This window comes from Psittacula echo (assembly GCF_963264785.1).
Source record: "Psittacula echo genome assembly, chromosome: Z".
NCBI lineage: Eukaryota > Metazoa > Chordata > Aves > Psittaciformes > Psittacidae > Psittacula > Psittacula echo.
Window position 1 is genome coordinate 46,311,578 of NC_137742.1, and position 144,179 is coordinate 46,455,756.

The 144,179-nt window shown below is 39.7% G+C and overlaps 4 protein-coding genes across 12 annotated transcripts; 1 reads left to right on the forward strand and 3 right to left on the reverse strand.

Annotated features, from left to right (window-relative positions):
• Nucleotides 1-2,191: 2,191 nt before the first annotated feature.
• ZNF367 (zinc finger protein 367) lies at nt 2,192-6,393 on the reverse strand (the record flags this gene model as incomplete). Its single annotated transcript, XM_080637628.1, has 5 exons — nt 2,192-2,432; nt 3,157-3,295; nt 3,719-3,838; nt 5,363-5,513; nt 6,046-6,393. 5 exons carry the CDS (start codon nt 6,391-6,393, stop codon nt 2,192-2,194), a joined length of 999 nt encoding a protein of 332 aa, XP_080493754.1.
• A 5,059-nt stretch (nt 6,394-11,452) lies between these two features.
• On the forward strand, nt 11,453-42,602 carry HABP4 (hyaluronan binding protein 4; the record flags this gene model as incomplete). Its single annotated transcript, XM_080637421.1, has 7 exons — nt 11,453-11,744; nt 28,235-28,382; nt 29,259-29,420; nt 31,672-31,755; nt 38,186-38,351; nt 40,084-40,263; nt 42,546-42,602. The coding sequence occupies 7 exons, from the start codon at nt 11,453-11,455 to the stop codon at nt 42,600-42,602; spliced, it is 1,089 nt and encodes a 362-aa protein (XP_080493547.1).
• Nucleotides 42,603-47,587: 4,985 nt separating this feature from the next.
• CDC14B (cell division cycle 14B) lies at nt 47,588-97,572 on the reverse strand. 9 transcript variants are annotated; one of them, XR_013958714.1, is made up of 15 exons: nt 97,288-97,572; nt 89,377-89,470; nt 88,383-88,458; nt 86,490-86,582; nt 76,082-76,158; nt 71,177-71,243; nt 69,740-69,802; nt 68,707-68,794; nt 68,133-68,363; nt 66,223-66,361; nt 65,939-66,092; nt 65,125-65,225; nt 56,691-56,807; nt 48,442-53,331; nt 47,588-47,959 (listed from the first exon to the last, which is right to left on the reverse strand). XR_013958714.1 is itself a non-coding variant. In XM_080637270.1 (15 exons), exons 1-14 carry the CDS (start codon nt 97,442-97,444, stop codon nt 55,957-55,959), a joined length of 1,491 nt encoding a protein of 496 aa, XP_080493396.1. In that variant the 5' UTR covers nt 97,445-97,572; the 3' UTR covers nt 47,588-53,331; nt 55,920-55,956. The 9 variants fall into 9 exon arrangements, 8 of the variants coding, with proteins under 8 accessions (XP_080493396.1, XP_080493395.1, XP_080493394.1 ...); XM_080637270.1 differs by adding an exon at nt 55,920-55,990 and having other exon boundaries at nt 47,588-53,331; XM_080637269.1 differs by having other exon boundaries at nt 47,588-53,328.
• A 2,455-nt stretch (nt 97,573-100,027) lies between these two features.
• Nucleotides 100,028-104,737, reverse strand: PRXL2C (peroxiredoxin like 2C). Its single transcript, XM_080637659.1, has 6 exons — nt 104,447-104,737; nt 103,869-103,937; nt 102,301-102,354; nt 101,736-101,841; nt 101,358-101,489; nt 100,028-100,733 (listed from the first exon to the last, which is right to left on the reverse strand). The coding sequence occupies exons 1-6, from the start codon at nt 104,627-104,629 to the stop codon at nt 100,606-100,608; spliced, it is 672 nt and encodes a 223-aa protein (XP_080493785.1). The 5' UTR covers nt 104,630-104,737; the 3' UTR covers nt 100,028-100,605.
• Between the last annotated feature and the right edge of the window lie 39,442 nt (nt 104,738-144,179).

Sequence of the window (144,179 nt, forward strand, 5' to 3'; positions counted from 1 at the left end):
ACAGTAATACTAAACAAAAAATATTAAAAATCAAGGCTATGAAGGCTCCAGTCTGCAATTGGCTGGTAATTACACAGTCTTGTGCCCCGTGAAATACTACATGAGATCAAGTCTGAATTATGACTCAGAAGTGCAACAGATTTATGTTCAGGGCTCATTTTGGGATCAGACTATTTGCATGCAGCCAACTAAGCATTCAAAAGCATGTAACTTATTTGAGAGACTCCAAACCTACACATGCAAACTACCAGTTTAATACATAGGCTGAGAAGCCTAGAATGACTACTGTGTTTCATGTCTCTAAGCCTGAAAGACTTAAAACAGAAACAAATGAGCCTGACATCTGCTAAGTTTAGGAACTGAAAGCAAAAGTTAAACTGTATCACTGGTGCAAAATTATTTACATTCAATGATTTAATTTCATTTTTAATTTTCAATTACTCTTAAGTGCATCAATACATGACTTAAAATCAAAACAAACTGAGTTAATGAGATATTCAACCACAACAGGTTATTAGAGGACATGATCCAACAGTTGTAGTTTCTGGTGAAAATCTCGCTACTCTTCTGGAACAGCTGTATGCATCTGGTCAGTCTATATCAAATGATTGGTAAAATTATTTCTTCCTCTTGTATAAGCAAGAGGGAAAGTGACTTCCCTTCTCATCTGAATTTCCTGACCTTCAACTAGAGGAAGGAATTAAAGCAAGCAGGTCAGTAAATACAACTTTTTTTTTTATATCCCTTTATAGGGATATAAACTTTTATATCCCTTTATAGGGATACACAAAAATAGCCCCTTAAGCAGTAGCTTAAAGAAACAAGAATAGAACCAGAAAAGCCACATAAAACCACACAACAAAAAGCCTGATCTGAAAACAGATTTTAAATGTCACTAAAAAAAGTTTTGTTAGCGTATTAGAAATCTCTGGTTGCCTTCAAAGCAAAATACAGAAAATGATCACCATGAGACAATCCTCTTTGAAAGTATACAACATTCATGAAGTGACAAGATATCCTACTAAACATTTCTTATCAGCATCTGAGTACTAGACAGCATTCTGCAACTTCATTTATTTGGGAAATACATGAAATCACACTTATCACACTTGTAACTATCTTCAGAAGTCTATTTGTATAGTGAATACTTTTCTGCAGTGTTTAATTGATAGCTGTGCTACAGTTAGTGAACACAAAACTGGCATGTTATCCTGAAGTAAAGCAATAAGGTGGCTTTATGCATGGAAAGTACGGAGGCTTCTATTTGCTAATAATCACATAAAAGCAATATTTTAGAACTTAGTGTTTGCTAATAGGACTCCTAAAATAGTTTACTGCAAATCCATACCACCATGTAAATACCCCCTTTAGCAAATTCAAGTGCCAAATCACTACAGGGTCCAAAAATATCTGAAAAAGAATGTTGCCAATCATTTACCTTTGTGTAGACTTTGCAAGCCTAATCATTTTCAGATAAACCCAACAATGTGCAAAAGTTCCTAACATCACGTTAGGATTAACAAGTGCTACCAAGAGATTCTGCTGAAATCAAATCAGAAAAGGTAAAACAGCAAAGTCAAGCCTCATACCTTGAGCAGTCACAGTGACGATCCTTAGTGATCTTACGGTTTCCTGCATGAAGCAGTTCCTTCCCTTCGGCAAGCTGAGATAACCAAGCTTTTTGTGTTCCGCCTCAGTGATACTAGGTAGATGTACTCACACCAGAAAAATACGGTTTCATTGCTGCTTAACAACATCTTCAGACCTACCACTTAATATAAACTTGCTTAAATAGTAAGATAAATACTTTTCTTTTTTGCCAGGCTTCTTTGGCCATGTGTACCATTCTGCTAATCGCAAACACTTTGTTTAGGAAGTGCTTCCTGTGAAAACTGCTTCAAATAAATGAGTTAACCTTGCAAAATCTAGCTTCCCACAACACATACATTTGTCAACCCTGCCTTATGCATTCCTATATTTACAAAATACTTAGAAACTTTACAACTATCTTTTACCTTAAAAAAAGTGCAATTCTCTCACCCCATGTGATGGGGCAACAACATTCTTCATAAATTCTACAGAATAGCAGCCTATGATAAGCAAATAAGGTGCTTAGCTTATTTATACTCAGGATCTAACTGGTTAAATACCACCAGTAAGTACATTTTGTATAGGCAGACTCTGTTCCGATCTACTGTCGCAGCGGTGCCACAGCTAGGTTTGCAAGCTCAATAAGAGCCAGTGCGCCATGCATGCGTTCACGCTGTTCCTGGAGGCGGCGGCGAGCAGCTGAATGAGCACTGTTTTTCTCTTCTTCATCATCCTCTTCATCAGACTGAAGATATTCCATGGGGTCCTGCTGCTCCTGATCTGTTTTCTGTATTGTTTTACTTTTCAAAGCGGGAGCCCGCTGTTCTCTGGTCTCCCAGTATCTACAGAATTAAAGTTGGTAAACGCTTTTAAAATACATGCAACTCACTTGCACACCAATTCAAAGCCGGCAAAAACCTCCCACATAAGTATTAGTTTGGATCTGACTAAGCGCTGCATTCGGCTTTATCTTTCAGTCCTTGTATTTCAGCTGTCAGAAACTTCCTTTATTTATTATTTTAAGTGTGAAGTGCCCAAGTGAACATCTGTGACAGATTTCTTCTCTACATGGTATTCCCAGCAGGCATTTCTCCCTAGGCATAGAAAATTGTTACCCCTCATACAAATGCAAATTCAGCAAGACCCTAGCACTAAAAACAAGGTATTAGCAGGTGTTGATTAAACAAAGAAAAGTATTTAAACAGCGAAAAAAAAACAAAAAACAAATTAAAAAAACCAACCAAAAAAAAAACCCCACAAAAAAAACCCAACCAAAAAACCAACATAAAACCCTGTTGCAACAACAAAAAAAAAACCACCCCAAAACCAACCAATCAACCCAAAACTAAACAAACCAAATAAACAAAAAAAGATCCAAGTAAGTCTTATGAGGAACTTTGCCTTTAGTTTGCTTCTTTAAGGAAAGGCAAGGCCAGACTGATTTGTACTGCAGGAACAGCTGCTTTTGGTTTGTTGGGGTTTTTTTTACCCCCAGAATAAAATGCTTTCCCAGACTACACTTGTAAGTACTTAGAGAAAGATGACACAATGAGGGAGGGAACTTACTTTGCTAGCCACTCAGCTACAGCTTTATTGTCAGCCGTCTCCTTCTTACTCAGCCTGTCTGTAAGCTCTTCCCTCTTCAGTCGGGCATACGGATGTTTGGGGCAGTGACGGTTTGCATGCGTGAATCTGCTTAAACATCCTTAAAAAACACCCCACAAAGTGATAATGAAGAACATGTTATAGAAAGCAGCCAAACAACGAGTAAGTGTATTATCTTTGGGATGAAGCTGCTGCTGAATCCAGCTTTCCTCACTCATAAAACCCTAGGCTTGGCTGAAAACAGCAAGATCTAGCTGAGCGGTCAAAACTTGCCACATCATTTTATACATTAGTATTGAGTGACAGAATTACTGATAACCTAATTATATAATCAGATATGCAATCCTTAGCTACATATCTGCATGATTATGTAGATTTTTGTGTGGTTCCTCTCTTCCCTAAAAGCTCCTCCAAAACTAAAATCCAAAGCTTTTATGGATCTTTGCCACATGAATGTGCCACATGTTTCCAGTACTGGACTGACCCTAGCCTGAAAGCTGCTAATCTTTCCCTGACGGCTCACCATTCTCTGAGCAGACGAAAGGTTTCTCCCCTGTGTGGAGACGCTGGTGGGTTTTTAGCTGTCCACTCTGAACAAAGGCTTTCCCGCAGTCTGGGTAGTCACACAAATAAGGCCTTTCACCTTAAAAATAACAAAAGAACAGAGTTATGAAGCTGAATATAAAAAGAGGATTCATAGTATGCAGTGATGGTCCCTGACTTAAGACTTAGACAAGCAAGCTCCCATTTTACCCACTCAGACACCTGCACCTACTTAAAAAGCCCTGGTATACCAAATAGCAGAGGCACACTTTTACCCCACAGAAATCTGTACTTTGAAGTACATGCTCAATGCTATTGGATAGCACAGCTATTTCCCGGGGGGAGGCGGACGGGTGAGGAGGAAGAAGATATATATATATTTTTAACTTGTTCTCTTTTCTGATTAAAGCCTCTTGCACAGATAAACTTATCCCAGACTTAAGCCAAGAAAGTTTTCTTAGGACAGTCGTCAAGGAAGAATTCCCCATGCAAACTGCAATGAGAAGAACAGATGTGGCAGGCGTTTCCTCCCTCAAGAGGATCTGACTGTGAGCAACTATGCCAGGGCATGCCGTGCAATCACCTCTCAGGAAGGGTGACCAAATGAGTGTGATGCTGATTTACTAAGTCTGAGGAATAACACCAGGGTATGCTCTGCTCAGTTAAGTAGTTCAGACAACACCTAATGCAACTAAGTGAAATAAAACTATCTTTTCACCAAAAAGCACAGGGAAACTGCTGTTCAATATCAGAATCTAGCTTAGTTTTAGTGACTTGAGTCAGAAAGAGACCATGTGAGCTAAGGGTTTTCTGGAGTCTTGTTTTGGGTGTTTTTTGCTGGTTTTTGTTTGTTTCTCATTTTGGGGAGGAGTGTTGACGGTTGTGTCTGTATTGTGAGCTGCATTAGTTCACACTTTATTGCAAATAGAGTACTGGTGGAACATGAAGAGGGTAAAACATATATTTACTTGGATTAAAAAAACTCAGCATCTCCGGTTTAGTTCAAGCTCAGCTGGCTATTGAGTAGGTTGATGCTACATTTTAACTTAACTGTGAGTTGCCTCTTACAAACAGCTCATTCATTGAATTTGCACTACCACCTCCACTGCAGAAAGTGAATTCTAGGGAGACATAACTGATTTTGAGCATTTGAACTCTTTCCTCAACATTTAAGCTACACTTCTAGGGTGTTACACTGCCCCACAAGAGTTACCAGCCCCTTTTTAAGTTACTGTCTCCTCTGACACCTCAACTTTCATCTCTGTGGAAAATACACCAGCAAGAAGGAAACAAGTTACAAAGAGGCAGTGAGAATAAAAAGCGCTACATATAGAGAGCACTGCACTCAAGAAAAGCCCTCCCTCTTACAAAGTAAGCCCATGACAGCAGCACATGAAATATTTACACAATTTGCCTAGCCTATTCTATGCGTTTCCATGACAAATACTGTTATAAAGACATCGATTGCACTAAGCATTGAAAGAAAGTATGATTCATTTGCCAGTTTCAATAAAATATTAACAGGTTGAGTCTGTTGCGGGTTTTCTGTGGTTTTTTTGGTGGTTGTTCTCTTTTTTAACTCCTTCCCTGCTGCTTTCTACATGGCTCACACCTCTCTACTCACCAGTGTGCGTTCGTTTGTGGGCCTGCAGAGATTTCTCTCGCGGGAAAACCCTGTTGCAGATATTGCAGCGTATTCTGCTGGAAGAGTGCTCTCCTTCGCTAATCAGGTCGCGGACGGTGTCTGCTCTCGGACGGCCTCGCCTTAGCCCATCCTGCATTAACACAGCGAGGAGCTGGCATCCCGCACGGTCCCACCGCTGCGGTGTAACCAGAAACACACAACTTTCCCTGAAGTGACTTTTGCGTCGCGTCTGTGTGACGGAGGGGCAGTGAGAGCGTTAGCGATTTACCGGTAACCACACCACAGCGCGACAGGCGCTTTCCTAACGGGCTCTTTACGGAGGTACGACCGGCAAGTACCAGGGAGTCGTCAGTCACCCCCAGCACTTTGACGTGCACTAACAAAATGGGAAGGAAGCAGCAAGACAGAAAACAACTTCTGTGTGTGGCGAGGGATTTTATTTCCTCTCTCTTTCCTAGTGCATAACGCCAGTGCACGGTCAGGTACTCGCTCTTCGGCTCCCAGCGCCTCCCTCTTCCTTATTTCCCCCCCTTCCGGCACCGGGACGCACGCGCCGCTGCCGGATATGACTTCACTTTAAATCTCCGGGAGGAGGCGGGGGAAGGGCGCGCAGTCACCCTTTAACTCCGCCGCCCGCCGCGCCCGGGCCCGCACTGACTTACCTTCAGGTGCCGGTGCCTGCCGCCTCCGCCGCCCGGGCTCCCGGCTCGCTCGTCGTCCCCGGTGGCCGCCCTACCCGCTCCTCCGAGGGGCGGTGGGAGAGCCGGGGGCGCGGCGGCGCCGCCAGGGCTGAGGGTCACGTTGTGGGCATTCTCTCCCCAGCGCCAGGGGTAGACCATAAAGTCGCTGAAACCGGGGCTGTTGGGGACGGGCAGGGCGGGCGCCGGCTCCTCGCCGACTGCCGGTGAGGATGGTTTGATCGGGGTCGTTTTGATAACGGAAACCAAGACGCGCTTCGGGGAGTCCTGGCAAAAAATCACGGGGGGACCCGGCGGCAGCCGCTCCGCCATCGCCGACCCCTCGCGGGCACCGGCGCCTGGAAGGGGGTGAGGGAGCGGTGGCTCAGGCTCGCTGTCTGACTCCGCGTCCCGGGATGGGGAAGGAGGTGCTGAGCGTGCCGTGAGGTCCAGCGGCCACCGCTCGGGCCCACCTCAGCCGCTCATCGCCGGGGACGGCAGCTCCCGGCGGGATCTCGGTGCCTTCCTTCCCTGCGCGGCCACCCCCGATCGGATCCGCAAAGTCAGCGGCAGCCCCAGGCCATAGCAGTGGCCGGACTGAAGCAGCCGCAGCCTTCCCGCACCTTTCCGAAGCGGCGCCGACTCCGCTGGCAGTTCCGGTACCGGCGATACCCGAGGAAGAACCGCCGCCGCCACCACCCCTGCGCTCCCACACCCCAGGCCGAACCCCAGGTTTTCCCGCGTTACGTTTCGCGCCTGAGCGTAACCAATCACCCACCCCGGCGCTAACGTCACGGACCGGCGGTTCCCGCCGACCAACCGCTAGGAGGGGAAGTCGGCGACCACGCCCTCTAAGGCGGGGTTCGAGCGGGACGCGGGTTCTCTTCTGCCGCCCTATTGGGCAGGCGCCTTGCTCACTGGCGGAGTTCGAAACTGAGTGGGCTTGCGGGCCGCCCCGGGGGAGGTGCTGATTGGCCCTCCGTGGGGGACTGATGCGCCCTGGCGGGTTTCGCGCGCCCTGGCGGGGGGCGCGAAGTTTAAAGAGGCAGCCTTCCGAGGCAACGCCCTGGCGGGGCCGGCTTCGCTTTTCTCCGCCCCTCCCCTGCCGCGGCTCTGTTCGCAGAGCTGGTAGCGCGCTTGTCGGTGGGGAGGGATCCCCAAGTGGGGAGGTGGCGGCGGCACTTGTACCGCTGGAGGGCGCTGTGGTGCGGCCAGTATGCCGGTTGCGAGGAGTTGGCGGGGAGCGCCGCTGCGCCCTGAAGGCGTTGGTTGCCGCGGGCCGGGCTGCCAGGGTTCTGCAGCATGGGAGGCCGGCCTGTCTCGCCGGGCACGGCCAGTGTCCCTGTGAGTCAACAGGCACCGTCCCTAAGACGGAAAGAAGCGGGAAGCTGCCAGGGCCGGCCCGGGTCGGCAGGCCACCACGGGCCGCGGCTCGGGAATTCTAGGAGTCTTCTCAGGCTTGAGATAGTAAAAGTTTGTGCCGGTTACCAATTTCAGTGTATTACTGTTTGAGGGGTGTTGGTGTGTGGGTTGTTTTGTTGGTGTTTTTGTTTATTTGTTGTTTTGCTTGCTTGTTTCCCAGTCTAATGTAGTTGCAGAGGTACTTGCACTGCGATTACCAAAACGGCATCTTTACCACTTAGATTTCCAGCCTGCATCCTTTGAAACGGAGACCCAGTCCAGTTCTGCAACCCGCTAGCACAAACTGTGCACGCAGGGCGGCTGCCGGTCTGCGGCCACGGGAGATGGCGGGGGGGGGGGGGGAGGGGGGGGGGGCGGAACGGTGGTGGTGGTGCCGGCCGTAAGTCATCTGTGTGGGTAAGAGGTGCCTGGCTCTGGCTCGTGCGAGACAGATGCGGTGGTAGCGAGGAATGGTTGGGATACGGTGGCATACACTGACTTGGCTTTGGCTGGTAGAAACACTGAAAAGAACACCCTAAATTTCCAAAACTACACGACTCACGCTTCGAGTAGTGCATGTAGCTGCAGAGGAGCTCCAGTGACTGTGGGAACTAATGTTACAATTCATTATGTAAAATTGCATATACTGTGGGCGGTGCAATGCATTGCATGTCCAAACCAGAATGGTTTGGATTGGAGGGGACCTGTAGTGTTTTAAACCCAGATGATAACTCAGCACCACGCAGTTGCTCGCTCACTCCCACCCCTTCCACCTTCCCTGCACGGGATGGGGAGGAGAATAGAAGAACATAAAACTCGCGGGCTGAAATGAGAACTTGGTAATAATTTAATAACTAGAATAAAGTGAAACATAGTGATAATAGAAAGAATACCAACAATACCAATAATGATAATAATACGAAACAACAACAGAAGAAATGAAAGCTCATAAACCAGCAGTGATGCACAATACAACTGCTCACCACCTTCTGACCAATGCCCAGCCCAAGCAGTGACCAGTCACTTCTGGGTAACTCCCCCCAGTTTATGTACTGGGCATGACGTGCTGTGGTGTGGAATACCCCTTTGGCTAGTTTGGATCAGGTGTCCTGTCTCTGCTTCCTCCTGGTTTCTTCTGTCCCTCCTCACTGGCAGAGCATGACAGACTGAAAAGTCCTTGATCAGTGCTATTATATATAACTCAGAGAAGTTATATATATATATTTTTTATAGACTCATAGAATAGTTAAGGTTGGAAAGGACCTTAAGATCATCAAGTCCTAATCCCGCTGCCATGGGCAGGGACACCTCACATTAAACCATGTCACCCAAGGCTCTGTTCACCCTGGCCTTGAACACTGTCAAGGATGGAGGATTCACAGCTTTCTTGGGCAATGCATTCCACTGCCTCACCACCCTCACAGTAAAGAACTTCCTTCTTATATCCCATCTAAACTTCCCCTGTTCAAGTTTTAACCCATTACCCCTTGTCCTATCACTATAGCCCCGAATGAAGAGTCCCTTATTATTTTTATCTTTTGAAACTTCATGAAAACACAGCCAGATTCTACAAAACATCATATCTCTAGTCTTGCTGCTGAAGTATTTCTGAATTCCTATCCAAAGATGACCTTCGAAACACCTGTTGAAGCTGCAAGCACATTGTCCAGTCAATAAAAACACCCTTTTGTATGCCGTTTTTCATATATAGTATGAATTCAGTGGGCTTTGGTTCATATTTGTAAAGTGTTTTAAATAAAAATAAGGTTTAAAAAATTTCTAAAAAGCTTTCTAGGTCCAGTGTTTGCTGAGGAAATGTAGTGTGGATGCTGTGATTGATACCAAAAGGCTGCACAAAGGCCTGTGAAAGATTTGGTAGTTTTGTTATGTGTTGTGGTAATGTGGTGGTATTAATGTATTTTCACAGAATAAAACAGAATAAAGTAGTTTTCCAATTACTTCTTTTCACTGAAAATGCATGTAGTTTCATCTTGCTACAAAATAAAGCAACTATTCAGAGGCAAGTACAGTTTATCTGGATAAACATTTCTTTAACAGTATTTTATTATTGTGTCATATTCATAGAAGTACCTTCAGAAATTCTTAATTTGTTGTTAATTATGGCTAGCTATTATTTACAATTTTAAAACTGTGCAGAATTAATAATAATATATTCTCTTTGAAGAGTTAGAATTTCCTTATTCAATTTGAAGCATGTCAGAGCCTAAGAGCTTTGACTTGACCACCAGGATTTTTTAAAGCTGTTTGTGAGCAGACAATAGCCCTAACTTAGTTGCTGTCATTATTTCCATTGATAGAATCATAGAACGGTTTGGACTAGAAAGGACCTTAAAGATCATCTAGTTCCAACCCCCCCTGCCTTGGCTGTGATGTCACAAATGAGGATGAAGCTGTAAAAGGGCACAGTATAATGAAATTATTTTTATTCTGTAGCAAGCAAGCCCTGCATACGTGAGTCTGTGTGAAGGCTAGGGGAGATAGAGTGATTATATTCAAGGCTCGGAGTGGCAGGTGGAGGATGCGCTGTGTACTTTGACCTATCTGCACTCCAAGACAGAGGGAGGTGGTTGTTATGCTGTCAGTGCTGTCTCTAATCCCACTTTATGAAGCACAGTGCAGACTCTGATTTAGTTTCAAGGACTTGTGCTAAGGATAAGATTAATTTCAAGGCAAGGTGGGATGTACAGTGAAGTTATCATAATAGAGGAACTGCTAGGTTTCCTGTGAATGCCGAAAATAAAAACACAGTCTAGCCACAGAAATAACACAGCGTAACCACAGAAATCTCGACTGCAGTTGGCATTCTTTAGGTGAATGTGTCTGAAAGGCTGAGATTTTTACACCACGTGTTTGGGGTTGCTGTAGCTGATGGAGGAGGCAGGGGTGGTTTGCCTGCATAGTTGCCCGTCCGCTGAACACTGTGAATGAACCTCGTTGAGTCTCCAGGAGTGTTTGTGCTGTTGGTTTTCAGAGTTGGGAAAGGGATTTGCAGCTCACTCCAGGCATTGTTGGCACTGACCGACATGGCTTCTACAGTCATAGGGTGCCTGCATGTACACTCTCACATCATATGAGGCTTAGTGATGGCTTGGGGGCTCTACTGGTTTTGCTGAACAGAGCAGCTTTCCATGTTAGACTCTGGAACCTGTATGTCTCACCCTTGTGCTGCATTTGTAAGCTGTTATGCCCGCAGGGGTCCACCAATGTAAGGAACCAACACCACCTCAGTTTTAAGCGGAAAGAGGCAATTAAAACACTTCGAGGGAATACCAGGTGAATTTGTGAAAGCGTGCTGGGTGCTTGAAGCACAGTTGCACTGAGAGCTCTCAGTGCAGCATTAAAGTCAGTCGTTAGCGGATGTGGATTGTAGCAGAAGGCCCGTGGGACAGTTACGCGAAGACATTACATTACAGACTCCTACTGAAGAGCCTACCCAGGCACGCACTCACACACAGAGGGTCTTTACCAGCCCCCCACCACCGATGAGCAGCGCGGGAGCACACCTTGAGCAATGCCATGGCTCATGCATAACTAATACTGCCGGGCTCCCTGAGCAGCACACCCAATTGGTCAGTGCCCCATTATTGACGGTGCAAGAGCCGCACGCTAGTTTGCCGTAGCAGCACGTCGGGGGCGGGGCGAAACCTAAAGGCGCTATTGCGGATTGGTCGCTCGCTGTTGCCGTTATTTCGCACAATTGGTTTCTCGTGTCGCGGTGGGTGGGCCCGGCGCCGCCGATAGGTGGTGGCTGGGGCTCCGCTCGCAGCTGCGGAGTTTCATTGGTTTCGCGGCTCGGCGAAGGGCGGGGCACCGGCAATGGTAATGGCAATGGAGCGGTCGCCCGGGTAGTGCTGAGCCGGTGCCGAGCTCGGCGGGGTAGTCTCCGGGCTGCAGTGCTCCGTGGTCACTCAGCGGCAGCCCCAGAGCAGACCTCGGGTAGGGAAGGGGATAGGATCGGTTGTCCGGAGCGATGATGAAGGGGACGGTGGACAGTCCGGTGGCTGCCTTGATGCAGGAGAGCTTTGGCTGCTCCATCGCCAACCGCTTCTACCAGCTCCTGGACGACGAGTCTGACCCCTTCGACATCCTGAGCGAGGCCGAGCGCCGACAGCAGCAGCGCAAGAAGCGTGACGAGGCGGCGACGGCGGCAGCAGTCAGGACAGCGGGTCCCGGCGGCAGGGCGGGCGGCGGCAAGAGGGAGTCCCAGAAGCAGCGCAAGCAGCCCGGGAGTCCCCCTGCGCCCAGGGGGCCGACGCAAGCCGGTACGGAGGCGGGGCGGGGGATGGGGGTGCCGGCGGGGCGAGCGGCCCGGCAGCCGGTGTTACGTAGGAGTCGGGTGCCGGTGCAGGCAGAGGGCTCTGCAGCGTGGCGGGGGTCGCGGCTGTCCCCCCCCCCGCCCCGCCTCCCTTCAGCCGTCCTGGCGTTCCGCCGCTTGCGGCTGCGGTAATGACAAGATCGATTTCCTTGGGTTGTCGTTGTGAGTGGGTACTTGAAAGTCCCCTTGGAGAGACGGGGACAGCTGGGCGTTACTGCGGTGCCGAGCTCCAGGGCCGTCGTGGGAGCTCTCCCATCCTACCCGGGGGGCTTCTGAAGTTAAATGCGTCGTCGGGCGAGCAAACGAGAACTTCAGAAGTAGACCCAAGAGACAGATGAAAGAGTATTAACTCTGCCACCGCGGCAGCTGTAGTTTTTTTGCTGGTTTAGCATCCCTGTTGATGCATTTCGTCAGTGGCCGTTTACCTTTGGTGTCTGATGCTTGCAGACTTGTTTTCTTGGGCCCTCTGAGTCTTCTGGTACTTCGGCTTCCTCAGGGTTATAATATCCCCGGGAATCTGTGCTTAGTTTGCCTTAAGCTTGCATTGTTGCACAAACATTTGAATAAAAACTTATCTGCTAGATGAACTCTTTAGCACGGTGTTCAGGAATAGTCTAGGCTGTTTGTCAGCTGCAAGGTTGTGATGCAGAATGTTGCTTCAAGGGAGCCAGTCGGCTTTTGTATCAGAATGTTTGTCACAGTTTTCTTCACAGCTGAAGGCTTTGTTGGGCAATGGCTCCTCGCAGTTGAAGTCTTTTTTTCTTGTGAGTCTTACTGTTATTACTTACCTGGTATTGAGCTCCAGGCTGCTGGATTCAGTATCTAAAGTATTTGAGGGCTGGCTCTTCACACTGTCCAAAACCTCTGGTTTTACCCTCTTGTGTTGTAAATTCCCATTCACCTGCAGCAGGCATTGGAGCTTAACACATTAAGATACTGAACTTTTCCTGAAGTAAAGTCTCCTGTTAAATTCATAGTAATTGAACTGTGTGTTTTAAATCCCTAGAAAAAGGTGCATGCAGCCTTTCAATCTGGGTTATTGCTCCAAGACATTGCCAGTGCTACCAGTTATCGCTTAGACTTACATACAGTCTTACGCTGTTCCAACAGCAATTATTTCACCTTGTGCAGCAGGGACTCTTTCAATGCCAAATAAGCACTGGTTAATGATCATCTTTGTAGAGGATGATCTTATCAAATTGTCACTTTCCCTTTGGATAGTCGCATGAAACTTGCCTTTTGAGATTCCTCTATGATTGTTATGTGACTTTGTCACAGATCTCTGCCTGTAAGACCAATAGTCACACTAGTAACAGGTTTATTTTACTTAAGGGATACTTCACTGAGGATATTAAACGGAGGTGAAGAGGCCTGTTCAGTGAACCTCAAAGCCTCAAGTTTTGATGAAAAAGTTCTTGAACAAGAGCTGGTGGTTATTGGTAACCTGCCAGGAGTGTCAGAAGTATGTGAAGAGCATCCTTTACCTGCCACTTGTCTATAGCTATCTTAAGCACACGGGTTCCGAGTGTAATTCTGTGATAATACACAGTGACTCTGTGGAATGGTTTTGACTATTTTCTAATACCTTGATATTAAGAAACCTAGTTTCTCATATAGAGAGATGAGGCACGCATGCCTTGTTTTAACTGGTCGCTTGCTAATTTAAAATAGAGAAAAGACCACTGACTTACAGTAGTCTTTGTGAAAGTGAATGAATATCTATTTGAAGAAGAGTTATTTGCTGTGAAAAAAATGCCACGCTTCCTTTACAGGAAGTGGCTGTCCTATTACTCAGGATGTAAAACCAGGGCAGAGAGTTGACACTTGCTCCTGCCTGCATGTTCTTCCTGTGGAAGTAGTATCTTAGTGAGTCTGCTCTGAAGGACAGAGCTCATCCTCTGACTTAGGGCAAATACAGTGACAGTGTCGCTGGCAAACATAAAGCATGTGGTGGGTAGGGGAGGTGTGTGGGGGAAATCTAGTGTTTTTGTTTTGTTTTGTTTTTAAGGTGGGGGCAGCTTTTTATTAGGCCATACAAAATTGATTTGTTATACAAGATTCAACCAGAAAACTTCTCGGTAGAGTAGAAGATACCAGCTTAGTGGCTGAGAATGAGTGCTCGCTCAGGAAGGTCCTCATACCATCTCAGTTTGACATAAAGCTTATAATGATAGATGCATTGCTAGAGCAGTACTTCTCTGTTTGAGGAAATAAAGCAAATTGATTGAAATTATGAAATCTTGATGCTCATCACTAAACTTTTATTAAAAAAAAAAAAAAAAAAAAAGAAAAAGTCCAGATTTCAGGCATAACTCCCCCTAACTTCATTTTACTGATTAGGAATTAAAGACCATAAAAAAGAATCTAGACCCATCTAAACAGCTGAATCAGATTATGGTATTGTGGTTGAAATGACAAAATTCAGTCTGTATTGTATTCATGTTCATAGAATCATCACAGATCAGCCCAGGTTGAGTGGGACCTCAAAGGATTGCCTGGTGCAACCTTTCCTGGGAAGGGCGGCGTAGAGCGGATCATCTAGCGTCCTGTCTCATTGCATTTGGAAGACCTTCAGTGATGGGGACTCCACCATGGCTCTGGTGGGGTTGTTCCAGTGAATGAATTCCAGTTATAAATTTCTTCCTGATAACTAAGATGAAAACTCTTCTTATGCAGCTTGTACCTGTTGCCCCTTGTCTTCTCCATGTGGCTTCTTGTGAAGATAGAAGCCTTCGTCCTCTCTGCACTCTGTAGCTGCCCTTCAAGTACTGGAATACTGTGATGTGTCCCCCAGCCGAGCCTTCTCCAGGGAGAAGAGACCTAGCTCCTTCAGCCTTTCCTCATCGGGCAGCCTTTCCAGCCCTTTGATCATCTTCATGGCCCTCCATTGGACCACCTCAAAACTGGTCTTTCTGATTACTGGGTGTTCTGCTTTTTTGGGTTACAAAAAGTCTTGTTAGAAGTTTCACAATTTTTGTTTTATTATTGTGTTATTTCTTGAGCATATTAAATCCGAACAAAATAGTTTTTACCTTTAGAGAGACTTGAAGCAGGCTTAGTCTTTGATCTTGAAATAGAGAAAAGGTTTTAGAGTAGTCTGAGAGGCTTCTTTTGGTGTTATTTTTTGAAGTTTGAGTGGAAGGTTTACTCAGAAAGCTCTGTGAGTTTATATTTTTTTTTTTTTTTTTTTTTTTTTTTTTTAGTTAATTCTTCACTGCCTTTTCTAGGGGAGTTTTTACTTATTTTCTAGAGGTGTTTTCAGTTTGAAACAAGCCTCCCAAGCGGCCTTTGCCAGATAATCCAGTACTTTGAGTTACAGAATCCAAGCTATTTATTATGAATTGACACAACTGACTATTTTTGAATCTATCTTTAAGGAGAAAATGGACTTGTATTTCATAGCCCATCAAAACCTATACTTTTCACCTTAATGATCATAGAATCATGGAATTGTTAGGGTTGGAAAGGACCTTAAGATCATCAAGTTCTAACTCCCCTGCCATGGGCAGGAGCACCTCACATTAAATCATGTCACCCAAGGCTTTGTTCAACCTGGCCTTGAGCACCGCCAGGAATGGAGCATTCGCAACTTCCTTGGGCAACCCATTCCAGTGCCTCGCCACCCTTATAGTAAAGAACTTCCTCCTTATATATATGATGTATTTCTTTCTCTTTTACTGACTGTGGTGTTCAGTGGTTTTTATACTGTGTGGTAAGGATTTGGGTAACGGCTGTTTGTAGATACTACAGCTCTTATAATTGTACCTCTTACACTTAACTCAGTTCATTCTTAGCACAGTGGCCAAGCTACATTTGCCAGCTCTTTGTTCAAAAGGCCCAGTTGCGGAGTTTGCATTCTTTACCGGTCCAGGCAAATTAAATGTGTTCATCATGCAGTAATAAGCTCTTTTCTGTTGAAATCTCTAAACCTTTGTTGCTAATACCTCTAAAAGTTTTTCTTCTTTCATGTAAATTTGATGATTCGTGTAACATTTAGATGCAATACTGAATACTATATGTTTGAGTTTTTAGCTACTGTTTTAAAAATTAATATGGCATGGACTGTTTTGGGGGAATTTTATCTTGTACTGATTGCAATTTTCATATTTTAAATAACTTCTTCCAATAGCATTCTTTCAGCTATGTAGTCATAAGGTTGCCTGGAGGAAAGCTGCAGTAGGCAATTCTGTGATTGAGTACTAGCACACATGAAACCAAAATGTACCACAGAATGGAGTCTTAACTCCATGTGTCTCTTTTTGGTGTGGTATATACAGTAGCTGAAGCCTTTTTGTGTGTGTGTTTTCAGATACTGGAGTATTATTCTGCAAATCATATAATTAGCCATGCTTTAGTTTACAAAATTAATAACTTGAAGTTTGAAATCAAAATCACATGAACAGGGGAGGAGATAAGACTGTCTGTACAATCTTACATCTGCTGCACTCTCAAGTATAGAAAAATGTGTCCTTGAGAGTGTGAGTTATTTTTATTGTTTCCAGTTATGCAGCTTTACTGTAAAGGAAGATGAGCTGTACATGTATAGGTATCATTGTGTTACTGAGATGATAATGAAGCAGTGCATTTGCATGCAGCCAGAATTAATAACAGAGATCCTTGAATTATTTCTCCACTCGCCCTCATTCCAGACAAACTGGAACAGTATTCCTGTTTGTTTTTTGTACTTTCTTCTTCTCCTCTGAACTCCTACTAAATTGTTCCATGAGGCTCAGATTTTTCAATTTAAAAGTTAAGCTGAAAGAAGGGTGTCTTGGAATAAGACGAAGGAGAGACTTGAGCTTAAGACCAATGCTTGTGCTGTTGTTAACTTTGTTTTAACGTCTACAAAGCAGTTGAAACTTGTCTGAAATGAAAAAATTTAAGCACAGTTTATTTTCTCGTGTGTGTGTAGTTGGGTGGGAAGACTGTGCTGAAAGATCTATGGGAGAAAAATAGAATCAATAAATAACCAAAGTTTGCTGGTACAAGGTTGTATAGCACAGTAGAAGAAGAGTTACAGGGCAATGACACAAGTTACATATTGTAAAGGAGTTATAAAGTGACAGAGGAAATTCACTATCAGTAAGTGTAAAGTAATACGTATGGGAGAACTTTGGTTGAGGTAAGGGGCAGCATTGCACACTATACTACCATGGGAAAATTTTTCTTATTCAGGCTATTTTAGTTAATGAACAAGAGCTTGGAGTCATTTGGGCTTTTAAAAGAGTAGCACAGCAGATCTATCTCCAGTTGCCATATATGAGAGAAGCAAATGTTGGGAATTATTGAGGTAGCAGTAGCAGGGAAAATGGAAAAGGAATTGTCATGCCTTTGAAGGAATCTTACTTTCCAACATCTTGTAAGTATGTCTGCTCTTTTGTTCACCTCAAACATGCTAAAGCTAGAAAAAGAACAATAGAGTGATGAATGAAACTTAGAGAATTATTTCTGCATTGAGAGAAATTTAAATCAAGGGCTTTGTTTTGAGAAAAGGTATCTGAGGATGCAAAAGGAATGTACATAGAACTGCAGGTGAGACTTGGAGAAGGCGAAGAATATTGATTCTTATTTTGCAGAAATAAAGGGATATAATTTAACTCAGATTTTGTGAAGTAAGTGGAAAGAATGCTTTTTCTAGGAACTATTATTGACCTGTGACCCTTATTGCTGTAGGGTGACATTGATATATCAAAGCATGTACCTATTCTGACAGGAGTCCGGGTAAAGACATGGCAGCCCATCTGTGGATCTGTCCTGCATAAATCAATGTTTATAGTCTTTGATTCAGAAAACCTCTGAGGGTAGATTACCATGTGGAAAGCATTTTGTCATTGCTTTTCTCTTTTTTTCAAATACATGCTATAAGATATATCAAGTCTTTTACCTGACTGCCTTCTTTGGGCTAATGTTCGTCCTAACTGAATCAAAGCTACACTCCGTTGCCCTTGCTCTGTTCCTGTGTGGCCTAGTTGAGCAAAATAAAAATAAGCCCTTGTTTGGCACTTCTTCATCCCATACTGCATTTGTGGAAATAGAGTATTGATGGAATTGTCTTACTGTGTTTGAGTGTCACCTGTTTTGGTGAGATGAGTTGGTCTCAGGTTTGTGAGGATTCATAAAGCATGAAGGTGAAGAATTGTCATCTGGATGTTAGGTCAGAAGGCAAGGCTTTGGTGTTCTTTGCAGCAGTAACCTCTCTCAGCCTGTGAACTGCATGCTAGCTGCCACCATCACCTGCTGTGCTCCTTACATGAAGGAATGGGGGAAACAGCAAGATTCCTGATCTAGCTTATAGTCACTGATGACAGTTGCAAGTTGGACTCCTTGTGGTGTTTGTCCAAAGTCAAGGTGTGCTGCACACAACCTTTTTAATTTTTTTAATTATTATTTTTATATATATTTTAAAAATTTTGTTTTTAGTTTTAAGGTGGGGAAAAAGAAGGCATGAGCACACAAAGCCTTAAAAACTGTCTCTTCCAAAGCAAAAGTCTTGCTTGTAGAAGGACAGATTATATGGGTAGAGAAACTTGGTGAGAGCTAGATGACAACAGTGCAAGGACAGCTAGATTTCACTGTGTTGTTTTGAATCCATCTGTTAATACGTAGATAGCCACAGTCTGAGAAACAAGGCAATGCAGGTCTTAAAAGTGTAATTTCCATTCCCAGTGTGACTTCTGTATGCTTATTAAAAGCATATCTCTAGAAAGTCTATCAAAATGCTGCAGTATAAACAAAACTAGTACTGATAGTAAGGTACTGTTGTAGGGAAGGTGAAAACTAAAGTACGTTAGCTCTGCATGATTTAGTTTTACCAATGGCTTATAAAACTGGACCTTTTTCTTTAGCCTAGTTCTAGTACCTGGTAATTCTAGTATTTACAGATGTCTTTATAATAATAGTTCATCTGGTTCTTGGAGGGGGGAGAAGATGGGTCTGTGGGAACAGTTTTAAGCATCATATTTCTGGTTCCTCAGTTTATAAAGTGAAATGCAACTCAGCTGACAGACTGGGCTGCTGCAGTAACCTCCCAGGGAAGCAGTGTTGGAGTGGGGAGTGGTGGTCAACATCTTCAGCTGAATAGAGACTGCAGGTGTAAGACCCAGGAAAACCACCTTAGAGAGGCTCAACTTGGTAACTTTAAAAGAGTGACCTTCAGTTTTCAGCATGGTCTTTGTAGGACCTCAAGCAGATGATCCACAACACTCCAGAGGGTTGTTGTTTGTTGATTTTTTTTTTTCCTGGTTTGAAGAAAACCTGCATACCAGTCTATATATGCAAGCAAGGAGACAAAATCAGGGTGTACTTGGAAGGGGTAGTTAATGAGCATTCAAAGCATAGCCCAGTTCCTTTTAAGTGAAAGCTATTGTGGCATTGCTACAAAGATTTTGTTTTGGCAGTGGTTGTTTTTTATTCTTGGTTTGTGGTTTCTTTTCCTTCTCCCAACTCCCTCCCCCCCAAAAAAAAAAAAAAAAAAAAAAAGTGTAGATGGCCTTAAGCTGCCTAAATAAAAATGAGCCTGCACTGGGACAGACATATGGCAGAGGATTAAAATCCTAATAGGTTATGCTGTCACTGCTGCCAAACTCCAGTTTAGTTTGCCCTTATATGCAGAGCTGAAACTTGTGCTGGTGTTTGAACTGATTCACAAGCTTCTGCCCTGAGGGTGACTCGGCGTATTAGAGAAGTGTAGTTGCTGCATACTGCTTTAAGGCACTGCTGCATGTCTGTCAGACCGGTTAAAAAGTGTTTTTATACAGGTAGTAAGTGCCACCTTTCTAGTGTTTAAAATCCATCTGTAGTAATTATAGCCACCAGATAGAAAAAAGTGAAATAGCCTTGCACTGAAGTCAGAGTAGAGCTGACTATTGTGTCTAGCATGATCAGTGCTAGTGACACATAATACACTGGCGTATCTGGCAAGAAGACTTTGAACTACTTCTAAGTGGTACTGAGTAACAGAACTGAAGACCATGTTTTTAAAATTACTTTTGTACCTGAATGTTTTGGCATTGCTTTACTTGTTTTAAGGAGCTCTTTGAATCGGAAGGTGTAATCGAGGTTAATAGGAAGTACTTAGGGAAGGTGGTCTCTGACTAGCGCATTCTTGCCAAGTTAATCTGTTTAAAATAATTGATGTTTCTGATAGCCAGTGAGAAACTGAAAAATAAATAAAAATGGGCTATGTATTGCAGTTGTGCGTTCAGATCCAAACAAAATAAGTAAACATTAGGTCAGAAATCAGTCACTCTTTCCACAGCAAGATTCTGGTATGGAATTATCACTTGTATAGTTGGTGGTATAGTTGAGATACGTATAGAGTAGACATGTTTCCTAACAGCATGTACAATTCTGTGTTCTTTAAAGTTTTGCTATTTATTAAAGCATCCTGGTTTGAACGGCTTACTGAGAAACTGGTTTCAAAAGTTGCCCTTTATCCAGAATGTACATTGTAGTTTTTTTGGAACTCAAGTATGCTTGCTGCTGTGAGAGCTGGGAAACTTCAAACCTTGAGGAGAATTACTGGAGTATCTTATGTTAAGTGGTGTGTACTTTAAAGAAAACCAAAGCTTGTGTTGCTTCTGCAGCACAGACAAAACTATCTTCTGTGTACAGGTATGACTGTCCTCACTGCATAACAAGCTTATTTTATCATTCTTGTACCTTATTTGCTGAGTGGATAATTCTTTGAGGTTTTGTTTTTAAAGGTGATGTTACAGTCTTCGTGCTTGCCACCAAAGCTTTCATCAGAGATCTTATAGGGCATTTCTGTGGAGCTATGAATTAATTTTATCTTAATATTGTGGGGTAGAATAGGCTTTTTTTCTTTCATGTGCTATATATGTGTATGGGTTGAGTGGATAACCCCAGTTTATTCTCTCCTATAATACACAATTTCTCTGCATTCACCCTGCCCAACCTGTTCCTCCTTAATCCTGACAGTGGCTGAAAAAAATCCACAAAAAGCTTAAACATGTTTTACCTTGAAATATATTGACATTTTAACAATTAGTGGTGTTGGAGTCTTTGTACTTAATGTTTGGGTTTCTGCCACTTAAACCCAGTGACTTCTAATGTAGGTGAATGGTCGTGTATTCCAGAGAACAGTACCAGAAGGAGGTGACCCTCTTCTGGTTATTGGATACTGTAACTGATACACGGTTTGACTCCACAACTGGTTAAAGTTGTAAAGTAGGTATGCTTTTATTCAGCGCTGAGGTGCATGGAGATGGCTCCTCCGAAGTATGCACACCTCAGTGCCATTTCCCTCTACGTTTATCCTCTAAAGTTACACGCCTATACATATTCATGACCTATCCCCGCTTTGTATTATGAGCTGAAAGGTCCTTTGCGCATGCGCAGTGCCCCCCCCGTAGTCATGGGCTAGGGTCTCAGGATGAAGTAAATGAGGCTTCCTCTTGTGAGTAGGGGTCTTCAAGATGAAGTAAATGAGTCTTCCTCTTCTTAAACTTTTCACCTTCGGCACAGTTGGACGCTCCAGCACTCACACAATTAGCTGAAACCAACCATGTCTGTAATTCTTCTGTTAACTAGCAAAGATTGAGAACAGGGTGACTTTCCTGCAAAATGTATTGCAGGATGGGCAGGCAAGGAGTATCCCAAGCTAGCAGATGTTTGGGAGGCTCTGTCTCTAAACTAACTGGTAAGTAGGAGGATGGTGTGAAATAACTCATTCAGGGTTAGTGGGGCCACTAAATCCTGTTACCACAGACCTACAACACAAATGTTGTTCTTTAAAGCTAAAGATACTTTAGAAGACTAGTGTGAAACAATTAACTCATGTTTAGTGGGGCCCCTGAATTCCACAGACTTATAACATAAACATTGTTTTCTTTCTACAACTTAAGTTAAGCTAAAAAGTACTTTATATTTTCCAGGCACTAGCATTTCTTATATCAAGCCCCCTGTATCAGTCCCCCCTTTTCTATAAAGTGAGTAAATTCTTTTACTGTATTCTATGATTATTATTTATGACAGAGCTATCCATGTTCCTTTTATCGATTTATGAAGTAATTTTGATATACGTTGTATTATACAAGGTAAAATCATTAAAATGAGTAGTACTATAACTAAGATTAGAAGGCCTTGTTTAAATATGTCCCTGAACCATCCAGTAATTCCTAGGCTATTTAGCCATTCATCCAGACCGCCTCCAACAATTCTAAGCTCTTGCATATTTTCCTGCAATTTTCGCAGCTTAGCATGAATTGATTCAGAATGGTCAGATAAGTTCATGCAGCACATACCTTTGAAATCCTCACACCCATGTCCATGGGGTAATAATAAGAAATCAATTGCTGCTCGGTTTTGTAAGATGCGTGTCTCACACTACCTATGTCTGTGGCAAGTGAGGATATCATGTCTGAAGTTATATTTAATTGCTTAGCCGCCCAGCATGCCAAGTGATGTATATCTGCCAATGCTTTCCCCGCAGCTAAACTTGGTACAAATAATGCTGCCAAAAATCTCGCTGTGTGATTCCGGATTTTTAAAGTAGAATCGCAATTCGGGCCTCATTGCTCAATGGATCGTTTGTTTCTGTGGAGGTTGCCCTTTACGTCTTGGGCTCCATGTCTTTTGGAGGCTGCAAACAGGGACAATTTACCTAGATAACATGGTCTTCCAAAAGTTTTGGAAGGAATTCCTGGCCATGCACGGCCTCCACATATCAAGAAATATTCTGGGGGTAGAGCTTTGGGTATTTTATCATTGTACCATAACACTGGAGATGATCCTGAGCAGTAAGCAGTTATATTATGATACCATGTCTTCCCGCTAGTTAGCTTAGTCTCAGGGACCTCGCTTGACCATGTACTAAAAGTTATGCAGCTCTGATTAGTTCTGTCAGATCCCAGGAGTTGGAGTTCTTGCATCGGGATAGTGGAATGGTTATAAGTTTTTTATTATTCCACCCATTTGGGCTGATACAATTGTCCAACTGGTTCCTCGAGCCCTCTTGACCATTTCGGTCACTGTGGTAAATTTAGAACCGAGTCATTCCTTACCTATCCCTGAAAATCAAATGGGCTCAAGTATGGTATACCAATTAAGCATGTTTGAAAAGGATTTCCCACCCGTGCCAAGGTCAGACAGAAATCAGTAACCCCAGTCTTGTTTGCCCATGTGAGCCAGATATTCGTGTTCGACCCTAGTCTTGATGTTTCTTTTTCTATGGCTTGGACCATGGTATAGATATAAGGGATTAATATAAATAACAGCTTCATTTTAACTAGCTATGCTACTTAGATTTATATAAGTCTATTATAATTGGGTCAAGCTTCATGCAATATGTGCAGCACTTGCACTACCTTTATCTCATATCCAGGTAGTAAGTGATACCCGGACGTGTATTCTGATTACAACTGTAACATTGTGTTAACATCCATGGAACACTATCTTTCGCGAGTTAGTTTTAATTTCAGTCTGTTAGTACTGCTTGACGTGATTTTCCAGGGAGCCTTTGGAGCCTTCTTGACTTGAGTATGATGAATCCAGGCATTTTGTTCTCTAATTTTGATGGCTGTGAAAGTTGTGAGTAGTACTTGGAACGGCCCTTTCCACCTTGGTTTGAGATCTTCTTCTTTCCCTGTGGGTCTGAAAGATTTTATATACACATAATCTCCAGGTTGTATCTTATGTACGGGACTATCCAGTCCTCTGCTTCAAGTTCCAGCCACATGTTTTTCAATTTTCTTGAGTTGTTTTCCTAACTCTATTATATAGTTATTCATAGTTTCTTCTCCCACTTGGGGAGACATTCCTTGTTGGACCCCATATGGTCTTCCATACAGAATTTCGAAAGGACTCAACCCTTCTCGAGTTCTTGGTTTAGTTTGAATTCTCAACAGAGCTAATGGAAGTGCCTGGGGCCAAGGTAGACTGGCCTCCTGAACCAATTTCACAATTTGTTGTTTAATTAGATGGTTCATTTTCTCCACCTGACCACTTGACTGAGGGTGATAGGGAGTATGAAGTTGTCAGTCAATACCTAAATGTTTGTTAATTTGTTGTACCACATTTGAAATAAAATGTGGTCCTCTGTCTGAAGATATAGTGGCTGGAACTCCATATCGTGGTATTATTTCCTGTAACAATATCTTCATTACCTCCCGGGCTTTTGTGCTTGTAGTTGGAAAGGATTCTGGCCAACCTGAAAAGGTGTCTGTTAAGACTAAAAAATGTCTATACCCCCCTTTTCTTGGCAGTTCTGTGAAGTCAATCTGCCATTGTTGGCCTGGTCTATTACCTCTTCCAATTTGGCTTATTAAGTCCTGTACTATCCGATATGTCCCATCAGGTTTACGGACCAGTAATATAGGGGTGTTAAAATCAGACTGGCACTCCTTTAATAGCCCTAACTGCAAGAAGTTTTCAATTATCGGGCAGATTGCTTCTCTGTCTTCCTTTTTCAAAGGGTATTGTTTGACCCTGACTGTTTTCCTTCCTTGAGCTTGACCTGTATTGGGGGTTCATTTTTGGGGTTTCCGGGTATATCTGTAGCCCATACTCCTGGAAATATTTGGTCTAATACATCCTCTCTAATCTTTTCCCCTGTTTGGTGTGTAATTAAAATTAAACTTAACACTTCTATGTATTGCTGGTCATTTATCTTTAAGGTGATCTCGCCTTCATTGAAGGTGATGACTGCCCCCAATTGTTCCAATAAATCCCTCCCCAAGAGGGCCTTTGGGGAGTTGGGCATATATAAAAATTTGTGAATGTCCCATTGTTTCCCTAATTGGTATTTTAATGGTTTACAAAATACGCCTTTTCACTTTGGCTAGTTGCTCCTTTTACCATAATATAATCATTCCCCAAAGGCATTAAAGCTTCGTTTAAAACTGAATACCTTGCACCCCTATCGACTAAAAATTCCACTTCCTTTTCTTTGTCCCCTAGCTTCATTATAACCAGTGGATCTGCTAGGAAAGATTTCCCTGGTCCCTGTCAGTCTAGTTCCAATTCAGTCACCAGAGGCACCCTATGGCACTCCCTCCCAGAGCAGTCTCACTTCCAGCGTCTGAACTCCCCATAGCACGCACACCGATCCGGTTCCACAGAAGAAGAGCCCGCACTCCCACCAACACCTGGCCCAGCACTCATCCTAGGCTTAAACACAGGAGCTACCCGAGCTCCCCTCCTTTCCCCCTTTGTTTTACTTTCTTTTTTTTTTTTTTTTTTCCTTTCTCACAGCTCCTCACCCTGCTTTGCAGGGGCTCCAGATGCCTGCCTCTGCAACAGCACTTCTGGTTTAACCCTTTCTTAACTCTGAATGTGAATCTGCTGCTTGTTGCCAGTGACAGCACTCTCTTCCTCCTTATCAATATCTGATAGGACAAATACAGAGGCTGCTCCTCTGGGAGGTACTTGTGATACATAATTTTCCTACCTATCTTCCTGATTACTGTTTTTTAACTTTAAACATCATTCCCCAGTATCACAACCTGAACAACATCTCTCCATCTTAACTTTTCGTTTCTCCCTGTCCTTTTCCAAAGCCAAATTTGAGGGATCTGGCGAAGCTATATTAATTTTGCATTGTGTCTGTCACTCCGGGTGGTTTCTTAAAGTGAAAAACATATCTGCATACTTCATACTTCATCCCACTTCCCTTCTCTTCTTAAAAATAACATTAGTTGTAACATAGTATTATAATCCAATGTCCCATTAAGTGGCCACTTCGCCCCATCTTCTAATTTATAGAGAGGCCATCATTGATTACAGTACTTAATCAGGGTTCTCTTATTTTCTGTGCCCCCGGGTCCTGTAATTTCTTTCCAATGTACCAAAATATACTCTAAGGGGCTCTTTCTTAATATTTCTTTACTTTGGTTTGTTCCCATTTTATTTTCTTCTTTGTAATCATGTCTCCTCAAATCTTCTTTGATACTTTTCACAAACTCTTTCCCAGTTTTCCTTTCTAACTTCCTGGAGGTCCTCTGGGACTTTGTGGCTTTTTACACAAAGTAATCCTTTTATTTCTGGTCCCAGAGAATAATCGATTAGGAAACTATAATTTCCTGCCTACCAGTGTTTCGTAAGACACCCCGAGCTATATCTGCCCCACTGGTACCCTGAGTGGCTGTAAAAGTGGAATCTACACTGAGAGCACTGCCACAATTTCTACGCGAAATGCCACCTGTAATATACAGTTACACTCCCACAGGGCACACAGGGAATCCCCTCGTCCTTGTATCTAGAGGCACATTCTGCATATCTTATTAAAGACTCGAGTTCTGCTATTTGGTGTAAAGCTATCCACTGCGGGAGGGGTAGCTGGACCCTCCCCCACTTTCTGTGCTGCTTAATGATTACACACAGACAAGACAAACACACAGAGGACAGCTCCGGCGACTATGCTATACAGAGACAGGACACACAGGACAGCTCCGGCCGCTATGCTATACACAGACAGGACACACAGGACAGCTCCGGCAGCTCTGGCCGCTATGTTACACACAGACAGGACACACAGGACGGAAAAACATAGACGCTTCATCCATCTCCAGCCGCTCTCCTTGCAGAGACACGAAACCTCCGATTTGGACTCCACACTCGCTTCGTAGCTATGCTGCGTCTCAATCACACACAAACACACGCAGGATCTCACACGCACTGTGGTTCCACTTACCCTTCTCCTGCTTCTACTATGGTAGCAGGTCCGTCCTGGCTCCCAGAATTTGAGATGCACTGGAGACCTGGTGGGTTCGCCTACCCTTCACCTGCTTCCCTTAGCAGGTCTGTCCTGGCTCCCAGAACTTGGGATGCAGCGAAAGCCCAGACTCGCCCGATCCACCCTTAGGATTACTGGCAGCTGCTCTATTGGTCGACAAGCCCCTTGCTTGCAAGCCCTACCTGCAAAGGGGAACTTTGCTGTGCCTTACCAGCAGCCCCGGGCCACGCGTACGACTTATAGGCCCCCACATTACGACCTGTAGGCCCCAAAATTACAGATTCTAAACATACCGTTTTCCGTAGCGTGCACAGGTTATTGTCTGTCCCCACAGTGAGCGGGCAATAGCGGAGCTCCTCCAGGCAAGTGGCCTGGGGTGCCTAGGATATCCGCCCCTCAACCGATCCTGCAGCCGAGCAGCCGATCTCCTGCCTGGCTCGCCAAATTGATACGCGGTTTGACTCCACAACTGGTTAAAGTTGTAAAGTAGGTATGCTTTTATTCAGCACTGAGGTGCATGGGGATAGCTCCTCCAAAGTATGCACACCTCAGTGCCATTTCCCTCTACGTTTATCCTCTAAAGTTACACGCCTATACATATTCATGACCTATCCCCGCTTTGTATTATGAGCTGAAAGGTCCTTTGCGCATGCGCAGTGCCCCCCCCGTAGTCATGGGCTAGGGTCTCAGGATGAAGTAAATGAGGCTTCCTCTTGTGAGTAGGGGTCTTCAAGATGAAGTAAATGAGTCTTCCTCTTCTTAAACTTTTCACCTTCGGCACAGTTGGACGCTCCAGCACTCACACAATTAGCTGAAACCAACCATGTCTGTAATTCTTCTGTTAACTAGCAAAGATTGAGAACAGGGTGACTTTCCTGCAAAATGTATTGCAGGATGGGCAGGCAAGGAGTATCCCAAGCTAGCAGATGTTTGGGAGGCTCTGTCTCTAAACTAACTGGTAAGTAGGAGGATGGTGTGAAATAACTCATTCAGGGTTAGTGAGGCCACTAAATCCTGTTACCTCACCACAGACCTACAACACAAATGTTGTTCTTTAAAGCTAAAGATACTTTAGAAGACTAGTGTGAAACAATTAACTCATGTTTAGTGGGGCCCCTGAATTCCACAGACTTATAACATAAACATTGTTTTCTTTCTACAACTTAAGTTAAGCTAAAAAGTACTTTATATTTTCCAGGCACTAGCGTTTCTTATATCAAGCCCCCTGTATCATAACTGTGAGCTTAAAGAAAAGGTGCAGGCTCAGACCTCTGAATTCAGCTTATTTGGCAAGAGGTGTATTGTCTCATGACAGACAACTAATGTCTAACAGTTCTCCTCTTTCTCCCACCTTTGTTGCTCCTGCAGCGGTCTTGCAATTCATGTCGTCCATTGAAGATTTTCTGCCTTGTTCTGTAGTACACTAGCAAGATCTTTGAGAGAACATGAGAGAAACAGTTTTTGTTTTCCATTTCTGAGAGCAAAATGAGATTTTTCTGTAGCCTGTCTTTTCTGGAAATGTGTGACCTGTTGTCAATATCCATAGTATTTTTTTCCTGAGGTAGAAGGGAAAGTAGTTGAATGTCTTTAAAACAGACAGTGTCTGGCAACATTAAGTGCTTTTTGGTTTGGGTGGACTTGCAGAAGACTGTAAGGTGTAATCAGCTCATTTCAGTCAGTACTTTGATAACTGCAATTCAGTTATTACTAAACTGTTAGTAATCTGTATATGTGTGTTTGTGTAGGCCAGAAGCAAGCACCCTACTGGGGAGAACAGCAAGGATTCAATAACAGAAGAGCAGAGGTGAAAGAAGACAAAAATGAACAGAGACCATATTTTGGAAGATATTGTTCCAATGAAACAGAAGGACAAGTGGAACCCACAGTGGAAAGGTATGTATCATAGAGGGAGAAGTAAGATGCCTCGTGGAGGGTCTGCACAGGGTTGGGAAGGGAAAAGTTTAACCTTGAAACAAATCTAGTAGCCAGATGTAACTTGAAGGTATGATTGCATTAGTAATGTGTAGATTTGTTGAAAGATTGGTTCTTGCCCACCAGAGCTGTAATTTCAGCTTCCTTGCAGATGGATTTGGAATGATTCTGTTAAATGTTAGAAATATAAGGCAAAACTGAACAGTGTGAGGATCTGAAAACCTAACCCCTAGTCTGCAGCATAAATGTTCAAGTCTGAGCTCTCGTACCGTTCAAGCTTTGCAGAACATGCAGTGCAGGTTCCAAGTTGAATGAATTGTACTCTTCAAACTGAAAATAAACTTTTGTCATACTATTCACTACTGGATAGTGAATGCATGTCAATTTTGCTTTCCTTACAGGTACTATAAAAGCCCACCTAAACCTTTAATGCTTGGGAGCATGTCTGTTCTTACTTTATATCACAATAGTTGGTATTTAACAAGTTCCCAGAAAATTTTTAGCAATTGATATGAGTCTGTGTTTAGACAGTGGGCTGTTGACTGATAAAGCTGTTGCGGGTTTGACAGTTTTATAATGTACTATTTAACTTCGTGGGTGTTTTCAGTGTTGCCAATAAAGGGCTGAACTTTCTATTCCTGTTATTTGTATTCAGTTTATATCTATTTTTAATGACAAAACTAACACAACTGTACTGTGTAAAGATGTGCTGTAAACATTGAGTGGTAGCTCTAATACTCTAATGTCTTTCACAGCTGCACAAATACAACCATGCAATTTTTCTTTTCTTTAAGTGTTCTGTCTGAACAAAAATCTGACTAGAAATCTTATTTTTAGATCAACTGAAAGATTAGACCACTTTGAAAGGCCAGTAAGAGGTCGTGGTGGAGGAGGTGGAATGCGAGGTAGAGGAAGAGGTAGTGGAATAAATAGAAGTTTTGTTGACTTTGACCAGAGAGGAAGACGGGAGTTTGAAAGACAAAGCAGGAATGTGAAAATGTAAGTGTTCTGTGTGCTGCTTCTTATTTGGTGTACAGGTAAGCAATAGCCAGCCCTGCAGTAGTGTCTCCTAAGTATTCTGATCCCTTCTTCTATATCCAGGTTGGTTGGCAAAAAGTCAGTGCTGGTTTTAGTTTGAGGTCCTAGTGAAAACAAGCTCTTCAACTCACAGAACCCTTGTTTTCTCTCTAGAGAAATGAAACCAGCTGACAAAAAGGGTGGAAGTGGAGGTTACAGCTGGAGAAGAGTTAAAGATGATACAAGGTGAAAGATATACTTGTGCCTGTTATAGATCATCATTTGCTATGGTCTGTCTTATATTAACATATTCTGTTCAGCGATTTCATGTACATTTTGAGTCTTGCTTTCTATTAGTTGTTGTGATAAATAATAGTTTTGCAGTTTTCTGGCCTCACCTCCTCCATATTAGAGAGATTAAATTGTAGCAAAGGCATGGGTGATGTTTCTTCAAGTAAGACTGCCAACATTTCTTTTGATGGGGGCCAAGTCTTTTAACTGAAATGAGCTATGATTTTTCTCAGTAGTCTCAATATGATTTTTTCTCAAAATGCTACTCTTTCCAGTAGCTTTTGTTCTTATATATATGTAGAACTCTTTAACTGAAGGCTGGTAAAGGACAGAGAAAAGGCAGCACTTTGAACTTAACAGCAAAAATCTTTAGCCATATACGCAGTGATTCATGAAATTGTTAAAAAAAAAAGAAAAACCAACCAACCAAACTTTTTTTAAACTTAAATCATGGATTCAGACAATCTGGTTAAAAGGCTGAAAAATACAGCCTTGATCGGTAATAATTTTCAGACTTAATATTCCACATTCTCATGAAATGTTGTATTAATTTCCATCTCTTCTATAAAATTTCTTACTAAAAGATTGGTTAGGTTCCTTCTCAAAGCCAAGGATCAGCTAGCGTAGCATAGTTCTGAGGTGACAGCACAAAACTAGCTGACTAAAATCACAAAACCAGCTTCTATAGGAAGTCAGGGAAGGTTGTGTAAACTTCATAAAATACAAGAAATTTAAGATCCATTATATTTTTAGTTCATTAGCGTCAGAACTTGATACAAACATGAGATGCCAATGCTTTCTTGTGATGTAGTGTGTGTGGTAGAAGTGGCATTAAATTGGAGTTGTCTAAACAATTCAGAAAGCATGTCTGTGCCTTCATTGTGCTCAATGATGCATTAAAGTTGTGTTACTTTCATTCCATTGGTAGGCATACATATTTAAAATAAAGTGCTTGTTCACTGTCAAATGAGGGCAGTAACTAATGTCCATGTTATGGAAAAAAACAAGTATGAATTTTACCGTTTTAATAGTAGAAAAGAAACAAAAAGGCAAGCCCAAACATCACTGATAAGCTGTAATCAAGTACTGGTGTTACTGTTTACTGTTAAATTATTTTGTCTTCATGCATGCTTTTCACTTATTTTGATAGTACATAGAAGTCAGATTTTTCTCGTGCTTCTCATTTTGTTAGTTGCCTGTTAGGGTTTAAGGCCAGCTGGTAACTCAGAAGCACGCCGCCGCTCGCTCACTCCCCCTCACTTCCTCCTCCCTCTCCCAGAGGGATGGGGAGGAGAATTGAAAGAATGTAACTCCCACGGGTTGAGATAAGAACAGTCCAGTAACTAAGGTATAACACAAATCACTGTTGCTACCACCAATAATAATAATGATAAAGGAAATAACAAGGGAAGAGAATACAACCGCTCACCACCTGCTGACTTAAAATCCAGCCTGACCCGAGCAGTGATCTAACCCTTCTGGGTAACTGCTCCCAGTTTATATACTGGGCATGACGTGCTGTGGTCTGGAATACCTCTTTGGTTAGTTTGGGTTGGGTGTCCTGTCTCTGCTTCCTCCCAGCTTCCACTCCTCCCTGGCAGAGCATGAGACTCACAAAGTCATTGGTCAGACTAAACATTACTGAACAGCAACTAAAAACCTTGGTGTTATCAGCACTGTTCCCAGGCTGAAAGTCAAAAACACAGCACTGCACCAGCTACTAAGAAGGAGAAAAATGACTGCTACTGCTGAACCCAGGATATCATCTAACTAGTCACTTAGTAGGCCTACTTTCTGCTTATGTTTCTAGAAGAGTTTTCCTCTCTTTTTTTTTTTTTTTCTGTCTCAAGGAATTCTTGGAAAAAAGTGATTTATTGATCAGTAAGGGCTTTTTTTCTGATGCATTTGTTTGTTGGTTTTTTTTGTTCGTTTGCCATTTTAGTGGGATGGAACAGACTGCTCCTATGGAAGAAACTGCAGAAACAGATGAGCAGCCAGGGGCATCTGGAGGAGAGTCTCTGAACAAGTATAGTCTCACTACAGTATTTTCTTTATAAATGCAAAGAAAACAGTTGACTTACTGATATACTTGTATTGGGAGACACGCTTGAAATGTGAACAGAGAAGTTTTGCTACTACACATATTTAAGAATAGGAAAGGTTTGTCTGTATGTGTGAATCATGAAAATGCATCCCTAATTCTTCACTAAAGCTTGGTTTATACAGCTGCAGATTGCATTTGGTTGCCTAGTGATGCTTAAATTCCTAAGATTTGGTGATAATTTAAAAAGGAGCTGTATATTGCCTGTTATCCTTTTAACTTGGCCTGTTTGTAAAAACTACCCTGCTTTCTGAAGTTCTCTGAGAAAAAGGTATTGAAGATGCCTCTGCAATCATACAAACACAATCAAAATACACTAAAATAAAATTCTGTAAGTCAGTATTCATCAGACACTACTACCATGCAGTTGTCACATATGCATGAAGGGCCTTTGCAGAGCTTGAAACTTACTGGAAATAGTCTTGCATGGAGCCTTAGGAGTAGGGAAATTGAGAGAGAAATCTACTAGCTTTCTGGCTTTCATTCTGATCAGTGTCCAATGAGAATTTACAAATAAACACTGGCAAATAAACACTGCCATAAGAAAAAGTAACTGGACAGTCTTGCCCAAGTAAAAGACTTTAAAGAATAATCAAATAGCATGAGGTGAATAAGTCCTTCTGACCTAGTGGTGCAGCTCCAATTATTAGTGGCTTTGTTAATTTCTTGTAAGAAGTGGAATTGATACAGCTTCAATTCTTTTAAATTTTAAACTGGCTTTTAATGAACAGTTATATAGGAGGAAATCTGTCTCTGAAATTAACTGATTGGACTTCCAGAAAACTGTATCTAGACTAACTTAGAATTGGATGGGTAATGTACATAAACTATAAAAAATGCATGGTATTAGCTAAATATGAGAACAGTTATTCAGTTTGGTTTTTTTATTTGTCAGCTACAAGTACTTTTTATTTGTTTCAGGCTTGTATGTTTCACCTCCAGGCTCTTTGTAGGTGCATCCTGGTGTCAGTCCCTTGTAGAGCATAAGGCATGCGAAAAGTGGAAGAAGTATCTGACTGAATCTGCCAGTTGCCTTTAATTCTTTTCCCTTTCTCAGGAATCACTAGGTGTTCAATCAGACTGTGAACCTTTCTGGAGACTTTACTCCTCGTCATATTTTTAAAGAACTCTTTGTTTAGGAATAGTCCACTGAAATCTGTAAGATTAAAAAATGCAAGTAACCTCCAAGTACAAAGTTCTGGTTTGTGTATGTTTCCAGTATGGTAGTGTCCTGAAGACTTACAAATCTGTATACAAAATAGGAATTGCATATACCTCGTTGCACTTACCTTTGGGAATAGTGTCAGCTTGCTGACTATGTGTTTTATAATAGGAGATGTGTGAATATCGTGTAGGTAATTAGGGAGGGTTGTATGGCATACACCTTTATAAGGTGGAATATTTTTTAATTGTTCTTTTAATATTAAAAAACAAGAGCTGGTGGATGTATTTTAAGGTCTTACATGCTTAGGTTGCCCCGGCTCTCCAGAGGTGCTGGCTTCTGGCAGGTAAGACACCTCATCAAAATATTCTAACTGGGTTACCTTCTGCTTTTGCTACATTCTCAATACTGGGGTGTAGGATGTGTGTTTGCTTAAGCTACTGCTAGAATCGTTCTCATTTTGACTCTTAAATGCAGCGACTCCAAAGAATCCTTTTCTTCCCTACTGCTTAACTGCAGTTTTATGTTTGCACTGAGGAAGAGATGGAAGACTTGGGTTGTTTGTTTCTTCTTTTACACTCTTTCCTGCTGTAACTGCTTCCATTTAAAAGAAAGGGGGGAGAAGACATAAAGGAGTTTCTTTAATACTTCTATAATATAAATCAGGGGTGTTTTTTTCCATATCTTCATGTTTTCTTGAATATATCAACAATATCTATCTCTGCTTATAGCATCCCAAACTCCATGCTAATAGTTGGGGTATTTTTGCTGCAAGCAGTAAGTATAGAATGTACAAGTATACAGCAGTATAAGCTTTCCTCACAGGTGCTTTCAGTTGAACTTGTCTTCACTGTCTGAACAACGTAACATTCATGTGTTGGCTGGTAATTCAAATGAAGAGATTTTTGGTTTTACTCAGTTTGACAAAGTCTGATCAATTCCTATCAAAGATGTTTGCAGAGTTAGTATTTATTCTATGGGGCTTTCTTGCACTTCTTCACATAGGACTGGCTTCCTTTTTGGTGGAGCTGTATGTTCTTCTGGTCATTTAATAGGAAACTTCAAAAGTTTGTCTTCAAGTTTGCAGGGCTATTTACCTCTTGTTTGGTTTTGGGGATTTTGTTTGTTTTGTTTTGGGGGTTGGGTGATGGGAGGTTGGTTGGTTTTTTTTAGTTGTTTAAGAGTGACAGACAGCTATCTACAGACCAGGCCAGCTCTTCATCAGGATTTGGTTCAGTATTTTTCTTATATAGTTCACTTGTACAGTTGCTGCTTGGTATGACCTTGTTTAACTCTTGTAAATTATGTCTAATAGGAAAGATTGATATAATTGATTTCTTGGTAAAAGCTGAGTAGGGATTCGCTTTGTGTAGCTGAATCTGAAAAAACATTCTGAAAAAGACCTGCTATCATTTTTAATTAAAATAATCAGCCAAATAGCTGAGTGGCATTGGCATTTCTTCTGCATATTATTATATTCACATAGAGTGTTTCCTGCAGGAACGGAATGCACAGTAAACAAGGCATAGGTAGAGGTTTATGGTCATCCATTGAAAATACTGAGGCTGTAGGAACCATTACTGTTTGGTATTTTCGTATCTACTTGCACTGTGAATTCAGTTTGCCCTTGTCCAGAGGCTGCACTTAGTGTATCTCACAGTATTTTGTAAGCATGATTGGTGGCATGCGTGATTAATGAAGATGTACACCAAGCAGTTACTGAAAATGTGTAAGGTTACAAGGTAGAAAGTCATGCACTGAGTGCACTTCCATGCAGGCTCGGTGCCCAGAATAACCTGCTACAATCAAGTCTCTGACCAAAATATAATGTACAGGTTCCTTTTGCTGTGATTCACTAGTCGGAGGTGTTTCCCCTTGAGAGTCTTAGCATCCTAAAGCACGTTTGTACTGCTAATAACCTATCAGTTGAAGCCATCCTTTGGAGTAAAAATCAAACCATTCTTTATGGTTGAAAAGCCAAATATTTGCAGTGTAAATTGACTAGTATTTCCTTTAGAACAGGTAAGTGGTCATTTTTGATAGATGTGTACTTACCAAAGCAATACTTGTGTTTGCTTTTTTTGAGAAGTCAAGTTGCTGTCTAGTGAAATGTCCTTGTGTTGTCTTAAAATCACAGAAGTTTAGATCTAAAAGGGATCTTGGTGACTTGAGGTATGACCAGACATACCTGTGCCACTTTTCCTATCTGTCTAGGTGACTTTAATGTCCTCTACTGATAGAGAGTTTGGTGTTCCTTGCTGGTCTTTCCAATACTTTGAAAATAGAAATTACTGTGTTTGGGGTGTTTTTCTCCTGAGAAACACCATGAATGTGCAAAATTTCCTTTCTTTTTTACTGTTATGTGTTTCCTTCTTTTTTACTGTTACACATTTCCTCCTCAGCATCTCTTTAAAGTTTCTCATGTAGATCATGTGTTCAGCCCTGTCCATCTTGCAGTTCTATTTTGGACTTTTTCTGCCTGTTCCCACATAGAAGACGTTACTCAGTTGAGACCTTCTTCCACTCCACGAGCAGTGGCATGTGTTCCAAACAAAACTGTATCTCCTTATGATAGTACACTGTTGCAGAAGAGAAAAATGCTGTTGATTTAAAGTTCTGTTTGACTGGTAAACTGCAATACTCTTGCATGATTTGGGGAGTTTGGGGTCCCTCCTTTGGAGCTTCTGCCTTGCTAGTTTTTTCTGTGATAGCTGATACTTTTGCCCGAATATGTATTTCTGCCTGTCCTTCGGACTTGCAGGTGGTGATTGTTTTGGTTGGTTGTTTTGGAATTACTTACTTGGCCTTAGCATTTCATGTCACTGAAATGCTAAGGTCAGGCCTTCAGCATTCTTGAACACTTGTGCTATTGCCCTTTTCTTTCACAAGCTTTGTGCCTTAGAATATGTGTTTAGAAAATTACACTGCTGATAACTGCACAGAGCTGGCCTCATAGCTCCACTCAGATGCTTGTTTTTCTTTTGCAAGTTGAAAAATTGACAGCTCCTTGTCATATACTTGTTGCAACTAATTCTGTATCTTTCTACAGCTCTTACCAAGGACTGAAATAGTGTCTCCCTAATGTGGTGAAAACCTAATGGGAGAGGATGACAAAAGACTTCCTAAAGTTCAGATATGCCATTTACTGATTCTGTCCCACAGGTAGTGGCTTAGGAAGAAATTAAACCAGTTTCATAGAACCCCTTTTTATTAGTGTAGTTTCTCTCTTTTTATTTCCTCTGGGTGCTTGCAACTGGTCCTGCATTTCCAGCACCCATTCCCAAAACTGAAGCTTCAGATAATTGATGAAAAAAGAATTATCTGGCCTCTTACCCTTGAGGACAACGAATTGGAATGTTTGGGGTAGAGTTGTTTCCTTAAGGTTCTTGCACATGGAACACTGTCTGTTGGTGTTTTTCCAGAAGCAGTTGCATGTTTCTTTTATTTAACTCACTAAACCAGTTAATCTTTTTTTCTTAACAGTCCTTCTAATACAGTTTCAGATCTTCTTAATCTGTACAGCTACAGCTGCTTAGCAGTCTTCTAACCTTTAGCTTCTGGTTCACGTAGCTGGAATTTTCAACTAGCAGGGCATGAAGGCATGTCAGATGGTAGGCATATAGTACAGCACTTGCATATTTTTTTATTTACTTTTTCTGCAAACTGCTTCTAAAACCGTTCTAGAACCCAAATTAATGTTCAGTTCTGCTTCTACCTGTCATATGCCGGGTGCTTCAGGAAGATACTGTGTCATTCTGAATTGCAAGAAATGAATAGGTTCCCTTCAGTATCAAGAGGGAGCAGGCCTGTTCTTATACAGGCTAGTTCTAAATGTACAAAACATTTCCAACAGATCTGTGTGTTCTGATGGGGTGCTTGTACAACTCCAGAACCCAAATCCACAGTTCCACTGTCATTTGACTCTGTGTCTTTGCATGATAAAATAAATTTACAGCTTGCATCATCAGCTGTGTATTTACATTGGAAAAATCATCAACATTTGTTAGAACAAGACTTAGAACTGTGAGTGAGTGAGGAAAACCAAATACGTAGTTCTCCTACCAGAAAGGACCTTAATATGAAAGGGTTTGCTGGAAAAATCAATGTTAGGGAAATACGTAACCAAGTTTGACTGCTATCGCAATGTTTTGTGTGGGAAAAGGAAGAAATGGTTTCTCAAGTGTTTGGGAGTAATCAGTGCAGGTTTTCCTGCACTTGTTTCTCAGCAAACAGTTATGATGATGAAGCGAGCTGTGTTCCCTGCGTGTGATGCTACTAAGTAGAAGACAGCTTTCCGTAAATACCAGTACACTGCACCCATAGTGTACTCCAATAGCTGCTGATTTTGGGCAAGTCAATCTTGGTCAGCCTCCGAAAAGTGGCAGAAGGGTAGTCAAGCAGTGATGTGTGGAGAAGAATCTTTAGTTTTGACTTACGTATTTTGTCTTATGAATACAGACACAGCCTTGGACTTTCATCTTTACAGTTCAAAAATACGCAAGGCAGACTCCAATGAATTCCATGTGTTTTCCTTGAATATACCATCATTATTGCACTTTGTGACCAATTAAAACTGGACTAGGGTTAACCTAGTTTTGCAGATGATAAATACTGTCTCCTTGTATGCTACTACATCTGACGAAAGAAATGAAAGAAGCATTTTATGAAATTAACAAAGAAAATGTTAATAATTACTTAGAAGATCTTACAGTGTGAGCACCATGGCTGAAGGCTGCACTGAAACATCAGTCTGTCTCGTTGTCATTCTGCAGTACAAGTCACTGCAGTACAAACCGTGCAATTGAGGTATTTTAATACAGTTTTCAAACTGTAGATTCGCTATTAAACAGCAGAGTAGAGAATATGTTACATTACAAGACAGACTGGTTTTGTCTAGAATCCGAAGTGCTTGAACTTTTACTGAAACTGGATAAATACCAGAACTTACTACAGGAGGCTGGAGACAGCATTTGTTCATACAAGTAATTTCAAGCAGGTGATTAAATATATTTTCCAACTTACATTAACGTAAGACTCGCACATCAAGTTACTGTGGGGAGTAAGTGAAATTGAGGATAGTAATTTTATGAGAAATAATCCGAATGTTTTGTTCAATATCCTTGCTTTAGTATTTTTGTTTGTGCTGGCATGTTGCAAGCTAATGGTTTTTACTTTACGACTATGAATCTCTAGAGTTCCTGAAGGAGAGACAATGGAAGTAGTTCAAGAAATGACATTAGATGAGTGGAAAAGTCTTCAGCAACGGAATCGACCAAAGCCTGAATTCAACATTCGGAAGCCAGAATCCATTGTTCCTTCCAGAGCAGTGGTGATTCACAAGTCAAAATACAGCAATCATGTAAGCATTGCTTGAGGAATTCTCTGCTTTATACCCAGCATTAGGAAACTGTCTCTATTTTTTTTTTTACTAGTTTTAGTACATTCTGAACAGCCTAGAAATAAATATCTAAGCTTGATTACTGTAATGACATATGTGCTTCAAAACTTGCTTTAAACTTACTGTCTGTTCATTTTCTTTTCTCAGATCATCACCCCTATTTTGTCTACAAATATATCAAGTTGTTCTACCTTATGGCTCACACTTAGCAATATAAAACGTGTGTCCTTGCTGGTGCCACCTAGGCAGATCTCTGGTAGTGCTGCTAGAGGAACTTGTGTTTACTAAACACTACTTACCCTAACTTTGAATCCTGTTTAGCCCACTTGCCAGTATACGCTTGCATATATATATATTAAACTTGGGTTAGTCTGGATGTTAAATGTCCTATTTCTCATCTGTGCTGGATAACAGCTTTTACTGCACATTTGGAATACAGAGATTATTTTAGTACTACTTTTTATTTTTCACTTTTAGGGTACTGCTTCTTAGAAGTAACTCTGGAGAGCTTGTTCTGTAGCAGTGTGCTTCCCCTCACCTCAAGTCTCTTTTTTCCTTAACTTTTATTCCACAATTCTACTGGAACTCACATTTTAGGAAGAACTTTAGGGTTTTTTTTTTTCTATGATTAGGGTGAGAGGGGAGACTTCTTTCACAGATTCTTGCTTACTAAGATTTCTGATTTTTGATGCCAAAATAGTCTAGCCTAATGGAATTTTTATTCTTAATGACTGCATGCATTTATGGATACACATAGTATCCTTTGTCTTGTTATAATATTAATATCAAAACTTACAGCTTTTTCAGCCTTAATCGCTTCAGGTCATTGAGCACTTCCAGGGACAGACACTAATACTGAAGTGGCCTGCATTCTTTCTAGCATGGCTTTTGATAGTTGCAGTTGTCGTTATTCTCTTCATCCTTCTCAGAGAGAGATGGTGGTAGGGGTAGAGTGAATATCTTTCACAAGCTTTGAAAAGACTATGGAAGTATGTGAGGTGTGCATGCAAGTTTCTGTTCTTTTTGCCCACGAAGTTTCTTGTCTGGTAATATCAAGGGACCTTGTCAAAGTGAACATAGAATAAGAGCTACGGGGAGCTGCGTAGCATGGACAAGTCAAATCCCTGCATTAGACATTGAATAAAGTAAGTGACTCATCACTGTATGGGATGAGTTTATACAAATATGTTATTGTTACTATAGTGCACATTAGAATTATGATGGAAAGTAGTCTTACATTCACTACAGCTACTAGAAATATCCGGAGTTAAAACAACAGTAATCTCATAGCTGCAGACAGACTAACAGGTTGCTTAGTAGCCAGATACTGTGCATTACTGCTGCCTTTTAACCATTACTTGAAGATAATTGTAGAAGAGAGTAAGCTTAAGCCTAATTCCCCAGTCCATTAGAAAACCTCATAGATAATATTTCTGAAAATCCTCTTCAGTGTTACGGAGCTGATACAGATGATTTTGTTGCCAGGACAAAATCTGAGCCAATGAAGAACTATCCCAGGTACCTGGGAAGCTACAGTTGTCACCTCAGTTAAAACCCTGTGCAGATTAAGGCCTGTCTTCTATTCCAGGTGTTATCTTGATTTATCTGCTACTTGGTCTGTAATACGTACATATCAGGAAGGGGAGAAGGTTGTACGTGGAAGCTATAGGCTTTAACCGAATTTCTTTTTTAGTTGCAAAGGGAAGATTATGAAGATGATTCTCATGTCTTCCGAAGACCAGTGAATGACATAACATCTCAGCTGGATATTAATTTCGGGAGTCTTCCTCGCCCTGGCCGTGGATCAAGAGGAGCACGAGGTGGTGGTCGTGGCAGACAAGTTGAGGAGAGAAGACCTCAATCAGCAGTAATGGTAATGGATTTTATGTGTCGTCTTGTTGCTTGCCTGGGGATTTTTCTTGATGGTTGGTGTGCATGTGTTAGGGGAGTGGCTGCTGCCTGAACGTTCACACACTATTCAAGGAGTTACACACACACCAACCAAGACTTAAACTGCTAGGACTGGAGTTCCTCTGCAGCGGACGGTTCCACTGACCTGATGGGTGCCCTATTTGACTTCTCAGACACACTCACTTCCTTCTTCAGGCTGTCCCAGGTTTCTTGCAGCGGAGTCTCAGTTGTTCAATTCCAGGAAAAAATAATTCAATAATTGAGTGGTACAGCAAAAGGGACAGCTCGAGCTGGATGCCTCCATAGAAGGACCTTGAACAAAGAAATCCCTGGGCAGCTATACCCTTATGATTTGTTCACCCACCCCTCATGGGCCTTTTTAGTCTAACGATGACTTTTTGATATGGAGTCTTTTAACACCTTGCTGGATTCTTTCTCTGTCTTCATACAGGCAGGCTGTTAACTGTTCTTATCTTGTTGAGTTGCAGCTTCTGCTGGTGGCTGCAGCCTCTTCTGGTTTGTCCCACTTGTGCACCTGCTTGTCAGCAGAGCACAGGACACTAAAAAAAGTCCTAGACCTAGGATAAACATTATTTAGCAACAACTAAATTTGGTGTATTATCAACATTCTTCTCACACTGAAGACAAAACAAAGTGCTGTACTAGCTACTAGGAAAATTACTAAGAAAACTTAACTCTATTCCAGCCAAAAGCTGTAGTTTATGGCCTAAGGCTTCAATAAATCTAGCTGCTCAAGCTAAGCAAATGGCATACTAAACTCTATGTACAGTTTGTTATGCTGTATACATAGAGCATAATACTGTAAGTGACTCAGACTAAAGCTTAAGTATTTAAGCTAAACTGTCTTAACAAGTATGTGTGTCCTGTCCCCTTTTCTGTGGAATTACTGATTTCTAGAGTGACAGACTTGTTTCATATTCCTGCTCATAATATGCTGACCTGGTTATTTTGAGTTCCTGACCCAAAATTAAATACTGGTTCAGGCTTACAACTCTTAACATATATATTTCAAAAGGTCTGATTACAAGTCGCTGTAATGGTAACTAGAGGAAAGGATGTAATGAAGATCTGTTTCTAAAATGAGTTTTGTTATAAATTGAAAAGTAATTAAAATGACTGAAGCCTTGTATCCCTTACAGTGAATTTCAGTATAGTACAGTAATAGTTTGATTACTGAGAGTGAGATCGTAGAATCATAGAACAGTTAGGGTTGGAAAGGACCTTACGATCATCTAGTTCCAACCCCCCTGCCATGGGCAGGGACACCCCACACTAAACCATGTCACCCAAGGCCTCATCCAACCTGGCCTTGAACACCGCCAAGGATGGAGCATTCACAACCTCCCTGGGCAACCCATTCCAGTGCCTCACCACCCTCACAGTAAAGAATTTCCTCCTTATATCCAATCTAAACTTCCCTTGTTTAAGTTTGAACCTGTTACCCCTTGTCCTGTCACTACAGTCCCTGATGAATAGTCCATCCCCAGCATCCTTGTAGGCCCCCTTCAGATACTGGAAGGCTGCTATGAGGTCTCCACGCAGCCTTCTCTTCTCCAGATCAGTAAGTAAATCTGGGGTCGTGCAGCATCCTACAGTATGAGACAAGTGTTCAATGTAACCATTAAAAAAACCCCTCTACTGACCATTTTCTCTTAAGAAAAAAAAAAAAAAAAAAAAAAAAAAGGAAGCATTTGTGCACTGAAAAAGAATATCTTTTTCTTTCTGCTAAATGAAGGTCTGGGTTTAATTCTGTCTAGTATAAGTCAAGTAGTTTAAGGTTGGGAACTTACAGAATAATGCAGAAGCAAGTTGATGCATTTGTTTCATCTGAATGAAAAAGGCTCTTTAAGCACACAGCATAGAATTTAAAACTACAATCTGATACGTGCAGTAGCCTCAGAATGTAACAAGATAATAATGCTGCTTCTAAAAGCAGACAGTATTTTGGGCGAGGTTGCTTACTGTTTTTTCTTCACTTCAGTGCTGCAGAACTTGTGATCCTGTGGTCCTCCTCAGGTTGTGGATCAGTTCATGCTGAAGACATTACAGTAGTCATAACTTCTGAGATAAATACGTAGTGTTTCTGTGATAGTGAGGGATACAAAGCATATTTAGCTTTAATCGAAGAATTAACCATTTTCAGGGTAAAATACATATCAATAGTTGTCAGGTTCTTTTGAAATGCATTCATTTTTCTATAAGGCTTCCTTTTTCACTTTATAGGTAGAGCTTGTTGCTCCAAATCCTGATGATCCTGAGGATTTTCCAGCTTTGGCATGAAGAACAGTCATGGATGGTGATATCTCAGCGTAGTCTGTGAAGGGACCAGTTTTATGTGGTGCCAATAAAGAAAATCTCTTCCAACTGGAAAAGCTGTTTGGGTATTAGGTGTAGAATGATTGCAGATCTGCTAATGGTATTGGGTTCTGGAGACACTGGTGGACTGGGATCATGTCACAGGTTCTAGCGTCTGCTTCCGTCTGTGAAAACTGTGTGAAGGCTTACAGTCCTTCGCTACAAGGCTTCTAATGAAGTTCAAGAGTACAGTGTTTAAAAATGTGTATATAGAGATTATATTAAGTCCTCCACAGTGAAAATGTGAACCATGGTGAAATGTGAACCATGGTGATGTGTAAACTGCACAACATGGTCTGCAGTTGGAACACTACTTCACTGTATATTTGAAAGCTGCTTTCCCTGTTTCTTTGAGTGAAGTGTATATTTCACAATCATATGTTGCAGTTCTTCTTGAGTTTAGCAAATAAAGGCTCACTGGTTTGGGTTTGAGGTGTTATTTTCACATGTCAGAGAAGCAGATTGGAGCTTTTCTATTTGGATCCAGTCTGAAAAAACCCAAAAACCCACACAAACAAAAAAACCAAGTAAACAAAAAACCCACCACAAAATGAAAACCCAAACCGAGCAAAAACCTCCACTCCCCCCAAAAAAGCAAACCAAAGCCAACAATGAAAAATCAACAAAACCAAACCAACCTAAACAGCAGATCTTACTTGCCCAAAACAGTGAGCATCTCTGTAAGCAGAAGTCATCTTTAAAATTAAGGCTGCAGATTCTTTCAACTAGTAGTTAACCTCAGTTCTTACTTCAATAACAAGATATAATCTGCAACTCCTTTGAAGATGTTGAAGATGAAGTACAGTAAGAATGTTCAGCTAATGACAGAACTAAGCTGTTAAGCATTTCATTTTAGCAGAAGTGTCTACAAACTACAATGTTTCATGCCTTACCACAAATAAGAAGGGATGAGGGGGATGTCCTTTCCTTGCAGCTTTAACATACGTTCTCACTTGAGCCACACACCCTAACATTCCTTGTCGAACAGGGCAGGAACACTCAGAGCCATTCTCAGGGATGTGAGAGTAGCAAGGATGTGATGCCAAAAGTGATGAGGGAAAGAAGTGAGAGGACAACCACACTGGATGTTTTGGATATAGGTGTCAGCCTCAAAGGAGTCTACAAATGCCTGCTCAACTTGAACTCATTTTTTCTGTTTGCTGGGAAAGCAGATGAATATAAAGGGTTTTGGGGTTTTTTTGGTTTTTTCCTGTGCTCTGCCTCACTTTATTTTGTGTCACTTCCAGGCAGTCTCCTTTGAGAGCAAATAGTGGATGAGATGAAGAAAAAAACCTGTTGCTTATGAGTGAGCTTTACGAGTATTCAGAAACTTAACATAACTCATCTCAGTGGTAAGGGTTTACACAGTAGGATATAATCGTCCTAGAAAGACTACTGACTCTTTTCTAAATGCTCCAAACAGATGGCCTGTGAAGTAGTGCTGCCCAAAGGACCTTTTTTACACTGTTAAATTACTGATGTGACAATTACCTATAATGTGAGATTTCAGATTTCACAAGTTGCTCGTTGTAGTGGCATAGAGATACTCAGACAACCTGTAATAAAACTGTGCAAGGGCAAAAGAAGTGCTGGTTTTAGACGAACCCATGCTGCTGCTTTTCGAGTAACTGGACTGGATGGAATAATGTAAATGACCACTTTGCCTTTTAGGAGAAAGCTACTACGTGAAATCACTGCAGTTTAAGATTTTGCTTCTGCTGCTCTTTTAATAGGTGTTGGGTGTTTCTGCCAAAAATGGCAGTTTCATGATTGTAGAACAGAAGTGACTTTATCTGTGGGGGTCTTGCAATTTTTTTTTGCTTGTTCTTCTCTTCCTGTTTGCCTTATACCATTGGACAAGGAAGAACGTGTCTGAATTTTTACTGCTGGTTTTGCTTGCAGGAGTAAGAGTATGTATAGGTGTGGAGAGCTCCTTTGCAAGGCTCACCTCCATTTCCCATTGTGTTTTGAAGGTGTAGACTTTTCTTTTACAAACACCTCCTTTTTGTTAAGGAAAGCAATGAAAGCACCCCTTCCTTTTTCTACTATGAATTTGAAACTTTGTTATGCTACGGAGCTGAGTCAGATGTAATGCGTTTTGTTCAGTTCTGACTTTTCTCTGGGAAGGCTGAAAGCACTGTTTTATTTCTCAGTCTGGTTCCTGCTCCTGCAAAGTTACTGTTTCCTCCCCTAATTTTGATCTCTCTTTTCAAAACAGAATGGCCAATAGGGTCTTTGGGGGCTGCTTTAGAGGACTTGTCAAAGTGTATCTGTATAATCAGCGTTTGACCAGGAGATTGTTTAAAATCTCCTGGTTTAAAAAAAAAAAAAAAAAAAAAAAGGGCTGTTTCTAAGACTTTCTAATTTAAAAAAACCCAAATGAAGCAAACCAAGCAAAAACTAGAAAATAAAACAACCCCACAAATCACCCAACCCAAAACCATATGAAAATAAGGTTTATTGTAGCTGAGTACTGCTAATTAAACCAAAAGTGTCTTAAAGCAGCTAGCTGTGACAGTTTTCTGTTTCAGTCTCTCAGACTTGAATCTAGCTTACACTATCTAGTTGATAGTGTCTTAGTATAGAGATGGAATTATAAATGGCAAGTGGTGACAGTTATCCAGTTCCTTTGCCTAGCTGTGAAAGGAAAACTTGTTAAATCTCAGTCATCTGTCATGTTTAAGGTATCAAAATAGCTGTGTCTGTTAAGCACACGTCTGCTGCAAAGTTACTTCAGGTTTAGTTTTACTCCCTCATATAAAGCAGTAGCAGTTGTAAATATAAACACTAGTAGAACATGGCATGCGTCTTAGGAAAAGATTAAGTTGTGTTGCTTACTCATCTTACTCTCTAATGCGCTACTACAATGTGTTCTGCTGTTAGGATTACTGTAGTGAGTGGCGTAGGAAAAACTACTGCATTTCAGCTTTGAGTTTTAGATTAACATAAATCACAGTAAGTTTCCAAAGAAAGGAATTCATCTCTCTCTATTACTATGAAAGTGCCTTGAAAGGAAAGAAGAATGTATGTGCTTAACTTAAAAATACTAAAGAATAACTAGACTCAGAAGTAAAAAGCCCTGGTAAAAAACTTTGGTTAGAGCTTTCAGCTCTGATTATATTTGTTCATGTAAAGACAGGGCTTGGGGTATGTGCAGCCTTTGGGCCCAAAACCAAGATCTGTAGCCCTAGTACACTGATGTCAATAAGATTAGTCTCACATAATGTTCTAGCCTTTATTTTTCCTTTCAAAGCCATCACAGGCACATATGCACACACACATCCTCATCAACATATATATATATATATATATATATACACACATACATATATGCAGTGCTGAAAGTAGCGCAACAGTGACTCACTGTCAGTGGATCAACAGTTGAATGTGAAACATGGTTATTTTTGCAGGTGCATTTCAGTCACCAACAGGCGTAGAATTAAGAGCTTTTCTCTTTCAGTAACATAAGCTGGGCAAGTACTGAGCAGTTTGTGCTTGGAGTCTTTGGAAGAACTGGTAACTGTTACACTTTGGCTCTATTACTTAGAATTGAATGTGGAATACATGAAATCTTCAGCTGCGTATTACTTGTCTGCAAACAAATGCCTTTCTGAAGGTGTGATTCAGCAAATGCTGCAGAGAGCTGCATCTTCAGAACTGCTTTAGATACTGCATCACATTTAACGGCTGTGTTATATCTGAGACAAACTAGCAGTTAATGAACTGAATAAAGTTTTTGCTCACCCTGTTTCGGCAGCTAGTGTGAATTCTGTGTTTTGTTGTCCAAAATGTTTTACAGCTAGTTAGCAGACTCAGTAAGCTGTTGTCTGCTGTTAGAATTGGTAGTTCCTCTGTCTAGACTTGTACAGTAGTTACTACTTGAATCAAGGAAACCAAGTTTGCATAATTTATTTGAATTGGCAAGATAGCTTTGGCAAAAGGTAAAATAGTAGCAACAAGATACAGATTTATTCTGGCAAGAGAAAAAACAAGTTGACCTACTATAATGCAGGAATTCTGTGCTTGCTAGTGGTTTGTCATATTCTGTTACTTGCAGATTGAATGCTATTTTCAGAGGTCTTCCTGGCTTTAGCAAAGGCTCTGGACCTTGGAAGAAGCTATTATGGGGAAACTAAAACCTAGTAACCTTTTCAGTGAAGCTTCTACAGAAGTGAAAGAAGGCCACAGGCTGGAAAAGGTCTGATCAGTAGGAGGAAGGGAAGGGAACCCAACAAAGAACATTAAGTAATAGTTTATTTAAGATGATTCGATGATCCTAAGATGATTCTATGAGAGATTATGTTGGTTTGCAAGAGATGAGTACCAAGTAGAGATTCAGGCCTAGGAGCATGATGTTTTGTGAAGAACAGTGAAATGCATCTCATAATTGCAGAACTTAAACATGGGAAGAAACACAAGTGGGTCTATAGAGAAACTGTGTGTAAAAGAGGGGTAATGTGGAGCCCTTTCACTGAGTATAAAGCCAAGGAACTGACATCTGAAGAGAAGGGAATCAAAGCACTGATGGAAGCAAGACCAAGCTCACAAGAGCGAGAACTGGTCTGCTTCTGCATTTGCATGGTTGCTATATTTCTGCTGTGGGCAGCAATCACTTTGGAATTCTTTTGGTTTCAATAATAGCTGCTGCCAAGGGTAATCTCCCTCTGTGCTGTCAGGGCACAAGGAGTTTGGGATTTACCCCTTTATCCTGCTTTATGGCATAGCTGGCGTAGTTGGAAGACATGGGGCTTGGAGGTACCAGTGACACACAAATACTTTGCATCTGCTGCTGTGCCGGGCCAAGGGATGAAAACAGTTGCTTGGACTGTGGTTTTGCTGGAGATTCTTTAGCAGGCTTGTGTGAAGCACGGAATCAGACCCTACAACTCACAGAGAGTTATAAAGCAGGTATGTTTATTACGGCGCCGAGTGCAAGGGGGATCGCTCCTCCTAACTTGCACACCGAGGGATTAAGCAAGCAGATATTTATTACACACAAACATGCACATTCATCAGGTTCCCAAGAGTTCGGTGGGGATATTACAATTAGTTTAGGTACTCATTATCATCAGTCTCCTCCCTTTTGGCGCTTGCGCACTGCCCTCCGATGGTCGTGGGCAGGGGTATTCAAGATGAAGTAAGTAGTCTTCCTCATGGGGGCAGGGGTCTTCAAGATGAAGTAAGCAGTCTTCCTCAGGGTGCACTTTTCACCTTTGGCACAGTTGGATGCCCCAGTAATCACAAATTAGCTGAAACCAGCCGTATCTGCAAGTTTCTGATAGCTGGCAAAGATTTAGAACAGTGTGACCTTCGTACAAAATTTATTGCAAGCAGAACAGGATGGGCAGACAAGGAGTATCCTAAGCTAGCAGATGTTCGGGAGTCACTGTCTCCAAACTAACTGATAATTAGAAGGATGGTCACTCATTAGAAGGATGGAAAGAAAGAATTCACTCTTGTTAGTAAGACTACTAAATTCTGTTATCACGCCACAGACTTACAACACAAAACTTTGTTCTCTTAGACCTAAGTTAAGTCAAAAGTATTTTAACCCTATGTTTTCCAGGCACTTGCTTTCCTTATGTCATTGTGAACTGGGACAGAGTTTGACAGGGAGGACACAGACCAGGAGTGGAGCTGTTGAAGTGACAGACTTTCTAGGTGCCTTCCCTCAGCCCTGTTGTCACAGTCCAACCCTGGGACCAGTTTCTCAGGAGATAACCCATGGATGGAGGCTGTCATGCTTAATACCAAATTTACTTACCTGAAGATGGTTGATGTCACATGGTATTTCTGGTGTCGACCGAAAACAAAACACAAATGAAGGTTACAAGTCGTAACTTAGCACAATTGCAATGCACAGTTCAATCACAATACCAGTGTGTTTCCCATTATTGGTCCCTATGATACCGTTGCCATCACCATGCAGGGTGTCCCCAGTAGCCGGGAAGGAATAGGAGAGTTGATGCCAGCTCAAGCATGTTCCTCTCTTCAAAATTCTCTTGGCAGGTGTCTGGCGATTATACTGTTATGTATTTGCTCCCTCCATGCTGATCTGGCCAGCTCAGGGAAACCTTCGGTCTTGATATACCAGATCAACACCACCAGCTGATCCACTCAGATGCTGATAGCGGTTTACCTAAAACATAGGCCACCCTCCAATCCCTTTGTGTTGAGATAAAATCACCTTATTTGTGACAGCTGTGGTCCAGTCATTTCCCCAGCTTCACAAGCACATCACCCTTGGCCATCTCTCCTCATCCTTCCTGTGTTTTAAGGGCTAACTGGTCACTCACACCCAAGTGACACCAACCCCAAAAATACAAATCCAACAAAAAAGCAGATGCCTCTCCCTCAACAATCTCTCAGTGAGTTAGGCTTAAAGCATGCACTTTCTCTTTAACAACAACCTTGAGTATTTCTAAGCAGCACATCCATTTTGATATAGCCTATTTTTATCTCCTCTCATATACACTGTGTAGAAAATGTAATACAAAGGAGGGTAAAACCAGCCAAAACGAAGTTATTCAAAGATACTGTAAAGAGCTTACTCTTGCACTGCACTTACTGACTTGTTAATGGATTTGACATGGGCCACTGGTCTGTTGTTCTCTGTAGGATCTTTTAGTTCTCTACCCTTCCGTGCTCAGTGAAGTACTCCTTAAATGGCTACTGATACCATAAGGCTTAATTGACATATGCATAAACCAATGTTTTCCCAGGCAAAACCCACTATTCACTCCTCAGCAGGCAACTTGTTTTTCAGGGAAAGGTGGTTTAAGCATTCATGCAAGTTTAGAAAAGTTCACCTTGCAACAGGTGAATGCAGGTTTTCCAACCACAGAAACATACCTTTGGAACAAGTGAAAGTTTACTTGCTTGTCAAAGAGGCTCTGCCTGGCATCCACAAGTTCTGTATTTTCTAATGTAGGTGAAGTGATCAGAAGCATCTGAGTCAGTCCGTATTTTTGGCTATTGTGTTTAGATTTTCTTTTTAAAGACCTAACTAGACCACCATCAACTCTTATGCAACAACAAGTGTTCCTCGAAGTTTAGTTTTTAGTTTTGTAAAGCCTTTCCTTTCATAGTAAGTATCAAAGTACAACGCCTGTTTCCAAAAACGAGCGCTTTGATCATAGAGGAATGACACAGATTAACCAGAATTCCATTTTTCTGTCTTATCCACATTTTTTACTATGTAGGAGTATCCCAACAACTCAAGTACAATTACTATTGTTTTCCAAAGTGAGTCGCCTGAAATAAAGAGCCCAAAGGTCTTTGGTTTTGAAATGAAACAAGTGTATGTTTTAAGGATTTGTGCTTTAATCAAAGGTTTTCAGGCAGCTGAGATTCTTGCATTATTTTTCAGAGTACATTTGAGTCAGTGTAGTACAGATGATGTTTTTGTGCTGAATTTTTTAGCATACTGGAAATAAAAGTGAGAAAACAATTTCTTATTATTTTTAATTTTACACAGTTCACGTTTACAATTCTCACTAGTGAATACTTTGTATAAAATCAATATGCGATATTTTCCAATGAGACACAAATGCATATTGAACTACTTAATATTACAAGATAATATGAAGCTTTATCTTAAAAATACCATCAGCAAAATAAACTCCCGTTCTGTCAATCTAAGTTAAAAAAATATGATTAGAAATATACAATTTAAAAATAATCAGGATGAACAGATTAGGAGTTTTAGATCTTGATAGTCTGTACATGAGTTTACGCAAGACAAACAGTCTGCAAACCATTAATATAAAAACTGCAGTGCAACAAACTGGTGAACATCACATTTTTCTTTTTTTTTCCATTTTAATGCACAAGTCTCTCCAAATCTTACTGTGCTTTAAATCAGCAGCACTTCCTCTATTGTCATACTGGGGCAAAAAGACAACGTACGGGTTAACATTCGAGTTAAGATATTGATGCTGTAATGGGAGCTAGCACTTTGACACAAGATATTACAGCTTTTGAATATATTGCATACTTTTGAGTAAGAGATCAAAGAAGATTCCATCTGGCATATATCTGAAAGGGGGAAAAGAATTTCTAAGGAAAAACTTCTAATTGATGACAGCAGAAATAACCTCCTTCAGCTGCTCCATGGTGCAATGGTGATGCAGCTGCCACCACACATTCCATTTTGGCACATACTACCCCTCTATTCAAAAAAGATTGAGAAACCATGCCCACCAACGCTCACCCATGCCCCCTCTTCGTTCTTGCACTTACGACAGCTTTGGTATAGTACAATAAAAATGCTAGACAAAGTGCTAAAAGTTCAGAAGAACAAAATAAGCAATACAATTAGATGGGACACAAAGAGGTAATGAGTTAATTTTCCATTTAAGGCTGTTCGGAGAGTTCAAATGTAAAATGCCTTTGACATTTATATGTCACTAAGATACTGGGAGGTGGAAGGGGTATCTTGAAACACACTTGTGCCAAACATGCAGTTTTGGTCTAGCTAGAGTTCCTGTTGTGTTTGTGCGCTTCTTTTATGCAAACTTTCTTCTGATGAGCCTGAAAGTGATAATGGCTACGCTGATTACTTTAAAAAAGGCAAATTCCAATTTGGAATTCATAACAGGTGTGAAATAGACTGGTTATTTTTAGGTTAGAACAAAGACGGTAAAACAGGAAGCTCAGCTGAGAGAAGGGTAAGGCCAAACACAATAAATATTACTTCTTGTATTGACTCTCACCCTCTCACATCACTAGTTTCATTCTTTCTGCCTTCCAAGGTAAGAATTTCTGTCAAAAATAAACACAGACTCATGTTTGCATAATATATCTACTATTGTGGTTACCTGTACTTCAGCTTTTGGGTAAATGGCTTTAAAAAAATAAAAAAATAAATAAAAAAATACAAATTTTAATCATTGTATCAGGGTAAATTCAGTCCCTCTCTTTTAGGTGCTTTCACCTATAAGAAAATGGTGGTGACAGTTAAGAATAAGAGGAAAACAAAAAATATCTGAGTCTCAATGGTCCTTTATTTTGCACCATATAAGCCTTTTCTGTTTTATTTGTATTTGCAAATTTTGATCATCCAAACTCATGGATGCTACCTGTAAGCTTACATCTTGCCTCCTCTCCAACTCATGATGCTTTTGCCACAAAATGTTTTCAAGCCAGTGTATGGTTATTCGTATCGGAATTCAAAAATCACCAGCCTAACAGTTTAATTTTAATTTAGAAGGATGTAGATTGAAACTAGTCACCAAACTTGCCCACTTACATTCATAAAAGGAAAATTCTTCACTGTGCAGAGGTAACCTGTATATTTAAAATCTTCAGTTATTCCACTGCTAACATTTCAGATCTCTCAGTTTCTTCCGTTTTTTTACTGTTAGAGTCACTAAAGTGACACATAACTCTTATCACATTTAAGGCTACGTGGTAACAGTCCTCGTCTGAGGGATATGCAGCTACAAACTTCAGCTCTGAGATTTCATAATGCGAAAAGTGGTAGGGAAAAAATGCTGCCAGTGTTTGAAGACAGTCTTGTAGTGGATGAAAATGTCAGTCTCAGACAGCTCTCTCTAAAAATCACACTTCTTTTTTAACAGAGAGGAGCTGTAAGTGTTAATTAGATCTTAAAAAAATCTACTCACCCCTGAGTTCCACTACCAACCTCAGTCATACAGCAAGCTTATTTTCCCTTTTAGTGTGCTGCACTCATTAAGTGTCTCAAAGCTAAAAAACAGTGACATCCACATGTCGCTGTGTACTTGACATATACATGTCAAGTGTACCAATAAACCTGGGAAAAAATCTTACCTATTAGGTATGCCAATCTGAAGTGTCACCTGAAAGACTTGAAGATAGGGAAGTAAACAATAATGACATTTCAATATGACAACACTGCTTTAAATGTAAGTTGTTTTTCCTCCCTTGAAATCGTACCAGATTTAAAGCAACTGCAACTAGTTAAAGGTGCCATTGGTTGTGAATAACTAAGAATATATTACTATTAAAAACAAGTTAATCACAGTTAGTGTATTTCAAAATAAACAAACCACACAACCCTTGAAAATAAAGCACTCTTTGGTGGGCAATAGTTACTTTGTGTACTCAGTACTGCGGCTTCATAAAAAACTTCATACAAAATAAGAAAGAATAGCCAATTAACACAGGAGAGTACCAAGACTGTAAGAAAAAGCCTACTGTGGTTGATTTTCAGACCCAAGTGAAGACTTGAGCCCAGTCTGAACCGACAACACAGATTTATATATTTAAAAGCTCCCACCAACTTTAATTTCTGGTGGTCAGCAGCTAAGTGATTGCCATCACAATTTATACACATGCATCATACATACTAGCAAGCCCTCTTTATAATAGAGAGCTTAAGTATTTACACCTGAGTTTGAATGTACATTGATTTTGTTGGTTTTGTCCGGGAAAGTGTCAGCACATTAGAAACATGTCTACCAAGCATGTTGACAGTCCATTTTATTCTACGAATATGGAAGAGATTCTTCTGTTTCACTTTTGCTGAAAGATGGAGCCAAAGTAATCTTTCGTGAATTGCATTACATCCCCTTTAGTCATGTCCCCTTCATTCTTGAATATTGTCTTCAATACCGGTTCCTTATTTAAAATTTAACGCAATACTGTTCTAGCCCTTGGGATGGACTGGCTGCTGAAATAAAACATATTTAAGGAAAAAAGTTAAAAATGCACTTGATATGTATTTCAAGTGAACACTTCTGGCAAAGTAAAATGAGCAAACAATACTTCAAAGAAAAGAAATGGAAGACAAAAGTCACTGCATTTAAGAACACAGCAGTATTGGTTGTAAAGAAAGCAAGGACTGCTCTGATTACAGACAATATGAATAAAGGTTCCATTTCATACAGAAAAGCAACAGAGGGTTAACAGTACCATAACTTCATTAAGCGCATTTGCTGTAAAGCATTCCTTTTCGTTCTCTCTCTCTGAGATATCAGACTGCAGGAAAGGTAAAAAGAATAATAAAGAAACATCATTTTTTTAAAAGCTAGATTTAGATTATATATAGACAAGCTCTGAAAAGCTGCAGGTAGTTTTCAGTGTTTGAACAAGGGTGCAGAAGGCTGCTTTACAATTCCCAGCAAAGCAAAAGCATATGAGATTTTTAAAGCATATTCATCTTAGTTAATTTTTGTGATATATCTCTCTGGTTAACAGAAGTAAAGGAATCTATACAATACACTTTTCATACATTTTCCTCCATATTCTCAATTATTTTTTGACCTGCATTCCCTTAAGCACTTCTACCTACCAAAATTCTTTCACGGCTTAAGATTTATTTCACTTCTATTCAACAAATTACTATATACATAATCCTAATTCTATTGTGTGTGGTAACACAGAAAAGACTGCTTCATTTGCATCTTACTAAGATTCAATTGGTTTGGATCTTATGTATGCACCTTGTTAAAATATAGACTTGAACTTCTCAGTAACTGGCAAATTTACAAGGAAAACATCTTAACTGGAGAAATAAGGGCATCCACAGAATAAGGCTGCGGATAATGCTCTAGTAATGCAATTTCTTGCAGTTCAACAACAGTCTTATTTCAGTCATAAGATAAAAAGTATTATGTCCACTGGTCTTTCATAAGTGACATGTGACATCTAGAGAAGTACTGCAAAGAAATGCAATGAATTGAAATTCCCTAAACTCTCTTTGCAAAGACAGAATAGAGTGTTTTAGATGTAAATTGCTGTTTTAGCTAACAAGTCATTCTGGAGGATTTCTATGATAGTGTCTCCAAGAGTCTGAAGGATGAAACAGCAAATGAATTACCCAGCTCTGTGAATTATTCTGCATTAGGATGGGTCGCAAATGTGATTAATCTACAGTAAGAATTGATTAAAATGACCTAAAGCATCAACAAAAGAAAATGTAAAAATACCGCAAGATGTTTCCACTGGAACTTAATCAGACAAGATACTGAAAGTACACGGGTACATAGTTATCTTGGAAGTCCAGAGAAGGCAACAAGGTCTTGACAGATGTCTTTGTCAATGTCTTTGTCAAGGGCATGATCTCAATTTCGTAATAATATTTCTCCTCCTCTACCCTGCAATCCACTTGATCTGTAACAGGTCAATCAATTCGAGCACTGTGAGGTCATGCAAATTGCACAGACTTCAAGAAGTTAGAATAAACTTAGATAAAAAGACAAAGAGATGCTTAAAGAAAAAAAAATAAAATTGAAAAATAAAAAGTGAGGTTTTGCCAAATACTACTGGAAAAATAAAGAGACACCTAAAAGATTAACAACAAGGTACTGCTTTCAAAGTCTATAAAATTGTACAATCATACTGAAACACCCTTTAAGGGACCAGTGTGCAGGGACCCACTAGTCCTCTCAGATGACAAGACAATTAAGAACTCCAGAACTGTGACATAACTATTCAGGACAAAATTGATTCTTGGATCCAAGCATAAAGTGACTGAAATTCTTTGACCTCAGATATTAGAAGAAAAGAAACAGTACATGGAACGAGGTATTTGGGGTAGAAGTTTCAGAAAATCCGTTAAAATATGAAGTAGTTCATGAAGTTTGAGATCAAACTGATCCTTGGTCCTCAAAGTCATAAATCTGGCAATATACCTAAAGAATTTCTTTCAAAATAACCGAAATCTTCTATCAGCTCTATTTCAGGGATGTTGTTTCCTCCTAAGGACAGGTATTCTCATCTCACAGAACACAAAGACCAACTTGGAGGTGTGTTTTCCAGGAACTGAAAATCTCTGTTCAGTCACACATGTGCATGGATACAGCTACTAAGGCACTTAAAACTGGGACAGTCATGAACAAGAAAAAGAGCAGGCAGAATCCCATCAATTCTGTCTGGACCAAAACTGATGTGGTGAAAATGATGCAAAATGGAGGAAAAAAGCAAGTGACCAAACAGGAAAACCTGAGAAATACTTCGGATTTTTAGTAAAAGACGCATTTCAGGAAAAAGGGATTATTTTTAACACATTGTTACAAGAAACTAAAAGTCATTAATATAACCACTGTAAAAATTCTCTGACTAGAATTTACTGCAGTCTACTATTAATGACTATTTCCATTGTTTGATAGAGTGAATTTTTTGTAATACTGGTTACATTCAAGACAACAGGATGAGGAAGGAGAAAGAAAAGCTCTGTGAGGAAAAAGCAGCAGAAGAACTTGGAACTTTCAGCAATATTTACAAATCAAGCTACATAACTACTTTTTTTAATGTTACCTGCCATATTTTACTCTTCTCAACACATCAAGTCTCTTCAGCACCTGACAGACACATTCAAAAGGTTTCCACTAAAAGTACAGGACAAATTCTGTCAATTGTAACCACTGGAAATTGCATGGAAATTTTAAGCTATATTCTCTGATTCATCTTTGAGCCTGGAGAGCTGCCACAGAGGGACATGAACACATGTACACACAAAGAAACATAGCAGTACTGAGGCCATATGCTTCTGGGCCAAAAGACACTTTCAGTCTTGCATAAATCCGTCTGAATTTAAAATTTCATTAAACATGTTCAGTTCAGATTATCAGCCCATACTCTCAGTACAAAATCTCAAGCACTATACACATGCATTTTATACATTTCACCTCTCCAGTACCACTGCATTTCAGTTGTCCATCAAACTCCTCTTAATTTTGACTTCATGTACTGACTAATAATTGACTTAACGCTGTGAACAACCTTTCCACCTCTTACTCTAGGCAGAGGTTTGGTAAAGAAAGTTTTGTTAGGACTCATATTAGGAATTACAACGTAATATTCTAGAAGTTGAAAGACTGAGCAACATACACAGCTAAGATTTAACATTACCGATATTCTCAGTACATGATATAAACCACAGAATTCCTCAACCACAGAATTCCTCATTTCTCATTGCTAGACGAAGGAGTTGAACTGTGGCAAAAGCTCCTGTCAGCAATGGATACACCAGCTCAAAGTATTTGCCTAGACAACAGTTACTGAATCTATAAAGATGGTAACTCTCACCTTTTTAAACTGTTTTTTCTTGCAGCAGACCTGGTAGTTCTTTTAGTAATGTCTGTACTGTCAGAAATGCTAGGTTCAGAGGTTTTACTTTTCTGAACACTGGACTGCAGAATTACTCTGTAAAGAGTAGGAAAAAAGAAAGATTATATAACCTCCACGTTTCTAGGAAAACACTCAAAAAGAGGACATTACAGTTGCAGCGGAGCTAACAAGTACCAGATGGCTTTTCACAAATCATACTAAAAACTAACTGTTCTGCCTGAAACACATCCTTCTTTTTATAATATCCTTCTTGTAATTATGGTAATGCAAGTTGGTTTAATAGGAGCATAGCAGTTTGTTGTGTGTTGTTGGTTTTCCTTTCAAATAATGCATTAAATTAATGGTTTTGAATTTCCTGGTTTTCAGAAGACAAAAACAAACAAAAAAAAAAAAGGCAAAGAAACTGTACTTTAAATTACTGCAACAAAACAACAACAAAACAGGATCAAATCTTAAGTACACAACAAACATTATTTTTGAGACTGACACAGAAATTCAGAAAAAAACCCAAGTAAATCAATTTGTGAAGATCAAAGTCTAAATCTCCTGCAATTAACCATGAGCTATTCCCTTCAAATACAGTAGGCTAGGAAAATCATTGCATATACTGGCATTCTGCTCTTGCAGGGAATTACTACACCATGCTCAAAATTCAGCTTTACATGGTGGTTGTGCTCAACCACTTCTCTGGAAGACTCCACAGCAATATACTTACTATTTCTTAAACAGGCAGATAAATCCTAGTGTTGCTTACATCAGTAAGCAAAGAATTCCAGATTGTGAAATGCAAGTAACTATTTTTAGTCACTAGCCCTAGCCAACTGGTTAGGGAAATCTTGTCTTCCGTATTTCTGAACAGCTGTAGTGCAATTATGATACTATGGAGACAAAAAGTGACAACTGGCCAATGCAGCCCACAGATATCTATTTAATGGATCATTTTATATGTCTACTTCCTAGCCATTCCATCTGTGCAAGATTCCAACTATAAAACTATGTATAATTTTAGAGATTCAGAGCCAAGAGTAACTTGGCTATTATGGTTTTTCCCATGATGTTATTAGACTCTAATTTTCAGTGGCTTCACTGAGTCCACCTGTGTCAGCAGATTATATTAGACTGGAAATAAAAACCTTCATTAAGTTGTATAAACTGCAGTCTGGTTGCTTAATACTCTGAAGACACTGTTTTCAAGAAATCCCAAATACGAATGTAAAACTTAACCTCTGGAGCAAAGGTGGATAGGCATACACGGGAGCAAATATGAGTATTTTCATACTTGTGTAACATATTCATCAAAAACAGAAAGGGAAAAAAACCTCAAACCCTCTGCTTTCATTTTTTATAAGGGTTTGATAACAGAAGTAGAATATGCATTAGAGACAATACAATTTCATCTAAACCAGATTCTTTACAGCAGTAAAACTGATCAGCAACCTTATTTACAATGTACTTCCAGATTCTTTAGCAAACAGATGACTACAGAGCCACAAAGTTCAAGTATTTTAAATTTCTACTTCAACAAGCCTCTCTTAGTTTTTCAGGCATGGAAAATCTTGTTATTTGATTTGCAAAACTCCAAGCCAAACAGTCTCCTCTTCCTCCAAGATAAGACACAAGATTGTAATGGTAAGTTGCAAAGCAAATTCTACAGTAAACACAACCTAGATACCTTCAACACTGTATCATGCTTCTGTAGACAACACAAATTCTTCTAACGATACCTGTTTTCCTTGCATTCCCAAGGTGAAAAGGCTCAAAACCTGAAAGTTCCACTTTATAATTTCTACTGTGCTTGTAAACCAGTTCTAGCAAGTTCTAATATCAAGACTTAAAGTTCTCTTTTCAGTGTCACAGTTGTCATAAAACATGAACAAATTTGGGCTACTGCATTTTCAACTAAGCTTTAAAAATGACAAGAGTTTTATTTGTGCTACTAGCTACTTTCAGGATGGAACAGAAAGGTACAAAGCTGGTTGAACCCCAAACATTTAGTCACTGAAATATAAGCATGACCAAATATTGGTACATCCTGGTTTATAAGTGCTCATACAGACAGAAATATGGAAAAATCGTGTTTTCTCCTTAAAGATATACATACAGTGTCTCACTGTACAAAATGCATGTAATGTACATACAAAGAAAGCAAAAGTTATTGGAATGGAATCTAATGGTTCTAATCTTTCTCTTTCCAGGCATGAGACGTTTAGAAAACTGGTAAGCATACATGGCTTAAACCCATACATTTCATGAATATGAGAAGAAACATTATGAAGTGTTAAGATAGCATCTTACATAAACACTTAATATTCATTTATTCAACATATCATAGGGATGTCTTTACTTCCCACAGAATTTCATTTTATCTGTTCAAAACAAAGAAAGAAAAGATATTCTAAATGTGAATGTGACTTATAAAAATAGTCACATATATAGCTGCACCATAAGACCAAACCAACCGCAACATCATCTTAAATTGCTGTATTTACCAGCTGGCAGGGAGAGAAGGAGCTGGCTTATGGGATCAGCTCAGAGCCAGCTGTGAGCATGATAGAACCTTTAACATCATCTGCTCTTCAGTCAATACGTCATTTTTATACCTCACCCATACATAACTTCACATGGCTACCCAAGAGCAAGGATTAATTGAAATTCTTGTGAGCAAAACATTCTTGAATGATCAAATATACATTTTAAATCAGATTAAAACTGTAGCCTTCCAAGGCTGATAGCAGCTCAAGGAAAACAGGCAAAGTCCCACTTACATCATTGTCTGTCATGGTGTTACAAATAAACACCCAGAACTGTCTCTGAGCCAGATAACTGTCAGCTTAGGAGAACTTAACTGCTGCCAGAGCTTTTGTTAGAATGTTATTGCATATATGTTTAAGGTAAGAGAAGAAACTGTCTTTAATGTATGGACTTTTGACTGAACACAATGAGACTAGCAGCCTCACTTGACAGCAGTTTTGATTAATATATTTTTAAATGGACATGAGATGAGGTCACAGTAGAGGAAATCCTCCCAAAATCTCAGCACCAGAAAAAATCCCAATTTACATTAGAGAAAGGTAAAATCCTCAGGACACTTGCCTTGCTGCTTTGTAACCGTTCATGTTAAAGATCATGTCATGCTGTACATCATAATGATGAACTTCCAGAAACACCAGCAGAAGATGCATCTGAAGTACACAAAGGTTTTCTAACTGAATTATTTTTTTTTTATTTTTAAAAAAGTCAGAACATTTACTGAACACAGACTACAGGATGCTGTAATAGCCACACTACTAAATACATATAAGAATTTTTCATCTCCAATTAACCTGTAATGGAAGCATTACTTGATAGTTCTGAACCTAATACACTCAGCAAACACCAGACTAGTTTATACACTACTTATATGTTCAAGTTAATACATTGGCCTTTAAAGAAATCAAAGGCTACTTAAATGGAACAGTGTTTGCATCAGTAGCACCATCTTTTAAATACTTCACTACTTTTTTTCACCACCTAACTCAGAGCAGGGTGAGGAGACAGGTACACCATCAGGACACAAAAGCCCAAGACCCCACAACCCAAGAAAAAAATCCACAAAACTTGAAATGTCATCAAGATAATACATCTTGGAGGAAATCAATCCACACAACAAGCTTTTTTAAAAGAAAACTGATTACACTGTCCTGCAGAAGGATGAGCAAAAGAAGGGTTACACAGGAGCGTGCGTTCTCTGTGCTGCAACAGGCACTTTTTCTTGCCAACACTACCTGTTTTATGAGGTCTGTCAAACACAATATTGCTTTCTCCTTCATCACCTCATGATTCTTAGGAAAATAGGCCTGAATTTAGGAAAACAGAATAGTCTCTACCACTCTTCCAAGTCATCAACAGGCAACAAGTGATTGATACTCTTTGTTCTACAGGGCTCCAGCTACTAGGACTAGCCAGGCCAGTCCAAGTTGATTCGCGATCCTGTTTGATAAATCCTCCTAAAACACAAGGGACACTACCCGCATGAGGGAGAGAATGTTAGCCTAGCTTTTAAGAAAAGCTTAAGCATTTTCTCTGCCTGGACATTAACCAACATTGCATGATTGTTAATCCTGGATATGAGGCAGCAGCACCAGTAACCCAATTGCTTGCATCGTGACATATTTACGAACATCAAACAATCTTTTCTCTTTCCCTGTAGCAAGGAAGTTCTTAGACATAATACAGAAAAGAGAAAGAAAGGATGACAGTTGAATGGAATTGATCTTACAGTACAGAAAAACACAGGGCAGATGGTTTCATTTTTTTAACCCATGTTTTAAGTTTAGCTTTTTAATCCGAGATCCGAGTTTAGAAATCTGAAGTCTGACTGTGGAAAACACTGAGACAAGAAAAAGTGATACATTCGGTGCAAAACTTTGAGAGCAAGTCTCTCATTTAAGTCTGTTCTTTGACAAAGATAGGTATCAATGGAAAAAAATCAACAAACCTAATTGTTTAAAGATCACTAAAGTGATCTTTAGTTGATGGTATACCTAACTTGTCCACAACTCCCAGTTCTCATTCTTTAGTTATTAAGTCACTTACTTTAGAAGGAGTCCCATGCTTTTTAAAAGTGCAGACAAAAAGTTGCAAAGCTAAAGGTAAGGAGAGAAACTCTTAACCTTAATGTTCTGCCAAGAGATAGTGTCTTTTTTTACTTAGTATTCTGATGTAAAATACTTTTCTGACCTATTTTTAATCTGAGAGCACTAAAGTCTTAAGCATTCACCCAAAGTAACCATTTCGCTTTGAGAGTGGTAGTAATAGAGCAGCTCCAGAGAGACACCACAGCAAGCAAAAAATTCCTGTTTGGGTTTCCTGGCAGTTCTGTGTGCTGCTGAAGTTTTGTTCAGCCAAAAGATGGAAGCTGTTGCTTGATGAAAACATGGCATTTTATAAGTGGAAGGAAGGCACAGCAATCAATGCAGCCATTCTGACAAAAGTGGACTGGAGAAAGAGTGAAAACTTTAGTCAAGGAACGAAAGTGGTTTTAATGCTTTACTCAGCTCCTGAATCCAAGTAACAGAAATAAGGGGTTTAAGTAGTTTCATAAAGATCTTTTATAAAAAGCTATTTGCGAACATAAGAAGACGAAACCAGATTGGCTGGGTAAACAAGTCAGCCTTGACCTAATGCTGCAACCTGCCTCAACTTTTGTTACGCTAAAAAGGAAAAAAGAAGTCCCACGTTACTGCCTCTTATGGCATATACTACTATAGTCTCTTAGTAAAAACAAAGACCTACCAACATTTCTAACAAATTCTGATTCCTGTCATTTCACGTGATTCTGTGAGAACCTAGCCCACTTTGTAAGTTCATGAATTTCAAAGTAAAACTGAAGCTAACATCTTCATCTGCAATATGCAAAGGATAGGATCATATTTTAAAGCAGTACTTTTTCCTTTTTACAAATATAATTTTGCCTATATAGTTTTGCTTATTTGCAGGAGCATGCACAGAAGAAAAGCTTCAAAATTATAAGTTATCCTAATTATAAAAACTCTTCAGCTTTTTGTATTGCAAGCCAGCCATAAAAATCACTCAGTTATTAGAAATAATACATACAAAAATACCACAAAGCCAGCGCAGTGAAATTACTCTTGCAAAAAAGCCAGTAAGAAACATGATATGAAAACATGCATTTATGAGACACACTAGACACAAAGCGTGAGCTATTGTAGAGAAATGGAATGGGACACTTACACAGTGGCTCTCTCTCAGGTGATGGTTACTGTTTTCTTAAACCATCTAGACAGAATAGTAGGCTGGGCAGGAGGGAGCCACATATAATCCACCAGATGACAATGCTACACAGTGTACACACCAGCATAGCTAGGAGCCATCTAAAAAGGGGTTGGAGGGGGAGGAAAAGATGAACAAAAATTCAAAAGCAAAAGCTATTGCTGCATTTAAGCTTGTTTCAAGCTCTTGAAATGCATACTGCTCTATAACCTTTGCCAAGCATTTTCTTACTTTCTACGACTGTAACAATCCATGTGATCATAAATTGCCAAATGTAGTATCCATGTGTTGCTAAAATCAAAGCAAATTTCCTGAAATCCTCACTGAAGTCATCTATTCCAAAGAAAATCTGCATTGTTCTTTTTGAAAGTAAGTGCATGCTGGAGTAGTACATCTCTGATCTCTTCCTGCCACCTCTTACGCAGTTTGATCAGCCTATATTCATACGACCTACTTCACCATCGTACGTTGTAACACTAAAACATTAGATCAGAACCAGATGAGTTTGCAGGAGCAAGCAACTTATGTAAACTCCCAGAATAAGGGCTATATTACCTTCCTGTGTTCAAAGTAGCAAAAGCTAATTCAGCATCCTTTGCCAAAGGTGCAGAAGGTGCAAAATACTGCTAATTAGAAAGTATCCATTCATTAAACCACACAGAGTGAGAACAACCAAGTTCAAGAAACATTAACAAGCATCGTACACAGATCCCTTGTGACTGTACATAAGTAACACCTCTAGCTCTCAAAGGCTGTAATTGTCCCAGCTTCTGCTGCTCTATTCTTTCATTCTTTTTCCTCTTCTGTGAAATAAAACTACATAGAGGATTTAGAAGCTCCTTTTTGTTTGCTTAGATAAAATTAATCAATTTCACTGCAAGATTAATTATTTTTAACAGTCACCTAAAATGGAAGAAGACTGACACCTCTTCTAACATGAAAGACTCATGTAGGGCAGCTAAATATTCCTAGGGATATTTTGGTTTAATAACTGTAACACAAAGAATCTAAGACATTATACATTCATTTTTCACCACATTATTTCAGTGTAAGCTGCACACCGTATAAATAATGTGAAGGAACAGGAGGAGGCAAATTCTAACTCCCCATGCCACAATGCATACTATAAAAAACAACTATAAGCCCTAGATCGATTATTTTAATAGTACAGAAGTAAAGGTTAACTAGTTTTAATTACAGCAGTCACATTGCAGAATGCTTTATGAATGGAATAATTTTTTAATAATTGATAGGCTTTCTGAATATTAGGACAATGGTTCTGAACAGATTACCATACAGTCTACGTCCATTTTATGGAACATAGATAAATGAGATCTTTCACAATCTTTATTGCATGACTTAAAAGTGGCTTTTAAGAAAAGAATATTATTAAGTGGAAACTAAAACACTAAGTGCCTTAGAAACTAATGTGCAAGGTAGCTGTTTTTCACTGAACTATTTGAGGTAGCTGAGGTGATGTGTTTCGGCTTTTTGTAATGTCAGCTGGGTACAAGCTTTGTTCTGAATCTGTTGGTTCTTATATGATTGCTTGTGTAAATGATGAGCATGAACAAAAGAGAATCTTTTAAAACGAAAGCAGTAGTCATATACAGCAATGTGTGAGAGTTTCCAAAGATCCATTCCTTTACCTTCAGCACATTCTTACTACGTACCTCCCACATTTTTTCTAAAAGTCTGATGACACTGGCTGGTCTTCATAAAAAAGAAGACAAAACAAAAACAAAAAAAGGCCAGCAGCCAGCAGCAGCATCCCCTATTGAAAGACAACACAATAAAAGCCAAGTTGCCTTTGGCCTGTGACTCTGGTTGCTTGCAAAAGTCTGACAGCCAGGGGTCACCATTCCATTCCTAGCACCCAAATGAGATTCAAACAGTTTTCCAAGTTTTGCACTCTCCTACAGTTTACCTAAGGGTAGATAGACAGCTTTTCTACCTACAGCTGCTAAAAGCTACAAATACTACAAGCAGATGCAAAGGTGACTATGAACTTTCTTTTACAGGTGGTGTTTCAGAACTCATCTAAAATCAAGAGACTAGTATTTCAGGTTCCCTGACAGAAAAGCACTCTTTTTGAATGTGTTTACTGAAAATAGTGCTTGTCTCTTCCTCCCAGATACAGCAGCTATTATCCCAAAGCCCACAGGACTCAGGGAAAGTTGCTCTCCAAGGAAGAGGAAATGAAAGAAAGCTGAAGATTAGTCTTCCAACTCTTCTCATGTAGCTGATTTTACTTCAAAAAACAATGTGCACCTTAGTTCAGCCAGTCACACTTTCCCATTTTTACACTCCCACAGGAAAGAAGAAAATGTTTGTGGTTAAACTAAGAGTAAAGCATTCAAATATACAGTGGAAGCTTGTAAAGCAGAGACTACTGAATAAAAAAAAAAACACAGAAAACCAGAAATTGAGTAACACAGTTCTTTAAGCAAGTTCTCCTGCATCCTTAGTGCCCATTAAGCCTTCAGAGAAACGGTGAATCCATGCTTGCTTTAGATTTGTAAAAGCAGCCTTGGCAGCAAACTTTTGGGGGCAAAGCGAAATATTTATAAATAAAAGTATAAAAGTATTTCTGGATTTATACATTCAGAAACTGACTTACGTTAGCGGAGATGCAGTTGGAGCTTTTGACTGCCTTCTGCTTTTCAGAGCACGCAGCTTATCACCTTGTGTTACACAGTTTGTTTCATCTTCATCACTGTACTAGATCAGTGGAGGGGGGGAAGGGACAAAACAAGATTAAAATATAGACACTTAGACATTTAACAATAACCTTATCTTAAATCTTAAAGTTAGAATTATCACAACAGGAAAGTTTGCCAGCATAAAATCAAAGGAAATTTACTGCATAAATACATTCCTGTTCCCTCTGTTTCCTGCTTTTAAAGCCGTAAACCATTAACTGGTATCATAAATTACATGCATCAGAACGTTGTGTACCTTTAAAACAGTGGAAATGTATTATCAAATCTTTGCTTAGGTGCCGTACAATCTTCACTCAAGTACAGCATTTACCTCCTTCAATGCCTTTTTAAAAGAGCAATACCATTCTTTTTAAACACAGCATCAAAAGGTATTATAGGAGTTGAAATCACTCAGAAACTTAAAAGAGCAGAAAACCTTTCATCCCTTTCCTTTAAACACACCTAACGAGACAATAAAAAAAAAAAAAAAAAAAAAAAGGCAGTTGCTTGGTTGCAAATTGTGAGCACTTCTTTTGTTCTGATATTTACCTAATTACTGAAGTACAATAAGGATGCTCCTACTTCACCTGTGTAGTGCCCTCGATAAAAAAAGGGCAAACAGAAAAAGAATCTAATTAACCTAGTTTTAGTGTACCCAAAGGTTTGTTCAGAACGTGATAGATTCTCAACAGCAGTTACAACATTCACAAGAGCACAATACTCGATGGTTACCAGTTCAATGTCCTTTCGGATGGTTCGCCTGTTTCTCATGTCATTAATTGAAAAATCATCTACTCCTGACAGAATTCTTGTTACAGCAATTTTACGGTTTCCTTTCAACTTTGTACGGAAAATATCTCCTTCTGTCCAAAGTTCTGCCTGTTTGCTATCATAACATGGAAAAAAAAGCCCAAAACACAAGAAATTAACACCAAAGATTATTAAGTGTTCAATAAAGTAAGAAGAAAAAGACATCTACGTTTATTTTTAAAATCATTTATAGTTAATCTACTTACTCCATAAGGTAGTGTTGTTGTGGTCCAATCACTGAACCAGGTCTATTTATTCTAATCCAGGCAATAGTTTCAGCAGCTGTCATCCGATAATGCTTCATGATATAACAGGCAATAAGTGTACCAGTTCGCCCAAGACCAGCTGTGTAAGACAAAAGAATGGCTTCTTTCATACACCCATCTTCATATGGAATCTGCTGTAGCTACATACGTTGTTACTTGAACAGTTACTTGCCTGGTTTATTTAAACAATTATATTAAACTGTTACTGATCAAAAGTGCAACTTACCTTTTGATTTTTTTTTTTCCCATATACAAGGTTACTAACACATCGTTCACATGGTTTTTGAGTGAGGTAATCTTCTAAAGCCAATGACTTTACAAAATCTGTAGGACCGTCTTTATTTATACATTTATCTATTGATATTTATATAGATACGAGAAAGCTTTTATGCATGGGAAAAAGCAGCTGGCTTTTTTTCCAAAATTCTCAAAGCACCTAATTGCAAATTGAAACTGAAATCGGCTGCTTTTCCCACTCCTTTCTAACTAATCTCTTACTTAGTTCCCCAAACCCACCACTTTTGCAATAAGGAGAACTGGGTACTAGCAGACACAGGCAAAAAGTACTCCAGAATAAAAACTTCTTTGTAATGGCCCTCAAAACAGTTCTATCTTGGTAAACATGAGAGGGAAAGAAGGACAGCTCCATCTAAGTGTCTCTTCTTGACCACTTGCTGTAAATGTCAAGCCACACATCACCTTCTCTCATTTGACAATAAACTGCTCACCACCAGCATAAAATCTTGTAGCCCAGTGTAAAAGTATAGCCCAACAGCCAAGACAACCTCACAGCACTTTCCATGCCTTGCCCAGCTTTAAGAACTGGCTACAGTATTCTAGTCTTCCTCAAGAGTTAAGCGCAGGTTGAGGGACATAAGGTAGTTCAGACACCATTAGTATTGTAAATATCAAGGAATATCTTAACTTGAATGAAAACAAAGCACTTGTATCACTGATACTATTCAGGTGTAATCAACTAAGCAGTATGCCCAAATTTACTACCTCTGTGGAGAATAAGAATGTGCAATTGTTTCCCAGCACTCAGGATGCTGTTTTTACCAGTTCCTTCACTTCATTGTATAATCATGTTAAACATGCAGCAAATGAATGGCAGATCCAAGCACAAAAATGTAGTCTTCGCAGGTCCCAGGCAAATGGGTTAAGAAAAGGCCTTGCTACTTCAACCACAGTACTAGCAGCTATGCTTGGTGAGGCAAAGTTTGTGGAGCAAGAATGTCTGACAATCAAAGATGGTGTGGGAAGGGAAACATAGTTCCTCTAGAACCACAGAAAACTGTATCTTTGCTGTAGCTGCAATGGGCATGCTCTGAGTATCTTTTCCTTGGCAGTCTAACTCGGAAAGAACAGGTACTTAGAGCATGCTCAATGTAGCTAGCATAAAGGGTTTCAGAGGGATAAATATTTCTGTGGTCTGGAAGAACTCTCACACTTGATGAGGAATCTCCTCAAAAAACTGCACTGATATTTGCAAAAGTTTATGACTTGTATATTTAAAAATGTATTTTCAGAGAGATTTATAAATCCTGCCAGGACTTCAAATTCCGGCTCAAAAGCATCCTTTGAAAGTGCAAATGGTTTCTAGTAGAAAGAGCTGTTGATATTGGCAAGCACACTTTCCCCAGCCTCATTTTTGGATACATCTGGGAAATTTTTTCAGGAATTCAAAGACATTAGAAGATGAAGTGCAGCATTTAAGCACAGAAAGAATTTGCATGGAAAAGCGGCAGACTGACAGACCTGTTAATAAGTTAAACAAATTACAGTGCAAAATACCTCAGGAACTGTAACTAGAAGCATCACTTGTAATATAAATAGTTTTTACACTATACCTTTGCAATGAACGGCTATAACACCTTCAGCATTTTCACAAATATTTAGAAATGTTTTAACTATAGTATCACTAGGCGTGCTTCCATCAGCAAAGAAGAGGTCAAAATGCTCAAATCCAGCATCTGTAAATCGTTTGGCATCATACATTTTTTTGTTGAGGCGTACTATAGTGGTGACCTTATGTTTCCTGAAGTATGGGAAATAAGCCTCTGGAGCATGGTGGGGATAGCCTATTTGAAAAAAGAAAGGGAAAAAAAAAAAGGAAGAGAGTAAGGCTCAAACTGCAGAAATAAACAAAGACTCAGCAACAAGAGATGAAAACACTTTCAAAATAGAATTCATGTTCAGCATAAAGAAAGAGACTATTCGAAAATGGAATTTTAACATAATGACCCAAGTCAGATACAATTAAACCAAGCATTAAAATTTTACTGCCAGGGTTCTTATAAAAGAAAAAGAGCCAAGGAAAAAAACACACTGTTTGAGGAACAATTTTAAAAGCTTGGTCTTACTGATAACAATCAACTAAGAAAGCAGTGGGCTTCTGTCCCCCACCTCCTTTTTTAAGCATACCATTTTCAATTTTACTTCTTGAATGAGGTCCACTGAAGGCAATGAATTTGTTTGGTATTATCCAGTTAAAATCTCCATTTTCTGCTCTCTGTCAAGAGAAAATGCTTGGTTTATCATTATCCCTGTATTTTCAGGCTTTTCCTTATTGTTTCAAAATACATGATAGATAGAATTGATGTACAATTTTTGCCAAAGGAAGTTATGTTAGTTGCCTGCTTTCTTTTCCATTGGGAGGATGCCAGATGCTCTCAACCTCACTTTTCTTGCCTGTGTTCCCCTCTTTTTGAATAAGAGTTTTAGAACACCACAACTGATGGCCTTCTGATGAAGATAAACTCCTAAGTTTTAATTTTTATGGGTTTCTAAAGTATAACCTTGGACTTCTCTTTGTTCACAATTTAAATAATAATTTTTTATTTTTTTTTAAAGCTTCTAAGAGCAATTAATTTTCTCTTTTCAGGTAACTGGCAGCTTTGCAGTTCTGAGACTGCACATATTCTGTCAAGAATTGCAGCCCTTCATTGTCACATTCATTTCCCATGCCCCAAAGTGAATTTTGTAAGCTTAGAGTTTCCCAGTCCCGTTTCCTTCTTTACCTTGAAGGGTGTTGTCATGATACCTTTGCCATGTGTTCACAGATACATACTTGTCTCCAGAATTCGGTTAGGCTTGGACCACTATGCCCTCGAGTGTTTCATCAAGACTGCTCAAGAATATGCATGACCTTTGAAAAGTGGCTAAATTTTCATTCCCCATCATTCAGGGCTTTAATAATCGTGAAAAAAAAAACCTATTTATTTCCATTTTGGTTTCTGTTTCCCCACCATGTTTGAGGCCAACTATGCTTAGATCTGAATGTTAACGTTCTCTGACAACACACCTTTATTTAACAAAGTTTAAAGAGACAAAACAGAAATGGAACGCAATACTACTACAAAAAGAAAAAAAACCCAAAAAACCTGCTCATATTCGGAGCAATGATCTTAATATTAGTAACAGCAAACAAATCAGAAGATTGATACTGAACACTTACTTCATAATGCTCATATTCATTTACATCAAAAGTACTGAAATCCAGGAAACCGTATTGCAAAGCCTAAAATTCAGAATACAGCTTTTAAAAAAGACAAAACCTTCTCCATGAACACAGTTTATCACTCTTTCAGGTTACTGAAAAGCCCCTTAATACCTGTTCTACTCTCTCAGAGAGATCTCTTCATATGTTTGAAAAAATACAGGTCAACTCAGTCTTGGTACAAAACAGACTTGAATATTTTAAGTATTGTTTGACAAGCAAATCCACACTTTTCTGGTTTTACTGAACCACTACAAAATCCCAGACCACAGAAGCAGTGTCTTTTTATTACTACTAGCTGTACAAATTAAAAAAGATAAAAATAATTGGCAAAAATTATCTATTGAAATTATGAATAGATTCTACAGTCTGCATTCAAGGATTACAAATATTTTTGTGCATGAATGCTATTCACTCTCACTACAATACAAGTATCTTCACTGATTTTAAATTATCTGCAGACACATAGCCTGTAAGTAAGGAGACACTAGAGTGGTCCCAATGTCCTATAATTATCCACACCATTATATTTAATACTGTATAAAAAATGTAAACATTCAAGTAACAGGTAGTTTACCCACTTGTTAGGTCAGGAAGCATAAACACATATAATCCCGCATCTCCAGGTATTTAAAATACTACATTCTAATCTCCTCTTTCACTACATCTTCTTCTGTATTCTTCCTGGTTGTTCATTGATACTAAGAACAGCAATTCACCACTCCTGGCATACAAGCAGCCAATACCAAAACATGCAAAAAAGATGAAAATCACAAATCTGCAAGACTGCTTAATCTCAGCCCGTATTTGGCAGAGATACCCATAATACAAAAGACAGTAGTAGGGTGGAGAGCTGTGGAACTCCTCATTTCACTACTCATACAGACTAAAAGAATGCATCTAAATTCCACTGGCCTTCAATATGTTACTTTGCCACTGTACTGGTGGTAAAATAAGCACCTGACTCCTAACAGTTGTTCTACTTGTATCACTAAAGCAAAACTTGAAATCATTAGCACATATCACTAACCAATTCAAAATCATTTTCAAAGGCGATATTCATCCTAAACTGTAAGACTGCGGGGGGACGGAATAAAAATAAACTCTTCACAAGACTCTTAGGGATTAGAGGCATGATTTACTTTCTGGAAGATTACATAAATAAAATTTAAGATTACCTCCTTAAAATCACTAGTTGGCTACATACAGTATCGGTCAATTTCTGTGGATGCTGTATCTAGAAGTTTTGTTACAATGCATAATAAACTAGGCAACAATCAGAAAATCTGCTGCTACTGCACAGCTTTAATTGGATGGTAGTTTCCTAAGCCGCCTTCTTCTACTGGGCAACACTTAGCTGACCTTTTGCAATACAAAAAACATTGGTTTACTTACCTTGTTTATTGCATGAAAACAGTCTAGCAGTGTCAGATGAAAACTGCAAGTACCAAATGAAGCATCCCTGTAAGATATGATGACCAAAACAGTTAGATTATTATATTTTAATCAAAGTGAAAGCAATTGAAGATACTTTTCTAAAACACCTTTTAAAAATTGTTTCAAAATAACTACAATTATAGTGAAATAATTATGTCAAATGATTACTTCATTTTCCTCACCTTGCATCTTACAATAACAACAAAACATAAAGCAAGTTAACAGATGATCCAAGAGTAAGATTACTCCAGTTATAGTTTTGGTAAAGCTGACATGTTCAATTTCTGATATGAACATTGAAACCAGCATGTTTCAGTATTCATGTCAACAAAGAACAGACAATACAAAAGCTAGTGCCTAAATTAGTATCTTATTCTAACATACACTCTTAGAACATTTTCTTATTAAGTACACTTTCTAAAAAGTAAATCTTAATATGATAACAGAAGCACCTTTTTACTAAAACTGTCAAGAAACACAGTTGTATCTTGACAGTTTTAGTAAGAATATAGTAAATATTTATTTAGTCAGATGCATTAAAAGACTTTCCTTAACATGCATAAAATAGTTAATGCTTAAACATGAAGAGAAACTGGTTTTCATTAAACTTCCCTCTCACCTACAATTTCTTAAATTCTGTTGATCCTACAATGACATGTTCTTAATATGTGACCGTTATTAGATTCCATAAGCACTGAAGCGTTAGCATTCCACAGGAATGCTACAGTCAAGTCAAAATAAATTTAAACTCAATCTACATCAAAGAATATTATGTTTTGGCAGAACATGTTCTTTTGAGACCAGGCAACCCTTGTCAGCAGAGAATCATTAATGTTTCCAATATATTGTGTTCAAATCTCAACTGACAGGAGGAAAAACTTCTGAAGAATCTGTATGACTGCCTCTACAATTTGTTTATTTTCCTCCTTAATGAATCAGTGTGAGAGGTGGTGGTGGGGAGGTCATCAAGAGAAGGAAATAACAGAGCCCATTCAGGTAAAAGAGAGGACAAGTAAAGGCTGTTAGGCCAACCAACCAGAAAGAACAAGTGGATGAGGCCCTCTACAGACAGATAGGAGCAGCCTCACATTCACAAGCCCCAGTCCTCATGGGGAACTTCAGCCACTCCAGTACCTGTTGGAGGGACAACACAGCAGGGCATAAGCAATCCAGGAAGCTCCTGCAATGAACTGGTGACAACTTCCTCCTCCAAGTGATACAGAACCCAATGAGGAACAATGCTCTGCTGGACCTCACACTCACCAACAATGGGGTGCTCAGTGGGGATGTGAAAGTCAAAGGCAGCCTTGCTATGAGATAGATGATGGAGTTCAGGATCCAGAAGGCAAGGGAGGAGGGTAAAAAGCAAGCTAACAATCCTGGACTTCAGGAGAGCAGATTTTGACCTGGGGGGATCTGCTTGGGAAAGTCTCATGGGATAAAACTCTGGAGGGAAGAGGGGCCCAAGAAAGCTGGTTAATATTCAAGGATCACCCTCAAGCTTAAGAGCAGCTCATTTCAATGAGTATAAAACAAGCAAAAATGTCAGCATATCTGCATGGATGAACAAGGACCTCCTGGGCAAACTCAAACACAAAAAGGAAGCACACAGAGGGTGGAAGCAAGGACAAGTAACCTGGCAGGAATACAGAGACACTATCTGACATCCAGGGATGAAGTTAATGCCTAAAGGAAATTTAATCTGTTCAGGGATGTCAAAGAAAATATGAAGTGCTTCTATACATACATAAGTGACAAAAGGAAGACTAGGGAAGATGTGGGCCCATTGAGCAATGACACAGGAGACCTGGTTACACAGGACATGGAAAAGGCTGAGGTACTGAATGCCTTCTTTGCCCCAGTCTTTACAAGCAAGATCAGCCTTCAGGAATCCAAGATTTCACAAACAAGGAGGAAAGGTTCGAGTAACAAAGATGTACTTTTCGTGGAAGAGGATCGGGTTGGGCAATAGTTTGATAAACGGGACATATCTAGGTCCATGACTGCATCAACAATGGCTGATGTCATTGGAAGGTCACTCTCAATAATCTCTGATCAATCATGGCAACTGGGGAAAATGTCTGAAGACTGGAGAAAAGCAAATGTCACTCTCAATTTCAAGAAGGGCAAGAAGGCATCTCCAGGAAACTAGAGGTCAGTCAGCATCATCGCAATCCCCAGAGAGGTGATTGAGTAGCTAATCCTAGAAACCATTTCCAGATACATATAGGACAAGAAAATCACAAGGAGTAGTCAGCATGGATTCACCAAGGCAAAGTCACGCTTGACCTATTTGATAAACTTCTACAATGAAATAACTGGTCTGGTAGATGAAAGAAGTGGCAGTGAATATTGTCTACGTGAACTTCAGTGAGGCCTTTGACATTGTCTATGTTAGATCTTCACAGACAAGCTAGTTGTATGTGACCTGGTTGAGCAGATAGGTGGATTGAAAAGTGGCTGAATGGCTGTGCCCAAAGTGTGGTGGTCAGTGACACACAGTAACACGCTCTAATCTGAGGCCAGGAACTAGCAGTGTACAGCAGAGGTCAATACTGTGTTTGATCCTGTTCAACAGCTTCATTAATGATCTGGATGAAGGGACAGAGAGTTCCCTCAGCAAGTTTGCCGATGACACCAAACTGGGAGAAGTGGCTGATACGCCGAAGAGTTGTGCTGCCATCCAGAGGAGCCTTGACAGGTTGGAGAAATGGGCTGATAGAAGCCTCATGAAGTTCAACAAGTAGAAAGTATAAAGTGCTGAACCTGGGAAGGAACAACCCCAGGCACCAGTACAGGCTGGGGGCTGCCTAGCTGGAAACAGCTTTGAAGAAAGGGCCTGAGGGTTATGGGGGACACCAACTTCCACATCAGTCAGCATTGTGACCTATGACAAAGAAGGCTAACAGTATCCTGGACTGCATTAGGCAAAGCATTGCCAGCAGGCCAAGGACAGTGATCCCTCCCCTCTTCAGCACTACTGAGGTCACACCTGGAGTACTGTGCCCACTTCTGGGCTATTCTGTGCAAAAGAGCCATGGACATACCGGAGAGGGTCCAGCAAAGGGCCACAAAATGATTAAGGGACTGAGCTATGTCATACAGAAGGAAAGGCTGAGAGAGCTGGAACTATTCAGCCTGGAGAAGAGAAGGCTTAGGGGGGCACCTTATCAGTGTATATAAATGCCTGAAGGGAATGTGCAAAGAAGACAGAGCCAAGCTCTTTTCAGTGGACCAAAGACAACGGGCACAAACTGAGACACAGAAGGTTCCCTCTGAACATCAGGATTCCTTTTTCACTCAAGCGTGACTGAGCACTGGAATGGGTTGCCCTGAGAGTCTGTGGAGTCTCCATCTCTGGAGACATTCAAGAATCATCGGGATGTGGTCCTAGACAATTGCATCTAGATGGCCCTGCTTGGGCAGGGACGTTGGACCAGATGATCTCCAGAGGTTCCTTCCAACCTCACTGAGATTCTGTAAGTGAAAAAAATTCTTTGCATCCTACTAACGTAAGATTTCCTGTTGATAATGACCTTAAGTGGCAACTACCTGACTGACTTTTTATTGTTCTGTGGGAAGGTACTGGTTTTTGCAGAGACGCAGATCTTAAAGGAAGAGAGCCCAGACCCAACATCATTAACATAATCTGAATTCCATTATTTACACCAGGTTTAGTTGCACTGGTAAACTCAAGAAAATGGTACAGTTTGCAGATGCTTCAGCAGACTGTATTCTTTATCCCAGAGGCTGGACATGTCTTCAGAAGTCAGCTCAGTCTTATTAGATAACATATCTCTGCATTTCTTTCAGTAGTGCTGTTGAAGTGACAGTCTAGAAATCTGGGTAGGGTATATGACCTGAGTGAAAAGCTATCTCCATCACCCACATACACCTTTATGATATTTAGAAACAAAACTTACTGTATTCCTAAGCACCGCTTTTGTTCTTCTGGGAATATAAAAATGGAATTTAAAAGTGAGAAATGGGATGATGGAAGTATGCAAATAAAGAGAGACACTACTACACCATTATACTGTGGTGGTGGCAGGGGGAAGTAACAGAAATTCAAACCATCAAAAGCCCATCTCTTGGCAAGAGAACTAGAAAACAAACAAGCAAGGACTGAATTAATCAACCCATAACAATATAGACAGTAAAATTGCCTCCTAAAATTTTCAGGCCATTCTTTTCTGCATATTGTGTCAGTCAATGGAAAATTAGTCTGACATTCAGAAACTCTTGTTGGGAAGAAAAGAAGCTGTTCCTCTGCACAACTTGACTTTACTTGCTACACTGAGCAGCACAGCATGTACCACAGAGAGAAGTCTGTGGTCTGAAACATCTACGATTACACTCCCTCAAAGTCAAACAACCACAAACCAATGGTTTCACACATTTCCTCAATGGCAGAAAGAAATACTTTAAAGCTACTAAATCATACGAGGGTAATTAGCATTCTTTATGCACATAACAGTATTTGTGGGTTGCTGTATGCATTTCACAAGTAGGAAAAACGGAGTGCTAAGAGTACTACAAGCCACTTGTGATGAATGACAGATACTTTTATACATTTAACTATCAACTACTGGCACAAAACCAGACTGCCAAGCGAGAAGCAATGTAGATCAAAAATCTCAACAAGAAGGTGTGCAAAGCAGCGTGTCTCCTTCACCTTCCGTCAGTACGCTTAAGTACCAGCTGCTAACACCCCTGTTCAGAAGTCTGCACTTAAAGCTCAGGCAGTGAACATGTCATGTGTTAAATCTTCAGGAAAAAAAACCCTTGAAATTAGTACTGACAAATGCTACATTCTTATTCAAAGTACCAAGCTACAGAAAGTTCTAACAACTTGCTATTTACCTGAAAGGAAGATATGAAACGCTTCCAGACAATATAAGCCTGTACACGTCTTCTGGGGATTCTCTCAGGTATATTATCTATTTTTGTGGAAAAAGACAGAAAATAAAAAGAAGATTATTTTAAGATTGGTATTAGCAGCTTTAAGTCACTTGTTTATTAAAGGAAGACATAATTATCACAAAACTCAAAAGTGCTGGGAAAAACTGGCATCAAGAACACATGTATGCAAATGTACAACAATAAACCTAATTTAAATGGTATAAATACTGGTCAACCCAGAGGAATATGCATTAAAAAAAAAAAAACAAAACCAAAAAAAACCCCCTATAGATTTATGCAGGAGTTGTCTAACTACAGGCTAGAGTGAAAAAGCTTCTATCTGGATTCTTCCATTTTGCTAGTACAACTCTGCTGGACCAGTCTATACATTTACTTTTTTTTAATTAAACTTTAAAGATATAAATCTGAACACAAAACCCCAGCAAAGGTATCAGCAAAGCTATGAGTCATCTGGTCTACAAAAGACTGTGTACACTCAGCAGACAAGATTAAAATAGTAATTCATGTATGCTTTGATTTTCCTACAACACTACATTTTCATTATTCAAAATTTCCACTGGTGAGGGAGTATCCAGTAACTCAATCCAGATGCCATAAAGGAAAAAAAGAAATCTGTACCTTCAGAGGCAAAATCCTAACAGAATGAAGTAATATACTTGAAGCACTACATATCAAACCTTCTACTGTCAAAAACATTTGGAAAATAATCCACAAAGGACCAACTTACAACAAATATCCATATGGTCTTGCCTGATCCCTCTTGGATAGCCTCTAACACTAATCCTTAAAGAATACTGTAAAACTCCTCTTTTATGCAAATCATGTCTTCCAATACCATCAAATACCACACACAGCATGGCAGGACATAACAACTGTTAATAATAAGCTGTCATTAACAGGCAAGTATTCAGTAATTTCAAGTTAACTCTTTCTTTAGAACAGTATTAACTAAGCTTTAACACTGTATAAAAAGTTGGGTAGTTTTCAGTACAGATTGCTGTTCAGTAAAATTATTTACATCTCATATTAATGACCTTTTTCCTTAGAGGCTTTTTGAAAGCAAGAATCCTAATGAGTATTAATTGAACATCCCCTAAAAACCTAAGTGTGGGACTTTTGCTTGCTGGTGCTTTTGACATTTTTTTTCTTTTAAAAGTTGGCATTGCCTTTCAAATTCCTTTGATGCTGCTGCAAAGCCAGTTTGAACAAATAGCTTAACATACCTTCAACATCCTTTCACCACAAACACGCATACATGCATCTGTGTGAGGTGAGAATAGGAGGTGGAACAGATGTTGCCAAAAAAAGCAAAACACAAACCCAGCTTGAAATACATCCTAACAGACAACTGAAACATAGATGGCAACAGGTGACTCCTTTCATTTTTCTTCTGATTCGACTGCTGTGTTAATTATTTTCTGAGCATTCTTCCTGTGCAATTAGCAAAACCAGAGGAAAAAAAAATCTGTCTTGCTTAAGTAGTTTAGTTAAGTAATGAAAACTGCATGTTTTGTTTGTGTGTGAGTGTGCTTTCACTGGGAATGGGTAAGTCGCTTTTGGATTTATACAACAGGAACAGAAGAGAGACTTTAAAAGCCCCCAAAATATCACTGAATGGCTGCTCCTCAGACACCAGAGTTCACTTTCTATTCTGCAGGCGTATTCATTGCCTGAATCAGATATAACGGTTATGTTCCAAGAAATTTCAAGTTGCATGATTTGACACAGTCAAACTTTGCATCTTGCAGCGGAGTGAACACATATTGTTAGCATCCATATAAATCAGGCACTGCTCACTTACAAGAAGAAGAGCCCTGCCCAGAAAGAGTTACAAACCAAACACATGATATGGCATTAGCTAACAGAAAGTAATTAAACAACAGGAACAGAATTTGTAGCCAGAAATGAGTCACCTGGAAAAAACGTGGGATTCAGTGCTATAAGGCTGGGTAATATACAGACAGTACCATTTGTACAACAGGCAAACAGAAGTGCAGCTAATACCAGATAATCCTTTCACTGCATGTAGCTCAGAAAGGCCAGGGATTTCTCCTGTATCTCATATGAGCTTTTACCAGTTTCTCATAGAAAACAAGCTTCAGCGCAGAAGCTCCAAGAGGCAAGTTTTTTTCCACAACATTAAACGAAGTGTTGTATTTAAATAAGTCTAAATAATGTTAACAGTATACTGAAACATGTAAGTTCTTACACACAGATACAACTTCTGAAATTACATTACCTGTGAAGTTGCGAGAAACACCATTTTAACATTCACGCATGTGTGTATGTACTTTCCTTAACACAGTTCTATTAACACTTGCTGCATATAAGGACACAAAAAAAACCAGCCTTATTTTGACACAAAAATCCAATGTTTACCATCATTCAGTATGTACAAAAAGGACACTGCAAGAAGATGGCATTTTTCAATGTGAACAAGCTACTAAGCAAAGTATGCAGTTCTTCCTATATAACTGAAGCAATATACAGTATATTCACTGAAGAAGGAAGCTCTTTGAATTGAATTTCTCAGAATTTTCTGAAACAAAGAGATATCCTAGTACACTTTAGCTGTGACACTACTACACACGCAAGATACTATGCATGAACTATGCAGAGCCAGAAGTTCATAAAATGGTCAGATCAGGTTCTCCGTGAAAAGTGGCTTACTAAAAAAAGTTAAATTAGTATGAGAATATCTGGATGTTCTATGCAGTGGCATGTAGTATGAGAGTATCTGGTGTAGTGGTGTTCATTGCTTCGAAAGGAAAAAATGGCATTCAGTCTACACAGAACAGGAAAGACCACAAACAAATACTGACTTCACCAGGAAACTATCCTGGCAGTAACACAACACAAGAAGCTGCTACAGTCAAAGTGGAGACAGGATCAGTTTCTGTCACAGCTTAAGACAGTAAGAGAGTACCCAGCTGAAAATCTTGGATGCAAGCAAGGCTGGAGGCAGAACATGAGTGAGCCTGGGTTCACGTTGTGGGTGAACTGAATTTCAGATATGGAAACAGATGAGACTGAAGGAGTGAAGGAAGGAGCAGCAAAGCCCAGGTAAGGAACAGAAGTCAAGAAAGTGGAAATCCATCTGTATATGCATGTATATGCAGAAATGCAGCAGCAATATCAGCAGAAATGCATCTGTAGACTGAGAGATAGCACTGAAGATCTGACATTTGCAGTGATGCAGCGATCAGGGTTTAAGGAAAGATTAGCCTCAAAAATATACTCCTGACACAAACTGAAACTGTTATATATATATATATAACACTACATATATAGCTATATGTGAAACAGTTTCTGACTAGAAGGAGGACACTAAAGCCTTAAAGATGAACAATTTCATTGGAATGATGTGCATGAACAAAGTACGTAAGAAAGCCAGTAAACGAGAAAAGAAAGGTGATCAGAGAGACCTGTAGTAGACAGAAGTGCTGAAAGACAGAACAACTTTCTAAGACAGTAAGCGGAACTGAAGTTTCAGAAGACAGCGGAAATGTTGATCTCATGAATAGCAAAACAAAGATGTATTTTTAAATTCATGAGGTATGTACTGGCGGAAGGAGATGAAATGGGAAAAGACATAACCTCCAGAAATTAAAATATACAACAGCTGAAACCGGTTTGTCCAGATGCCAATTATGTTTCTGCTGTGCTTTCTAAGATGATAGAAACTTAAATGAATGAAGTTGTTATCTTAATCCCAATAAAGCAAAAACCAAGAAGCACTATTAAAAAGATGAAAAATCTTAAAATAAAACTCAACCTATTATATTAACTGTTATTTAGCAGAAGCAGGCATTTTCTGGGGTAGTTTTTATCCAATATTGTACATATAAATCAAGAGAAGTCTTTTAGAATTTTATGTTGATTTCCCAAGGGGTTCCTTCCCTGCAGGTCAGGAAAATATTAAAAAAAAAAAAAAAAAAAAAAAAAAAAAAGCAGCTTTAAAAAAAACCCTTATGAAGTTCAGCAGACCTGAAATAAATCATCCATAAGTACAGCTGCATCAGTTTTAGAATTTTCCTACACTCAATGCAAGTGCAGAAGGATATACGTACACATCTATATACATACACAAATACACACATACACACTCTTAAAATCCTTTATGGATCTTTTACTCAGAATACCTTCCAGAAAAAATTTTTTATAAGGAACTGATGTCTTTCAAACTAAAATAATATACTGTTTTATCACACTGTGTAATCACTTATCTACCAACAATTTACAAATTTGCTTTCTTTATGAATACAAAAAAATATCCTACCGAACTTCAATATATAGCCAGAAATTTGAGAGTAGCAGTTGAACCATTAACATTAGTCTAATCAACCTTTTCATTTAGGACATCTGTTTCTAATTAAGGAACTGCAGGCAGCTCTACAAATGGTCAAGAACCATCCAAGCGTTGAGTACTGGGAAAGGTGCACTCAAGCACTGCTCCTGCCAACATCGCTGTGTTAACAGCCGCTGTAATGTTCACTGAATGAAATAGAAGGGCTTGTAGGTCATGGAAACCCAGTCTTTATTTGGAAGCATTTAAAATCGACCCCAGAATGAGAGCTTTTTTAGCAAGCCATGTTATTATCTGATTCATATCAGTGTTTTCAATCCAGCCCTATTTTTAAACAAAGGTTTCCTAGATTAGTGTGACAATCATGAAAACAGTATTCACAATAGGATGAAAAGTATTTCTGGTAGACAAAGAAAGGAGTTCTGGTTGAAAAAAGCATCTTGATCTTCAACACACGAGACTGGCACGTGAAATAGAAATGCTGCATGCAAGACAAAACATGTTTGATAATCATCTATGACATAATTTGTTACTTTTTCAGGAAAATTAAATAGGATATTTAAATATGCGGTACTGTTAGAAACTATACCAACTCAAGACTGTAAACAGCACTTTAAATTCATGTCTATGATGTGCTTAGTGTAATAAATTTTATGTACCTTAACTCCAAAATCTGCTTAAGGTTGCTTTCTAAATCACGCCTTTTACCAACCATACTGACTTAGAAACAAAATAGATCATTAATTTTAAACTGCTTACAAGCAAATTTCATGTGATATAACTATATGCCAAAAATGACGCTCACCCAGAATAGCCTGAAATATCGTAAACCGCAAATAATCAGAACCCACCCATTCAGAACAAATGTAGGTAACTTCTGTGTGTGATCAAACACAAGCTCCCACACATGCCTCATTTTACTATAATTTAGAAGTATTAAATACCTTATTTCACTAAAACCTCCATGGGATATACTAGTCAGTTAATACATTAAATTTTCTAGGAATATTCCTTAAAATAATAGGTTAAATTCAGCAAAATTAGAATAGAAATGTATTAGAATAAAAAGCTTCCTGTATGGATTTGTGGTGTACTGAAGTGTACACATGTTGGCACACGTGGCCAGCAGTCCCTTCATTAGCAGAAACAGTCATTAAGTGGACAAAGTAGCAGAGAGGGAATAACTGCCTGTCTGGGTCAACTCTCTTGTTCATCATAAAGAAAAGCAAGAAACCTTCACTTACTTTTTCAACAGCTGAGGGGAAGTATAGAAATCTCTACTAGCTGGGAACTGACCAGGCTGGGCACATAAGTACTTCACAACAGCTAAGAAAGCAAGCTAGTACTATAGTGAGAGACTCCCAAAGAGCAGCCCTTCTTTCCCTATGGAGACCTGGTAAGAACACTGTGAAGAAGCACCTAGTCCAAATAGCAAGAAAAGGTGCCACCATGAAGACCAATTCAAAAATTTTCCCAAATACAATTCAGAGAAAGTAGCTTTTTAGGGAACACGAACATAGAGAAAGCCAAGACTCGAGGCAACGTTTGCTTAAATGAAAGGCCAGTACTTTGTCCATCTTGTGTCTGCCATTCACTTCACAAGCACAAGCACCTCTCACCAAAACGTAACCGAGGGTACACATGATTTATCCACCCATAATGTGAGCGCTGCTGGAGCTACCCTTTTACCACCACTCAGCCTGGACCACTAAACAAACAGGTTTTCCTGCTTTCCTAGCGAGAGATAATTCTGCAAGTGCCACAGTAAGAACAGAGCAGTTCATCATCACACAGATGGGTGCTAATTGCTTCTGCAGACTCCAGCTTCTATCCAGTATTAGGCCCACAGCTAGGAAGGACACTAACAAATTGAAAAGGCAAAAAAACACTACTACGGATCAGAACAGATGAAGGAAAAAGTGCTGCTTACCCTGAAGAAAGAGGATGAGAAAATAGACAAAGTACAGAGGTGAGTCCTGAAGGAGATGACCCAAATTACAGCAGTTCATGGGGCAGTACCCTCGGAGGGTCACCCTCCAAGTACATAATTAGAGCCAGGCCTGAGAGAAAAAAACACTAAGTTAATGCAGCCAAGGGGAGAAGGGGGAGTCTGGGAATTGGTGGACAGGGCAGAGAGGGTACATTTTCTTTCTTAATACAGAAGGAGCAATGATGGAAGAAGCAGACTTTCCTCACCCACAGCCAAGTCCTGATGAAAATCAAGAGAAGCCACTGCAGAGATCAACTCAGAAGATCACTGATGCTTTGGTAGAGTGGTAAGGCCTGAACAGTGCAGACAGCTTCCAAGGAAAAGCAATTTTTCTTTAAAAGGTGAAGAACAAAGGTGCACAAATAATGTGTAAACATTCAATCCCACACTTTAAATTCTGGCTACCCTTTGTGTGGTTGAATGTGCCAAATTTATGCTAATCTACACAGAAGAATATTATTCCCATTATGCAGTGTATCATCTGTAAAAATGAAACAAAATACAGGATTAAAATGGGTGGAAGATGAACAATAAAGGGATTAATATATAAATTGTTAAGATTTAGTCTAAAAGATCGTATTTTATTCTAAACCTACATATATAACAATGCATTTGAAACCTCTGTTCTTCATTTTTAAGGCCATGTTATACTGAAGAGCCCTGTAGCTTAAGTTAGGCTGTGCTCTCACATCAAAGTACACCTAGAAGGAAGCAGCAGATGCAGGAGGGGGAAGAAAGTGTGTAGCCTGGAGAGTTCAGAAACTATCTCCACTGAAGAGGAAAGAAAGACAAGTTATATGAAGGGGAGGGCGTGGAAACATTAAAACACACAAACTGTGAAGAAAGACTGGGAACAGACATTGCTTGTAAACCAGAACACTAACAGCTGCCCTTACACTTCACCATAGTTAACAAAGACTTTTGTAATTGCCTTAGTAATCAAAATGAGCATATCATTATATATATGTGTATGTGTGTGTGTATATATCGTGATATACACACACATATAAACAAAAGTCTCTGAATAATAAATTATGCTAATATATTCCAATACTTAAAATAAAAGTTAAATAATATTCAGTTTAAGAACACAAATTTAAGTTCAACGAGCCCTTAATATGACAGGCTCAGAAGCTGCTAGCATAAAAACATTTGATGTTTATGAAGACATACAAGTTCCAGAGAACAAGTTATATACAGTTCCTTATAGTTTTATAGTTAAAATGTGACTGTGTTGAAAAAAAGAGAACAGAACCAGAAAGCACACACACTTACTGTGTCTGTGCTATTCTTGGAAACTTGGCAGTGTGTTATTCCCAACAAGTAACATAAAGCACCTGCTTCTACAGAGCACCTTGCACCCAAAACTGTACTGAAGTTATCAAAGCCCTTACAACACACACAGACAAGCACTATTTTCATGACTAACTCTGCAAACGCTACTTTCCCTTTCTACTTTCTTGCTCTTCCAACTTGAACTCTTCCAATCTGATGCACTGCCATGCAGTTCCTCAGCCTAAGGTAAACTGGTGAAATGGGAACCCATCATGAAGCTAAAAAACGAAAATCAAACAAAAAAACATGTTCAACGCTCAGAAAACAAAACACAGTGGCAACCTACTGCATACACTACAAAGGATCAGAAATTAAATTATGATAGCTCAAGCAACAAAGAGTATTACTAACAAGACATGGGCTGCTTGACTAAAATTACAGAAAAGCTTCTGGAAGTTTTGACCAATGGCTGGATGGATCCTTTTTATCAAAAAGCAAAGCACTCTGAAGCAGCAGGTGGATGCTTAAGTCTACATATGTTTTAAATAAAGAAGGTCTCAATATATTTCCTTTCAATCAGGAAAGATGCCTGTAGATGTAGTTATCGGGCATTCTAAACAGATCCTATACCACTGCTCGTCCCATGGAGAACAATATAATTCTCCTTTCAGAAAGCAGAAATGTGTGACATGTATGTTTGAACATTTCAGCAATAAGTGCTGTAATTAAGCCTGCCCCTTCATGAAAGATCATCAAAGGGCGCCAGGGAAATAAAATAAGCCTCAGGGGCATAGTCTTTCTTCTGTGATCTTCCTTCACTGGAATCCTTTCCACATCAATCTGCAAAGAAACTGTACCCTACATTAGAGAAAAAGCAGTATTACAGCCAAAGTCTACTGCACTGGAAAGACAACCAGCATCTACCTACAGCTACCTCACCACCTAGAACTTGCAATTATGCAAGACACACACCCCCATTCAAGGAGGGACTGATACTCACATAGTGCCTTCACTTTGCCATGGGTTTTTGAGGGACACTGCTGAAATATTCAGCCTGTACGATGCAATAACCTAAGCACAAGTCTCTAAACTCTGAAAATTACCAGTGGTTTTGACTAGCCTCTTCCTGCCATATGCCAGCCGTCTGCGACTAGCCCTCAGACACGCACTGGCTAGTGAGTCATGATCTCGTGTCACACTTCAGCTCGATCTGTGGTAGCAACTCTCTCGTACTTTGCAACTCCCACCTCCTTCACTATGGTTCTCTGAAGCATGAATTGCCTGCTCCTCTATACAAGAGCCTCCATTTTCAGTTTTCATGCTCTGGACTGCCACAATCCACACAGATTAATTTTAGAGCTTTATTCAAATCTGTCCAAGCATTACCCTTCAACTGCATGTTGTTGTTGCAACATGGTAGGGCTACTGGATGATCAGAAATAAAATTTATGTTAGGTTTTTGTATACTTTTACATAGACACACCATTTTCAGTTTAGATTGTATGGGTATTGGTTGATTTTCTGTTCTGTGGATTGTGTTCAAAATGTCATGCAAATGCTGTGCTAGACAGTACTACCATACATGTTCAGAACAAAAGTTTAGCGAAAACCAAAACTCACTTTCTTTCAAATAATGGCTGATAACTGAAGCTAGGCCCCATGTGCTTTCTGGGCCCCCATTATTGTCCAAGCCACTAGGCAGAAGCAGTTTTCCTAAAAGCTGCAATCGTTTTGACAAAATGATGCCTTAACTGCGAACAAGTTTAGTAACTCATGTTGCCACCTGGTTTAAGAATGAAAAAGTCTACAGCAAGAGTTCTAAGTGACCGTGTTTCAAACACTGACACATTTTGAAATCTAGCTCTTTATTTGTAATAAGTACTGTGTGAAAATACACAACAGAGAAACCTGGAAGCAAGGAGACTGCCAGCATCACAGTAAGTACTATATGGCCTTGCAGCTAATAAATAGGAATGACCTAGGGCTACATGAACTTTGGCCCCTTAAATCTCCAACATCAAAAAACACATAGGTTCACTTCATTTTATTACTCCGTAAACAAGAAAGATGGTTACAATCAAGGTGTGTTATAGGTCAAAGCAGAACATGAATATGGTACGCCACAGCTTTCATTCTGAAGCATTTTATGCCTTGACCACACTTTTGTGTACTGAACATATGCAGTTGTGATGTAAAGCCAGTCATTTTGACTTCTGCAGTCAGAGACCAGGCTCAGTAAATTTATAGCCACCATATTCCCATGCTTCATACAGGCTCTAAGCCTATCACATGATCTGACTCCTTCTACATTAACTGAAGAGATCACCTTACATTAGAAAAGAAGCAGCTGGGGAAGAAAATGTATTTAAATGTGCATGCAATGGGAAACGATACACTGTACTTAGTGCAAGATAATACTTCTCTGCTTTACAAAAGAAACCATGTGTGGGTGGGGGAAAGCAAAAACATCAAGAAGCAGTAATTTTTTTTCTAAATTAAAATATTCATAAAGATTTTTTTTCCAGTGGTGCTCTTATTTCTTAGGAGCACAGACTGCAGTAAAGAGGAAAAAAACAATACTGTACAACTCCACTAACATACCTGCTAGACTTTAAAACCTCTCTTAGTGTGTGGTATCTTACTACAAAATACATTCTTACGGTGATTATTCAAGAGAAACAAATTGTTAAAAACAATTTCTTGCTCTTTTACAAATTGAGTATGAAAAAATTAACACATTTAGCAAGCCAATGTAATGTAAAAATTCAAATACTTACTGCGTAGGAGCCTATGAGGAATGCAGCATTTGCTTGTTTTTTCTGATCAAAGCCAGTATAATGAATTATTCTCTTCCTTATCAATGAAAATGACTGCATCAAAAAATGAACAATGTTATGATTTTGCGTTTTACCCTTCATGCCTTTTTAGAAAATTAGAGGAATGCAAGGGTCTGTTCACCTACTTCCAGCCATCTGTATTCAGAGAACCAAGTATACTATAAACTAGTCTCTCAAAAGCTTTACAAGACTTTTTTACAAGAGTTTTTTTTGTTTGCATCCCTACCTAGATTGCTCCAGAGTTTTTCAAAGTATCCCGCCTAAATAATTTTGGTACACATTACAGCAGTCTTTCTTTTTCTTCTTAAATGTATTTGGTATTTCTGACTTCAAGCCCCATGTAATGGATAGATGTTTATGAGAATACAAAGTGGCATTCTCGTAAACATCACTGGCATATTAAAGTCACAACAGTCTTGAAGACAGAATTTAGACTTCTTTTATTCTTAAAGAAAACCTGATTTTAGATAAATCCACTTGCAGTTGTTCCTAAGGATGAGAACCACTGAAAAATAGATGCTTAGATTAAAATATTTTAAAAGTATTTTTAAACTTTATCATAAATATGTTTTTAAAAATTTCACCTTGGCTTTCTCCAATTACCTTAGAAGAGAGTGAAGTGGTACTGCCAATAGAAAAGACACTTGTATCTATGATGACAGCAAAAAACTATCCCCTAACTGGTCTTTGAAACAAATTTTGATGTGTTTGTATACTTTGATCAAATGCTAAGCAATCATAAAATGTCACTATTTAAATAGCAGTGTTACTTGCTTAGATACTACTCAATACAGTCAAAACAAATGCCAGATCAGCAGCAGTAGTATGTGCTCAGCAATCCCAACATGCCCCTCCAGTATCACATCCAAGACACTCAAAGGTATTATAATACAGACATGTGTTGCTTCTGAGCATCCTGTACTCAAAAATCAAGAGAATCTAGTCACTGACAAAACGGTTCACAGCGCCACAGGGATAAAGCAGGTCTGAATTATGCAAACTAGTATCACTGACAAACATCAAGGAATGAATGAAAAAAAAAAAAAGAAAAAGAAGAAGTCTGTTAAACTATAATGTTTTGTACATGTCCCAATTTTCACAGTTCAGTGGCAGTTTCAAGTTCTAAGCGTTTCTGAAGAGGCAAACTGTGATCCACATTAATGCTAATAAGCTTTTTTATCTGCCTGACAGGTTTTATACTCAAACATCTGTGAGAGGTCAACTAACTTGAAGTCATTCATGTTAACTAATATAGGAACTCTCTGTTTTAAAAAACATTATTTTCTATCAAGAGCTCAATCCCAAAGATTGCTGAGCACCCCTCAGTGAAGATAATCTGCAACAGCAGCAAGGCACTCCCCGTCAGCACAATGCCATAAATGCTATCAAAGATCAAATGTTGCTTCTTATCAAAGAGATGTCAGGAGCAGAAGAGAAGCCCAAGTCAAACAAAACCAATCTCAAATAAAAATGTGCTGCACTTCACCCTCAAGCTCACTCAATACTGGCAGATTTCCAAGAAGAATGAATTCCAGGAGGGGAGCTTTTCATTTAAAGAAGTCTGTGCCCATTTAGCAACTGATCTTTTAGAAGCTTAAAATTAGTTACTGCCACAGCGGTGCATCTTCTGGATCTTAAAAGTAAGTGGGTTTTCGCTCCTGATCCTCCCTAAATTCACCTTGATAAAATTTGGCATTTATATTCAAAGCTTTAATGGATTAGGGACCCAGGAATGCACCTGGACAAAACCAAACCAAAACACAAACTTTTCGTCCATTTGGTTCTGTTCTTTAGAAAAGTCGAGAACATTAAATAAAAACACTCAAGTGTTACCTTTAATTTCTTATTTAGCTTGCAGCAGTATCTGTAGACCATTGCCAGATTGAGTGGTCCAAAGTCTGCATAGAAGCTGGTAGGGGAAAGAGGAAAAATTGCAATGACCTCTGTAAATGCCCTTTTTTTTCCTACATCAGATGAACAAAGCAAGGAGTAGTATATATGACATGTGCATTGCTGTAAAACCAAAAATACCTTTTCTCAAACATACTATTCTGTTGGAGGGAACAGTTTTGTCATGTCTAAATAGGGACTACAGCTTTGTTTTCCACACACCACCACTCAAAACCAAACTGAAATACTTGAGGTTCGAAAAATTCTTCATACTGTATCACCCTGTGACATCAGTTTAGAAACTGTATTTTAAAAGCAACCCAAAAACTTTACTTTAAAAGAAGGCAATTATATTGCTCAAGAAGAGTGAATGCTGAGAATAAAGATTGATTAGTACTTTCAGAAACAGTAAGCACGCCCTTGGTCAAAAATATTTGAAGAATTAGCAGCATTCCAGATCACATACAGAGGCATACACTGTTCACTACAGGGGAAATAATATATCCATTGTCAGCTCATAAAGGCTGGAGTTGATTTTGCCAGTTTTTTCCCTTATTCCAGAAAGTTTGGACATTACACTTAATACTTGAGCAACCAAAGACAACCCCTTCAGCTTGGCAGTCCAGTGCGCACTTCTGAATATATATTGTTGTATCATGTTCCTCTGTCTTCTAATAAGAATGGGTACAATGAAAGCTTCTGCTTTGAAAGGATTTTGAAGAAATCCTGATGGGAAGCCAAGAAGCCATTCTAAGGATATAAATCATCATGGCAGATAAGTCTGAGAGGACCAAACTCATGTAATTAGTTCTGTAATGGGAATGGTATGTTTCTCTCAGCTACATTTAAAAACAGAATGTCAATTAGACTGGTTCCTCATTGCTGATATTCTAATTTATTTCAGTAAAAAACAGGGGGGAAAAAAGTCTGTACTTACTTCTCATACACAAATTCATCATCTATGCAGAAATAATGGGTATTTGCAGCTCCACTCTTTGGTTTTTGGCAGAGAATTGCAAAATAAAGGCGATCTGAAATGCAAGAAAAATGTAACGCTTTTATAAACATCACACTTTTCTGCTGAAAGTCTGAAGTACTACCTGTCAAGAGAATGGCTTAAAATGGTTTAGAATGCACCAAATCTTCTTTTAAGTGTTACTGAACTAGATATTATTATTTCTCCAGTGTTAAGAAAAAGGTACACAAAGACTGAGGCTTTTTGCTCAGCAGTGTTCCCGTAATCCACAGCTCTTTAGTGTTCTTTCCCAAAGTGTTCCCAGGAAGGCTACTTGTTTGACAACTTTAATACAGCAGGAGCCTGACTTGCACCCACGCACAGAGCAGAGACCCACCTCCTTTTCACGACAGACCCCACCTGTTGCACTCCAAATATCAACACATACACAGCCCCAGCTAAGCCACAAATCCCTCAGCACTTCAGAGCACCTACAACAAACTAAACAGCAAAGCGTGCTTGCGCCAAGACAGGCATTTCCCACCTTCCTGTAAAACACTGATTTTGATGGTAGTGGCGTGCAATTAAAAGCTGCAGGTGACAGATGCTGGAGGGATGCGAGGGAGCAAAGCACCAGCCCACTGATTCCTATGACAGCACCACCTAGACATCCCCATCTACATCCCCATCCGTATCCCCACCCCAGCTACCCCTTCAAAGCCTTCCTGCACACAGGCAGGAGGCACCTTGTGCTTGCCCTGGCTTTCTCTGAGCTGAGGGGAAAAAAAATGCCGGGGTAGGTATTCACATAGGTATAAATTATTTTTATGGAGAGGGGAGTGAACTTTAAACACTGAATGTGCCACTGCTGTAAATTGCTGTGCTTGTGGTAATTGGTCAGTAAAAATTGAGGTCTTGCAGCACCACAGGAACACTTCTCTTCCTCCTGCGGCAAAAATATCATTACAAAATACTTGGATTAGAATTCAAACCTAGAAGACTTCAATTTTTGTGAATAAGTTGCCTGGCACATATGTATTACATATCAAACCAGATCACCTCCATATAAACATAAACACAAAGAGTAATTTGTGATAAGTTGTACCTCCTTTTCCAGAAAGCAGGGGGAGAAAAAAAAATATCACTTCATGCTTCAAAACAAAATCCGCCATGACTAGTACTTGCAAATCATTACTTGTATCTTGAAAATACATGGTAAAGGATGCCACAACAGGGGTCCCCATGTCTGCATTTCAACACTCGCATGGCCAGTCCTCTGCTATGTATGGCAGTATCTTGGTGAGGTAAAGACAGGCAACACCATCAAAAAATGTGCATTTGCTAAATGCACATTTCAGTAGAACAGAAGGCTGATGTGAATGGTTTGGCTTAAACGTTTACAGGTCAGGTACAACCAGTGGGATGGTACAGTAACTCCTAAGGAAGTCAGGCACCTCCTTCCTTACTCTCAGCAGAAGCAAGACGCCAGACTTGCTTATCTGATTTCTAATAGTTCCATCCATGTAAGCACAGCAGCTGCAGTACTAGCTGGGAAGTGCTTTACCTGCTTAAGAACTTCTGTACCTCCCAGCATTTACCAAATCACCTCCTGAAAAAGAGCCAAAGGATAAAATTTAGAGTAACGCTGTGCTTTTTTAAGAAGTTACTAAACTGGCCCAACAAAGAGAAATATACGTGGAGAAGAAAGTGCACTGATACCACAACTACATGCAAAATAATCTACGGGAAAATGCTTCACAGTGAGGCACTTCTGAGAAAGTGTTTAGGCCAATACTTTGGGGGTGGAGGGAGCCCCTGCTTCCTACATCTCCCTTTCATCTGTTCCCACCATTGTTACTCCCTGTGCTGTGTCAAGGTGTATTTGTGTGAATCAGAAACTGTAACAGGTATCCTAGCACAATATTAAAAAAATATACAAACAAAACAAAACAAAACAAAACAAAACAAAAAAATCACCATGCTCCCTAAAAAAAAAAAAAAAACCACAAAAAACCCCCCAAACCCTAAAAAACCCCAAACAAACCAACCAAACCAAACAACTAAAAAACACCAAGAAAACCCCAACTTATTTCTCTCCACCCTGAGAATCAGAGCTAACATTGCAGGGGAGAAGAGGACTGAGGGCAAAGGAGGAAGCAGAAAGGAGAACTGAGAGGATACGTTATCTAGGGATTGTGTTTAAATTGGCATTGCTAGATTAAACACATGTCACACTACAGCCCCAAGCTATAATTTCACACCACTTCTAAACTGGTTTAATAGCTAGCTGCCACCAGGTTCCTCACAACTAAAGTTTTCTCTGAGTTCGCTCATTGAACCGGCCTACTGGGGGTTAACAGTGCAAATACACTGGGAGAATTCTTCCCTCCATGGCATCTGTCTTTTAGATACAGATTTACACTGAGCTCTGCCTGTATACAAATAACATCATCATCAAAGCCTGGGCAGCACCACAGAATGGATACAATTGGGTGGCTGTAGAACTCAAACTGATACACTACCTCGTTGCACACCAGCTTCTTCACCTAAACTTTACATCACTTCTGAAAGTATGGAAAAGCACTGCACAAAAAGTAATCCAAAATCCTCAAATCCAAAAGCAAGATCAAAATGAAAATAAATACATGTGCCCAGGCTGAAGACCTAAAATAATTTCACATTTTGCTCCTAAACAGGATTTGAAGTAATAGAATCACTTGCTTCCTTGGCACTCCCACTTTTCCTGAAAATTCTCTGCAGCTTTTGCAAAATGTCTAACAAAAATAAGAATTCCTATCTTGAGTGAACAGTGTATATGGGCTTTCAAACTGCTGTTGCCATTCAATTTGCACTGGTATCCCTGGATCATGTTAGTGGTTGCTATTCTTGAAACACCTGAAAGAAACTAGAATGTAATGAATTTACAGAACTACCTCACAATAAGAGAAGTGTGTGTCAAACGCCAATATCCTGACAAGCTGTCTGTTCCTATGCACCACTAACAATTGCTCTCTATTACGTAAACAGCAGCCTCCATCTTTTTAACATGATTTTAGAAACGAACAACACGGAGAAGTCCTTTCCCATAAGTGTATTTACCCTTCCACTGGCTTACCAGTTCGATATGAGACAAATGCTGCATTACTCACCGCGTCTGTTTTTACCAGAGGTTCACCACTTCTGTTTAGCCAAGGATTAATATGTTGATTTTTTTGATTTTTTTAATTTTTTTTTTTAGGAGAAACACATGCTGAGGAAGGAGAGTTCCTTCATTAAGGACCTGATTGCAGGATGAGGGTTTATACATAAAATACACCACAGCACTGATGAATTGTTTTCACTAGGACTCTTCAAAGATTTGGACTGCAGGAGCAGGGCTTCAATTTTATTATTTCTATGCTTCCTTTGCTAATTTTAGCTTTTTAGTATTTCACTCACACATAGTGTGCTTGAGCACTTCCAGATTCCTGTAAATTTCTGATAAATAGGCATCCTAAAACTATCAAACTACAGCAGACATTTCTAATCAACTCTGAGAGTAGGGCTCACTGCCTTACAAGCTGCATCTGCACTGCAATTACGAGATATGACTGCAGTATGTTAGATATACTTCAATTACACTTAATTTTGTTAGCCTCATATAACAAAACAGTTACAATACAGAAACATGGAAGACACTGTAGGCAATTAATTTGAGTAAGCATCCAACGTACAGCAAAATGAGCCTGCATTACAGCATGTCTACACAAGCTATAATAATCATGCACTTATGCGATTGCAGTGTGCATACAGGAGGATAAACATTTTGCTTGCTTTTCAGATCTACAGTGTTCTATGAGAAACTGAGAGCTACCACTTCAAGATCATGTAATGTGAATACAGAGATGACAAAACAATCTCCTTCCTTTTACTCTGAATAAGCCTGATGCTCCTTGGTATCTGCTGCACAGGCCTTTCAGTAATTCAAGAGTTATGGCTGGACTTGATGATCCTAAATGTCCTTTCCAACCTAAACAATTCTATGATTCTAAGAGACAACTAAATACTAAAAGGCACTCACTGAAGGACAAGTCTGCATATGATCAGCAAAGATTATTTTATAGAAAGATAAATTCTACACTTTTAGTGTTAAGCAGATGCCTCAGATGAGAAATTCAGAGGAGACTGAGAGTACAACAAAAAACAACGTAAGTCTGTTTTGAATTACCAAGAATGTAGCCAGAGAGTTATTCACTATTGCAAGAGGAGTGTACTTCTAAATTCAGAGTTGGCACATGGTATTATTTTGTGTTTGATTTAAAACACTCCAAAATATCACAAAGACACATGAGAAAGCATAAAAGACAAATTCTGCCGCAATGTCAAGACGAAAAGCAAAATTTCTTTTAAGTCATTCAATCCTTGAAAAGGTTCTTTCACTCATCACTATGGTATTTCAAATTTAAGTGATGATAGAGTTGGCAATTAGAACAACAGCCTGGCCTCTGAAAAGAAAATGAAAGCACACAAAAAACCTAAAGAAACTTCTTATTTAACAGAAAACTATGAAAAAAAAAAATATTTTCAGGGTCATGCCATGACTGATCAGCAACACTCTTGTCACTTTACTCAAGTAGAGACCTTGCACTCTGCTGCTGCAGTCTGATACAAAGGACTACTTTATGTATGTTCATGCATTTTCAGTTCTGCATTATATGCTGAAAGCCTTAAACTCGTATTTAAAATCATAACTTTGAAAAATACTCACAAATAAGAGAGATCACATTGATTAAACAGTAAATGCAGCTTTTGTACTGAGAGTTGTATAATGAAAACTAATTGAAAGTGTTGATAGCCAGAATGTTGGAAAGCTTGATGATATTCAGTAGAAGTGTCCTTAGCATTCAGAAAATAGTTTTCTACATAATACACGAAGTTTCTAATGACCAGCCAGCAGTGCTGGAAAAAAAAGAGATAACTCAATGGCTTGGAAAAAAAAAAACGAAACACCACCACCACAAAAGGAAAAAAAAAAAAACCAAAACCAAACTCCAAACCCACCAATCAATGAATGTATTAAACTGAAAGCTATTTTATAAAAACTCCAAGTGGCACTGTAAGTAAAAGAATTACAATGCAAAAAAAGGCATACAGCACCCTTCAAGATACTAGTTCCTCACTTTAAACAAACTATATATATATATATATATATCAGGAGAACAAACGTCAAGAAATGCCTCATGGTATTATATCACTTAAAATTTAATTCCATGTATAGCTATTGTAGTTGCTTCATTTTAGAATTAACTACTGAAAATAGGTAAGAGAGAAACACACACCTTTTGCATGAGGTTTATGCATTGTAATTCTTTATCTTCTTTAAAATGTTTTTTAATGAAATCAGAGCAATGTCAAAGAAAAGCAGTCAAGGAAAAGAAACCAACAGCTTTAAAGCATCACACAGAGAATTGTGACATTTTCTTTAGATCATATAAATTACTTCTTCCAGAGATCAGAAGGATATGGGAATATGCTTCTAATGAACAGAAGAAATGCATTATTTTCCAGCAAACTGAATTCATACCAGCAAGCCTCATGCATTAGTTGACAAAGAGAAAATGTTAAGGCTTACCACACAGCTTAACAGACAAAAATGAGCAACTTCTTACAAGAAGAATTTTCCTGAGCAAAAATATTGACATTATTCTGATTAAAAATTATCCTGACATATGACTAATTCATATAATTTATTAGGAAATGCAATAACTACTGTAGGTGTTTTGAGGATGAAACCCATGCAAATAATGGATTAAAAATTTTGCCATTTATGAAAGGAACATCACACAAGAAAAGATCCATAAATCTCTACAGCTATTTGGCTTTGTTTTCTGCCTCTTTTAGGAAGGAAAATAAAGGTAGCCTGCAATGTTCTTAATGAATTTGGCACTGTTTCTGTAAGTAGATAAGCTAACACAGATCTCTCAGCCTTTAAAGAGGCCAAAATATTCACCAGTGTGTCCATTTGCAAGAATAAGGCCTTATACTTTAATCTATCTCCAGTCCAGAACTATTAATTCATTTCTCAGAACTGCATTATGAAAAGGCAGAACTGACAGTTCAAAACTTGAAATAACTTCTAAAACAGCTGAGTAAGACTGTGAGCTTATTCATTTAAAAAATACACGTGACATAACAGTGCAATAAAAAATTAGACTAGAATATTTCCATTATTAGCAGCTTGTAAAAAGCAGCCACTCTGTGCAATAAGATCAAGACAAAATTAAGTATTATTAAATGTAACAATCTATTGCATTTAATCAAGTTTGTTATACTATGTGCACATGTTGAAATCCCACTGAAGTTAAAAAAATGTCAATGTCTAGCTGCTCTACTGTATTAACTGGGTGAACACTTATTTGGAGGAGAAAATACAGCAATTTAAGGGCCTGCTGATGCCAGACGTGCATTATCAGATCCAAGCAACTGCTGCAGGAAGATAGTTAGACAGACCTGTTTGCTGGAGATCCCAGCTGGACAGGGCTACACAGTATTCTAGGCAGTGAAACTACTTTGACATCAGAGTGTCATCACCTACCAAATGAGACGTTTCTACATTTAACCTTTCAACTGTACCACCATCATTTCCCATATAAATGGTTGCAGTTACAGAAAAATACACACATGGAGTTACTGCAGCATTAGGATTCTGCATGTAAGTACACCACTATGTTTTTCTGTGTAGAGTAGGCCTAAAATGCTGTATTTTAAGCTGGAATTTTTAGGATTTTGCTCCCTGGCAGCCTGAGCGCTTTCTAAAAAGAGGAATCTCGTATGCTTTGGGAGCTTACACACTTGATAGCATTGCTATACCCAGTTTTCAAAACAAAATCTGACGGTTTTCTAAACATACTGTTATCTAGCAGACACACTCATTAATTTAAGGAATGCTGTTTCTTGGCACAGGTAAGACTTGTGCCTTTAGACCATGTTTGCTCTTTGCATTTTTGCTTTATCTGTCCACAGACAATCTCCCACGTCCTTCACTGAGAAGCAGATTGTGAGGCTTATTTCTTAAATATCACCACTCTCAGATTCTGACACAGGACATAAAAAGTAAATTTATTTTTTTTTTATTTACTTTTAGGCAAGCGAAACTCGAGCATGTCTTTTAGCTCAGGAACTCAGAACATAAATCCAGAACCATTTCAGCTTTTCCACAGAGGTGGGCTCCTGTGCCAAAACAAAGCACTGCTCAAAGCAGCAGGCCATGAAAAAGACGGACGACACTGAGCAGACCTGCCTGCAGAAGCTGCTGCGACTCGAAGTGTCAAGAAGAGGCTAGATGCTTGTCCATTATTTTACCCGTTAGCCAGAGAGCGAACATTAGAAGAAAGATACATATTCCCAATTTAGAGAAACGGATGTTACTTCCCACCAGGCACCCCCGAAATATATTTTACTGGTTCAAATGTATTTTTCCTTTACTCTTTCACAAGCAGAAAAAGACACCGCACAAGGCAACTGCTCGGTACAGATAGAGTTATTAAAAAACCACGGCATTCCTTCCTCTAGAAGGCTGGCTGTACTACCGATGCATTTTCCAAGAACACTTCGCTGCGTGGAACGCCAGAGAGACGCAAGAACTGACCCATCGCACAGATGGAGACGCGCCGGCCAACCGCGCAGGGGTTCCCGCGGGGACAGCCCCGGATCAGCGCTTAGGACAAGTTTTCCAACCCCGCGGCCGCGCTGCCCACCGGGGGCCAACGCCGGGGGCGGGACGGAGCGGGACGGGACGGGACGAGACGAGACGGGACAGGACGGCTGTATTCGCCCCCCGCCCCGTCCCCGACTTGTGCCTCAACTCTCCCGCCGCACCGCCCGCGCCAGCTCTTCCCGCCACGCCCCCCTCACCAGCGATCCTGAAGCAGGTCTCCGGTGTGGCGGGGGGTGGCTGCCGCAGCTCCACCTCGCCCCCCGCAGCCCGCGACACCGCTCCCCGAGTTCTCTTCAGAGCCGGTGGGGCCGGGGTTGCCCGGCGCCGGGCCTCGGACCAGCCCTTCCGCTTCATGGCGGAGGCGGCCGCGCCGCTATGGTGGGTGCGAGGCGGCCCTCCTCATCCCCGCCGCGCCGCTCCCCCCGGGACTCGGGCCGCCGGAGGGGAGGGACCCCACGACGGCGGCGACGGCTGATGCACCTCCCCGGACACCGCCCCCTCCCGCCGCCCCATGCACCTACGGCCCCCCCCACCCGGAGCCGGCGGCAGCTCCCGGCACTCCTTCCCCCCCCCCCCCCCCACTCCCCCGCCTCTGATTGGGTCAGTGCGGTGTGGCGTCACCAGCGCGGAGCAGTGGGGACGGTGATGTCATAGTGGCTGCTGTAACAGGTGGGGCGGGGCGCGCGCTGCGGTGAGGAGCTGCTGCCGTGGAGAGGGGAGACGGCGGCCGTACCCGGCGGCAGGGGGCCGCGCCCCAGCAGCGACCGGCAGCGCCTGCGCCGGGTGCAGCCGCCGCCTTTGGAACCGGCGGTGTTCGGTTGCGAATCTTGAGGCGTCGCGGCCTTCCAGGTGCCTGTCGCGACACGTGACAAACGAGGGTCCCACGGGGACATGACATCGAGTAACGCCAGCTGAAACCGGCCCCGTGGGTGCAGCCGTGTTCTAGTCTGGTCATGGAACGGATTTATCTGGAAAGTTTGAACCAGCGGGGCTTGAGCCTGCTTCTCAGGTGCAATGATTCCTTAAAACTTATCTTAAGTTGGAATAAATCAAGCGTTTAGTTAAAACAACTTCGGAAAAGTGCGCCCTCCCCACCTCTGTCTAATTGGCCATGACAAAAGCCCCTGCTGAAGTATCCTGCCATCAGTATGAAGTCAGTGTTATTCTCCCACTGTTTTCCACTTTGCGCTTTGTAGCTAACTTTTCTAAATGACACTAGAGACCTAAAATTCTGCTGACGCTTTGAAACGCATTTCTCCCATGGATGAATGGGGCCACAGTTCCCTTTCACTGTGCACGTGGGAATCATTTTTATCACAGAGCACCAGTGACCTTTGTAGAGCTGTGGCCCAAATTAGGATTGCTCTTCTGCAGGATCCTCCTCTGTGCCTTCTTCCCTTGTTTTGTTTGTCTGCACTCTCTGAATCTTTCTGAAGAAGTGATTTTGATGGGGTAACACAGAGGTTGTGGTATGGTTCCTGTCAGTATTGAAACAGTGAGTGCGGATGACTTCAGACTACAGAGCTGTCAAACTACAACTTCATTAATTCCAATCCTTTTTAAAAGTCCACAGTTCCTTTAGCTACAGTTAGTTTTATTTAATGTATGAGCGGCAATAGAACTTTTAGCACTGCATATTAATTCTACTGTAAGCAAAACAAGCAGAAAAACATGTAGCCAAACACTTTGTTTAAAATCAAAATCTCCGAGAATATGCAAGTGAAATGATTGCAAAACAAACCAAAGTCTGTGCTTGGCAATGATGATCAGGTAAGTGAAGCAGAGTGAAAACACTGTAAATAAACTGAATATGAAAAATAGCATTCTTTCTGTGTGAAAAGAATTTACATTTTCTGCATGTCTTGTCTTCGTTTTATAAACATAACACCAGTTTTCTAGCTTGCTTTCTGCTGTGGCTTACGTAGCAGAGAGGCAGCTGCATTCCAGACTTTCAGACATGCTCAGTAGGTGGAGGGAGCACTGGAGCGAGAGGGCAGCTTCTTATTTATGAATGTGCAGGCAGCAGTTCACAAAAAGCGGACTTTACTCTGTGGTGAGCCTCAGCTGCTCGTCAGTTACACTGAGTTCTGAGGAAGCCTCCAGCCAGCCCTGACATCAAACCAGTTCAGTCTGCACAAGACTGCTTAGCCGTGTGCTGAGTGCTGATTAGTCACAGCAGAGAACTGAGCACAGTAGCTCTACATTTTCTTCTAAACACACTGTATCAAAACGTGTATGTAATAAGAGGCTAAGGTGTAGTACCTTTAATGGCATTACATTGCCCAGTAGCATCACGTTTCTTAAGCAAGCCCTTTATTTTTTGTCAAGGAACACTGCATTTAATTTCACATGCTCTTAATGGTAGAGCTCTCCAGAGCTTGCTCTGGGCCTGCCAGTGACCTTAATGATGCAGGGACAAACCCCTTCATAGAACACAATTTTGCAGTTGAGTTCCTGTTAAAGCTTAAAAGGGGAGAGAATTTGCAGGTAAGATACATATGATTAGTAGCATTTTAGTGAAGGCCAAAGATCAGAAACTGCAGAGGAGGATACGCTCCTCCATAAATTCTGGACAGTCTGTGTTAAATTACTGAAAAGAAGTGGCTCATCTGGCCAAAAAAAGAGGGCACATCTACTTCAATGAAAACTAGATTCTGAACATAGACATTTCTAGAAAAATGAAATCTGACAGTACTGCAAGCCAAAATACTCACTGCCCAACTGTCCTTAGCTCAGTTGTCTAGGACAGAAATAACCAAGGACATTTTTTCAGAGACCTCTTTCTCTGAGAGAAAGTACATACATACAAGGGAGACTACTGTGCTACAAATCTTCATAGGAAAAGAAGTAATTACCTATAGCCTACTCGAAACGCAACAATCCGATGAGAAATATATTTAAGGCACACCTCTCCCTGGTTTTATGGACCCACCTTTTTGTATGACACAAATGAACTGCAGACAACAGATGATTTATTTAAACTATTTATTTAAAACTATAAAATGTATTTCATAATGTCTGCCAGTGCCATATGCAAAGGTAGGCATAAGCTTAAGTGCCAGTGTTTGAAACCATGATTTTTCAAGGTATACTTTAATACACGAGTGTCACTCGGTGATAGAAGCTTTAAAACACTGATGAGAAGTATTGGGTTGAAAGCCAGTGTGATCTGCTGAAGTGAGAATCCCAAGTTCTTCCTGAGCAAAACCAGATTTTTTAGTTTAGTGCATCTTGAACAAAGATTTTAAAAAATACAGGAGCAAGATTAAGGAAATAATGCACTACAGGATTTTATTTTTTCCAATAAGCCTCAATTGTCTTTTTGGTTTTATCTTGCGTGCAATGGAAATAGCACTTCTGTGTCCATCCTCACTGCCAGGTAGTTTGTTTTGTGCTCTGATTTTCTACATAAGGTTACAGATGACCCATAAAGACACAACAGTACTGATGCTGGTGGAACATCACCAGGAAATTGTTCTTGTAGTGTACAAATAAATAAATATGTTGTGTCAGTATCATATGTCAATAATCTGGGGTTGGTTTGTGAAATTTACTGTTTTAACTCCTGCCAGCTGCAAAACTGTGTTAATGGGAACATGATCCAGCCTGTTTTTATCAAGGTGCACAAAATGAACTTCATTGCCTGGAATGGAATGAGAATAACATGTAAATAGTTGAATAAAATATTTATTCAAAGGTGTAAGTAACTCAAAGAAGCATTCTGATTTTCTGCTAGTTCTTATACAAATGTGTGCTAGCTCTGTACATAGCATAGTATACTGTATTGTAAACAATGACAAAGGTTAGGGTTTTTTTTAATGAGGTTATAGAAGCAAGGAACATTGAGGCATCTAACTGAATTAAATCTGCTGTAGCACGACGTTTCCTAAAGATGTGATGACTGTGTCATGTTGTAGCCCCCCGCCTCATTCATGCATTATTCCTCTACTAAAACACATATTAAATGGCTAGAATCAAATGTGAAAGCATGATGTAGGTGACCACCACAATGTCAAAAAAACCCTCAAAACTTCAAGACAGTTGTTCTACCAGCACTCCTATCAATTCCTGCAGGACCGTGATCAGCTTTGCGCCATCTCTATGGAAGGTGGGACTACACCATGACATTTCCACAGGTTCCTTCAGCTAACAAATCACACAGTTCAGATCTCCTTGGGATGCACAGGGACAGCAGCTGAGATGCTGGGATTAAAGTGAAGAGCTGGAGGAGAATATTGTAACTTTCACACAAAACAAAGCAGCTTACCTGGGCCTAAAATCAAAGCTCCTCCCTGCTGAGCAGGGTCTCCTTGAAAATCAAAAGCTGGGCCAGTCATTGCTCTCCACATACTCCTAATGCTTCCCAGGAGTGTATTTGATTTCACATGAGGGCTCCGCACTGAACCAAAAGGCAAAATATTTGTTATCTAAAATTCAAAAGTATGTAAGGAGGACAACAAAAACTGAACAGCTACTACAAACAGTTCTGAGTTTTCTGACCACCAGCACTTTGAAAAAATACAGCCTACAAGAGGCGAGATGAAGGGCAACTCCTTTCCTATTTACATTGTGATTATATCATTTTATCAGAGCATTCTGGTCTTGTTCTGTGTTAGTCCAAACAAGGGGAGAAAGTTATTCTTACCTGATATGTTACTACCTTCACCTCTTTTCATGCCAAGAGTTTTATAAATTTCCCTTTGTGGATCTACATACATTTCATGTGTATACCCAGTTAAATTGCAGAAGGGCTGCAAAATACATGCATACAAGAAAAAGTAATTTTTTTAAGGTTAAGATAGTAACTAGTTAGGATCTACTGACAGTAGAAAAATACTGACACCCTGCCGTTCTCCCAGCTCCCTTCCCCTTCCCACTCCTGATTTGGAAACCTGTAAATTTGTCATGTTAAAATACAGGCAAAAAAGTTTTATCCCTGAAGCCTTTACTAAAACAAAACTTCCAGTGAAATGTTTCCTGAAAGGAACATTCAGAAAATTGTTTCCTTTGTAAGGCCCAGCTTTTTTTAAACAGAAAATTTGCACTCTTTGCTTTCTTCATGTACTACCTTTAGAATTGCTTCATGAAAAAAAACCGTCTTCTTTTTTTCCTGTGGTTGCAAATGACCATCTTTTCACTCAGAGCAAGATTCCTTAAATGCAAACCATTAAGACACAATAGAGGATAAAATATATTGAATGACTATTTACCTTGATGTGATGGTAAGATGACTGTCCAATAACTATAAGCCTCACATTTGCCTCCTAGAACAAAACATTGGCATTGAAACTGTAAAGAGGAACTTGCTGTTTCTGCATGGGTGCAAAAGCATTAACAGAATCTGGCATCCTGAGTTAATGATCACTGAGTTAAAATTGCTTGAAACTAACATCACTTACATGTTTGGAGCTTGCACTTGTCTGTCACCCACAGTTAGCAGCTACATTAATTAATTTAAAAAATATTTTTGAAGATAACTTTTAAGTTGCAGATGTGTGAACTTTTAAGTTTTCTGTAGCATTAGCAGTGCCAGCTTTTCAATTGATTGCAACCTGCAATGATTTTGGAAATTCAGAATTTCCACTCAGTTGCACCTGCATCTAAAGAAGCAGCATGCAAATACTGATGCACATACATCTGTGATTTACATATATGGATGCCCATTAATAGATACAACTTGCATCTGCACATACTGCTTCTTTTGTAGGTCCAAAATTAGGCTTGAGTCTAAAATAGAGGCCAGAACTTAAATTCATTCAGATGCCAGTAAAACGGTTAATAAAACGTAAGGCTGTTTTAATATTAGGGTGTAGTACTTGCCTTTCTCATATAGAAACATTTTGCTTGTTAAGAAAAGAAGCCCTCCTAAAAACAGAATACTCACACTAAGAAAAGCATGGATGGTTTTGATTCTCTATATACATTCATCTGAGCAGCCAAACTAAGAAAGTGCCATTCTGAGTAACACTGATTGAACAGTTTAGAAAAATCTGTCCTGAGAAGGGAAGCTGCCAAGGAAATTGTCTCTTTCCATCCCCAGGTTCCTAGTCCATGTAAAGCTTGCTGTCAACAGGGAGCTGAGTCCTTGTCATCAGCTATGCTGCTGTTGAAATAAAATATGACAGAGTTTCAATCAGCAGTCTAGAAGAGTCAGATTGACCTTCCATTTTTAGCAGATCAGTGTCTTTCTCCGATATCTCCTACCACCCAACAAATACCTGCCTATAGCAACCCCTACCCATGCCATGGGTCCTTTCAGTCACTATGTCTCCCCTGTTTGTGTAGGTGCCTGGAGAACAGGTCACACAACTGATGCAGCTTACAAATACCTGTAGAAAAAGAGACTATTTTTAATCCAGATCAATTTTCTGATTTTGTTCCAAGCACAACCATCAGTCAGCTGTACCAGCATAATGGAAAGGGCAATAGTCAGGTAGTAGTCAGGAGAAGACAGCTGCCCAGGGCATACTAATACTAAAAGAAACGCCTGTCAGATGTTGTCCAGCTGCTCAGAATACAAGAGAGAAAACCAGCACTGAGCTAATAGGGCACAGAGAAATAATGCTGCTGCAAGAGAGTGTGTAGTGCAATAAATCCTTTCCTGTGCTTCCTAGGCAGACACCTTATGGGTATTGCAGCAAACAATGAAAGTGCTAACTTTCTTTTAAGCTTTTTTTGATTCCTGCAAGGTTTAAGCCTCACACAAGCCTGCAGTGGGACATCACAAATCTGCTCAACTACAGCAACCTGATGTACATATCAAGGGCAGAGTACTTACCTGTAAAAATGACTGGGGGACTTTTGCTAGGTCCTCTACATACTCCTTACAGGTGTAACATAAAAAATTCTGCAACATAACCAGTTGGACATGTGAGAAACAGACGTAATTGCATAGTAATGTAACATCAGATTCTGACTGCGGCCACAAACCACTGTGGAACTGACCAGGAACTGGGAACTGGAAGTACTAAAAGTTCTCTGAAGTCACCGAATTTGGCTTAGGTTTCTGGTTTAATCAAACCCTGAACAAGGACACTGAGCTTGGGACCTTGCTAGTATTTTTATCTCTGTATATTTCAGGAACGTGAACGATGGCTTGCCAGCTGGGAAATGAGGGAACACGACCCTTGTTTCCCTAAACACGCGGTTGAAGGATTATTTCCTTTCAGGTAAACACTGTATCATTTTACCAGATAATGGGAGTTCTTGGAAGCAGAACCGATCTGCTTTATCTGCTTTGCATTTTCTGTTCTCTCTGCTCCAGCCTAGCCTGTACAAACTCCCCGCACAGCACCTCAGGCAGGCAGGGGCTCCCGGCCGCGCACCCATCCCCCCGGGCAGGCGCTCCCTCCTCACCCGCACGAACAGCACGATGGCTTTTTGCTCCCTGTACAGGGCGTTGAACGGGATGCTTCGGCCGTCGCCGTCCTGCACCAGGCAGCGAGCGGCCTTCCGCAGCTCCCCGTGCTCCGGCCGCTGCCCGCAGCCCCGCGCGCTGCCCACCTGCTGCGTGACGGGGGGCGCCGGCTGCACCGCCATGGCCCGCTCCAGGCCCGGCCCGGCCGCGCAGGCAGAAGGAAAGGGCCGGCGGAGAGAGCGGGGGCTGTGGGGCGCCGAGGAAGTGCCGGGGCTGCGGGGCAGGGCACCGCCTCCTTCCCGCTGCGGGCGCTTCGGCGTGCAGCGTTCGCGTCCCGCTTAAGGAGGAGTCGGGGAGTTGAGGCCTCCGCGTACCGAAAGGGGGGAAGGCCGATAGCGAAACTCGCTGGCAGCCAGGGTGCGGTTTATTCCTGGAAAACGAAACAAAACCACACCGACCCTCCCAGGAACGGTACGCAAACTGCAGCACTGACAGCATTCTGTAGCCTGAAGGTCAGGGTTCGCTTTGCAGGGTGCTAAACCTTTCCATGGACTGAGCGAGCCAGAAAATTCTGTTCCCGAGGAACTGTCGAGCTGCTGCATCATTAAAAACCAGACCCAGTTTCCCTATTGAAGGGAAAGCAGAACTCCAAGAGACTTTGGCAAGTAACAAGCATAGGATGTCGAGTAGCGCATGTGTGAGTGCATCCAGTGCGCACAGAAATAAATGAAGCGATCTTAAGAAGAGCCAGTTGAAGAGAGAATATCATAGCCTTCTGGATTGTTGTATTCGCTGAAAGCTTATGAACAGAAGGGCATTTTTCTCAGCGGGCAAAGAAACATCATAGGGAATGGGACTGTGGGGATATCCAGAAGTTACTTTCCTTTATGAAACTCTCTGATGATGTTGGTTCTAGAATGTCTTATGGCAAACTGTCCCAGTGTCTGTAGTGTTAATGTTATTGAAACTATTGGATTAAGCTCGTTGTTTTTGTATTACTAGGAGTTAGCACACAGAACAGGTTAATCCCCCTATACGCAGACTATGCCTATGTTGTCCAGATCATCTGTTTCCTACTCTAAATAGTCCTCACCCTTTCCCCCCCCTTTTTTTTTTTTGCTGCAGTTTTTTTTTGGTTGGTTGATTGGGTTTTTTTGTGTGTGTGTGTTTTTTTTTGTTTGGTTTGGTTTTTTAACAATTCTTTCTTCTCCTATATCATGTTTCCTAGAATTTCTAGAGTACTGACCTTGTAATTTCCTCTGGACTTTGTAGAAGGTTACAGTCATTCTTAAAGTTCAGTGCTGAAACCTAGACACAGTATCTTGGCTACGTGTTAGGTTTTCTTCACATCCTGGCTCTGCACGTTCTCTTAATATATATATATATAATTTTTTCTTTATATATATTTTATTTTTATTTTTTTAATAAATTTTATATTTTAAATATAATATATTTTAATATATTAATATTAATATATTAATATATACATATATACATATGTATATATACATATATAATAAAATATATTTTAATATATTTTATTGTTATTTTTTTATTTTATATTTTATAATTTTTTCTTTATATATAATGTATCTTAATACACTGGTATTGTGGATGTGCTTTTTGCAACATCACGTTGACTCCTGTTCAGCCTGAGAGCCGCTATCACTCCCTGACGCTCTGCTCCAGACCTTCCCTAGGAGAGAGTGCATTATCTCCATTTCTCTTTCCAATACTTTGTGAAAGAAGTTCTCTCCAATGTCACAATGTCTGAAAAGTCAAATTAGCTCTGTATAAGATATTTACACAGGATGGTACAATGCAGTTGGCCCTACAGTTGGGATAAAAAAAACCTCTGTTTTAAAACTCTTGCCAAAAAGGCATTCAGGGCATGTAAGATGCTTTGTGCCTTGTTAACTGCTCTGCATTTTGAATAACAACGTGAGAGAAAGTGATCCCTGACTGATAGCTCTTTACTAGTTTCCAGCACATACACACAGGTGAAACTATCCTGCCACAAGTATAGCCCTGTTGTTTCAGGAATGAAAGTTTATTTTGTGATATAGATCCAGCTTCTGGCTTTGCCAGGTTCATGTGATTGTAATAATGATACTTTGCATCAGTGTTTGAATGTTAGCAAAGCACTTCTTGTGCCTATGGCTGTGTACTTTTAAGGACTGATCTTGCAGTCCAGTATGCCCTTACAATGACTTTGATTTAAAAGGCAACGAGCTCAAATTGGGAAAGTATTTCTAAAAATTATGGAACTTGGATTCTGCTAGACACAGTTGGACTTGGTGATCTCAAAGGTCTTTTCCAACCTAAATGATTCTATCATTCTATAAGAATTTGGGCAGCATTAATTCCCCATTGTTGTTGTCATCAGGCTTCTTTGTTCACTTAACAGTTACCTGTATACTATGCTGTCAGACAGATTTCTTCAAGTAGCAAATGTGAACCAAATGTGGGCTGTGCAGCACTGCTCTGTGTCTTCTCTGCACTGGGGGAATGGCCTTCCTTTCCTTAACTACCACAGGACATAGAAAATCAGGGAGAGCTGGCCGCTTTTGGCATGTTTTGCTCTTTGTGTTGAGGCTGAAGTACATAACTTTGCTGTGTTACGGCTGCAGTATAACCTCTGGGTAGCGTTGGGCAGGGCTGAAGGGCAGAGCTCAGCACTTGGTCATCATCAGTACAGCTTGAACCAGAGCCCTTGCAACTGCAGCTGGAAATCAGAGCCTGCAGGGGATGCAGTTGTACCACTACAGGATGTTGCTGTCACAGCCTCTGGCTGGGAGCACGGACAAGGCTGAGGCTCCTGATGAAAAGAGTTGGGCAGTGTGGTGTCACAAACTCAAAGGACACTGCTCCTGCTCAGTCTGGACAAGGCTGACCTTGTGCTTACAGTCCAGAGAGCTTGTTCTCACTTGATTTGAAATGAAATTGCTGAGGAGCCCAGCCTGCCTGGAGAGCTGGTAGACATTTCTACTAAGCCAGCCGAAACTGCCTGCAGACCTGGATCTTTTATGCTATTTGGCCTCCTTAAACTAGAAGCATGTCCTTAACACTTGGCTTCAGCAGGATACAATTGAGGAATAGAAGCTTTCCTCTAAGGCTATTTGCCAGAGCATTCTCTAAAGCCCCTCTAACAGCATGGTTCTAATTTTTGGTGTTGATTCTTAAGTGTTGCTAGAATAAAAATATAAATTCCTGTCATGCCCAGTTTTACGGAGAAAGAACAGAGGCAAAGGCAGTCAAACAGTGACATATCCTCTGAAAGAGGAAACATTCAAAACTAGCAGTCACTTTTGAAAGCTGAAGTGTAAAGCCTTTTATATACGTATGCTTAACAAAAATACAGATACGAGTTCCACTGACTTACATGGGAAGAAATCTACTGATATTCCGGAAAACACTGACTGTATAAGGGTTTAGGCTACTGAGCATATGGTTCCTCGAGGTGGGCCATAATTAGGGAAACTTCCCCTTTTTTCCCTTCTCTTTTTTTTATAGCTCTTAAATATAGAAATGTTGATAACTTATAACAAAGTGATATCTTTTTCATTGTTTTAAGGAGAATTAGTACGTTGGCATTATTAATCACAATGGACCATGCAAGATGCAAGTCACTTTCTTCACTGCAGTGCAGTTTACAGTTGTAAAGAGACACTTAGCTAATATTTAATTGATCAGGGGTTGGGTTACTTTGTGCTTTGGATAGAAATTCAGATTCCTACTATTTCAAGAGGAAGAACAATAATTGCAAACAGATGTGGAATAATTTACTTGTTCTGTATTGACTAGTGAAACAAAATACCACCTGTAATTATGCAACCTGAATTCCTTTATTTACAACAGCTGAACAAAATACCTTAACAAGAGGTGTGACCTATATCAACATAATAAACACTCTCTAGAGTATCTGGTGTGTATTTGTAAAGCAACACATTATTATCAATTTACTGCAAGATGTATTGTTTACTTAGCACAAGTATATTTGTTGTCCTTATTTGTCTAAGTATTATATAGCTAGATATAACATGGTTATTATAAGCTAAAAATAAGTTAGTGCGTGCAATTCTAGAGTGAAAACATCATGTTAAGTGCTAGCTAAGAATAAGTAATGTTTAAACTATTGTAATTAAAAAGCAGTAAAATGTGTACTGTCCTGTATATAAGACAGATTCTTAGCTGTGAGGGTGCTGAGGCACTGGCACAGGTTACCCAGAGAAGCTGCGGCTGCCCCATCCCTGGCAGTGTTCAAGGCCAGGTTGGGTGGAGCTTTGAGCAACCTGGTCTAGTGGAGGATGTCCCTGCCCATGGCAGGGAGGTTGGAACTAGATGATCTTTAAGGTCCCTTCCAACCCAAACCATTCTGTGATTCTGTAATTCTATGATTACTTACAAGACTAAGGGCTCTGCAAGTTTGGTTGCAGTCAGTATGTGCTGCATACTGATCAACTGTTGTTTCACAATACTAATAATGTAAATGTAATTAAAAATAGTTTAGTGATTATAGTGATTTATGGAGAGAAAATTTTTGTCCTGTTTTCCATTTTTAATTTTATAATACAAGCCCTACAGAAAGACCAGTATCTACAGACTTCACCACATGCCAGAATATAACAGCATTAAGTGAAATGCCCACAATTTGGTTAATATAGCCTCAAAGCATAGAGAGAGCCTATAATGCATTTAATAAGAGCTCTCTGTATTTGATCTATTTTTGTTTTGCAGCTACCTACTCTGTGTGCTGCAAATGAAAAACAGAGATGATGTGTCAAAAATAGTAAATTATATGTGAAGATGCTGTTTAGTTGCTCTGAGTGTCACTGGTTTGAATCTTCTTTCAAAGAACCAGGAGGAAGAAATTTTGTCACCTGAAGAAATCACTAGTTAAATGGATGAGACACAGTCAAAAAGCAAATAAAAGATATGCTGTAACCCAAACTAGCCAAACAGACATGTCTTACATCTTGTTAGCAATAAGGCTCTTAGAAAGTAAGCTAATTATCTCTAGTGTTTAAATTACAGTGTAGCCTAGATCAGAGGATTAAGAGATGAAGAATGTGAAGGAAAGAGAAGTTGATCTCAGGAAGCATTCACATCAGATTAAGCCTTGTTATTTAAGACTCTTGCACTGATATCTTACAAGGTAAACAAAAACTTTCTTGAAAGCTGTAGATACCATTTATTGTTTTTACTTTCAGCAGAACGACCTAAAATCTTTTCTTTCTTTCTCCCTTCTCCCCCCCATACTACTCTACTGTTTTTTGCTTGTTCAGGAAAAGCATACTGTAAGAAATTTGTAGTTCCCAGCTGCTATTTCTATTATCTGTGTTCATAAAGAGCAGGGTATGTACTTAGCAGTGGATTCAGTTCAAATGGTTCTTTTAAATATGGCAACATTGACATTTAGCTGTAGTTAGGAATTCCCTTCTGAAGGCCAGTGAATGGTATCATGTATTTGCTGGAGGCTAATAACTTGAGCTGATTTTAGCACACACTTGAAACAGATCTCATTTCTTTCCTGGTATATAATTAAGAGTAGCATCTCTTTAACATCAGACATATGTCTTGTGCCTCTTTGCTAGAGGGATCAATTAAGAACCCAGGCCAATTCTCATACAGAGGTAGATTTGATTTTTTTGCAAACACTTAAACTTGACTGACTGCTCGTATCCCGAGGACAACAAATCCATGGCTCATGTCTACCCTCCACCCTTTCAAAATGGCTAAAACACGTCCTAGTTATTTCTTGTTACTGTGTGTCTCACAGAGATGGTGTATGTGCCAGACTCAGATGAAATAAACTTTAATTTCATTTAGTAAAGCCTTACTGAATAAATTATTTAAATAAGAAAAAGGAGTCTGAAGGTGAAGTGTCTGATGGCCATCATGTGAATCCTCTGACAGGAACTTTAGAACTTTCCAGCTGGCTGTCCTAAGAAGGCCTTCTTTAAAATCCTCTCCAGTAGAAATAATGTTTGGTGTGTTAGTGATGAAAACTTCCACCACAGCTAGTAAAATTCATGCCAGAGCTGAGGAAGAGGACCCAGCTCTGAAGGCCTTTTGGCTCTGGAGTTTGTGTGGATGTCGGCAGGAACCCTGTTCTTGGTGCTTTAAGAGCTGATCCTTGGCTTACAGCTAAAGAATCTGACTCTTTCTATATCTTCCAGTGCTGAAACAAGAAATCTGTTTGCTGTTTCCTTCCTGCTGTTTGCATCATAATTATGTTATTTGTTTCAATAAAGATGTCAATCTGTTTCAGAAGATTTTTACTTCTTAATGAAGCTATTTATTCTTTCCTTATTTTTCAATTGCTATTTTCAATTCTCTTTATACATAAATTTCGAATGCAGTCATTTGTTTATGCATGAAGCTAGCAAAAAAAGTGAAGAATGGAATAAAATAGGGGGAATGCAAGTAAGTTATACATACTTTAGTTACAGGCAATCATAAATAAAAATGTATTAACATTATCCCCTAAATGCCAAGTTCTCTAACTGAAACATCTGTAAATGTAAAAAAGGTGTTATCTTTCTTTGCAGATTGGTGAAATGTCATTTAAATTAGTACCGATTTATGTCCTATTGTTCCATTACACCATCATCCTTCGTGTTATAAATTAGCATGTGCAATATTCTTCTGTCTGCAACCAAAGATTTTGCACATAAGAGCTCAAGATTAAAGTACATACCAAAAAAAAAAAAAAAAAAGAAAAAAGAAAAAAAAGTCTGATTATATTCTCCTCAAAACTGTTAATTTTCTTTCATTTTCCTTGTTGTTCCTTTATAAAATATATGCAACAATTTTAACGCAGTTTCCTTGATATTGATTTTCATGCATCAACGATTTATTAAAAGCAGCTTCTGCCATTTCTGCATAGGACATGAGTCAGATTATTTTTTCAGACTGAATTCGTTTGCTCTTATGCTGTCTTCAGAAAGAGTGATCAACAGCCATGGGTTAAAAATTCTCATTAGGCACTTTAACATTCAAGCTCTGGCTCTGCTATGATTTCTGAGGTCCTGACATAAATCTCTAATGACTTCATTATCAATTTGGTCATACAAATAAATTAGCTAGGTATCAGAAGAGTCAATCTGTAAACCATATTTGTTTCTATGCTGCTGCTACCATTAATTCTACAAAGTGAAATTCTTTAAAGAAGCAATAGTTGCTGTTTGAAAATATCAGAACAGTGAAGAAATCTGGCTGGCAGTCCAAGTGAGATCTGTGCAGCATCTGGAATTGCCATGCCTGCAGGAATCACTTCTTGCTATTCTAATTTGTGTGTCCCTTTCTAAGTGGTTATAACTACTGTTTCTTCTCTTAAATGAGAAGATCGTAAGACAGTAAAAAATTAATCAGAAATGTTTGGGTGATCTTTGTGGATCCCATTCTACCTCCCTGCCACTGCTTAGTAGGCTGCTGATAGCTAAGGCAGATGAGCCTAAGCAGGGATTATATATGTATGTATGTACGTATTCATTTATTTAAATACATGTATAAAATGGCTTTTGATCTGCTTCATCTGTGGGCATATTTATTCTACTTTAAAAATGAATTCTTCGGGAAGTATTGTCCACCAGGGTGATGAATGTGTAATTATTCTTTTTCCCCATAATACATTTTTCACATGGGCTGGACGTGTGTGCAGCTGCTTTGGAATGCTTGTTCTGCAGCCTGTGCCTCTGTGTCCTTATGGTGATGACTTGTGAATAAAAACTTTAACAAGATACTTTTAAAAATCTTACTTTCAATTATTTTTCCTTGTATATCTGTGCTGCTGTATTCTAACTAGATCATTGTAATTCAGACTCAGTTTACAACAGTATAATAAGGGGTTGTTCACACTTGAAAGTTAATTCTGTTTAATGTAGGTGTAAATTTAATTTCTGTAGCTATTGCTGAGTAGCTCCACTTGTGGTTGTGCTTATTTGAACTCTGCTTATCTGGAGTACATTTTGAATAATAAGGCTAAATCTGAATAAGGGATAATTCTTCAGGAAAAGACATGTAAAACATGAAGTTGTTCATATTATTCATATTACCCATTGTGGACAAGCTGTGAGAACTCTTTTTGCGTGGTACTATTTCAGCTTTTTATAGGAACCTCAGGTGATACAAATGTCTGCGGTCTCGTTGTTGTTGTCTCTGATGTCACTTAGATAAGAGAGTATTTAATTTGCAATTCAAGTGAGAGGACAATTACTTAGAAAAAATTTATGATAATCTTCTAAAGTAAGTTATTTACTGGTTTCCAGTTCCAGAAAATAAAGCATGATTAACAGGGAGTCAACAGCTGGCCTGCTGTGCTCAGTGATGGATAGACAAGTCTTTGCACAGAACTGTCTGTCTGCAGTTTTCCACACAAATTTAAGTATTATAATCTAAAATAGGGAAGTCATACCTTCCTTAAGGTTAAAGTTACAGTCCCAGAAAGAGTTCTTCCATGTAAAGGGGAAAAGCTGTCTGCTGTGAGTGTGAAAATTCCATTTTCCTGGGAGCACCATCTCCTTCTGTGCACTGTTGAGGCATTCACGGGATCTAGACAGCAGTTTACTTCTAAGCGTAGTGTACCACAAAATTTCATCCTACACTTTTGCAGGATGAACTAGAACTTCCACTGAAAATCTTGTAAAAGATGGAGTGAATAGGATAGTGTGTCATAAGTGCAGAAGTCTCTTATTAGTTCCCCTGACTATTTGAATGATAAGTGTCAACCTGAAATTACAAGCTTTCACTAAAAAGCTACTAATTCTGCTTCTGTAACAAGCAGAAGGTTGAAAATAATACTCTTGTACCAAAAAAATCAGTCTCAGCTGAAAAATATCCCCGAATGTGCCACCCTTGAAAAGATTCTGGCTCAAGAGCTACCTTTATTTGAAGCTGGCAATTTTGAAGTTACCACTGGCCACTTTTTCTAATGCTTCCTGTAAATGCTTCAATATTTAACCTGTCCCCTTTCAAAATAATAGTACTTGAAAGGGAGAACATGGTTGTACCAGTCTTCTCAAGTCTGAGTGAAATAAAAGCACTTTTTCCATTGAAGCTGTGGCATGACTTTGTGTTTTCCTCTTCAAGTACTTATCAACATATGGGCTTCTAAAATTATACACAAATACTGCACAACACTTTAAGACAAGAGGCAAGGAATGTACAGTATCTAAACAAAAAAGTAGTGGAAATTTAGCTTGACATAATGGAATTGCAAAAATGTGATTTAGTCAGAACTCCAGGGATAACCTTGTTCACAGTGCAGTGGAGATCTCTGAGGGCTGTAAATACTTCAGATATAGGTTTAATATTGCATCTTAAAGGCCGTGCTTCCAAAAGTTCAGCCTCGTACTGTGCTGACATATTATTTAATAACACCTCAGTTGTAAGGATACAACCTATGGAGCCACAAGTGTTAATGTCCTTAAAGTCCTTAAGGTCCTTTCCAACCCTAATTAGTCTATGATTCTGTGTCTGCTATCTAACTAGAAACAGGTGCTATTTGGCAGTTATTTGTAACCTTAAAAAGAAGCTACACAGCATACGTTTTATGTAAGTTACACTTAGCAATCTTTCAGATTTAATTGTCTTTCAAAGAATTAGCATATACAGCAGCACCTGGAGGAAACAAGAATTTGTGAAACTAATGCCAGTGCTGAGACAAATCCGTTACCTCTGAATGTGAGGAAGAGTTGATGGGGGACCCACCTTTTATGTACCTCTCACATGAATATGTCTCATGGCTCCATGAGTCTCTTCCTTCACTGAACCTTGTAAGCTAATCCTGAGCCAGTGGGACCAGTTGAAGTGGTGTCACAAGCAAAATGGTCACAAACTGGGGAACTGGGGTTGGGGTTGTACACATAATGTTTTCTTTCTGTCAATCTTTTCTTTTTACTTGTTTTCCTCTTCTCCAGTAGGGTTTATGCATGGGTCACAGTCTCTTTGAGGTAGTCCCTGCCTTGGCATGTAATGTTCATGAGCCACAGTCCCTTTGGAAATGTCCCTGTTGTGGTGGTGATCATCTATGGGCTGTAGACTCTCAGGGGTGTTCCTACCCTAGTGCGTGTCACTCATGAGCCACAGTCCCTTCAGGACATCCCCACTGTGGGCTGCAGTCCCTTCAGAGGTGCACCTCCTCTGGCATGGAGCATCTCTGAAGAATCCATCTCCATCTGTGCCCTCAGGGATGTCCCTGTATGTATGTCCCCCCGCTTCTCCTCTCCCAGCAACTGCCACTCTTTCTTGGACATGCCTGAACAGAGGCACCATGGGGTTGGTTGAGGTTCTGGTGTGTAATATTGGGGTGCTCACTGGTTTCAGAGCCAGCTGTAAGCAGCTGTTACTACACAGGGCAGCTAATGGATTCCACCCTGCAGGACAACCTTGCAGCACCTGGCTACAAAAAACCTGATGTTTGTGCCCAATAAGAGCTGGGTAGTCTCTTGGTATAGCATGCTGTGTCTGTGCAAGACAAACTCTTACTGTGTGGGCTCCCAAAATGTCTCAAGGTAGTTCAGGGTCTACCTAAATACCTGTTTTGCTGCCTTTTGGTTTGTTTATCCTGTGGTTGTGTGTTGTTACTGTGTATCTATGAAATACTTAAGACTGAAATAGAAATCATTTGCATTTCTTGTTTTTTAGTAAAGTCTCTTTTGAAAATGGCTTCTCTTCAAGGATGTCAGAGTATTCATCTGACATAACAGTTGGAAACAGAGAAGCAAAATTAAAGCAGATGGAATTGAAAGTGAGGCTATTCAGAAATTAAATATGTTAACAATTTGTCACAACTGTCTTTCTTTGAAGATATCTGCCTTCAATTGCCAATTATGAGTCTTGCAAAGCTCTGAGTCTGTGTGAAGACTGAGGAGATGCTTTCTTTCATGTTCAACTTGCTAGACAAAAATTGTTGGTCTTTATCACAAGAAACTACTCACATCAATCCATCCTCATGATCATCACCTCAGCAAAGACTGCTGAAATTATTTAATCTGAAGGTTGTGAATGGCACTATAGCTTTACCTGGTGTAAATGCTGCAGTTAATTTTCTTTGTATAAAAAATTGCACTACCAGCAGGTTGCTATAGTTGCTGGGATCATCTACAGTCTCTTATTTTCATTCTAGTATCCATTTGACAGCCCTTAAAAAATTCTTCTTCATTTACAGCTTGATGCAAAAACTGTGCTCTCAGAAACCATGTAGATAGATAGAAAGCTCTGGACAGATGGGAGAGGTTCCTTAAGGAGGTCATCTGGCTGTAGAGGGAACTAATGGATAAAATAAATATGAGTCTACAATGTAATTTGCAATGCTTACCTGCTAGGAAAATATTTTCTGTGTTACTGCAGACAGAATTGTATCTATGGAAAGGTCAGGAATGAAAGAAATCAGCAAGTAAAAGAAACTTTTGATATACTTGGCTTAAATGTCCACCAGGGATGTTCAGAGAGCAAGAGTCCATTTGTTGAATGTTTTGAACACTTGAAAGTGTCTAGGAATTGTAGTGATGACAGCCATGCAAGAAGCAAAAATAAACATAATTGTACTCATTTTAATTGTTAATTAAATGTAGAACTTAAAAAGAAAAATGGGATTTTAATCTTTTTCCCCTGGATGCTGATCACAGTTAGTCAATAGGAACAGAGTTTTTACTGTTGACAAAGTCTGAAGACATCTGAGTCCAAATAATCACTACCTTTCTGAAACCATTTGTATCGACAAAATGACAGTCATGCTGGTGCATTTGTTTTACTGTTCTTCTTTGCTGGTATGTTTTTTTTTCTGCCTTGCTTCTAGCAGTGGGGGAGGGGGACAAGTCTGTTCTCTGACAGGCTTAGTTTTAACTCCTGTTAGGACTCTTCTGTTGTTCATGAGTTCTTTTCAAAACATATAGTGTAGGTGTTTAGTAGTCTCCACAGAATGTGAATATGGTTTCCCTTAGACGGAATCTTTTAGAATACTTAATGTGACTTGTGAATTGAACAGTATTTTGAATATGAATAAATGAAAATTCATGTGAAAGGTAAAGGAGCTGGTGTGAAATAACAACAATAATAAAAATGTTTAGTTGACATTATAGTGGCGTTCTCATGCAAGAGCATCTTAAGACCTGTTACCCAACCGAGGGTGGGCTGTGGAGGATTGCGTTTGTAAGTACCTTTAAGAACAACTCTCTTCTAACAGCCTTTTTAATTCGGAGGAGCAGATCAGCAGAATGCACCTTTACAGATGAACCACTTGGTGTCACAAAAGCGCAGCCCAGCGTTGCTCAGACGCTACAATGTCTAGGCTCACTGTGACTGACACTATTTAGGCTTATTTTAAAGATGTGGCTTTAGACAAGACTGGCTCTCCCGTTTCTTTATTCTTAATTTTCTTTTCTCTTTTCCAATCTTTAGGCTTTCATGATTAATTTCTCTCCCCCCTCCCCCCCTTCATCTTTATCCTCTTCTTTAGCCACATATTTTGGTTTGCTAAAATGCTAATAAACCTTCCGGAATGTGATTGGCAGGAGTTGTATGCAAGAAACACAAATCTTTCCTAGGATATTTTCTGTCCTCAGAATTTGTCTCCAGAATTGTAGCTTGAAGGAATGAGTATTTAAAAGAAGCTCTCTGGCCTTAAAATGATTTGTATAGGGGAGTAAAGAAGTGCATCTACTCAAAAATTAACAAAACTTCCCACTGTTTTAATTAGGTAAAAGAATGCTATAAACTGAGTAAGGAGTATCAAAGACAGCTAGGTAACAATCTAATGTTCCTTTTAAGTATTTAAATGAACTGCTTTTATTTATTTGTTTCTTTGTTTTTTTGGGGGGAGGGTATTACATTGTGTCTAACCCTTGTGCAAGTATTCAGCAAGATGCAGAGAAGTTGTTTCCATCCTTGCCACCTTATGAACAATTTGTAAGGAAATAGCAGCAACAATTTTGCTATCTCTGTCCTGGGAAAAGCACAGTTCATGTTGCAGTCAGTTTCCCTGCCACTGTGCTGCTTTGAGCATGGAAAGGTGAAGAAGGTAGTAAGGAACAGGTATGATCAGCGAAGTGGAGAATGCAATATAGAAATGTGGAGTAGTATACACATTTCTATACGAGAACTTCCTTTGGAGAAATGCAGTATGCTGCATTTCATATGTCTCATCTAATACTGTGGTGTCAAGGTATTTTAGAGCACCTAAAACCTAGGTCTGTCCCCAGGTTTAACAGCTTGACTTCATCTTTGAAAGTACTACAGCTTTTTAGAGTTCCTTGTTTCTCCTTTGAATGGAGCAGAACTTACTCTGAAACCAAGCAGGTTCATCTGGATACTCAGTTGTAGTCTACTTGCTTAGCTAATTGTAGCTCAGGTCTTCATGTTTTTGTGCCAGTATATTTGTCAGAGAATCCACAATTTACTTCAGGTTTGGGCAAGTTCCCTCTGAAAAAAAAATGCATTTCAGGTTGTGACTGCCCCTTCAAGGATGCGTTCCTTAGAAGATATATTGGCCTAGTAATGAGTAAAACTTAGACTAGGATTTACTGAAGTAATGATTTGGGGAAGACACCCTCTGAGAGCATAAAGGCACAAAACCAGAACAGAGTACATCCTGTTAACTGTAGTTTATTGTAGCGTAAAATGAATAATGTCTGAATGCTGGTTCTTTCAAGCCACAAGCAACCCTGTTATAAAAACAATTAAAAAGACACTAACCCACTTTTGGGTTAATAAGTGCAAGCTGTAGCGAATGCCAGCAAGTGGAGTCCTCTGACTATTGCTGACGGATGCATTAGCTGTTGTGTTTTTCAAAAAATGGAAGGCGAATGTGAGATATGCTAATGAAGATTGTATGTCATTTTGTATGTGGTCTTTCTAGTTACGTAAATAATTGCTGTCACGTCACCTGCTTACTATCTCCTGGCTAAAGATTCCTGATATTTCAGTGCTATAATTCTTCGAAATCTGTATTGTATGGGGTTACAAAGCATTGTGGCTTACAGGGAATTTCCATATACCATACTTTTAATGATGCTTGCTATGGATTTCCTTTATGATTCAATTGATCAACATGATATTCTGGTACTTTTAGGACAAAGGTAACTTTTCCTTTTTCCTAAATAAAAATTGACCTGGGGGTATCTTAACCATTTGGATGTAGAAATCTCATTTTCTGTCCTCTGAGGCTATCAAAAATAGTCAATTTGAAAAAAAATGTCTTGTCTCCTTGAAATAAAGAAAGAAAAGGAACATGCAAAGCTACAGAACAATCTTACACTTGTTATATGTCACATCCCTGTCACTACCCTGACTACACATCCACTCTGAATTAGTTTAAGTAGTCATTAAAGTCCACATAGTGCAGCATATAATAGGGATTGCAGTGCTAATTCTAGTTGAGTGGCAACATGAACTTTAGAGGGTTGTTTAATATTCATTGTACACACTTTATAAAAAGACAGAACATGTTTTTCAAACTTCAGTGCACATCCGTGCATCGCTGCATACGTATTGTGGGCCCTGGTGGCCACTGAACAAGCTGGGCCAAATCTGCCCTCAGTTGCACTGTTAAAAATCTGAATAAATTCTATTATTTTAAAAACAGAGCTACCCTATTTGCATCACTGTGGAAGAAGTCAGATCAGGTCTGCTCTTTGTTTCTGGCTGCTGTTGATGGGCCGATGGTCTGTGCTCAATGGTATGACAGGCCTAAAGGGGTATTTATACAACAGTCTCAGTTCCGTTTGCTGATTTTAAATCTGAACTGAGGCTCTTATTAGTTAGTAAGAAATAAAAAAAAAAAAAAAAAAAGGAATGAAGGAGAACCTTTTCTGATTTCAAAAGCACCTTCTGGCAAAGCTTCCTCATCGCTAATATTTCATGTTCTTCTATGTGCACCTACTCCCTCAAGAACTTCTCTTGTCTCCAGGGTCAAAGACTTAGACCCTCTTGGATTTTCTTGGCTGTAATGCAGGGTTCCTAGGTGGAAGTTTTGCATGGTAGTGTATCAGTGTACTTAAAGTACTTCATCCTAGGTACTACAAGATCATCTCTTGCTGTGTGTATTTCTGCTGTACTTCCTTGCTCAGTGCTAGAACCAAGCCCAGTTCTCATGTGGCAGAACACATCACTAGACACAGATGTATGTAGGGAGTCCAATAAATTGGTTGTGGGTTTACGTTTTCTTTTGGTTGTTTTTTTTTTTTTTTTTTTTTTTTTTTTTTCATTCTGAGTTATGTGGCTCTGGTTGCTCTTTCCTAATTTGCTTAGTTTATGTTACACCTCACTAGTACACTTCTTCCTGTAGTTATAGAAGTTTCAGGGTTAACTTTGAGCTGTATTCAAAGAAAACTGAGATGCTCAAGAATGTTACTGGGAGAAATGATCTTCATTTGTTCCCGTATGTCTGTTGTCAGTAGAAATGTTGCTAACTGAGCTAAATGAGCCAAAATTCTTTACTTCATAGTTCTTCATATTTAGAAACAGAACATTTCTGAACTGACTGTAAATATGGAGAAAACTTTTATGCCACTATCATTGATAACTAGTTCACTGTATAAATACAATGTAGGATGATTGTAAGAGGTGCTTTGTGAACATGGCAAAGATGTATTATTTTGAGATAAAACTTTTGGTTATTAGGGGAATACGTTGAAACATCTTTATGCAGTGTCTGGAAAATAATCTACAGTATTTTTCTAACCTTTGCCACCACAGCTTATAAGAATCAACATTTATAACACTTCATTCTGAATCACTGACATTATGTGACGGTATATTTATTCTTTCAGTGGTGCTGGTAACAAATTTACTCAGTTCATAATGTATGTTGTTTGCTTGTTTTTTTTCTAGCTGCCAACCCTCACTGGGATCTGAATTCTGAGCATTTTTACCTAGCTTCATTCACACCATCTGCTTGGTAGAAATAGTAATCTTCTTAGTGAAGGTATATGAGAAGAAAAAGTTTCTGTGACTCCTTCCTTGGGGTAAAGGTTAAGGAAAAAACACTGTAATAAAGATTTGAATGGAAAACATGAAATTTATAAAAGTATATGATGCAAGATGTAATTGATCTGTATAGAATTGTGATCTATGGGTGTAGTTTAGGCTAGAGGTTTGATGAAATTTTTATACATTTGATATATTTTCCACAAGTGTATGTCAGTGCTAGCATGTGGTCCAGGCATTTCCATTTGTTCCAATTCTTCTTATATGAAAGCAACTGAATAAACACTCAGTAAGCACTTACTGACTGCCTGTGGTACTAAATGTGACCTACAAGCTCTTCTTCAACTGTTCTTCAAAGCTACTGCTCAAGTACAACTTCATGTCAGCCCGAAGCTGTGGTCCTGCTTCTGCTTACTAAATGGTGATACTCATGTTGCCAGTTTTACCAGCACACTGCTGCACACACATGCAACATCCCGTCCTGCCACCTCTGATGACATCAATCTGCAGCAAAGAATGAATGACTGCTTTTATCCATTTCACTGGCAGTAATCTACAAAAAGGACAACTGCCACCAATTCATCTGTTTAGTATTGTAGGCTGAACAATGTGTACACCCAGAGTTGCACTGATTAGAAGTGAGCGTCTATGCCTAACCTGTAAAGCATCACTGAGTGACCTTGAAGCCATCTTTCTTGTTGCAACGGAGTTACTTTGCTCCTTTCTTGTCATGCTGCAGCCACAGTTACTTGTTCAGTCAGAAGATCATGTTATCTGCCTTGAAACCCATTTGCCTCATTTCCATGAGGTGATCATTTTCACCTTCCCTCTCAGATTAGTCATTTTAACTACCCAGTGACATCATTCTTCATTCTTGTTGAGGTTCAGCTTTCATCATCTTTCAGCAAAGTGTTGATTTGAGTGAAGTATTATGAAACCTGTGTGAGGATAGCCTTTTCTTTGTCAAAAAAGTGCAGAAGAATGTGCAGCCCCTTTGTACTGTTGCTGGTTTTGGCACAGCTGTCACTTACCAGCTGTCCCAGTTGACAAATTTAAGGAGTGATAATGCTAGAGGGGGGATTGGACTTTGTTACTTCATAGTGCAAAGGCTTTAGGGATAACACTTGTCTCAGGAGAAAAAGGACTGAGAGATCACAGTTTGTGGGTTGTTTAATGCTGTATTGGGAGGTTGAATACTTCCTTCATCTGTGAGTCAGCTCTGTAGTAAAAAAATAATTAAAGAAACTAAAATTGAAGTGCAATAGCTGGAAATTACTCTGAATGATGAGATTAAACAGAGACCAACCAAACAAAAAACCACAAAAGGAGTAAGAGCTAGAAGGGCTATATCTTTTACTTCTTTGTTATAGAAATATGACTCATCCCTCTCTGGCTTTCTTTATTTGGTATTCATTAATCAGCCCACAAATAACTCCCTGACTCTTCTGAGCTTGCAGCTAAACATTTTAGTTTTTGAAAGAAATTTCATGTTTATGAAAGTCATCAAGCTAACAAAATTGTACATCTGTGTCTACAAATTTCTAGGTCCTAAGTAGGAAAGCTCCAGCTTTTTCCCCACTGACCCACTGTTCTTCAAATCTGCCCTAAAGGTGAGCATGATAAATGTTCAGTCACATTTCTTGTTGAGTGTGGTCTTAAATGTGAAACAGAGCACTTTAGCAGTCATGTACTTCTCGTAAAACGGAACAGACAAGTGTATTTATTTATTTTACTTCTGATTTGAAGCAGTGCTTTAAAGGTGAAAGGCTTTTTGTCTTACTTCCCAAATAAGATATCCCAGCAGGAATTCAGCTGACCTAAACTCTAACATTATACCTGGCTGTGCAAACTGCGTTTAGGACTCTCTGGTGCTTATGTATCTTTGAAAACCTGTTTTCAGTTAAATATCAATACCAGCTCTGAGTGGAGCGGCTCCTAAGTAAAGCAAGCCTGCAGGTCTCTGCAGCACGCTTTACTGGGGAGAGCTCCACAAGATGGCAATGTGTATCCAGGTTCTGTTTCCACCTGCTTTGAGCGGGAGACTTTCCAAGTGCATCAGCAGATTTTGCTGGTGGAAAAAAAACTATTAAAAAGTTCCATATGACAAAATCTCATTTAATTAAATACTCTTGATTATTTTGTTTAAATTAAAAGCATAGTGCCTTGTTTTAATATTGCCAGATTAAAGTGTAAAAAAAAAAAAAAAAAAAAAAAAGACTGTTTTGTAAAATACATGGTTTCTTTCCCTGCTCCATTCTGTATCATAAAATATACCTCTGTTCACATGGTATTATTTTATTGAGACAGATGACTCTGTGTAGCAAATACAAGTAATTATACCCATTCATAACTCTAATGATACCCTTTCTAATGAAGGAAACATTGCAAGTTAATTGTGCCTGTCATTGTATCACTTCCTTTGCTTGGCTCTAGCTTGTTACAAGATTGCTTTTGAGAGTATCTTGAGTCATACTCTCATATTGTAAAGCACCAGTCAGTCCCCTACAGATTAGGGAGGTCTTTGTGGGGCAGAAAGATGAGCAGGGGGAGAGTTCTTTTGTCAGAAGAGATAGGCAGGAAATACTTTCCTAGTGATTAAAGGCAGGTATAGCTCCCTTTTCAGCCTGTGTGGAAGATATTCCTTACTCCTTTATTACTGTTGGGCTCTGGTGCCTTCCTTCTTTACATGAAGTAGTGGATAACTAGAGGCAGTTGGTCCCAGGGGCTAGGTGCAGAAGGCCTCAGTGCATAAGAGCTTGCAGAGGCAAAGTGCAATCAGGGTGATGCTGAGGAAGGCTGTTCTAGCAGGTTTTTAACAGTTCATCACACACACACACAAAATTAATCTCATCTGTAGAGACAATGAAGGAAGAGGGAGCCAGGCTGTGGGACAGAGAAGAACAGTTCCTCAAGGAGCTGCAGTACTATTAGGACCTAGTTCCCAGTGGATGTCTGTGCCTTATAGGGTCTAATAGGTATGAGCTCTAATCTAACCTATGCTAGTGATTGGACTATTCAGATACTGCTGAGAAATACCAAGGGTTTTTTTCGGGGGGTATCTCAGGTGACTAATAATGTCAGAATACATGCTTTAGCATCTCCATCTTTGGGGTACGATTGCAGTCTCTCCTTTCGTTGCCTGCCTATTTCCAAGCAACTTCCTTTGAGACCCCTTTGTCTTATTTGGCTGAAATTGAACTTAAAGTTCAAATATTGTCAAAGGGAAAGAGACTGTCAGAAACAGTCTGAGGTATGGGCACATAGCAAGACTACGTATAAGTAAGTTTTCATCCCTTATGGTGTGAGGGGAAGAACAGAAGAAAAAGATTCAATTTCTGTTCTTTGCCTTCAACTTTTGAGGAGATACAAAGTCAAAACTTATGAAGTGAGGCTGAATTGCATCTCCTGCCACAATTGAGATTACATGTATTTTAACATAAATGTAAACATTTTGTGTGATGGATATTCATCTCAGTTGAATTCCTCAGCATGAATGGAAATGAACTTATTTTTCTATGTTGGTGGGCTGTTTGTCTCTCATTTTACCCTCCTTCTAGCCTCTTGAATTGACGAAAGCCTGGTAATATTCACCACTAGAGCATCTGAACAGTTGTTACCAGACATAGTCACCAACTATCCTATAATAAAAGCAGCTCTGTGCAAGTGCACATTACTGTGGGAATTCAAAAAACTCACTTCTGAGTATCTAAATCTGTGAGCTGTAAGCATGTATCTTTAAAGAATCAACAAGATTCTGGCATTTTGTTAAGTTTGTTCTGGTTACTTTAGTAAGGTAAGAAACAATGCACCGTGATGTCTTGCCTAGTCATAGTCTGACTTTAGAGAATATCTAGGAGTTCTGCAATATATTGTAACACCTTTATTTTCAATTTGTTAAAGCACTGAGCATCTTCACAACAGTGTTTGAAAAATACATCTTTTGGTAACAATGTGTACGATAATGTGGGCTTGTTGAGTTATATTAGTCACCAGTGGGAAATGACTGCTTAATCATGCTTCTGTCTTGGCTGGTGGCATAACTGATTTCCGTGTTGGTATGGACTGGCAAGGCAGTTCTCATTATCAGACACTCCCTAGCTGGTGCAAGCCCAAGGTGACCCTTCTTGATTCTTGCTCTATAAACAGAAGTGAAATGTTGGCAAAAGTCTGACCTACCTCAATAATGACCAGGATTTCAGTCATGCTGTGTGAGAAGCTTGTTCTGAAGGACTTTAACTAGACAAAAGGAAGCATAGAATCATAGAATATTTAGGTTTGGAAAGGACCTTAGTATCCTCTAGTTTCAAATCCCCTGCCATGGGAAGGGATGCCTCACACTAGACCATGTAGCCCAAGACTCCGTCCAACCTGGCCTTGAACACTGTCAGGGATGAAGCATGAGAGAAAGCTTGTTTTGGTTTGGTGGTGTTTGTTGTGGGGGTTTTTTTGTTGGTTTGGTTTGGTTTGCTTGTTTTTGTCTGGAGGTGGGCAACTGAGATTCAAGGGAACTAGGTGGGACTTTCTGAAAGGCACATAGCTGATATGAAGAGCTACCTCAGAGCTATCAGAAATGCGTACGTATAATGCCAAACTAAACAGGATTCTTGGCAGTCCCCCTGTGCTTCCTATACACCTGTAATAATTCTAGTCATATGTGACATACTTTATGACACCTTAGTGGATGTAGGCATTGAATCACTTTCCACAGCCATGTCTTGACATGACCACTGGCCTTGGTTTTCCCATGTAGTGGGATTGCGCAATGAAATATCTTACTCAGCATAGATGCCTCATTCAAAACAAGGGCTTGTGTCATTGGTTGTTGCATACTTGAGAAGTTCTGAACTGCATCTCAGTTCTGCAATAAAAACAGCATGCAAATGAAACGACTTCAGGAAAAACAAACCCCAGAAAAATCCCCTTCAATCTGCCACCTGATGTCCAGTGACTATGACTACTTCTGCAGTTCAGTCACCAGTGAAACCAGACCCTTGAGCACACCAAACGTTCCTGCCTTGCACAATGCAAAACTGCAAAAGAGCTCTTTACAAACATATCAGCCCAAAACTGAAACACTTATTTAGAATTGGAGATGGGGTAGACAGCAGCACCAGCAATATATGTTACACAGCACATGAAAAAATCAAGTCCCCTTGATGGCTAATGAAGGGCTTTTCGATATGCTTAACACTAGATTGCTTTTGATTAAAAAGCTTACTTGAGAGACAAATGTAAACTGTAGCTAGGTGCACTCCTGTTAGACAGTTATGTGCTGAATCTAATTTGAAATGGATAAGTGTTAACACATTTCATTTCCTGCATACTCAGTGAGACAATGTTCGCTTTTTTTTTGAACAGTAATTTCGAGCGAGTCTTTCAAAGTGCTTGAGTCAGCAACACAGCAAGTGTGTTTGGAAAGATGATCATGCAAATGGAACTTCAAGTGATTTAATATGCTCACCATATGCAGGTAGATAGCTTGATCTATGGCATACTTAGAATGATGGAACAAACTGTGTACATCAGTGGTGTATTTCAAGATGTTAGTAATCTTAGCAAATAATGTTTAGTGTGGGTTTATCTTAAGTCTGGAAAATCTACCAGGAAATGTGATGAATAGCAAAATTATGGAAGCAACTAATAAAGTGGCTATCTGGATGTAACAGCAGAGGGGAGAGCTGGTTGAGCTGCACCATAACTGTTTCTGAGCTCCTTATGCTAAATTGTGCAAGAACCATGATTTTCTTGTTAGTATTTCCTCATAGTATTCCTCAAACTGTAATCTGTCAATCTACGAGGAATAGCATGTCTTGTACTAGTCATTACAGGAAGGAAAGTACATGGGAAAGGGTGCAACACTGAGTTCAGGGTGCATCAAAGAGGAGAAGCAAGTACCTTACAATACCTGAAGCAATGCAAGTACTGGAAATTGGTAACTTTGTACCAGAAAAGTGTGTTTCCAAATGTAAAAAATTTGATGTGGATGAAAGAAATGTGCACTGATAAAAACTGTTTTAAAAGGCAGACTTAAATGATTTTTAAAAATGAAGCCAAATCTATTTGTGATTGATAAATATATTGTATTCTAAACAAAACAATAAGCATGTAGTCCTGTCCTAGCATGCCCTTTTAAAACTCCCAGAAACCAATGAATACTCTCACTCTTTTCTTAGCAGCATTTCCAGTATCGTTGCCCTCTGTAGCAATCAGTATAAATAGAATTTTTCACAAAAGAAATGTGTGCCTTTTTGGAAAGGATGTAGTCTCTGCAGATCTGGAAGTTTGAACAGGTAGACGCTATTTTTGCAGTTTTGGTGGCAATTAAAATGGTTTTGAAACATACTGATATGACTACATGTTTACATACAAAGTTATAGTTTGAGCATAACTGATATTTCTCTTCTGACCAGACTTTGCCCACAATTTCTGTGATAGCATCAGTCTGCTATCTGGTTTGGTGTCTGATCCATAGCAGGAAAAAGGAGATGTGAAGGCTCTGGACGGTAGTGAGACAAGGTAGCAGTTAAGTAGACACAGGTCTGTGCTGAACTGAGCAGGAATAATACATTTGAACAGCACCAAAACAGCTCTTTTTTCTTAAATCTGCTTCAACATAGTAATTATTCTTCATAATAATTTGTCTTTTGGCCCAATATGGTTACAAGGAAATTAAAAAACCCATTAATTTTCATTAGGATAGAAATTATGGAATCATAGAATAATATGGGTTGGAAGGGACCTTCAAAGGACATCTAGTCCAACCGACCTGCAAGGAGCAGGGACATCTTCAACTAGATCTTAAAAGTCTACATTGAAAGGGACCCCTGGAGATCACCTCCATTCAACTTTCTGTTGAAAATGAGGCCTTGGATTAGGTTATCCAGCACCTCATCAGGGTGAGTCATCAGTATCTCCAGTAAAGGAGATTCTACCTGTCCTGGTTTAGCAGTAGCAGTCATTTTTTCTACTGGTGCAGTGCTGTGTTTTGACTTTCGACCTGGGAATAATACTGATAAAGCCGATGTTTTCAGCTGTGGATCAGAATGTTTACCCTGACCAAGGACTTTGTGAGTCTCATGCTCTGCCAGGGAGGAGGAGAAGCCGGGAGGAAGCAGGGACAGGACACCTGACCCAAACTAGCCAAAGAGGTATTCCATATCACAGCACGTCATGCCCAGGATGTAGAACTGAGAGTTCCCGGAAGGGCTAGATCACTGTGGGGTGGGGGCGAGGTACCAGTTGGTGAGCGGTTGTATTCTCTTCCTTGTTATTTTCTTTATCATTATTATTATTAGTGGTAGCAGTAGTGGTTTGTGTTATACCTTAGTTATTAAACTGTTCTTATCTCAACCCGTGGGAGTTGCATTCTTTTGATTCTCCTCCCCGTCCCTCCAGGAGCGGAGGGAAGAAAGGTGGGGGGGGGGGAGGGAAGTGGACTGCGTGGTTCTGATTTACGGCCTGGGCTTAAACCATGACACTACCACTTCTAGAATTTAGTTGTCCTAGGATCAAAGAATGATTGAGGCAGGAAGGGATCTCTGGAGGTCATCTGGTTCAAGCCCCTTGCTCAAATGGGTTTCTCAGGACTGTGTCCTCATGGTGAAGCATTTTTTTCCTGTATCCAGATGGAACTTCCCTGAAGTAACTTGTGTCTGTTATGCCTTCTGTCACCAAACATCCCTGCTCAGAGAGTATCTTCACCTCCTCTGCATCTGGCCTTCAGCTGATTGGAAGACTGCCATCAAGTTGCCCCTCAGCCCTCCCTTCTCTAGGCTGAACAAACCCCATTTCTTCAATTTCTTCTTCACCTCTCTGAGCTGCTGAACTCAAGGTACCTTCCCCGGCTCACCTTCACCACTCTGTACTGCCTGTATGTGGATCTCATTTGAGAAAAATCTGAACCAGAAGTTACATGGTAAATTTTTTCAAGTCCAAAAGAAGTTTGAATACAGTGCTCCTGCTAAAGGTTTAGAAAAGAAGATAAACATGTCATGTCATGATGTAGTAAGCTTAACCATCCCATCTCTGAGGAAGGGGTGACAGGTTGCTCTTTTTCTGGTAAGGACATTATTTAATTAATGACAGATACGTGTGTTTTATCTATGATTTACTTAACTGCTGTGATTAAGAGAAAAAAAAAAAAAAAACAACAAAAAACCCAAACTTGAAGTACAAAAGAAGGGTGTCAAATACACAAGAAATACAACAGAGGGTGCTAAAAAGGTAAAACCAGCTCTGCAGCCCAAGTGTCAACCTCTGTGTTGATTCCATTTTACCTAACCTGGCTGAAGTATCTCAGTCCTTCATGCCAAAACCAACTACATTGTACCTCTTCCTCAGCCAGACCAATGGTACTTCCGAGCAGAATACCACTAAACCATTATTTCAGAACAGCGTTTTTTCTCTAGCTTTTATAAACTGTCAACATTTTAAAGGCATTAAGAGTATTATACATATTGTTTTTTTAAATAAGGCACTCTTTCTAATGTGCATGTAGACTATCTAGCCTATTGAGGCAAATGTCTATTTTTCATGATTCATCACCAGTACTGTACCTATGTAAATATGTGTATATTTTTTGTGCTGAACACAACTTTGGGTTAAAAAGTAGTATTTTTTGAATTCCCTAAATCATTCCAGGACAAATTTTTATTAATCTTCTTTTAGTAAACTTAAATTAATTCCTACTGTTCTATACATTTTCTTCAACCCAGAGGAGAACACTTTGTTATAAGGATAAACAAAAAAGAAGTGGAAGAAACCATAGTCTGTACTCCATTTGTAAAAGCCTTTATGAATCTGAACTCTGTGCCTAATAGAAATATAAGGCAAAAGTTAACGTTCAAAAAAGAAAAAATAAATGTAATACATATTACATGAATGTATTATATTAATCATCTGAAATCAAATGCTTCAGAAGATGACATGGTTTGTGTTTATAGCAAAGGCTGAGGTTTATCAGATCAAACTTTGGTCTGTAGCTGGGTATAAATGCTGGGATGGCTGGGTAGTGTTTAAGAGAGAGGTCAAGATAACTTCCGGTGATGTATCTTTGGGCATCTCAAGAAAAAACCGGTGAGATTCAGCCAAATGTTTTTCAGAAAGAGCAATGTACCATTGCTTTAGGATGTTGTTTCTCCACTTCATTTCACTTTCTCACTTCTTGCAGCCATGGAATTGGATATGGAAGTTCCCTGCACAGCACTCAGCTCTCACCAGTCACTTCTTTATCTTCTGCAGTGCTGCTTGCTCAGCTCATCACTTGGGTCACAACAATCAAAGGATTACAGGGGCATATATACTCTCATTTAAAATCTTTTCGCACACAGTTACACCAGTAGTGGTACCCTGTGTTGGCATCTTTGCTAAAGCTCTGCTTATGAGGCTTAACAGCATAATACAGGTGTAGAAAGATACCCTGGAAGACCGTGAGTGTAGAGCCTTGTAAGTGAACTGAATCAAATCTGACACAAGAGATTCAGATTAGCAGCATAGTTAGTACAGTAATGAAAGAGAGCATACATTGAATATGATGGTGTCCTTTCCAGAACTTGATTTAATACATATATTTTCTGAAATAACAATATAATTAAAATAAAAATAAATCAAATTTATTTTTATAAAAAATAACGAGCTTCATACGGGAGCACCTCACATACGAAGACAGGCTGAGAAAGTTGGGGCTGTTCATGCTGGAGAAGAGAAGGCTGCGTGGAGACCTCAGAGCAGCCTTCCAGTATCTGAAGGGGGGCTATAAGAATGCTGGGGAGGGACTCCTCATTAGGGACTGTAGTGATAAGACAAGAGGTAACAGGTTAAAATTTAAACAGGGGAAGTTTAGATTGGATATAAGGAAGAAATTCTTTACTGAGAGGGTGGTGAGGCACTGGAATGGGTTGCCCAGGGAAGTTGTGAATGCTCCATCCCTGGCAGTGTTCAAGGCCAGGTTGGATCAAGCCTTGGGTGACATGGTTTAGTGTGAGGTGTCCCTGCCCATGGCAGGGGGGTTGGAACTAGACGATCTTAAGGTCCTTTCCAACCCTAACTATTCTATGATTCCATGAAATATTAATTAAAAAAGACAAATATGTAAACTGTATATGCTTCTTTCTGGTGTATGCATATTTCTTTCACAAAGCTTCAACAGGAAAAAAATGCAAAATAACAATCCTGGTAACAGACAAAAGCCTATGTAAATAGGTGTAGATGAGCTGTTGCATCAATGAGCTAATGACTCACTAACATTAAGTAAGGGCTTTCGTCACTTGGCAGTACGCAGAATAAAACTGATCAGTAAAAGTGGTCGTGGTTTTAAAATTACCTCCCCGTTTCTGTTTTATTTGTAAACACCTACTGTTAGACTCCTTTGCAACACAGCTCCCACAGCATAAAGAGCTGCATTATCAGTTCATTGCCTGGCTTCATTTTCCAGCAGTACATCAGTGCCTTGCGATGTATTCAAATAGCCATCTTTGTAAATTTTCCAGTAGGAAATAAAAGCAGAATTATACTTTCTGAAGCCTAACTAAGAACCAATAATATCTATGTGTAATGTTTTCTCTACTGCAGAGAGAAAACTCACATTTCATAGTGAGAAAAATCCCTCCTGTTGAAAATTAGGAACAATTTCCCTGGCAATCTTTTCCTAAGAGGCTTTAAAGTTTCTTTTGTCAAGTCTTCAGTGTTCTCTACTGCAATGCATGTTTCTTATTTAATTATTTTCTACTCTTGCATACCATTTCAATGAAAGTTAACTGTTATCATACAGTATTATCTTCAATCTTTATAAAATGAATGCATGTTTGAACCCCACCTCATCATGACACTGTTTAATTCTGTGTTCTCCTTCTTTAATTTCTTCCAGGACTGAATCCTCACTTTGAACAGCAGAGTTGTCGTTACTCAAGGAATGGCCATCCTGCATATAGTACCAATGCAGGCAATAAATGTTGATCTGTTTAATGGGTTAATTCTGTATGAGGAAGAGTTGGGAGGAGGTGTTGTAGTGGCAATGTAAAATAGCTAAAGGAGGTCCTCCTCCAGGTTGGTGTCGTATGGTATGTCCTGCATGTCAGCATCTCTTATCTCTGGCGTGGGAGAGTGACTTTTACAGAGTGAAAGCTCATGTATGTACAGCACTCATCTAATCTTTGGCTGACTTGCTGATACTGCTGACCAAAGGTGAGTTTGAGCAGTAGTCGCATTCTGGTGGACAACTTTGCTGTAGAATCTGATCTGAGATGATCAACTCATTTCACATAGATTACCCAACAGCCTTCATATATAGCAGTGTTGGTTGTTACTGACCTGGGCTGGATTCAAACTGGCAGTTAAAGCATGAAAGGCTCCTTATGCCAGTATCTCCCCAGAGCCATTAGGTGACATATGGTTTCATTCTGACAAAAATGATGCTAAGCTGATCTGAATTATGTATTGCAAAGGTTAAAGGCATCTTTTGCCATACCCTATGGGAGCCTTTTACAGATACTTATACCACAGGGGAGAAATACACAGTGTGGAAATTATAAATCCCCTCATTCATTTAGTATGCCTATTCATGTTAAATTGAATGATCAGTGGTAACCTAAAATGATTGGAGAAGCCTTCAGGCCTTACAGCTGGTTTGGGGGTTTTTGTGTGTATGGTTTTTTTGTATGTTTGTTTTTTGAAGAGAGCGAGGATAATGATGGTTGCCTACTTATCTGTTCTGTTTCCATCCAGCTATGTTAACAGCTTATGAAAAACACGTCTATTAAATTAATTTCCATCCACAGTTGCCATGTCACCTGTTCAGAGTTTCTGTATAGCCTGGCCAACACGACACCTAAGTCTACCTCTGCTGCTTTTAGCTGATAGGTGCCGCTGAACTTCTGTTTCTGTGCAACTCCAAAATACATTCAGAAAAGCTTTTTGAGAAAATTGTAGGAGCTATCTACAGCTGAAGATCATGTTGAAATTGCAATTTCTTCCAAGGTATGGATAAAATTCAAAATACTCAATTTCCTTTTCCCACTTGAATGAGTCCTGCTATCTAAACAACAACATAGAAATTAGCCTGACCTAACTTACATTTCATGCAGTCCAACAGAAAAAGAATCAGCAGACTACATTTCCTTTCCCCACCGATTTTTTAAGAAATCTACTAGTATTGCACTTTTTAGAATAGTGAGGTGACCTCATAGTTGAGTCTTGACTGACAGCCTAAAAGACACTGAGTGAGGGAATGTGCCCACATTTATTTTCCACTACTACTAGAAGTGCCCAAAAGCTTCAGTTAGTGGGAAAAAGAAGGCTAGGATCAGCCCAGGATCTGTACTCACAAAAATCTGGTCACAAATAAGTCTTCCAAGACTTTTGTCTTCACCAAAGAATTACTGCTGTGCTTACCCCTAATAATTCTCACCCCAAATGCTTATGGCATAGTAATTTAAAGTTGGAAATATGGCATAGAACCTGAAGCAAACCTATTGATTTCACTGAGAATTTTGTTGTGGTTTAATTCTCCTCACATTTCCTTCTTCTCAGTATGCAGTATAAATGCAAAAAACTACAGTAGGCATAAGAGATGCGTCATTATCCTGAGACATAGGTCTACAACTGTTGCACCAAGGAAATGTTACTTCTGATGCCCCTGAACTTCTATTGTAAATATGTTCCCAGAAGAAGAAAATATGCTTGTTAAGGGAAGGAAATTATATGTGAGAGCATGCCTCAGGAGGAGACAGAAAATGATTGAAGTTTCAAGAGAAAGCCATAGAAGAAAAGGTCTTTTATAAACCGCAGAGAAGCCTGGAGCATACTCTGTGGGATCTGGAGGAAGAGATAAAACCAACAAATAAAAAAAATGTGCACTGATAGAATGATGTACGTTACCAGGAGAAATAAAAAGTAGCTGTGAAGAATGAATATATATATATCAGAAACCTGCTAGAAATAAAGATATGACAGACTAGGAACCGATTTAGAAAGTGATCCTGTCACTAACTATCTAAATCAGTTCACTGGCAACATGAATAGAAAAGGTGATTTTAGCCTTTACCGCATAAAATAGAAAATAGCATGCATTTCCGTAACTCAATTCCATATGTCATTTTTGTAAACATATTATAAAATACTACTTAGCCAAAGAATTGGAGTTGGGAATTTTGGACCACTGAGGATGACTGAGCAGATTGGAACGTCAGGCCACCAGAATAATTCTGAGGGCTGAATATATGAAATTCAGCTTGTGCAATATCCCCTACTCAGTATATTTTGCTTCATGCATTTTGCTTCACTTTGTTTTTGTGTCATGTCATTTTTCTGATTCTTTTTCTGCTATATGCTATCAGGTACAATTAATTGCAGGTTTTTTTGTTGTAGGTTTTTTTTCCTAGAGCCATCTACAAAAGCTTCCTCTCTATATGTTTGTGTAGCTCTCAAGCACAACCATGAAAAGACCTGTCAGAAAAGCTGTCATGAGCTGGGTAAGGGTGAGTGCTAATTAACAGAAGGACTCAGAAGTGGAATAGTGTGGTTCTGAGATTAAGCTTGGGATGTTTGGAAAGAAAAGAGCTAAGCAACACGGTTGCTTCTTTTAGTGTGAAAGATCACAAAGCCACAGAGAATGAAGCTGCAATAGTAAAGATGAGGAGATGAAGCAGACGTGTGAGGATTTCAATTGTGATGCTCTTCAGGCAATGGCACTCCCAGCCTGCTGTTTTCTGGGTGGTAAGGAAGGGGAGAGGGCAATCAACTCCAGGATGAAGTCCAAGGTTCAAAACTAGGTCAGATTTTTCAGTTGTTTAAATTTTTTGCAGCCTCATTCAAGTATAATTCAGCAGACTTTCGCTTAATAGATGCTACAAGGCCTGAAGCTGGGGAGGGAATGAGGGAAAAATGGAAAGTTTTTCTGCTCATGTGAGATAGAGAGAAGTCACTTCTGGCATTGCCTGAGTATCTTCTGAACAGAAGTGGCAGTTGAAGATTGTTTTATCAAAACTGATTGTACGAAACCCAGGACATCAAGAGTGATTTGTAAGTTTTCCATGGGAAGACAGAGCTGTTTTATCCCAAGGAGACTGCTTTACATAGGGAAAATTAATAATTTACATTTGGAGCCTAAACCACAGAGCCTAAAAAACACATATGTCTCTGCAGAATGCAAACCAGAATTTGATATAAACTTTACAACAACAGTGAATATAGAGCTTAGTAATGTGACTCATGTTTTAAGTGGGTTGCTATTCTAGTGGATTTCCTCAGATTTTTGCTATTTTATACTCAAAAGCTATTAATCTTTACCAGTTTCCAGAATTTTACCCCTTAAAGTGGCTCAGGGTTTTTTAAGTTGCATGCTGAGTTAACTTTCAACGTAGTTTTGAATGGAACATGAAACGTATGTATTTCAAAGTTTTTTAACTTGATATAATTAAACCAGCACTTGGGTAAAAATGATTACTTCATGCAGGTTAACCAAAGTATTTTTCATTTGTATATTTATTTCCAATAGGTGGCACTCCAGCAATTCCTGTAAATGTTATGATGTTTGAATATGAATTCTTGCAAAAGCAGAGGAGTCTGTGCAAATAAGGAAAAATCGATTTGTTATTCTTTAATTTTAGACAGCACACCAAAATCTTATGTGTTTATGAATTATATGTTCAAGGCTGTAAACTGGAGAAATAACAGGGGAGGAGGAGAAAGAAATTTGCGGAATTGTTGGTTTATATAATGTGAAATGTTCTATGGTAATGATATGGTTGATTTAGTATTCTCTTGTCATCTCCTGAGACACCTATGGTACTTGCCAAAGAAGTCTGGACTGCTGGGCACAGAAGCAGGAATCCTGCCTAGGGGGCTCTAGCATTTGGTTCTGTAAAGGCATGATTCTTCTGGCCCTCAGAAATGCTGCTGCCAGTGAGAGAAAAAGGGAAAAGAGTTGAAAGAGACATCAGATTACAAGAGGACACAAGAAGGATCTCTGAGGCTGGATTTACCTAAATTCACAATAATGGAAATATATTCTGAGCAGATCTATGTGCTTACCCCTAAAGCTCCAATTCCCTGCCATTCTTTGGCTGGTGAATAAAGCTGGCAACTCTGAACACAATGGCAGAATTCCATTAAGTTGAAAGGGGCTGAGATTTTAACTTGTGTCACTTGTCCTCCATCCATCTATAGCCACAACTTGTAATACGGAGAACAGCAGAGCTATGGGAAAAAAATGCCAGTTGTTCTGAATGCTCTCTAAATCTAGTTTATCCAAGAAAAAAAAAAAAAAAGCATGTTCTTTGCTTTACATGAAGCAAATCTGGTGGCTCAGTGCGGTCAGTCTCTCTGCCAAGAAGAGGAGGGGCACACAATTCAAAAGATTGGGTCATCTCATTCCTGAAAAGCTTGATCTGCCAAGCAGCAGCTTTATGACAGACCTTGTTATGCTGCTGGTATTACATGTTCCCCATGGCTCTTTATTTTTTGCAGAGTGAAACTTCAGTAAAGTGAAAAAATAATGTGTTGGTGATTTCTTAGTACATGGGTGCTATTTTTGACATTTAGCCTGTCATTCTGGGTAAAAGTTCATCATTCCCTCTCTCCAAGGAAGCAAACTTGGAGGTAAAACATATATTTGAGTTAACATATGGTGTCATAACAAACCTCTAGCTCCATTTCTGAAGAGATAGTTTGACATAGTTAATGGAGGTGGCAACCATAATTCCTAAAGGGTAGAAGTGTTTTTTAGCTAAACTTGCTGAAATCTGGCAAGCCAAAATGAGAAGTAATATTAATTAAAAAGTTCTGACATTGCGTAGGTTTAGTTTCATGTTTGCAGTAAAGGGCATGGATTTTGCCTTCACTGCAGGTTTATCTGGAACACAGAGAGAGTAAAATTATTTTTAATTTGGATGGAACACGTGAGCATCAATAGGCAAAGACAATACATAAACATGCATTGCCTCATTGTGAAAAGCAGTTGATAAGCATGCAATAAAGAACTTTTTGGAACATTAGCTGCATTGTAGAAAGTCTACCCTTTTGACAGCTGCTCAGATTGCTCCTTTGCCATGCCCTTCAAATCATGTTTGGTCAAAACACCTCGCTGTCTCTTTTGTGGTCTATATTTGTGTTAATCAATCTACCACACCAAATTAAACAACAGTACAGCTGGACTGTGCAATATATTTTATTTTTAGGTTTCTGGAAAAGGTTTATGTTCTATGTGAGAGCTGCGGAGGAAAGGCATCATTATGGAGGAATCCTAATTGTAAATTGAACCGCATAATTTCCTCCATCCCCAAATTAGCAGTATAAGGTACGAGAGATTGCATTTCAAAAGCTGTGGCACTCTTCCCTCTGTTCCAGTTTACTTCTTGTTGACTCAGTTGGAGAGAAAACAAGCATGTTAAAAGGCAGGGTAAAGCACATAACCTCCATGTACAAATAAGCATCTCAGCTGCACGAACATATGAAAAGTCCAGCAATTTATCATCTTACATTCTTGCTCACTGCCTGGTTTCAGATATCAAAGCAATACCATGATAGTCATCAAGCAGAGGAGTGAGTTTCTTGTTGTATCTTCCTAGTGAAGGGTTCGATGTTTTAGCTCCTCCTTTGCCTCATTTGTTCATCCTTCTTGCTGTTCTACAAGGGCTAATATCTAGCACTGGTGATAATTTACTCGTTTTAATGAATCTGAAAAGTGGTTGATTGGACTGCATAGATTGACCCTGATTTTTCCTCGGTGCTGCTACAAATAGTTTGCATAGGCTGGCTCCCTGTGACAACTTCAGCTGGAAGTTTAGAACTCCAACAGATCAGCTATGGTGGATTTAGCTGCGGGAGGTTTGAATGGTACTACCCTCACCTGCCCATTCCTCCTTAACAGCTGCAGGTTACTGTATTTCCAAGCCAGGATGACAAAATGGAAATTGCATTTCCACCTCAGTTGTCCCAGATCATGGACTCCCATTTCAGTGCAAAACCTTCACTCTTGGCTTAAAGTAGCTCACCAAATTGCATCTGTATGCTTAGATGGGCTGGAAGCCTGGGAACTTGGGAGACAGAAAACTGGGACCAATGATTAGGTTCTGCGGTACTAAATCTGCCAAAGTATCTCTGTGGGAGCCCAAGAAAACATAAAAAATTTGGAGCTTTTGCCTTATGTTGCTCCCAATAGATCAGTTTTCAAACCACAAAGCAACAGCTGTTTGGGAGAAAAAGAAAAATTAGTTTATCATTTAGGTTTCATTTCTTACATAAAGAATCAGAGCCATCGAGGAATTCCAACTTTCTTTCTCTCCTCTTGCTTTGAACTCATCAAAACCCATTTCAATTTAGCTTTTATCTTAGCAATGAATAAGTCTGTGAAATCATACTTGGGGAAAATCCACATGTGTAATCACTAAAATACGTTTACATAGCCGTATGATGTATTTAATACTGATTTTTTTTTATATTTAACGTATTGGATACACAAATTATATTTTGTTAAGTATTACTCAGCATTTTACTTTGTTCAAATATATTCATGTTTTTATGACAGCCTATGCCTACACAAAGTTAATTTTCAACAGAAAGTATATCTTGCACTTGGTTGTGTTGAAGATCTAAGCTATATGGATGTATGTGCTGTAGAAAGAAGGGCTGGGGTTTTTTGACAGATTCTTTTAAATACGAAGTTCACAGAAATACAGTTTGACATGAAATTTTAGGATCTTTTTAGGACTTCCTCAAAAAAGCAATACTGTGTATGTTCTTGGAGTTCTGTATTACAATACAACAAAGATGTAACGAAATCTTTCTGCAGGGAGTAGGCAAAATGTCAGCTTATTGCCTGGCACCTGGGCAAAGATGCTAATTAAAGCATGGATTTGGCTACCTCAGCTTATTAGCCTATCCTTAGCTAACAAGGCAAAAGCCCCCTGAGTTTTGGGAGCTGAACTATATTGTGTTAAACTCTTTTCCATTGTGAGAATTGCTGAGCTGCATCTTTTAATGATGCTCCTTCACTTTGGAGACAGAGAAATATTAAATGTTGTCAGTACTCTCCTTCTCAGTTTCTCTTTTAGCTCTGAATAACTTTCTGCATTTACGTATTCCCTTGATGTAAATTTTATTGAAATCTCAATTCTTTGTAAATTGGATCTCAAACTACCTTTTGAATTTTATCTAGAGGAAACATAAAGCTAAAGAGAATGACTGCTCCTCCTTGTCTCTCTCTTCATGCACTCTCAGTAAGTCTATAGACAGTGAATTATTATTTTACTCATTTCTGTGGCACCTTTGCTCTGCAAGCTGTCTAAGATATTTATGTCTTGTAGTGTGACTTGAAGGTCATTAAAGCTGGCCTCTGAGAAGCTGTCAATGAAGAGAGAATATTTAAGAGTCAGGACTCCTTGGCAGTCCTGCTAATTTGAGGAAGGAGGCACTCTCAATCGATTGACATTCATTATGAATCTTCTGGATTTTGTCTGCTGCTAAGTGTAGTCAGAACTAGCCTCAGAGTCTTGAATCCCCTGAAAGCAAGGGTTTCTCAGCCAGCCTTCGAAGCTTCAACAGGACTAGAGCCAGAAAAGTTTACCCACAAGGTGACTGTTCATCCTCAGGTTACACTAATCATTGAAAAAAGAAAGCAGAGGGGCAACATGCTGTGGCTGCATGTTCAGACGTACCACCATAAAGCGGGAAGCAGGGAGCTATACTCTGCATTGTTTTTATCTCCCCAGGGATCTTTCAGGGTGTCTGGAAACACTCTGCACAACAACAAGCTTAAAGGCAGCAAAGGGATAGGCAGGCCTTCTGGATGTAGCCCTAGCTATTGAAGACCAGTGAATTCGGATTGTTTTTCGCACATGTGCAATGAAATTCCTTGGCAGCGTATTTAATGCCTCTGGTGAGGTGTGGCATTAGGCAATCTGAATGTGAAGATAGGCCACATACCTCTTTCCCTTTGCAGCTCCACTCCCGGTTTCACTTACATGACATTTTATTGTGCCCACCCAAGGACTGAGTCCTGTCTCCCTGACCCAGCAGAAGTCTCACCCAGGAAAAGTCTGGCTAGGTTTCTGTGCCAGAAGATTGCATTAAAAACTGAGTGTTTTTGCAATGCAATAACTTGACTATTTTAACTTATTATCAGCACTGACCGCTCTTGAGATTGAATCTTAGATATCAGGATGTTTCAAGATCTTTTATTAAAAGCCCCTAGAGCTTGAAAGAGTGAAGACAGACTGAAAGTAACGTTTAAAGCTGTTTATGGACTTAAGACACAAAAGATATTCGAAGCCTGTGAAGTTGTAGGAAAGGGCTCAAAAGATTGAAACTCCAGAACGATGAGTACTCAGCATTTTTAATAATTAATCTCTTAATCTTTTAAAAAAGTATAATGAATTTCAGCCAGAATAGGCCATAAAATACGCATGCCAGGCATTAACGGTACCGAGTGTTTTTCTCTGCTGTGTGTTAAAAACTAGCAGGACTTTAATGAGAACTCTACCGTAAATTTTGAGATATGTTAACACAGAGAAAGACGGCACCTGAGAAAGAAGGCCTCAATGAACTCAGTCAGAATTTTCATTTGAACAGTCTGTTTGCCTAGAGAAATATATAAAAACAGTTTAAAAGCTTTCTTTTCTAGATCTTCTGTTTGGCTCCAGAGCACCTGTCATTCTGCTTGGGACAGTGCCTTCTCTCTTGCTTATACATTCCTTTTCTTGTCACAGAACACTGGGACATGGGACAACTGAAGAGGAACTTTGCCTCCCATGCGCTGACTGGGTTTGCTCTGTGACTGCCTTGCTGCCACAGCTCTTTGCATCTGGGACTAACATGAGCTGCCAGCAGTTCTCAAGCAGCTTTATTCATGTGAGATGACTAGATGCTCTTTCAGCAAAAGGAAAGTCAGGCTCTATATAGATTCCTGTCCTCAGAGCCCCTTCGTACACTGCTACTCATAGACCTAATGGGCTGTTGCTACTACTCCTCCTAACTGAAAAGCAGCTTTAAGTAGCTGGGGTAGGTGGTGAAAGAAGATCAGAAGGTAGCTTTGGCTCTCAGCCCTGCTAGCAGGATGGCAGCTGTGGAGGCAGCTGCCCCGGGAGATCAGGGTCCCTCTCACAAGGCCTTCTTTCACAGATCTGTTTGTCTCTTTAGCATCTGTAGAAGGTGGTGCAACCCCCACTCGGAGACACAGATAGAGAAGCGAGAAACATGTCATACAGGAAAAGGCAAAACTAGGCCCTAGACTGAGGGAGTAGAAGCTCTGCTTGACAATGCTATGTTGGGGACTTGAATGTCCCTTCTTCGACCTTGCTTCTCTGAGAGACACCCACCCCCAAAAACAAATTCATTAAAACATCACAAACAAAAACAAACCCCCAAATATCTTTTGCTCTGGAAGCAGCTTTATTTTGTGTTTAGAGCTCCCTAGAACCTGTGTGCGTGAGGCTGCTGGGGGGATGCACTGGATCAGTGTTTTACATTCTGTAGCATGGTTTCCCTCTCTGATGTATTCATCCTATGGCTGGCAAAAAGCCAGATGAAATTGTGCAGAACACCAAGTATTAAGAAACCAAGAGACAGAGTAGTGTGTCTGTGTTGCCTGCTGATTGGAGATGGGGCATTACAAACAGATATTTTCCTAAACTTGAGATTGGAATTGCTGAAGCATTTAAGATAGTGTGTCTGCAGGTACTTTTCTTTGTAACAGAAAATAATATTAACAGTAATCCAAGTCCTCAAGGTGAAAGGCTTTCATTGTTTCAGTTATAACTAATTAAATGGTGCTGACAAAAAAGCTGTGTTTCATGCAGGTGAATGTTACATTCATGTGTTTAGCTTGGTTTAATTTTTAATTGATGTGTTAATCTGGAGTAATTTGGAGCATGGGAAGGTTCTGAGCATTGATTGGTTTTCTTTCATTTATTTTCAATGATGAAAATTAATTTTCTGAAACAAGTCTTCCAAGTACTAGTTTCGTGTTAAAAAGCGTATGTGTGCAAGTCAGAAACTGCTCTGCAGCCTTGGAGATACAGCTTGCAGATCAGGGATACATAGTAATTACATGCCAGATCAGAGCAAAGCTCACCAAGCCTGTCACATTGACTGGAATTCATGCTAGAAGGCCATTATTTTTCGCAGTTCAAATTTTGCTCTTGTCTCTTGACAGCACAAATAAAGCTCCTCTGTTAAAAAACCCTGCAGCCTCGCTGTGGATTTTTGTTTCCTACTGTCCAACAGAAATATCAGACTTTCTTAAGGTGCATTGAGGACTGGCAGCCAGAATTTGCAGTTGGATGGGAGCCTAGCAGTATTTGGGCTAGTCAGTATTGCACAATTCAAAACTAGCTTGCTTGGAGAGATGCTAGCCTTGACATCAGGACTGGCTGTTTTCTCTGGCAATTCCAGGGAATGTAATGGCAGTGTCCGAGTTAAACTGTAAACATAGAAGCTAAAGTAGTTGATGGTATTCTTATTTTCTGCATCCATAAACTTTGTAGAGACCTAATAACTGACTGCTGCCAAAATCCCTGCAGTAAAGCTGTAAGATACAGCAGTACCTACTTCAAGATCGCCTTTGGAGGTGCCTTGGAGTGGAAAAAAAAAGTGTTCTGGTTTTGCAATAAAGAGGGTATTCTTTAGTGCATCCATCAATTAAAGCAAAAAAACACCCCGTGAGATGCTAGTATTTTTGTCAGAAAATGATCAAGTGTTACATATTAATTACTTTCATGGATTGCTCCTAATTATCCATAATTGGTCAAAGGTAACCGAACTGAAAATAAGCAAACCATACGCAGAGACTATCTTGACCGAACACATGCTACAGAATTTTGATATGGCTCCAGAGGGGCTTATTATGGGTTGGAAGTAGGGAAATTTTCCTGTGGTTTAGGCATAAAACTTTTCAAACACGGCTGCACTTTGTTAGTTTGTTGATAGACTCATTCTGCACAATTGTCAGCCCCCTAGTACATATTATAGAGGGGTCATTAGTTCTGGGAAAATGGAGTATTTGTCATCACTGCAGCAGAAGTGTGTACATATCATAAACGGAGCCTGAAGGGATTTAGTTCCAGGTTATTAAGTGTTCATTTAGGATGGTGGATAATAACTGCTGTTTCTGATATTTTAGATTAGACTGCCCTTACTGCTTGTAGGGCTTATTTTCAGTGACTGTTAGTCTTGCTATTACAAATACATATTTAATGTTTGAGGCAGTATCAACAAGATCAGTAAACTTGTGTACTGTCCAAAAGCTGCAAAATATCAATTCATTAGTTAGCACTTTGTCATTAACTAGCAAGAACTCTGCTGCAACAATATCCAGTAATTAATGGGGCAGTATTGTTATTGGGAACTTTTTTACATATAAAAATGAACAATTCTGTGGGTTTGTTCACTTATTATAATACAACATATAAAAGCACCAACACAAATATTACAGAATAAATTTCTGTGAGAGAAGCTGCAGTGGAACCAACATCGCCCTGAGAAAAATAAAATTAAGGTATCAGGGCAAACACAGGTACTTTTTAAAAAGGTTTGTCTGAAATAACACTGTTGGTCACTCCAGTAATGTTTTGTTTTCCTTTCCTAATTAGACTCAGAGGCTGCCTGTACTGCAATCTCAAACTCTAACAATAGTGATGCAATTGTTGACTAGAATAGCCTATTAGAGGGAGAAAAATAACATTAGCTATAGCAAAATCTCTTTGACAACAATTTTCTGCTGCTTAGCTGCACATAGACAATACAGGCTGAGCTTTTCGTATCCGTATTTTGCAGATACTGTTTCTCTATGTTAGATACTAAATCTAATAAGATCAAGGATTTTCCCTATTAAGTCCACTTTTCCCTGTGGTTGAACAGTAAAAATATACTGGGAAGTTAAAGTTCTGATCAAATGGCATCAACGTGCATGTTGGATATGCAGAGCAATCATGGTGGAAACCAAACAGAAAGATGCTGTTCTTCAAAGAGCTCACCCAAATAGCTAAATTGTTATCTTTCAGATATTTGTCAGATGATTATTTTATTATTGCAGTTGTTTGAAATTATAACACTCCCTGATGATGCTTATGTTTGCTATGGAAAAATAGTGACCCTGACAGTGAACCTTCAAGTCATACCAGCGAGACTGAAAACTGGCCCTGAGTACCAGGTAAAGATTAGGCCAATAGTGTCTCACATTTCATTAGTCATTAGTAGAAGATTATTGTTTTGTTTAATGGCATTTGAATGGCATTCGAGACAAGTACACTTAGTATAGAGGTAGCACATAGCAACCTATTGTTCAGTTTGGCTTCCCTGGTAGTATAAACCTTTCTTAGGTTATTCATCAGACTGTCATTTTTTGGGCCTGGAATTTTCTCTGCTTTGTGTCCACCTTAGCTTGAAATATATTTAAAATTCTGACACATAGATGGAATAGATGGGAAATAGAAGAAATAAGTAGATTTTTATATTGTCAGTCCTGAGTACTGAGGTTTTGTATGCAATTTTTTCTCAAATATGTAACACATTCCTGCCCTTCTCTGTAAGAAATACATGGTATAGTAATGCTTAATTCATGAAGGGAAGTGTCCTCAGGAAGTATAACATATTCTAGAGCTACCCTTTTTTTCATCCTCATTTATCTACAGATGCCCTTTTCAATCCACAAGTATTTTTAGGTGATTTACTGTTCCTTATTCACACTGTGGCAGTGAAGCCCAAGTCAAGCTCTGTTTAATAGGCAAAGTAAAGAACAGCATCCCTCAGGACACCATCGGTTTGTAATTAGGAGGAACATTTGGTCTAGGAAATTGGTAATTATCCTCATATTTC

Bases quoted from the DNA above. Each gene is read 5' to 3' on its own strand.
- PRXL2C (XM_080637659.1), bottom strand. From the start codon at position 104,629: ATGGCGGTGCAGCCGGCGCCCCCCGTCACGCAGCAGGTGGGCAGCGCG. The intron at 102,355-103,868 runs GTAAGTACTCTG...GTTTTGTTCTAG, and splicing joins TCCCCCAGTCATTTTTACAG to GAGGCAAATGTGAGGCTTAT. The intron at 100,734-101,357 runs GTAAGCTGCTTT...ATTCCATTCCAG, and splicing joins AGCTTTGATTTTAGGCCCAG to GCAATGAAGTTCATTTTGTG.
- CDC14B (XM_080637268.1), bottom strand. From the start codon at position 97,444: ATGAAGCGGAAGGGCTGGTCCGAGGCCCGGCGCCGGGCAACCCCGGCC. The intron at 88,459-89,376 runs GTAAGTACAGAC...TTCCCCTACCAG, and splicing joins GATGAATTTGTGTATGAGAA to CTTCTATGCAGACTTTGGAC. The intron at 66,093-66,222 runs GTAAGTAGATTA...ATGTTATGATAG, and splicing joins CAACAACACTACCTTATGGA to CAAACAGGCAGAACTTTGGA.